General features: G+C 39.7%; 3 protein-coding genes, 2 long non-coding RNA genes and 1 pseudogene across 11 annotated transcripts; 2 read left to right on the forward strand and 4 right to left on the reverse strand.

Moving 5' to 3' along the window:
* The first annotated feature begins 8,988 nt into the window (after positions 1-8,988).
* Positions 8,989-19,145, forward strand: LOC134220121 (uncharacterized). Of its 2 annotated transcripts, XM_062699110.1 has the most exons (6): positions 9,003-9,041; positions 9,147-9,233; positions 9,288-10,193; positions 12,205-12,609; positions 17,210-17,416; positions 18,805-19,145. In XM_062699110.1, exons 2-6 carry the CDS (start codon positions 9,213-9,215, stop codon positions 19,102-19,104), a joined length of 1,839 nt encoding a protein of 612 aa, XP_062555094.1. In that variant the 5' UTR covers positions 9,003-9,041; positions 9,147-9,212; the 3' UTR covers positions 19,105-19,145. The 2 variants fall into 2 exon arrangements, with proteins under 2 accessions (XP_062555093.1, XP_062555094.1); XM_062699109.1 differs by having other exon boundaries at positions 8,989-9,233.
* Positions 19,146-22,802: 3,657 nt separating this feature from the next.
* On the reverse strand, positions 22,803-88,515 carry LOC134224705 (alpha-actinin, sarcomeric). 4 transcript variants are annotated; one of them, XM_062704234.1, is made up of 12 exons: positions 65,204-65,330; positions 64,721-64,935; positions 40,293-40,454; positions 31,033-31,287; positions 30,766-30,919; positions 30,539-30,634; positions 25,670-25,755; positions 25,340-25,432; positions 24,745-25,274; positions 23,810-24,614; positions 23,415-23,744; positions 22,803-23,353 (listed from the first exon to the last, which is right to left on the reverse strand). In XM_062704234.1, exons 2-12 carry the CDS (start codon positions 64,835-64,837, stop codon positions 23,195-23,197), a joined length of 2,787 nt encoding a protein of 928 aa, XP_062560218.1. In that variant the 5' UTR covers positions 64,838-64,935; positions 65,204-65,330; the 3' UTR covers positions 22,803-23,194. The 4 variants fall into 4 exon arrangements, with proteins under 4 accessions (XP_062560218.1, XP_062560216.1, XP_062560215.1 ...); XM_062704232.1 differs by lacking the exons at positions 30,539-30,634; positions 65,204-65,330 and adding an exon at positions 88,363-88,515; XM_062704231.1 differs by lacking the exons at positions 25,670-25,755; positions 65,204-65,330 and adding an exon at positions 88,363-88,514 and having other exon boundaries at positions 30,549-30,634.
* Positions 88,516-96,064: 7,549 nt separating this feature from the next.
* Positions 96,065-100,050, forward strand: LOC134224715 (uncharacterized). Its single transcript, XR_009983033.1, has 3 exons — positions 96,065-97,700; positions 98,521-99,083; positions 99,548-100,050. It is a non-coding gene; the product is annotated as an uncharacterized LOC134224715 (long non-coding RNA).
* A 5,809-nt stretch (positions 100,051-105,859) lies between these two features.
* LOC134224716 (uncharacterized) lies at positions 105,860-107,215 on the reverse strand. The gene is made up of 3 exons (XR_009983034.1): positions 107,118-107,215; positions 106,344-106,967; positions 105,860-106,248 (listed from the first exon to the last, which is right to left on the reverse strand). It is a non-coding gene; the product is annotated as an uncharacterized LOC134224716 (long non-coding RNA).
* A 167-nt stretch (positions 107,216-107,382) lies between these two features.
* LOC134222216 (RNA-binding protein spenito-like) lies at positions 107,383-108,776 on the reverse strand (annotated as a pseudogene).
* Positions 108,777-113,657: 4,881 nt separating this feature from the next.
* LOC134220520 (uncharacterized) lies at positions 113,658-127,703 on the reverse strand. Of its 3 annotated transcripts, none has more exons than XR_009981938.1 (2): positions 127,212-127,703; positions 113,658-113,738 (listed from the first exon to the last, which is right to left on the reverse strand). XR_009981938.1 is itself a non-coding variant. In XM_062699595.1 (2 exons), the coding sequence occupies exons 1-2, from the start codon at positions 126,118-126,120 to the stop codon at positions 123,217-123,219; spliced, it is 411 nt and encodes a 136-aa protein (XP_062555579.1). In that variant the 5' UTR covers positions 126,121-126,147; the 3' UTR covers positions 122,830-123,216. The 3 variants fall into 3 exon arrangements, 1 of the variants encoding a protein (XP_062555579.1); XR_009981937.1 differs by lacking the exon at positions 113,658-113,738 and adding an exon at positions 122,830-123,284; XM_062699595.1 differs by lacking the exons at positions 113,658-113,738; positions 127,212-127,703 and adding exons at positions 122,830-123,284; positions 125,778-126,147.
* Positions 127,704-144,179: the final 16,476 nt, after the last annotated feature.

The following is a 144,179-nucleotide window of genomic DNA, read 5'->3' on the forward strand; positions in this document are numbered from 1 at the left end:
AACTTTAGCTTCAGAACCCAGTCATACATCAGGCTCCATAGTATCGGGCCCAGGATTGACCCTTGCGGGACTCCTGCGGTAGTGGGAACGCTTTTCTGACCGGCATCGGTCTCGTATAGCAGCACACGGTTCTGGAAGTAGCTTTCCAAGACCCGGTACAGTCCCACCGGCAGGCTAAGCCGGTGTAACGAGAACGCGATGGCATCCCAGCTTGCGCTATTGAATGCGTTCTTCACGTCCAGTGTCGCCAACGCACAGTATCGAATTCCTCGCCTTTTCCGTTGGATCGCTACCTCTGCAGTCTTGAGGACTGAATTGATAGCGTCCACCGTGGACTTACCCTTCCGAAAACCAAACTGGTTACTCGACAGGCCATCCGTACCCTCTGCGTACGGGGTAAGCCTGTTGAGGATGATCCTCTCGAGCAGTTTACCCGTCGTGTCGATCAGGCAAATTGGTTTGTACGCCGATGGGGCGCCCGGAGGCTTCCCCGCCTTCGGCAGCAGTACCAACTTCTGCCTTTTCCACCTATCAGGGAAACGACACTCATCCAGGCATATCTGCATAGCTATCCTGAACATGTTCGGGTTCGCTATGATCGCTACCTTGAGTGCACTGTTTGGAACTCCATCAGCTTTGTTCATCGCAAGGGTATTAGCCATTGCGAGTAACTCTTCATTCGTCACCGGAGCCACCATTTCGGCCACACTCTCAGCGCCTTGCAGCGCAGGAGGAGGCCAGGGACTTGTGGCTCGGGACGGGAAGAGTACTTCGATAATCCTCGCCAACCGGTCCGGTGACCGTTCGGGGGGTGAAGAGCTCCCTTTGGTCTTGGCCATAACGATCCTATAGGCGTCACCCCACAGATTCGCGTTGGCACCCTCGCACAGGTTGCCGAAGCACACTCTCTTGCTGCTCTTAATGGCCTTGTTAAGGGACGTCCAACGTCTAGCCTTGAGGCAGGCTGATCGTAGGGCTGCAATTTCGGCACTCCACCAGTATGCCGGGCGTCTGCCATTTCTTGGCAGGGCTTTCCTCGGCATAGTAGCGTCGCACGCGCGTGATAGGACAGCTACCAGCGCATCCCCGCTTAGACTGTCGGTGTTGGCCTCCAGTCCCAGGGCCGTGGTGAAAACTTCGCTGTCGAAGTGATTGGACTTCCACCCACGGACCTGACAGGGATCACCCGCCCTCGGATGCTGCACACCATAGTTGATCTTGAAGCGAATTGCTAGGTGATCACTATGGGTGTAGCCCTCGTCTTCCCTCCAGTCCAGGTCAGAGACCAGACCGGGGCTGACAAACGTTACATGTATCCATGACTCGGCTCCATTCCTACGGAATGTGCTACTGGCTCCGTCATTGACAAGCACTGCGTCGAGTTTTGCAAGTGCCTCGAGTAACGCTTTTCCCTTCTGATTGGTGCAGCGGCTGCCCCATTCCACTGCCCAAGCATTAAAATCTCCCGCTATAATGAACGGGCTCCGACCTACGCTCCGTCGCACGATAGCCTGTCGATCATCTGGTTGAATTGTTCCATTGGCCACCTTGGTGGGGCGTAGCAGATACAATAGAACACACCATTGAACTTGGCTATCGCGACACCCTCCGCGGAGGAGTGTACAATCTCTTGAACCGGGTACCTTCCCGTTGTGCAGATTGCCGCCGACCTAGACCCGTCCGCCACCCAGTTGCCATTGTCGGCAGGGACGTTGTACGGGTCGGACAGGAGGGCGACATCGGTCTTCGACACCGAGATCGACTGCCACAGCAGTTGCTGGGCAGATGCACAGTGGTTCAGGTTCAGCTGTGTTACTTGCACGGCTTTTTCCGATTGGCTTCTCCGAAGGGACACGCAAGCCCGCCCATAGCATGGTTCTGGGCCTGCTTCTTACTGGCGCAGATGAGGCACCTAGGTGCCTTGTCACATTCCTGCGTCTTGTGTCCCTCCTCGCCACAGCGACGGCACATCTTGCTTCGGTCTGGGCCCTTGCAGTCATAAGACTTGTGCCCGGACTCAAGGCACCGGTAGCACCTGTCTACTGAAGGTGGCTGGAGCACGCTTACTGGGCATACTGACCAGCCGATCTTCAGCTTCCCTTTCTCAGTGACCTTTTTGGCGTCAGCCACCGGTATCGGACCGGACATCGGCGTATTTGTCCTTGTCGGTTTTCACGAGTCTGTAACACTTGAAGCGTGTTCCAACTGTATGAACTTAATGATGGTGAGAGTTTTGCCAATGAAATGTTTCATGTAAATGTAAATCTTACACAAGAACTTTATTTGAATTATATAACTTAATTAAATTTTTGCTAAAAGCATCCATAACCCTAATTCAAATTTTGAAGGAAGTACTAGATTCTCTGCCTCCAATAGAGCATTTCGAACACCATTACGAAGGCAACTGGCTCCACTGCTCGACATTACCAGCACATCTGTCCAACGAAAAGGTGGCAGCAAAATAAAATTTCCATTAAAAATTAGAAATTTTCCATAAACAATTAGGAAATTTCCAATACAGAAATCAGGGTATGAGCAATAAATAAATATAAAATTTCCACAAATAAAACAAAATTTCCATAAACAATTAAGAATTTTCCACAAAACAAAAATAAATAGGCACTTTTAAAAGCAAAAATTGCAATTATAAAAGAAGAATTTTCCATAAAGAAATGAAAATTTTCCACGAAAAAAAACAAAATTTTCCATAAATTAATCAATATTAGCAATAAACAATTACAAAATTTTCCACACACAAATTTTTTTTTTCCGTTAAAAATTAAAAATTTTCCACAAAGTCAATTGTTGCAAAATCAATTGTTTCCATCAATAAAGAGCAATAAAAAAATAAGAAAATTTCCATAAAAAAATACAAGAAAGCAAAGCTGATGAAATTTTTCATGAACTTTAAACGCTTTTAAAGAAGGGGTCATCTATGAAAAAAACACAGTTTGATTGCTTCTTTATATTTCTTTATGGAAATTTTCATATTTTTTTATTGCTTTTTATTGATCATTTTGTGGAAAATTTTTATTTTTTTATGGAAAAAATAAATTTATGGGAAAATTTTGTAATTTTTTATTGCTTGTATTGATTAATTTATGGGAATTTTGTTTTTTTTTTTCGTGGAACATTTTATTTTTTCTAATTTTTTAATTCTTCTTTTATAATTGCAATTTTTGCTTTTAAAAGTGCTTATTTATTTTTGTTTTGGAAAATTTGGAAAATTTTTAACTGCACACTTAACTCATTTCACCGTATTCGGTAAATTTTACCGAAATCTCAACAGCAGAACTGTTCGGTAATTTATTTTACAGATTTTTTGTAAATTTTCCCATTGCTCAACTGTCAAAATCACCGAAAATCAGTTAAATTATTTACCGAACAGTTCTGCTGTTGAGATTTCGGTAAAATTTTACCGAATTCGGCGATTTATTTTAAGTGTGTGTTTATGGAAATTTTGCTTTATTTGTAGAAATATTATATTTATGTATTGCTCATACCCTGATTTCTTTATTGGCAATTTTCTATTTTTTATTGGAATTTTCTGATTTTTTAGGGGGAGTATTTATTTTAGTCCGGAAAGGTGCGAAGGTATGTTTAAGGCACAGAATCACGTGCCACACCATGGGATGTAATAGGTGGAATGGGATAGGAAAATCTGTTAACCTACGATGTATCGAAAGCTGTTACCTATCGCCTATATGAGGATCAAACCCCCCAAAATCGGGTCTCTTTAGGATTAATATAACTAATCCAAATTTAAAGTAGTTGAGTTCTTTGCGAGTGAATTAATCCTGTGAAATAGGATACCATCGGTGAAATTACCACCTGTTTTATAAAATCTTTTTGGAGTTCTAACTCCCAATCTAACTCGCAAGGACGCTAAGAGTGTAATAAGTGCTTTTAGTGGCCACTTAGAAATCCAGAATCGGTTAAGCAGTGAGTGAGCCTACAGTTTTTCTGAAATAAATCGTGAAATTGATCAAAAACAAGCAATTGCTTACTGAATATATTTTAGTTTATTTGCTGCATAATCAATCAAATTTTTTTATAGCTTATTGCGTGCGCTGAAAGAAAGTTTTTCCAGGTTGAGAACAGAAAGTGAAACAGGTGAGTTTTCCCCCAGCACGTTGTGCCGACCCTGAGAGATTAAAAGAGGTGAGCTGGCTCGGGATGTGAGGACGTCCATGCCACAGACGCATGGGCGTCATTGGTAGTTACAAGTCTTTCAAATGTCTGCAAGGTATCATTAATTATGTTTTATTTCTGAGACTGCTGTTGGTACGGACTAAATACGATGAATCCCTAATTACCACAACTTATTGCCTTAACTAGAAAAATGGATTAAGCTTGGGCTCTGTTTGGTAGATCTTACACCGTAACACACTACGTCAAAGTGATCTACCGTGTTACTGGAGGGCTATGCCAACCGGCAACCGCAAACCGGTGGACGAGCACGGTAGCTGATCTTCACAGAGGCTGTCTTAGAGCTAAAAGAAGGTTGCGACGTGCTAAAACCGAAGCGGACAGGCTAGAAAGACGGCGGGTGTTTCGAACAGCGATCAGAGGTCTGAACTGCTTTGAAAAGCTGTGTAGGATAGCCAATAATACTCTATGGGGGATGCTTACAGGCTAGTAATGGCTAGGACCAACAGCAGCAGCAGGGAGCAGCAGGGACTATGTCCAAGGGCTTTACGATCCCTCCCCACAGCCTTTGCGAGTTAGGGGGCTGCCTAGGACGTGGTGAGGTTTGGCAATGGACTCTGTTAAACTTCTGCAAAAAGCTACATGTGTCTGCAAGCAGGCCCCATCAAAGCGGCCGTGTGCCGCTCAAAGCGTACAGGAGCCCAGGGAGTGCCAATTGGCATGGGGCTTTTCCCTATTTCGGGACAATTTAGGGACAATGCGTGTGCTGTTTTAGCAGAGAGCGAGTGATCTGCTTGTGTTGAGGCAGGACCCAAGTAACACGATTTATTGATTTCGCAGCCTTGTTTTTGATTGCACATTCACAAAACTAAACTTGAGGACTAATAATCTTTTCAATAACCGACTTTCAACATGGTTCGTTCAAGTTGAACACCAAAACGAAATGCATGAAATGATGAATACGATTTTAATAATAATAATGAAAATATACAAACTAAATAAATAAATCAAGTTTGTTTCGAGGTCTCGGTCGAAACATTATATGCGGCTCATGTTTCATTGGCTAACTTTTCATTTTTCTTCTCCTAAATTCATGCGCCATTGATTGAAGAAAAATATAACTATGCCAAAGCATAATTTTGAAATTGATATGTAAACAAATTCTCGAGTCTACTAAAAAATACAATATGTCGAGTTCTCGATAAACAACAGGGTCGATGAAAAACGTTCATTACATTGATCTTAAAAGATGTTAAAATTACATTCAAAATACATATTTAACTAAACGGCTATCATCAGGATGTATATTCTGACGAAACAAATGTCAAAAAATGAACCTGTTATGACCCAGAGTCTATTATATATAGAGTTACGCAAAGAGTGAAGCCAAATCTACCTATTGAACTGTCAAACCGTCTACCTATCGAGCAAAGTAAACAAATGCTTGTTGGTAAGGCGGAAGTATTGTTATCGCCTAATGATTTTTATGGCGAATTAAAACGCATGAATTGGAATGTATTAGATTTGTTCTAGAAACAGTTTCAAAAACTTCAATACACCCCCCCAATAAAGTAGCAACAAGAAACTCACGTGTTTGCACTCTGTGGGTGACTTGGTTATCGAATTAAAAAGCTTTTGCAGTGAACACTCCCGTGAAGTCACTTTAAGGGTTGAACGAAAATGAAAGTTGCAAACACAATAACAAGAAGATTATTCAGAATAAGCGTAAGAAGATCCTCTTTGTGCAACTCTATATAATAGACTCTGTTATGATCTTGTTCGTAAAATCTTCTTGTAGGCAAGTTTTTTATTGTGAGAATGTAAAACGAAACATCTCAAATGACCAAACAAATGTCAAAAATCAACATGTTATCAGCAAGTTGTAAGAATGTAGTATAAAACTTCTTCAATGATCAAATTGCTGTATGTTTTGCAAAAACTGTTTCGTAGCTTTCCTTGGACATGTTTTGTATTTCGTTTTCTCGACCTTTATTCAACATTACTATTCCCAAGTAGCACATTTATCTCATATCAGTCACTGTGACTCATATGCGACCAAATCCAGTCACATTGGAGTTACTGCAACCAAATCGATCTGAACTGTGCTACTGTACTAGGGATTAAATCTTCGTTAATAATAATGTTTTCGGTATTACTTAGGGAGTGTCATAGTGCGTCACCACTTATCACCGCTGCAAGAAACATAAGCTAAATAAGGCACCAGGTCCGGATTGTATTCCTAACCTGGTCCTTAACCACGCGATTCTTGCCGCTCCAGACATGTTCAGGAGCTGCCTTCAACGTTGCCTGGACGAAGAAAACTTCCCAGATCGTTGGAAACGGCAGAAGTTGGTGATATTCCCTAAGCATGGGATATCCCCGGGATATTTGGATTTGTATTGGATTTGGATTGGATTTGGATTGGATTTGCATTGGATTTGGATTGGATTTGGAATGGAATTGGATTGGATTTGGATTGGAATGATTGAATTTGGATTAGTTTGGATTTGGATTAGATTTGGATTCGGTTTGGATTGGATTTGGATTGGATTTGGATTGCATTTGGATTAGATTTTAATTGGATTTGGATTGGATTTGGATTGGATTTGGATTTGATTTGATTGATTTGGATTGGATTTGGATTGGATTTGGATTGGTTTGGATTGGATTTGGATTGGTTTGGATTGGTTTGGATTGGTTTGGATTGGTTTGGATTGGTTTGGATTGATTTGATTGGATTTGGATTGGTTTGGATTGGTTTGATTGGTTTGGATTGATTTGGATTGGTTTGGATTGGTTTGGTTGGATTTGGATTGGTTTGGATTGGTTTGGATTGGTTTGGATTGGTTTGGATTGGTTTGGATTGGTTTGGATTGGTTTGGATTGGTTTGGTTGGTTTGGATTGGTTTGGATTGGTTTGGATTGGTTTGGATTGGATTTGGATTGGTTTGGATTGGTTTGGATTGATTTGGATTGGTTTGGATTGGTTTGGATTGGATTTGGGTTGGATTTGGATTGGATTTGAATTGTATTTAGATTGGATTTGGATTGGATTGGATTGGATTGGATTTGATTTGGATTTGGATTGGATTGGATTTGGATTTGGATTGGATTGGATTTGGATTGGATTGGATTGGATTTGGATTGGATTGGATTTGGGTTGGATTTGGATTGCATTTGGATTGAATTTGGATTGGATTTGTATTGGATTTGGATTGGATTTGGATTGGATTGGATTAGATTGGATTGGTTTGGATTGGTTTGATTGGATTGGATTGATTGATTTGGATTGGATTTGGATTGATTTGGATTGATTTGGATTGGATTTGGATTGGTTTGGATTGGTTTGGATTGATTTGGATTGGTTTGGATTGGTTTGGATTGGTTTGGATTGGTTTGGATTGGTTTGATTGGTTTGGATTGATTGATTGATTTGGATTGGTTTGGATTGGTTTGGATTGGTTTGATTGATTTGATTGGATTTGGATTGGTTTGGATTGGTTTGGATTGGTTTGGATTGATTTGGATTGGATTTGGATTGGTTTGGATTGATTTGGATTGGTTTGGATTGGATTTGATTGATTTGGATTGGTTTGGATTGGATTTGGATTGATTTGGATTGATTTGGATTGATTTGGATTGATTTGGATTGGATTTGGATTGATTTGATTGAATTTGGATTGGATTTGGATTGGATTTGGATTGGATTTGGATTGGATTTGGATTTGGATTGGATTTGGATTGGATTTGGATTGGATTTGGATTGGATTTGGATTGGATTTGGATTGGATTTGGATTGGATTGGATTTGGATTGGATTTGAATTGTATTTGGATTGTATTTGGATTGGATTTTGATTGGATTTTGATTGGATTTGGATTGCATTTGGATTAGATTTGGATTGGATCCCGAGAGATTTTTTCCCCAAAACGTAAACAATGCGTTAGGTGGGAATGCCGCAAAAACGCACCAACGGAGAAATTTAATTGTAAATTTCATTTTAGTCAATCGCTTGCTTATTATGTTGCATGGACAGCTAGAACTCTGCCTTCTATCTGATATTATTAAATAATGGTTAAACTTTTTACTGAACAGACTGCCGAGGGCTCAGCTGTTGAGAAATGGGTAGGTAATTCGTTTACCGGGCCTGTTGAATTCATTTGCAAAAAAGGCGTAGGCTTGCCTATCCGGAGATGGTAAGTTCGATTCTCATTCCGATTTAGGTTGTTTTCGGGTGGGGAACATTCTCGACTCCTCGGGCATTGTGTATCCATCCATTGTACTCACCAAACAAAATACATACTCATGCAATGGCGGGTATATGAAAGCTTTCAATGAATAACTTAGGAGATGCTAATAGAATATTAAATAGATAAGTTTCAATTGGAATAAAGAGCCATTGAAAAAGAAGAAGAATTACTCAAGTCACTAAATTTTTGACATCTGGCATCATTTTCCAACAATGAGCACATATGAATTGAAAGTTGAGTAAAGTCAAACGGGCGTGTAGGGTTCAAACGATTCAACCAAGATTCAAACACTGCAACTCACTGTGGCCGATTAGGCACATGCAAAGAACGGCTTGAAAAGGAACGATCGTAAATAATAACAAAGATACTAGCATGATTTTTGAAAATGACGCCTGGCGAAACGAATACTCTGCCGCTAATAGCATTTACTAATTCATAATTTTTGCGCTATTAACTTCCTTGTTTTCGTTGCAGTATATAGACGATTTCTTTAAAATCCAAAAAACGTTAGCACAGCTTCATATAGTAGTCAGGAGAGTAAAGTAAATAAACTGACTTTTTTGTTGGATTCACGACCATTTCAAAACTTAGACGCAAATAAGTTTTTATTTGAATCGCGCTCGTGGTGTTCGGACCTGTTGCAGTTAGTAATTCTATACCCATTTTAATATTAAATTGCATTTTATACAAAATTGTATGCATTTTGAATACCCTCATTAATTTGTATACAAATGTATGTATATTACAGTACACATTTTGTATAGTCTGTATATTTAAATAAATTGTGCAAACCTAAATACAATAACATTTTCAAATGGATTACCTCCCATGTGAAGTACGTATTTATATTAGAAAAGGATTTCCGCTAATTAAATAGCCTTATTTTCAGATGATTGAACATATCTTTTCATTTCTGCCCTATGATGATCGCTTGCAAGCTACGGCAGTTTGCAGGCGTTGGAAAGCAATCTTTGAAGCACGTGTGATAAACGAAACCTTGCTGACGGTTGCAAATATCCATCGCGATGGAGTAGAGTTAAGCAGCTTTCATTGCGGAATTCGAAAAATGATAAACAGCACACGCATATATCGCGACTTGAAATTCGTTGACATAGACTTTTCCAACATCGAATTAAACGTAGATAGACAGCTATCGATTATGATAGCGAATTTAGGTCTAAATGTGTTAAATTTCACCATGCAAGGTTGTCGACTGTCATATGCTAAACTGTATATGGTGATTCGTCTATTGAGACGGTTGAAAACTGTTTGCATAGATGACTGCCGTATATATCACGATTTGATACCTGTGCCGGAGTTCAAACCAAGAGCTACACAATTACAAAAAGTCAGCATTTTCAACATCAATTCAGAAGACGAGTGGTCGATTACGAACCTATTGATGAACGGTAATTCGGCAAGTATTGCCATAAAAGCTGAAAAATGCCGACTAAAATCCGTTGAGGATCTAGTTGAAATCTACGCGGATCGGATAAAGCATTTAACTTTATCGTTTAGTGAAACTCGCACAACTAGAAGGATATTTGAATGCAGTACTTTAACACTCGAATCGTTATGCTTAATTCGCAATCCTAACTTGGATATGCACCACATATCTTTCCAAGAAACAATTGCAACGCAAACCATGCTGCGAGAACTGAACATCAACATGCCGATCTCGTTACGCACCCTTGCTGATATTTCGCGCAACTTCACCGTCCTGGAATACTTACAAGTTAGAATCAATGAGAAGGAAACTATCGAAGCAATGCCTTTCATTTGGCCAAAGCTCAAGGTAAGACATTAGATAGAGCAAAAGGCGTTTCTAACGAGTTATGTCAATATGGGATTTAATGGGGATAATCGGGGTAATAAACTAAAGAGAAAGATTGTCACCTTCCTCATTGGCAAACTATCTTTTTTTTCTGGCGTAGATAGTTTGAAAATGGTTAGGCTGGTTAACGCTTTTTTTTTTCTAGAAAAAAAGTCATTCTCACTTCTGCCTCTATATTGTATACACCCAGTTATACACTTACAGTCAAATTATCATCATAAATTTTAGCAAAAAAATATTTGAATAGAGTTTAACCTTTCAATTATCCATGGTACCTATTTGATATAGGCAGGAAACAATGTAAAGCAATAAGAATCCATGCAACCGGATTTTCTTCATCACTCCAGATCACTTCAACGTTCAGATTTTCGATATAACCTCCGACGGATTTATGAAATATTTTCTCATATGAGAACAACGAATAAAATTGTAAAACAATGAAATTTGTGGAAATTTTCCCCTACGATGTGAAACTATTTCTTCCGGATCAGTTAAAGAGCCCCAGAGCCCCGCAATTTTGCATGGAATGTTTACAATAAGTCGAGCTCAAACCAGTTGGTATATTAAGTCAATAGGGTTCAGTACGGAATGAAAACCAATCCATAGTGTTCATACAGTTAAACCTCCATGAGTCGATTTTCTATGACTTTTCTATAGAAGCAAATTAATTCATATCAAAAATGAGCATCTCTGTAGAATCGAAGGTCGATTTATTTTTGTATTTTTTATTTCTCTGAAGTTTTGCATAATTCATTGTGATAAAAAAAACATAATTTGCATCATTGGCTTGCCATTTTGACTCTAGTCTAACTTTATTATTATAGCTTTATTAAAGAGGTTTTCAGACAGAGACTGGTTCGCCTCTTATAGTCTAACTTTTGACAAGGTCATAAGCAAAATACCTTAAACAATTTAAAAAAATACTTGAGAAAGGCTTGTTCGATTGTTTTGGTATCTTCGGCAATGTATTAGGTAATCATTGATGCTATGTGATGAAAATATACACTGTGAAAAAATGGTTAAATCTGATAATAATATTTAAAAATCGATTTTCTCAAAAACCGAAATTTTCAATATTTCTTATTTTTTAATATGTTGTAGCAGACAATATAATGCACTTTTTTGCACTATGGATCATGATGGACAAAAAAGTTATAATTTTTTCAAATAAGTTGGTTTTTCAAAAATGACCGAAATATTTTTTTTACTCGATTTTATAAGAGTACACGTAAAAAAAAAATTATGTTATTTATTATTAATATTTCTAATACTTTTTTGCCGAAGCAGGCGCTTAATCATATGTATAAGAAAAAACTTATACATCGCATTAGTCACATACATTCCGAAACTTATACTTTTCATTAATTTATTAATGTTATTAGCTTTTTGATATGGGATCATTCATTAGGTGGCATAATGAAGAGTATAAGTATTTTCGAATGGTTTTTGCCATAACATATAAGGTTATTTTTTTACGTGTACGAAAAATTTCCAATGGAAAAGGTTTTTTAAATTTTCAGTCATTTTTTAATGTTTTTCGATTCTATTCAACCTAGAATCACATTTTACCGATCCGTTGATACTTATTGACAAATGCTAGTAATGGAGCAGTGGTTGGGCATTTCCATGGTAAAAATGGTGGAGAAAAAATTCGTTAAGTCCCAAACACAATGTCAAATTTGACAGAAAATATATGGGCTAACTGTCAAATTTGTCGTTGTGTTTGGGGCTATACTTAGGAAAAATCAAATCTTTCAACCTTATTATTTTTTTTGGTATATAATTTAGCGGAAGACTTATTATCAATATTGAAGGTGGATCATGATGGACAAGTGATAAACAAATATGGGAAATGATTTTGAAAATTACAAAATTACACTCAAAACAAATCAAACGCTAATGTTACCAAAACATATGAAGAATGGTTTATATTTATAATTAGGTATTTAATATGATATAAATTTCTTTACAGATACTAGATTTGACGTATTCTGGAGATATCGGCACAGTTCTACAGGAAATGGAATTTAAGTCTGAACTGGAGGAACTACGCTTACATACAAGGAAACTAACCAAATACACGTTGTTGCTCATTTATGAAAAATGTTGCACAATAAAAAGACTGACGCTAGCAGCATTATCCTTGATCCGGTGTGAAAAAATGCTGGGCTCAATCGGAGAACGCTTAGCTGCCTTATCGGAAATTGAACTCCAATGCGGTTCACGAACAACGTTTGTTCCTTTTTTCAAATCAGCCTCATCATTAAGGTACCTTACCTCTTTGGTTTTTGTCTATTGTGATCTTATCACTAACAAAACTCTTGCAAATATCACTTTGCCTTACCTGAACAAATTGGCTATTGTGCAGAATCTCAAGGTAGGTTTTCTCAAATATCTTAATTCCTGTTTTAATTTTCTTTTCCAGTAGTTTGTATTTAGTTCATGTTTAAGTTCTATCTCTCTACTTATTCAAACGCTCTATTATTTTCATGATTTTGAATACAGAACAAAAACTTCTTACATTGAAGTTATTGTAAATAAACCGTTTGTTTGTATGTGACATTTTTGGACAAATGAAAATGTACGCGCACTTTGAAGAGCAATTATGGAGTACTGCTGGCAGTTTTCAAACTGGAAGTGATTCAGGGTGTTGAGTTTTCTTCTGTATCAAAGAAATCGAAAGATTAGGTGCTAAATTGTCCAAAAACAGATTTGTGTTGTTTTCTCGGAATTGTGTTAAATGGATATATACAGTTTCTCAAACAAAATTACGTGTAGATTGATATGATATGATAGAGGTACGTGTAGTTTGGGATTATTATAATTATGTTTGTTTTAGTTCGGAAAAATAAAATAGAATGGGGGCAGCATGGAGAGAAGGTAATGAGTCCGGATTGGACTCTCATCCTCTTGTCTGTAGAGCCGATGTTGTTTCCATTCGATCGCCAAGCTCATCGCATCGATCGGTTTTCTTAAGCTTGTCTTCGCTTCCCTTTATATTCATTTGTAATTCGCTTCAGTTTGATTCATTGGGCTTCAACGAGCAATCCGTTCTAGGATTTTTTTTTTCTCAAGTCCCTCCTTCCAACTCGTTTTCGCATTTCGCGGGTGTATGAGTATGAAAATAGAAATAACTTGGTTAAAGATAAAGAAAATGATCCATAAGAGGTTTAAAACATTTCAGTTTCAGGTTATTGAATAGAATAGAAGATAGAGGAGGAAAGTGTTGAGCGGCTTGTTGTCCGCTTCCGGCTCTAGCGGCTACTATGGAACCTATTCATTAGAATTTAGTGGTTTGTAAAAATAGAAACGGCTGTATTTATAGACATGATAGATGCTCGTTTGGAATTGATATGATAGAGTCTATAATTGTTTGGAAACCTTTGGGATGAGTTCGTGGTACGTGAAGTTTGGGATTAGTATGGTCATGTTGGTTTCAGTTTGGAAACATAAAATAGGAAAGGAGGGAGGCAGGATGGATGGGGGATCAAATTCCTAACAATTTGACGCCTAAAAATAAAAATAATCAAACTGAATTAAAATAAATCAACCATCGGCCATCTTGGAAACCACGTCCTTTTTCTGACATCTGAAACTTCCGTAGATCGTTTGCTTACTCATGTTAAACAATCGACTTTAATTTTAGCATTGTACGCTAGATTTGAATAAATATAAATAAAATAATAATAGGAGTAGAAAACCATGTGGTGAATTTGAAATTCACCACTTGGCTTGATTGTATAATCACCTTAAATGGGTTTAAAATGTGTTCCAAGCATGCCCACCAAATGAAGTCATATTATGAGTGCTGGAGGTTAGCATTCTTATTGCTCATAAAAATATAATATTATTCTAGATATTCTCATAAGTATGAAAACTCAATCCTAACTTCCCCGAAAATGCTTTCACTATACTGTCCCTCCCACCGCCTTTACAGCCTCCAGAGGTATTTACCAAAACATTCTAGAACTAGAATGAATTATTAACATGTCTAGCCATTATATAAAATAATTTATTCAAGCTAAGACGTCATAGATTCTGGAACGACATCGCAATAAACGACACGGGACAACTATGCTCCACACTACAGTGCAACAATGCACCGTATCAGAGACTTCCTAAACTATATTATACAACGCAGAGTTTTCACCCTCATTTGTTGGGTCAGCCATCTGAGACCAGCGTTGAACAATGTGTTCCATGCGTGCCCTCCACATAAAATAATGACGTGTGCTTATCACTAATGATACTAAAATATTTGAATGGAATTAGGCATTGTTATTGCTTATCACTTTAACCCTTTATAATGCAGACGAGTCTAAACAATAAATTAACAAAAACAACAATAGGACACAATATTGACATGGTATTAAACTCAAATGTATGTTTTATACATTAAACAGTTCAGAAACATTGAAAAATTGGTGGCAATATAGTTGCCACTGCCCGTCAAGCGGGACAACATTGGTGGCAATATAGTTGCCACTGCCCGGCAAGCGGGAAAACATTGGTGGCAATATAATTGCCACTGCCCGGGAAGCGGGAAAACAGGTAACAACAAAAATAAATAAAAGATTTTTAAAAATTAGGTTTTGCGTAAAACCAGTCAAATCAAGGCACGTTACATTTTTTGATGAAGAATCCTAGTCGGAAAACTCATTATAAGTGGAAAAAAATTTTTTTGTGCATTTGTTCCAAAAACCAACTATACAGAAAGGCAAATCTTTTTTCACGCTAATCACGTAATAATCTAACATAGGAGATTTAAAATAATTGATACCAATGGGAAAAATATATCTTTATCGTTTTTTTAACGAATTATAACTGAAAATCCTTCTTCCAATCCAAACTTACGATCTGTTCGTAAAAAAACTGTTATCAGATTGACATTTCAATTTTTTTATGGCTCAAATTCATCTCCAAATTCATCAAACTCTCCCAATTTTCTATGTTGCCAATCGTACAGGATTTTCTTGTCTGCTGGCCGTGAAGCCAGAATTGCTTTTATTATCTCCGCGTGTCTCTATATAATACCAAAGTTTCTGATTATAAAGTAACGCAAAGAGGATCTTCTTACACTGATTCTGAATGATGCTCTTGTTATTATGTTGGCAACTTTTATTTTTGTTCAACCCTTCAAGTGACTTTACGGGAGTGTTCACTTTTAAAGCTTTTTAATTCGACAACCAAGTCACTCGCAGAATATAAACACGTGCGTAAATTTGGCTACACTCAATCCATCAATTCAAAACGATTCGTTTCAAATTATCATGCTGTAGGTGAGTTTTTTCTATATTCTAGAAAATTTAAGAGATGAATGATCTTGCATACCACCTTCAAGCGATCGTTGTTCCCGTAAAAAATCTGCCTCGACCAACCTGGCAGAACGCGCTCATACTCCTTCTTTTTTTGTTCATTTGTTAGGCTCATTTTATTTTAATTTAATTAATCAGAAAAATGTAAATAATTCCTTATTACTAATCATTTGTTCTCGGACCAATTTCCAATTTTTTTTTCGGGCGAGAGCCAGAAGCAGATCCTAAACTAGACCTTGTAAAGTCGCAAATTGAGGGCGCCGTTGATTGGCACGTGGGCTTGTTATTGCTCCCAAAATCCCTCTGGCAACCTCACCTAGTTTCTCTATATTTCTCATTTCGATGGGGTAACATTAATGTGATTGGCAGTTTTTAACGCGTGATGAATTTTTGTCATTTGCTGTGTGAATGTGTACATTTTACTGTGGTGAATTTCATATCCGTGGCGCAATGGGTGATGTAAGTTCTATCAACTATTATATAAACGTACTTTACGAAAAATATTTAACGAAATCAAGATTTTTCCATGCTTAGAATCTCGAACAGGTATTGTTCAGAATCGAGGACATATTCTATCCATAATCCCAAATGGATTCTATACAGAATACCATTCGAATATTTTTAGGATCGCAAAAAGATTCTGTTCAGTATTTTCAAACGGACTTGTTGGGTTGGAACCCCAAACTGGTTGAGTTCAGAATCTCAAACAGATGTTTAGAATAACAAACGATTCCGAATCTTGGAAAATTAAAAATTTCATACGATTTTCGAAAGGATTCTGCTCCAAATATCGACCGGCATACTTTTTACAATCACTAACGGATTCTCTTTAGAATAACAAACGGAGTCTTTTTAAAACTCTGAACGGATTCTGTTCAGAGTCATAATCAACGGTATATGGCAATCTGTAGGCAATAATTATGATATTTCTCGGGTACTTATTCAAAAGGACGTATGTGATTTTGTAAACAAAGATTGAATCGTCGATTTGTCCAATCTGATAGCACTCCCACGCAAACCATCACCACATACAGGTAGGGGAAGTCTTCAGCTACCTGTTGGTGGTGTTAGTTTGCGTGGGAGTGCTATCAGATTTGACGTTTCAATCTTTGGTTACAAAATCACATACGTCCTATTAATTAAGTACCCGAGATTTCTGTACAAAATATTCGGAAGAGACACTTTAGCACAACGTGTTCGGTCTTTCAGTTATGAAATTTTATTCCAACTATTTCTTTGAACAATTCTATACTGCCGTCATACGCATATTTGTCCCATGTTTGCAGGAATTCCTTATATACATGGGGCAGTTATGTGTATAACGGCAGTATATCTCAATATCGCCTCCATCTATTCTCTTTGCTTTGCTTTTGTCATCATGGGTGACAATTCGTCTAGGATGAGAATGGGTCATCGTTCTCACCGACATGTCTGCAGGTCAGTGTGTTACAAAAAGGTCGAATAACAAAATCGCTTAAAAAGATCTCTCATATTTAGTTTTCTTGCATTCTAAGTTGTTGAAACAGTGACCCATTCTCACACCCATTTTACCTAATGTTATCTCCGACGATAACGGTAGCTTATTTTCTAGTCCGAAAAGAGATTGTCCGTTACGTCTACTTTCAATAGACCTCTACAAAACCTTCATTTTTTTGTTTTTAGATTTCAAAGCAAGGATTAGAAATACTGTTCCAGAACTGCCCCAGAATTAAATCGCTAACGTTACAAGCATGTCCAGGTGTGGATGATGGGGCGGTACAGTTCATTGCTGCCTTCTTACCTTACTTGGAATTCTTGGATATCAGCAAATCCGCACATATTACTCTAAACAGTGTTCGACATATTTTCGAAGGATGCCGGTTGTTAAAGGTAAGAACTTATATAATTTTAGATAAATCAGGAACACTATCTTCCTCCCCTTATTATAGTAATGCAATATCTATTCAAATCTGTTATCTAACGGAAATTGGTGAGCTATACTGCCGTTATACGCATAACTGTCCAATGTATATGGAGAATCCCAGCAAACATGGGACAAATATACGTATGACGGCAGTAATACATCTATCTACTTTAAGGGCTTTACATTCCAACTGAAATATGGTCAGCTTTTCAACTTGGTGTTCTCTTAGCATTTCCACAGTTATTAATAAAGCTTTGCTATGCTTGTCATTATTGGGGCCTTACTTAACCGTTCCATAAGATGCGCGACTACAAAGCAAGACCAAGCTGAAGGGCTGAAGGTGACTGGGTTTAATTCCCGGTAAGATCAAGGCATTCTTCGGGCTTGGAAATTTTCTCGGCTTTTCTGGGCATAAGTGTGGACAGTATCTTCGCGTTAGCTTCATGATATACTAATGCAAAAAAATGGTAACGTGGCTTAGCAACCTTGCAATTAATAACTGTGGAAGTGCTGAATGAACACTAAGCTGCAAGGCGCCTATGTTGCAGTGGGGGATGGAATGCCACTAAGAAAAAGAAGGAGATGCTTGTTATTGTATGAATATTTATCTTGTCTGACATGCACAATGGATTAAGGTGATTATACAATGAATCCCGTGGTGAATTTTATATTCACCACCTGTTTTTCTACTTCAGTTTCTAAAAGCCTATATCTGTCTCAATATTTTTCGTTCAGTGATGAAATTAAAATCGATTGTTCGGCATAAGTAAGCAAATAATCCAGAAATTGTTTCAGCATCATGTGCGTCACGGTTCTCTCAGCTCGTGCTCTAGAAAAATTACTGAAAAAAGCACGTGGTTTCCAAGATGATATCTGGCTTTGTTGTATAATCACTATAACTGTGCCCAGGAAGTCCATAAAATAGGGGAAGTAGGTAAATATCAATGGGATAGAACGGAGTTCTTATTGTAGCTCATTAAAATTTTTAACGTTATAACGGTTTCCGCCGAACTGCCATTTTTGGTTTGACAAAAGGTGTAGAAAACGTTCCCAAAAAGCACTAAAATCTAAATAAATTATCACTCAAATTTAGTTCACACATGTTAGAGGGTGCTACGGCTACCTTCTATACAGATAAAAACGAAATGATAAGTTCAATCCCTGCTGGCATGATAAAACTTGTCCAAATACGTTGACTCATATTACCGTTTGGGGACTAATTATAGTCGTGTCGACTAACTAATTACCTAATACTAAAATAATTTTTTTTTTTAATCCAAGGGTAATTGTTGTGACTGTAGTAATTCAATATAAATGTATGTGTTTCCTAATACGCTATTATCTACACTGATAGGACTTGCGGATTGATGACTGTCAGCGTTTAATACTTCAATGGAGACTTGCACCGAATTATATACAGAGCTTCCCACGTTTAAAAAGTTATTACCATGCGTATCCCGAGTATTTCAATTCGTACCTTCCCGTCGAAACAGCTGATGAGTGCGATAGTGATTATTGTTATTATGATGATACCTCAGTCGATCTGTCAGACGTTGATGATTATCTAGAAGACTTTGAGCCAGTAGCTCCCATCGAAGAACCTAGTCGTGATGCAGAACCAGCCCATGTTGTTGTAATCAGTGATGATGAGTAATTGTCTTAGCTTCTAATAAATAAAGATCAATTTTAAAAGAATTTATTTTGATAATTACTTCGAATTTTTTGTTTTTTTTTTATTTTTTCAATTTTAATATTTATTTTTTACTAGCAGACCCGCCGAACTTCGGTTCGCCTAAAATTGATTTATTCTCTGATTTATTCATAGTTAAGGTCGAAATACGTATCTGCCAGATAACCAAACGTAGCAGAATTAAATGGAAAGTACTAAACTCGTCTTACACGGTTGAATACAATCTACTAAAAAGAGCTTAAAATATTTTTTCTTGCAAATATTGCTTTTTGTTGTTGAAACAATTCGATAAAGGCTAGAAGGTACAAAATCTGAGGGTGCTCCACAGACTGATTTGTGTTCGAAGTGTAGAGTGGGATTGATCATCGCCATCTTGAAAAGCTAACACGCTATTTGAAGAGACGCAGTGAAAATAAAAAAAATCGCTAAAAAGTAGTGAATATATTATCGGTAGAGTTAGTAAAGAAAGGTGCAAGTGCCTAGAGTGAAGTGTAGGAGAAGGAGTAAGGATGCCGGCCGACGATGACCCTCCCGGAGGTAGTGGGAATCAAAACGGACCGAAACCAAGAACTGTGTACACATACAACAACACGGACAGCGGGCCCTATCGAGTGTTGATGGAGCTCACGAACAACAATGATGGAACCCTCTACATCAACAAGTTATCGCTGGGAAAAATCCTGTGCAACAAAGCAGACTACAAGCAAAATGTAATCAATGTCAAACCACTAGGTCGCAGGAAGTTGATGGTACTGATGAAGACAGCTCAATCGGCAAACCAGCTACAGGCAGACGAATCGCTGAAGCAAAAAAATTACACGTCATACATCCCGAAGCATTTTCTGACCTGACGGTATCTGGAGTGATTTCTGGAGTACCAGTTGAGATGACACCGGAGGAAATTATGAACAACATCAGCAGCACGGTACCAATACTGGAAGTGACGCGACTACATCGCTACGACAATCAAGTGAAAATACCAGCCACTCGGATCGGGGTAACCTTCCGCAGTAACCAAATACCGAAAGAAGTACGGTACAACCATTCGTGAGCAAGGCTGTTTTCTGTGAAAAACGCCTAAGGTACAATTATCGCAAGCAGAATTGCAGATCACGACAACGATGCATAAGGTGTAGTCTGTCCCACGACGAAGAAGGCTTTCAAGAATGTCAGAATTTAGTGAAGTGCCTACATTGCAAAACAGAAGGTAAGCACCAAACAGGAGACTTCGCATGTCCGGAAAGGAAGAGACAAAACAACCTGAAAATCATCCTATCAAAAACAAATCTGACGATGCAGGAAGCCAAAGAAGTGTATCCAATCTACACAGAAAACCAGTACAACGTATTGGAGAACACTGAGGAGTACCCCGCTCTACCGGAGACGTACGCCGAAGTGAGTCTGAGCAAAACAAGAACTAAACCCCAAACAAACAGAGCAAGAACATCCCATACCACGAAACGAACATCTGAGGAAGTCAACATCGGAGAAATCATCCCTATCTACAACGAAAACAAGAAACCGCTACCGAGTAAACGAGATGGAGAAACTACAATGGAAGATAAGCCAGATGCAGCAACAAACGGAGCAAGCAGCTCAAACGTCGGAAGGAAGCGGAAACACAGAAATGGATCTGAACAACGATCGTTCGCAGGTAAGCCAGTCAGTTGTCACAAATAAACTAATACGAAAAAACTATGATAAGAGTTTGAAAATAAATAATTAGCCTATGGAAACAGTAAAACTATTTCAATGTAACATACAAAGTATATCAAAAAACAAAAATGAACTAACGCGAGTGTTAATACAGGAACAATATAAAATAGCATTAATATTGGAGTGCTAGACAAAGAAATAATTGGAAAATAACAAATATAAGATACCAAACTACAACAACTACTACAGTTCACGAGACGACGGGTACGGAGGAGCTATGGTGATTCTACACAGGGCGCTGAGAAGCAAAAACATCGAGTTAAAGAATACAAAGAATATACAAGCAGTAGGACGATTGGTGACGGGCCTGGATTTGGCAGTAATATCGGTCTACGCATCTACAGGAGCCAGCATCGCTGAATTCAAGAACGGAATGCAAGATATTATTCGAAAGGTCAGTGTCTTCAAAAACTTCATTGTTGGCGGAGATATGAATGCACATAGCAAGCTCTGGGATGAGCAGCACGCGGATAACAAAGGAGAGGCGTTGTACGAAATCATCACAAATGAGAATATCATTCTTCTCATCGATAAGAAACCTACTTTTCTCCCCGCGGAGCTAAATAAGCGACCGTCAACCATAGATTTGGTTTTGTGTTCCCCAGCGATCTACCAACAAACGACAATACTGGTTTTGGATTACGGGATCGGTAGCAGACACATGGCGATAAAAACAACGATATATACGGATGCAAGATTCATCGAGGGCAAAATCATCAATAAAAAGAAACTGCTGGAAGAAATTCGGTACAAGATGTGACAAAGGGGCCGTACACATATTACGTAAGCACTTAGGGGGGTCCGGTCAATATCTTACGCTCCATATAAATAAAAAATCATTTGTATGAAAAAAAAATCTTACATGGGAGGAGGGGGGTCGAAAAACCCAGAAAAAATGCTTACGTAATATGTGTACGACCCCAAAGAAGATCATTAGGACCTGCAAACAGAAAAACAGATATCAACCGAAATACTGGTTGAGTGCGCAAGTAGAGGAGGCATGGAAGAACAAGAACGAAGCCAGGACGAAGTTCAACCATTCAGGAGCATTACAAGATCTTGTTGATATGAAGAGAAAATAATGCATATTCAACAACAAAAAGAAAGAGCTTCTGAAGGATAAATTTTAGGAATTTGCGGCGAGCATAGATCCTAGCACTAGTTCTAAACTCTTGTGGCGAAGAATCGGATCACTCACAGGAAAAACAAGGAAATTCAGCAACACAACGGCGCCATTGGATCGTGTGTCCGCAGAAAAGTTTCTAGATAGGCACTTTCCGAGGGGAGTGAATTACCCAGAGCAGCAGCTAGTACCAATAACGAAGAACATCCTGGATACAGAAAACTGGAACCGAATACTGGATCAGAGGAAAAAAAACCATCAGCACCTGGCACGGATGGAATAACATACGAGATGCTCAGAAATGTGAAAACGCGACATGCTTATAACGAAGTTGAACGATATGTAGATAGACGATAGACGTTGAAAATTTGATTTCTTTTAATGCATGAATTAATAAACCGTTTAGGTATATTGATAAAATAACACTAGCCACGGGCGCTACTAGTCAATCATAATACACAAGAAATACATCACTACAATAAAACTGTACTTAGCAATCTATGGTTTTGTGTCAATTTGTGTCACGAAAGTATCCTAAAAAAAACTCGCTGTAGAGTAGCTGGCGATAGATTAAAATCAAAGAGATGCAACACTGCGTTGAAATTGGACGACATATAACGAACTGGATCATGCTGACCATAATGACTGTTTCGAGCACCAAGCTACATCCACATTGTACGCGATTAATGAGTTTCTCGTCGCAGTCGCATCATATGGCAATGTGCCGTTATTCTTTCGGGACCTCTCGGAACCAACATATTTGCTATCCTGATTCGAAATGTAGGTTTTGTGATATTGATAAATTCATGGAGAAAATCCCATGTTTTGTCGATTCGAAAACACATTTTTTATTAAAAAATAATTTTAGTTGATAGCTAATAAAATAAATAATTGATTTGTGGTATTACATTTTCCAAATTTTATTCGACTCGCACGCATCGTAGCATTGTCCTCTGTGTTAATCTTATAATTTTATCGAATTATGGCATTCTGATTCGCACGTCGATTGGATGGATGTTTATTCAATAAACGCGTCGCCAGACAACAAGTGCCCGGTTTATAAGAGCTGGCTTACGATATGACGTAAAGGATGTTGTTTAGTCATTCTCCTAACACAATATATGGCATGTAACATTTAACCGGAGTTGCTTCTGTTTCGCTTTACTGAATGTGCTCAATATTTTTTGACAATCTCTAAAAAGATTGCTTTGGCAATTACAAGTCACTTTCTCCATACAGTGCTGTACTGAAGGACATGTAATCAAGAGCCCCAGGAGCAGCGTTGGGCCCTTTGTACGGTGGCATCCTCTGGATACAATACTCTGCTTGATCTGGTGGCAGCTCACGGCGTAGTTCATCCGGCAAGATATAAGGCTACAAGATGGATAAAAATGAGCATGACACCGGTGATAAGTACAAGATTAGTATTCGTTACCTTATCTGAAGCCAAAATTCTGAAGGAATCAATAACTTGTTCAGCAGTATCGGTATCAGTACTTTCTCGAGTCATGAAGTCAAGGAACGCGTCAAACTGTACGTATCCAGAGTTGTTCGGATCCACCACCGCGAGAATGCGCTGGAAGTCCATATCTCCTTGTTTGTCCTTTCCAATCGAATATCCAAGAGAAACTAGGCACGATTTGAATTCCTCCGGTGCCAGGCGACCTGTGCGGTTCTTATCGAAATGATTGAAGCTCGAACGGAATTCCGTCAACTGTTCTTGTGTGATACCCTTGGAGTCACGAGTGAGAATTTGATTCTCCACCTGTAATCGTATAATGGTAAACAATTAAGATCGATATCTACATATAAGTGAGTATGGAAACATACTTCATTGATATTTCTGTTGATAGATGTTAACAGTTGCTCCCAACCAACGCGCAAAGTTTCCATGGTGTAGTGTGTGTAACGATTTTCGAAGATCATAGACTCCTGCACGGCTTGGTGAATCTTTTCCAGCTCTTCAATACTGGGTTTGTATGCGTATACTGCTTGTTCGTACTCCTTCAAACGATGCAACTGTTCCTCGAGTGATCCAGAAATACCCATTCCTATAGCAGTGACAGCATCCATTTGACGCTCGATCCATGGTCCAACAGCATTTGCCTTTTCAGCAAACTGCCGGCGAAGCATTTCATTGTTCTGCTGTTTGCGCAATTCGTTCGCCAAGGTTTGGTCACGCTGCGGTACCAAGGCACGCACTTCGGACCATTTCCTGCTAATAGCATCAGCGGTTAGCGTAGTGTATGGGTTTACAAGTCCGCCAGGAACTTGTTCCTGCTTAACGATGGCCTCGGCATCACGAACTAAGCCAACAATTACATTGAACTCCTTATCTGCCTCTCCCAAAGTTGCCTTGAACTGATCGTGAGCTTGGATCAAGCCCTGAATTTCTTCCATTGTATGTACGATGAACATGTCGACAAGATCTTCACGGGCTCCATCGAGCCAATTATTGAATGGAGCAGCACGCTTGGCGAACTCCAAGTGCAGCAAGTCAATCTTCTCCAGAATTCGTTCGGCCTCATCCAAGCCTTGGCGGCGATGCTGTGTCAATGCTCCTAGGCGATCCCACTGATCGCAAATGCGCTGGCAACGTGCATTAACCGAAACGCAATCATGATATTCCAAAGTGCTGTAAACATAAACCGAGAAAATTACACACATACAATTGTATCAAATATATATTCAATTTTATTCATTCAATAGACAAAAACTACTGAACTTATCATCGCATAATGTTTCTATACAATGATGATACTCACTTTAACTCCTGAGCAATGGCAGCAATCTGCTCAACCCGATCTTGATGGGCAGCCAAATCGGACTCAAATGCTTCATGCTTCTTCTTGAGAGCTTTCAGTTCATTAAGCTTGCAATTACGATAGTCCTGGGACTGAAGCATCTCTTCCTTGCCCTTTGTCCAATCTTCGTGGGTGTCGGCTTTGTGCTTGAATTTCTGAGCCAAGTGCTCCAGACGCTCCAGGCGCATAGTTTCAGCCAATAGCCATTCTTCGAAGGCCTTTTCCGCGTGCTCTAAACCCTTCCAGGAGTTTGTGATATCGGAAACCATTTTGCCCTCGGTTGGCATATAGGCAGGGCGATTCGATAAGCGAAGCTTAGTTTGCAAAGTGTTGAAGTTGGTTTCCAACTTGGCCTTCTGCTCTACTCGTGGTGGCTTATGTTTGCGTCTGTAGGTTCTGTATTCTTCAAGCTTTTTCTGTACGCCGGCCAGCGTACTGTCGGTTTGCCTTGAATTCAACCACGGCATTGTGCGGCGAATCCATTCCAATAGCTAGAACATGAAAATGTGAGGATGCTATCATTTTTAAACTCAGGTGACATTCAGTCGATACTCACATCACTCGCCAACCGTTCGTATTCTTCCATAAGTCGTTCGTTCTCCTGGTTCACCTTCAAAACTTTGCAGATACGATTGGCAGCGGTTTCCGCCTACAGCAAAAAGAATGTTTGATTGGTATACACTAAGAGCAATCATTGTTGTTCAAAATATATACATATGCATGTTTAACCCGCCATTTGAGATATGGCAAATCACTAATTAGTGTAATAATTTGTATTAGACACGCCAAACAAAAATAAACAAAATTAAAAAATAAAACATCATACAATAAAAAGGAATATTATATAATTGAAATTTACCAAGCTGGTCTAAAACAACCAACAGACCTTTTGTGCGCCGCTGAAGCAATGGTAATATGATGACACATAGGTCATGACCGCCCGTTCATCTGGCATTGCGGTATTCTGCAGATCTATTGGTACAATCAGCGAAAGGTAGAAGCAAAAACACACAACAATTAGGTAGTGAAGCAAAACACACGGTTTAAAACTTTTGTTAGATTATAAGCGTATTATACTATGAAAACTGCTTTGTTGAACCTTTTTACATTCTTGGATTAAGTTTTTTTAGCATACGGCAGAGTAAGAGTTGGATATATCGCCTTATAATTGGACAGATCCCAAAAATGGAGAAGTTCCTCAATCATAAAATTATTGCGATCACTAGGTTTCAGCAAAATTGATTTCTATATTTACATAAAATACAATGGTTATTCTTCAATAAAACTAATAATAATACACTTGAAGAAGAAACAAGATTCTGGTATATTCTTATTTATTATTACTTAGCAATAAAAAAATAATGCAGGGTAACGTGAGGCAAGTTGATTCATGGGATAAGATGGGCCCGTGTCGTTTCTTACCATCGTATAAATTTTGAAGCAAATGTCTCGCAAACTTCTGCAAAAATAGAAAAAAAAACGAAGTGCAGAAGCCGTTGAGAGCTACAGCGAGCGATCACGCTGTTCGGAACCGAACGTATAAGGAAGTCATGCCACTGCGGTTGCTCAGAAAAATGATTCTACGGACAACGTGTCACCAACGGTAATGGGCGAGATTCAGGGCAGGGAAAAGTATCGAAAAAACTGTAATTTATCAAACATTTTCAATTTATCCAGTTAAATTTCATGTATCAAAAAATGCTTACGTAATTAGTGTACGGCCCCTATCGAGTTTAATTACCTATGGCTTAAAACCATGAAAGTATGCTACCCAGAGGCTGGATCCAGCGGACAGAGCGTTTTTTTTTCTCGAGCGAGTAAATGGATATTTTGATATCAATCCCATAAGCAAAATTATGTTTCAGTAACTCATCTGTCAAATATATCCCGCTCTTCGATTTTATCTTTCGTATAATACTGTGTGATGAAGCACAAGTGCACAAAACAAGCAAACCGGTTCTATTTGCATCACCCAGGCCTGAGGTATTAATTCATTAGTATTAATCTTTTAATTAAGCCAGGAATAATAATTAAATTATTCTCCTCTAAAAAAATAATTATTGTTCGAAATTATTGTACGAAAACATCAACATCAAAGACGGGGGAGAGAGAGTACACCGTCGCATTGTTATTGGCTAAATTAAGGTGTTTTACATACGCCTTCACGAAGTAGATGAGCAATGCCCGAGAAAAGTCTGATATCATAAATAGATCAAATTGAAAACATGTTTTGAGTACGATATTGTACTGATCATCCGATTCATTTTTTCAACTTGTTTTCTTGAATTGTAATGATTCGAAAAGGTTACCTCTTTTTTTAGCGTTTTTGTAATGAGAGCAATTTCTGCAAACCTTAAAATTAAAAAAAAAGGTTGAAAAATTCTGAGAAACAGATTTTAACCCTCTATTTCCCACGACTTTTTTTCAAAGATATCAATAGGAAGGAATCATCTATGGAAACAATGCTAGAACAAAAGTTATGTGGCCTAGCTAAAATTAGTGGAAAACGAAAAAAAAAGTGTTCACGCAGAGAAATGTTTTTTAAACTCAATGATATTATGTATAAAAACAACAAAAAAAAATATTGTTCCCCGGCTAATAATTTTATTTGTTGAATTCAACAAAAAATCATATTTGATTAGAAGAAAAAATATTGTTGTTTCTACTATGTTCCAAAACAGCACTCAAAATAAAAAATATTGAATTTACAATATATTTTTTTGTTTGTACAAATATTTTTAAATCAAAAAAGAAAAGTTTTGCTTTCAACAATATTTTTCTTGAATCAAAAAAAAAAATATTGTAATCAAAAATTTATTTTAAATGTTATATAAAATTTCTTGTGATTATCAATTATTTTATTTTTGGCTAGGCTTCGTGTGGAAAATATAACCACAATAATTAGATTTATATATTTTTTTTAAATATTTACTTTACAAACTAGTTTATAATATACTGTAGTAATTTATACTGGATTGCAGTAGAAACAACAACAAAATTTTTTGAATTAAATATATTTTAGTTTTGATTTTAAAAATAAAATATTTGAGTTTAAAAATTATTTCAATAATTTTATTTTTTAGTTCAAAACCCAACTTAATTCACCGAGTGGTGATACTGCCTTTCTCGCATTTAGCCGAGACACCAACCTTATATGGCGCTTATTCGATTCCATTCCATTTTCTTAATAACTTTTTAACGCAATAGTCGATCATTATCAAATTCAATAGTGATCAACAAGGCTTTGTCCCCTGTCGAATGCAACTTGTTGCGAGAAAATCGGTTAAGAATTACTATATGAAAAAGTGGCTAATGTTTTTCGGTTTTCGTGTGCACACACACGGACAGACAGACATTTGTTCAGTTCGACGAGCTGAGTCGATTGGTATATAACATCATGGGTCTCCGAGACTTCTATAAAAAGTTCGATTTTGGAGTGAAATGATAGCCTTTCGGTACAACTTTGTTGTACGAGAAAGGCAAAAAGGTAGACTTTCTCTGCGTGTTTGATTGTAAATCAATAGTTACTTGATTATTTTTAATAGTTTCACTATTTTTACCCAAAATCGATTATATTTGCAGTCTAATAAAACCAGAAAGTTGTGCCAAATACTGCTTTTTGTTGTTGAAATTTTTTTTTGCTAATAATCCATACGTAAACCTAAAATACGTTTCGATTGGGTTTTGACACTTTTTGGAGCGACATCATTTTTCGGCGAATGAGCGAAGCGATGCGATTCTGCGTTAAAAACTCATGCACGATGCTCTCCATGCAGAATCGCAACCGAGTCAGCTCCACATGAGGCTTTGGTGAGTGAGATTTGATCATGATTCTACCAACACTGCCGACTTGACGATTATTGCATTTCTGATTCGTGACAGGAAAAGCATTTTTAATCATTATTTCTATAATTTTAAATCTGGGAAAACAAGAATAACTTCTCCAGTTAGGAGAAGCACTCTCAAGTCCTTATAACTTAACTATACCTATCGCTGAAGAATAAGACATGGCTGTTGAACTTTGGAAATATTATCACAAATTTCAAACATGTTATAAAACAATCTTTAGAAGAAGAAATATAAATTTTAAAAAATATTCGGTTTGTCAAAAAAGTGCATTTCGTGACATTCCCGCCGAAAAAAAAAATGTTTTTGCTCATGCGATTATTATTCTTGGATTAGAAAATTATTACCAAATAGGATAGTTTCATATTTTGTGATTTTTTTTTAGCAGTGAGCATGCATGTTAGAACCGGTGCTGTATTATTATCTCGCGATTTTGTTTCTGAGATACGGAAAATGGAACAGTGTTCCCCTATGTTCAAACTGAGGGTTGGTACAGCTTGATCACATTTCTCATACCGATAATTTGAATTGCATGTTATTCAATGCGTAGTATGGCACCTTTCGAGTTTTAAAACCGACATTTACCAATAACCCATGTGCTGTGGTGTGAACAGGCTGGAAATCAGATAAGATTCTTTCTATAAGCAGCCAGGATCGGAATAGACTATTGTGAACTTTTTTTTTGTAATGTTGTTAGAAGTTTGACACATAGGTGCTTGGAAAAAAATTCTTTAATTAGTTCAGGAATAGAGCTCATGAAAACTATTTAGGTGATACGTATTTTGGGAGTTTAAGACAAGTGGAATGCTCAAATAACTTGACCCGTTTATCCTTGTTTTGGGATAATATTGCACATTTTTAAATTTGTATATTAGTTGTTCACTCGCTTTATTTTTGCCAGATATAGATAAAATAGATAGAAGAAACACTGAAATTTATCGAAACCTATAAAATTACACAATTTCGACCGGTTTTCAAAGTTAAGAGGAAATCAGCAAATGCTAAATGACTAAAATTCTTGCCTATTGTTGAATACCCATAAAGCATACATAACGGTGCAAAAATATGCGAAGATTTAATTGTTCATAGTAAATCGAGTAGAAAACACTTGTATGTACTTGTCTACTTTCTTTTTCGTCGTAAATCAATATTGCAGATAAGGCCGGATAATATTAGTTACTTGTATGCTTTCGTATGTAAAGAGCGGGAAATTAAATAATAATAATAAAACTGCAAAACTCATCAATTTTCTAAAACAATTTTCTGCAAAGAACAATGTTTTCGAAATGCTGTAGTCAATTTGAATCATAGAATTTAACTACGAAATTTCGAAAGGGAGAATGAAGAAGAAAAGATTTCTTCCGATGTAACCGCTATCCAATTTTCCGCCGTATTTTCCAAATAAGATGTTAGTTAATTTTGCATTAGCCTTTTGGTATGATACTTTGGAAAACAATAAGAACTTCGTTGAAGTACTGTAATAGACTAAACAAAAAGATAATAAAAAACAGACTCATCCCACGTTGAGGCAATTCTAATAAGGCCGATACAAATATTTTTTATTATCCCCCATGACCTTTCAGAGACCAGTTACTGCCGTCATACGCATATTTGTCCCATGTTTACTGGGATTTCCTATGTACATGGGATAGTTATGCGTATAATGGCAGAGTAGGACATACTTTTGAATGAATATTTGTAATGGCTTAATTGGTCTTCAACTACAGGTACTGTTATTTTTCCAGTTTCATGCCAAACATTGAAAGCAAAAACGAGCTTCAATGTCGGTGGAGTTACCAACAATTCGTTCTAGCTGTTATTAGCTTAACAAAATAAAAATGAGTTAGTCAAGTCCATAAAACAGAGCTTTTTTTAATTTGAATGAAACAATGAAATTGTCACTCTTTGCTATATCCAACCTGCTGAGCTCCTTGGAAAGCATGATAATAACACGACACATAAGTCATAATGGCACGTTCATCTGGCTTTGGAGTGTTGATCAAATCTGAATAAAAATGGTGTAAAACAGGTTACCATCACCAATTTGCACAATTAGGCTAGTTATGCTGCAATGTTTAGTGTTCGCATCTACTGATACTGATGTCTATTTGTGTGTGTATGAAAGCTGGTACTTACCGTCGGGGTCCAACATTCTTGGAATATCCAGGAACTTTTCGGCAACGTCGAAAGCAGTGTTCAGATTCTCGAGTGGATTGTCTTTCGAAAGTTTGGAATAATCTATCAAATCTGGTCTGTGGCGATGAATCAGAGCACAGAATGCTAGACCGTCCTGTGGAAAAATTTAAAGGGAAATAGGATTTAATATCAAGTGGAATTAACAGTTTACTTTTACCATTTTTGCCTGATGTTTATTACATATATGTAACTATAAAGCAAACCTACCTTGAAACTGAGATGGAAGTTTTGAACATTAACGTTCTTGTAAGGGGCAGTTTTACGCTGACACCAAAGCAGCAAACCTTCCTTGGCCGTCATTTCCTCCACTGAAATGTCCTGGATAGCGAACCGCAGAATGATCGTCCAGATCATACCCAAGGTCATTTTCAGATTGCCATCGACGATTTCCTCTGCTCCAATCGATACCAGTTTCACTCCTTTGGATGCGATGAAATCCAATGCCTTGTTCACGTTGGCAATCTACAGCAAACAGAAAAAAATCATTAAATCATACAATACAATAGTTTATAATGGCAAGCCTGTGCATTAGGCACACAGAATAATTGAAATTCACCTAATGTAATAACAACTTCAACACTTTACAGAGTCAACTTAATTTTTATTCAACCAAAATTCAAAACTACAAAAAAATGGCGCTTTGGCCCTCGCGATCGCGTCGTTAACAATGCTAGGAAACGGAAAAAATCAGTGCTACCAACTTCTTAAAATTATACCCATTCGCCGATCGCACCAAAAACTAGAAGTGGGCGCTCACGTTCCCATACATAGCCCCACCTGGTGTGACACTGGTTTGTCATCACGCATATCGCCTTCCAAACAAACCTTCTTCAACTTGGTGCATGGTCGGCGATACGTCCCCGAATGAGTCCTGACCTCAGCAACTCGAACTGTGTTGTCTTGACCGGTCCAACATTTCTCCACAATTGCCAGGGGCCATTTTCCGCGTTCATTGGCCATGTCGGATATGTAGACTACGTCTCCTTCAACTATCTCTCCAACAGATTTCCACCATTTCTGGGTCGGTATCAAGGTTGGCATATACTCCTGAATCCATCGTTTCCAAAAATTATCAATCAATTTCTGAGCCTTCCTCCATTGCTTGCCCCAGTCCAGGTCGCTCGGGCTGAATTCACCTGGTGACTGGACATTACTTGATGCTCCGATCAAAAAATGATTAGGAGTGAGTGCTTCGGGATCATTCGCTTCGGCTGAAACATAAGTCAGGGGACGACTGTTGACCAACTGTTCTGCTTCAACCAATACGGTGTCAAGCACTTCCTGCCTCGGTGCTCGTCCCTTCAGTGTTTCTCTAAGAGCTGCACGGATGCTTCTTATAACCCTCTCCCATGCTCCTCCCATGTGACTAGCCGCTGGTGGGTTGAAGACCCATCGTATGCCTCTCTCCAGTACCTTCCGTTCAACGTCGCCAAAGCTTATTTGTTTGAGGGCCTCTTTTAATTCTCTGTCTGCACCTCGCAGATTCGTACCGTTGTCAGAATAGATGATATCTGGTTTTCTACGTCGAGCCATCATTCGTCGAATTGACATTATGCAGGAATCAGTTGTCATTGAATAGGCCACCTCAACATGTATCGCACGCGTGGTCATACATGTAAAAACCACCCCATACTGTTTTTCTCTGTCATCTCGAAAGGCCCAAAAAAGTCCATTCCAGTATGCGTGAAAGGCTGCTTGTATGGATCGACACGGCATTCCGGAAGCTGTCCCATCATTGCATTGGTATCACTTGTTTAGGCTTATTAATACGACAATGCTGGCATCCGTAAACAATTTTACGCAATAAGCTGCGTAGACCTATTATCCAGTAGGATTGTCTGATTTCATTCAGCACTAGTTCACGTCCTTGGTGGTTGGCTTGTTGATGATAACTTTGCACTAACAATTTTACAAACCTTCCAGTTGATCCAAGTATGATAGGATTTTTTACGGTCAAATCAACATTTGCTCTGTTCAATCTTCCTCCAACACGCATTAATCCTTCACTGTCGAAGAAGGGTGTCAACGTTCGCAGTTTACTCGTTGACTTCAGTTCACTACGATTCACCAAAGCTGCATATTCCTCAGGGAATTGTTCCTTTTGTACTACTTTCAGCCATCTGATATTCGCTTTCTGTTCATCCTGCGGTTGAATTTGTGCACTTTTCACGTTGCCTCTGCACAGATCAATGAACTTGTGTACAAACGCTGTTGATCGAACTAATCTTCTCCACTGGCTAAAACGTTCTACATTCGGCAAAATCGGATCACTTTCAAGCACAGTATTCACTGCTACTGATTCAGACAAATACTCTTCTTCATTTTCATCGGATGATTCTGCGTTGCTAATAAGCGCCGACCAGTCGTTAATTTTCTGTTTCAGCAGAATCGGACCACTGAACCACCTTCCACTAGTTGACAGGTCCACCTTTTCGGTATCTCGTGTTCCTTCATCAGCCACGTTATCACACGTAGAAACATAGTTCCAATCGTCTGGTGCAGATTGCTCTAATATTTCTCCCACCTTGTTCGCAACGAAAGTCTTCAACGCCTTCTTCGTTTTGAGCCAACACAAGACCGTACGACTGTCCGTCCAATAGAGAATCCTGCATATGTTGACGTTCAATTCAATCTTTATTGCCAAGGAAAGCCGATAACCCAACAAAGCAGCCTGCAACTCTAGTTTTGGAACTGACATGAAACGAACTGGAGCAACTCTCCCTCGGGACGCGACGAATGAAATATCGACTTGTTCACCATTTACTATTCTCAAGTAAGCAACAGCACTCATTGCCATGGTGCTGGCATCGCAAAAAACATGAAGTTCGATTTTGTCACTACTGCGAAGATTACTGCTATAACATCGAGGAACGCGAACATCAGTGATTGTTGGAAGAATATTCAACCACATTTGCCACTTTTTCCTAGTAGCTTCTTCTAGTTGGTCATCCCATCCAATACCGCTTCGCCAAATTTGCTGTAGGAGAATCCTGCCTCTAATCGTCATGGGCGTCACAAACCCAAGTGGATCAAAAACGGACATCACTACTGACAAAACCTCGCGTTTCGTTGGTACTCGTTTCCCCATCAGAACAGCTGGGTCGATCTTACAAAAATCAGTTGAAAAAGAGAAATAGTCACCTTCACTACTCCACAGAAGCCCTAGAACCCGGTTTATTCCATCACTGATATTTGTATCAATTGTTTCTGCTTGCAGGTCCTTTGGTATAGTTTTCATCACTTTCTTGGAGCTGCAGCGAAAATTTCTGATTTCAAATCCTCCCGATTTGTGCACTTGGATGACATCCTGTATTAATTCTGCTGCCTTGAACACGTCGTCCTCGCTCCCCAGAAAATCATCGACATAATGGTCATGTACAATGGCATTGCTGGCATGAAGCTGGGCATTATAAATTTTTATGTAATGAGCAATAAACGGAGAAGAGTTTACTCCAAAAAACATAGCTTTCATTCGGAATGTCTGGACGATGTCATCTGGGTTGTGACGATAAACGAAGCACTGTGACCAGCTGTCTTTTTCCGATATCCAAATCCTGTTGAACATTTCCTTAACGTCACCAACAAATCCAATTTTCCCCCGTCGAAACCGCAACAGTACTCCTTGCAAAGATTTGAGAAGATCTGGCCCTGTGATGAGAACGTCGTTTAAGCACATACCGTTTGATTTTGCAGCTGCGTCAAATACAATTCTTATTTTTCCTGGCTTCATACTGTTTTCAACTGGAAAATGGGGCAGGTACCACATATTATTCCTGGATATTTTAAGATCTTCTTCCGAAACAGGAACGGCATAACCTTTGTCAATATAGTCTTGCATTTTTTCCGCGTACTTGTCTTCAATGCCCCTCTTAGCAAGCTTCCGTTCAGTACATTTTAAACGTGATAATGCCATCTTTCTACTTTCAGGGAATGGTATTGTATTCCTATACGGTAAATCCACAACAAACTGGCCATCAACAAAACAAGTAGATTTTTCCATAACATCCAGGGCCCGTCTGTCATCCTCGGAACGCTGTCGATCTGGTTTACTGATTACGACTCCCATATTTTCAAGCATGATGTGCGATGCCACGAGATCGTGAAGATTTTCATCCGATTCGCAGCACATATTCACCGTTGCAACATAGTTTTCATCCGACTTCATCCTCATTGGTCCATGTACCACCCATCCCAAAGGACATTTAGAGATAGCTGGAGCAATAGGATCAGGTTGGCAAATTTCCGTCGTCTTGATAACGTTCAAATGCGGTTGTCCTATGAGCAATAACGGTGGTTCTCCATTCAAACAGTTCAAATCAGCTTTGTTCACATATGGAAATCGTGCCAATAATTCTGGAACGTTGACTTTTTGACCGGCGAGATTCATTTTTTGAATTGTCCGCACTCCGGTCAAGCAAAAGAATTGCTTATCCGCAAGATTCTCTCCGACTTCTATTTGGACAAGCTCAGAACTTTCATCCACTCGCTGCATTCCACCCATCAATGTGCAACAGAGTCGTTGTTTGCTGCCAGATATTCCCAGGATCTTGACAATTGAAACATCAATAATAGTCAAACTAGATCCCTCGTCGATCAAAGTAGGAACTTCAATCACTCCTTTTGGTCCACGAATCTTCACGGTCACCATTTTCAAAAGCGCCTGGGGAACCACTTGCTGATCACTTTTCATCACGTTAACTCCTGGTTTATGTTGTGTGACAGAAGGAATTGATGTCACCACTTCTCCCTTATGCAACAGGGCATGATGGTACCGGCTGCATCCTTCAACTGGGCACAGCTGCCGTCGATCACAACGTCCACTATGAGTGCGCAAACAACAAAAGCACAGTTTCGATTCGATAGCAATTTGAAATCTGCGTTTTGGTTCGGCTGACTTAAACGCATCGCATGACGTTAAATCATGTACGTCCTTGTGACAAACTACACATTTCTTGACACCACTTTTACGGAATTCGTTTCTCCCAACGGGTTCAGCCAATCGATTATGTTCGTCGAAGAATCCTCCGGCAGTCAAGGTACAATTTATAGATGCAGCGTACTTTCCTGTTTTCTCCACCCATGCTGCAAAATCTAGAACAGTTGGATCGTTGATAGCACATTCCGTAATATGCCGACCCCACATCATAATCTGGTACTGCGGCAGCTTTTGCAAAAGTAGTCCTAAAAGTTCCGGGTTGTAGACGTGTTGCTTCAAACCTTTTATTCCTGATGCTAGGTTTCGAACTACACCGTCGAACTCAATGAAGGACTCCCAGTCCGATACTAATGGAAGGTTTCTAATTTCGTTTATTAGTGCCCGCAGTAGAAGTTCCGGTCTTCCAAAGCGAAGTTCAAGCGCCTCTATTATCTTTTCGCCATCATCTGACGTCAAGAGCATGTGTTGAACTGCGTCACGTGCCTTTCCTACAAGGCATTTATTCAGCCGAACAACGTTTTCAAATCCAAAATTAAATCATGTACGTCCTTGTGACAAACTACACATTTCTTGACACCACTTTTACGGATTTCGTTTCTCACAACGGGTTCGGCCAATCGATTATGTTCGTCGAAGAATCCTCCGGCAGTCAAGGTACAATTTATAGATGCAGCGTACTTTCCGGTTTTCTCCACCCATGCTGCAAAATCTAGAACAGTTGGATCGTTGATAGCACACTCCGTAATATGCCGACCCCACATCATAATCTGGTACTGCGGCAGCTTTTGCAAAAGTAGTCCCAAAAGTTCCGGGTTGTAGACGTGTTGCTTCAAACCTTTTATTCCTGCAGCTAGGTTTCGAACTACACCGTCGAACTCAATGAAGGACTCCCAGTCCGATACTAATGGAAAGTTTCTAATTTCGTTAATTAGCGCCCGCAGTAGAAGTTCCGGTCTTCCAAAGCGAAGTTCAAGTGCCTCTATTATCTTTTCGCCATCATCTGACGTCAAGAGCATGTGTTGAACTGCGTCACGTGCCTTTCCTACAAGGCATTTATTCAGCCGAACAACGTTTTCAAATCCTGAATACTCTCCTGCTGCTGTGGTTAAACGATATTGGTTAATAAACAATTGCCACTCACGTACATTACCATCAAACGTCGGTAGATTATTACTTCCCGAACTTCTAGCCAACATGCGTTGCATAGATTTAGTAATCTGCAGCATTTCAGCGTTAGCATCTCCACGTAATTGTCCAGAGTCACGTTGTGTGGAGGAACGTGTAGCAGTTGTTCTAGCATAATCTCTGGGTAGTTCATGTTGTACGAGGTTCTCCTGTGGTAAGCTCGGCACCCGCGGTACAATTTGATTGGAGTTCGTTGGACGTAAAGTTAGTTCGGCTGATGAGGTTGAAGCTTGACTTTGCAAATTCTGTACCCACTGTTGCACACGTTCCAGAGGATCCTCATCCTGTATGTTAAAATCCGAGTTCTGCGCGTGTTGTTCTGCCAACTCCTCCTCTAATTCCGCTTCCGCAATTTTCACAGCCAGTTCAGCTTTCAGTAGCTTCTCTTGCCTCTGCTTCCGCTGTAGTGCTTCCTGCTCTTCCATCGCTGCTAATTTTATTTCCGTTTCCAGTTTTGCTTTCATCACTGTTAACTGAGCACTCCTAGATGACAAAACACTCCTGGCCGCCAGGTTCACTTTTTGGTTTGAAGATTTCTGTAACGGTCGTTCCAAAGACTGCGTTGAAAATCCGAGTTCGGTGGTTTGTGCAAGCACAGACGCCGGACGCTCTTGAACTTTTTTGTGTTTTGTAGTTACATTGCCTTCCAAAAAAAGTCGTTCCATTAACGTTTCAGCCATAACCTGCTTCGAACTAGCATCTTCTCCGAGGGGAACATCAAAAAGCTCACACGTCGTTTTCAAACATTCCGGATCCGCATTTTCGATTATCTGCAACCTAACCTCAAACTCTGGAGACTGTCGTTCGAAATCAAAGCCTTCAAATCGCATCACTTTTCTCCTTATCCAGTTCAAGGTCGTGTTTTCGCAGTACAAAATTTTATGCAGAAGCACCAAATCGGCTGGCCTCGCGGCGCCAATTCTTTCAGCCAAAACACTATCGTTTGCAAACATTTTTGTCTCAAAATACTCTCTGTAGGAACTGATCGCCAATTCGCGTTTATTCGTTGTCGAAGGACCATATGTAATAACAACTTCAACACTTTACAGAGTCAACTTAATTTTTATTCAACCAAAATTCAAACTACAAAATGGTGCTTTGTCCCTCGCGATCGCGTCGTTAACAATGCTAGGAAACGGAAAAAAATCAGTGCTACCATCTTCTTGAAATTATACCTATTCGCCGATCGCACCAAAAACTAGAAGTGGGCGCTCACGTTCCCATACACCTAATTTGTCGTTAAATTCAAATTCTTCAGGACTCTGCTGTCACATTCAGGAGGAGAGATGAATGCAAAGGAGAATGTAAAAATCTCTCACTTATCATGCCTGTATACACTCTCGAAAGATAGCATACCGTGAGAGACGTTTTTCGGAAGCTGTTACGATGAGGAACTGATTCGGGGGACCTATACTTCATGATAAATTTATTTTAAAAAGTCCCAGTGGGGGGGGGGTGTGGCATCGATTCTGATGATGCATTTTAAATTGTTTTACACAGCTGTGCGAAAAAAATATGGTCTCCAACATAAAATGAGCGAGCACAAAGCGTTTTATCAAACCTCCTCGGTGGGGACCGGCTATCCGAATCAGTTTTTTTTTTTTCAACTTGTACATTTACAAGTGCGATAGAATCATGGGTTGGGTTGCAGCAAGCGAGGATAACTATATAGGGACCTGCACAGTTAAATCTGTGAGGTCATTAAAGCATCTGGGCGTTAAGCCCATCGATTATGTATGCCAAAGGGCTCATTGGCGATAAAATCTTTATCGCGAATGGTGTATAACAGATCGGCGTAGGTGCGTAGGCTTATAGCGGGTGTAGCATTGTCTATTATTCGATACGGTGTACAAGCATGATCCAAAGCACTAGAGGCCGGGTGCAATGTTTAGAAATTAATCAAGGTATTACGGCTGATGTGTCTGCGGGTTGCAAGCGCATACCGCACCATATCTTATGAGGCGGTGTGCGTCATTTCTGGAATGATGCCGATAGACATACTTCTGGAGGAAGATCTGAAGTGCTTCAACGAAAGGGACTCGGTTCAAGTGCGACGTGTCAAGGGAGCGGCCTCGTTGCTCGAATGGCAGAGAGCATGGGACACCGCAGTCAAAGGTCGTAGGACCCACAGGTGAATACCGGATGTGTCGAATTGGGTTAGTAGGAAGCATGGTCAGTAGAGTGGCCCAGCCTTGTATGGGGAGAAAAAAAGTTGTCGAATTCTACGGGCCCACACCCCCCCCCCTTGTTCATTTAGGTAAGAAGATCAATAGATCAATCTCTGGAAATTTAAGCTCAATCGCTTGTTGCATAAGCTGGCGCATTTGATTTGAAGTTTGTATGCTGGTTTTAGACAAAATGCATAGGAAAATACACCTCCGTCACTCTTTTGTTCAGGAAATTAATTCGGTATGCCCGATTGAGCTCAGAATTGAAACAAATACAGCAGATATGTTAAAGATCAATTCCACAGAGCATTATACGATGATTAAACGACTTTTTATAAAGTTTCGGATAATTTATTAGGAGTTGGGCTGTGCCCTTTGGAATTCATTGATTGTCATGAAAAACGTGCGCATGTTATCAAAGGTGGCTTAGATATGTCAAATATGCTATCAAAAATTCGGTTTTGGATTGATCCTATAGCCTTTACGTATTGTCGGCGTAGCACCAAGTTAGAATTCGGAAGTCGGGACTTCCGAACCGAACTTTCTTCCGAAGTTTTATTTGTCAAACTAATTGATGCGTTGTTTAGCGCATCTTTAGGCGAATCCAGCGCACTATGTACTTCCGAAGTTGGGAAAGTTGCCTGTATCTGGAGAAAAATCCAACTTCGGTATAAAAAGCGGTATAAATTTATTCCGGATAGACAATGTACTTAGTATACGCGAAAGGCAAAACTAATATATTTATGACGCTTCTTTAAAAGAGTACCATGATAAAAATAAATTACAAAAAATATTTCTCGTAAGATATTTTAGTTACAAGATAAACATTTTCGCTGTCGTCACTGTCCGGAACATCTTTTGCTGGCGAGGATAGGGGATCTAAATGTCAATGAAGGAAAAATACATACGATTTGACAGTCAGGTACCACACATGTTTCGGACTGCAGAACAAAGGGACCCAAAGCGACAATTTTTATCTGGTAACTGAAATATCTTTTCATAATAGCCATATTAAGCGAGCTTTATTACGTGTTAAGGGGGAGAAAGAAAATTGAATGTATGAGCATTGGCATCAAATTATGATACAAGAAGCGTGACATGAGAATGGAAACAGCAGTATATGTACCAAATAATGTAGCTAATATTTGGAACAATTTTATATGATTATTATTACTTACCTTGTGGAAACGCATTTTACCGCGGTCTGGCTTTGGTAGAGTTTCGCCGGAAATGACTTCCAGCAGCAGCATGAGTTTGAGTCCATTGCGAAAATCGTCTTCAATGTTTTCGATTGATGTACCGGCCTTTCGAAGGTGACTGTTACACCATGCAGTGAAGGTCTGGAATTTAGACAAAATATTTATTCAGTATGAATGATGTTCCAGCCGATTTCAAATTGATTATTTATGTGTAGTACTATCGTTTAGATAAACAATTAAAAAACTCTCAACTAAATGTCGATACAAATTAAAATACATCTATAATATAGATACTTTATTCCAAACCTTTTATAAAAAGCTTAGATTAGACAAATCAATTGAGCAAGTTACTTGACTTGAACGCAAAAAAAGAACATGTTAGCATCTTTGTTCAAATCACTTGAATTGAGAAAAGTTAAGTGTCCAACCACTTTTGGTCGATTAAATTAAACTGAGATAATAAATTTATTTGCCCAATCTAATCGTAACATCACTTATAGAATAGAAGCCCGTTCCGTTTGACTCCACGCATTCCACGACGGGCGTTTCTTAAAACTAAACTACGTCAACCAAGCATTATACAGGTTGTCCTAGCATACATGAAGGACCAGGCTGCTAATGTATGCGTCGAGGAAATGACTCCAACGAGCATCCTGAAGGACTTCCGAAGGCACCAGAACATCTACATCAACAATTCAACCAAGTGCATCAGGAATACTGAATTGAATCTCAGAAAACGACGCTGGACGGATTCAATTCTTTCGACGCCGTTATTGTAGTGTGGAGACCAGACGAGCGTTACATGATTGAAAAATAGTATTTTGGCCATAACATTTGAGCCCACAGCCGATCTGGCCAATTTTCAATTGAAAACAATGAGACAGGATTCCCCGACATTGTTGCGAGTAAAGTGGTTAAGGATAAGTGCCTAAAAAGTTAGTGAGTTTGCAGTAGCCATCGAACAAGTAAGTAGTTTTAGTTGTCGCGAAAATAATAAAATATCTATTTGGTGTTCGGTGGCTCATCCGTATGTATTGCGCTTTGCTTCGGTCGAAACAAGATCTTCAATAGTTTGCAGTAGCCATCGAGCAAGTAAGGGTTTTTCCACAAATTACGTAACGCTAGACCTTGACACCTTGCCTAGACATTGAGTAGCCAAGTAGCCAAAAAATCGTTTATGGAGTAAATATAGCTTTTTTGTTAAACCTTGGTGTACGAGAAAGCCAAAAATGCACCTTATTTTCATTTAGCAGAAAAAGAACTACATTTTAACCCTTTCTTTCCCATAGTAGCTGTAGAGCTCTATCAAATTATGCACCTTCGAACTTTTATCGAATTGTTTCAACAACAACAAAAATATTTAGCACATCTTTATGGTCGCATTGATAAGCTATTTAATAATCAATATTGCGAAAAAGTAATGGAACTATTGAAAGCAATCAAGTAACTATTTATTTGCAATCAAATACATGTTTTCGTTGTCCACTAATTTTAGAAAAAAAAACTTGTACTGTTTTAATAATCCTCCCCAATTTTGAGCTTATTCAGTAATAATTTGACTGACCACGTGTATTACTATGAAAACAGTAATTTCTGTGGAAACCACGTTTCTCTAAAAGCTCTTAAAAATATATGAGCATATTGGCAACATAGGAAATTCTGCAAGATAATGGATCGTCTTTGTTGCAAAACGATTTGATGCTTGCGAGAAAAGTTATTAAAATACGCCTCCCGGAGTCCAAAACTAAATGCACTCGCGTTTTCAAGGGCACCGCATTCAAAACAAGAGCCACACACAACTGTCATCTTTTATTATTCCACGCATGCTACGACGCAGCAAAGCTCTTCCATCTTCCATCTGATCGATCCACCTTGCCCGCTGCGCCTTCTTGTGCCCGTCGGATCGTTGTCGAGAACCATTTTCACCGGGTTACTGTCCGACATTCTGGCTACGTGCCCGACCCACCGCAGTCGTCCGATTTTGCAGTGTGAACGATGGATGGTTCTCCCAGCAGCTCATGCAACTCGTGGATCATTCGCCTCTTCCACGTACCGTCCGCCAACTGCACCCCACCATAGATGGTACGCAGCACTTTCCTTTCGAAAACTCCAAAAGCGCGTTGGTCCTCCACGAGCATCGTCCAGGTCTCGTGTCCGTAGAGGACTACCGGTCTAATGAAGATTGTCAGTTTGGAACGGGGGCGAACTCTATTCGATCGGAGCGTCTTGCGGAGTCCAAAGTACGTAAGATTTCCAGCCACTATGCGTCTCCGAATTTCTCTGCTGGTATCATTTTCGGCAGTCACCAGTGAGCCCAAGTACACAAATTCTTCTACCACCTCCATTTCGTCACCACCGATGCAAACTCGCGGTGGGTGGCTCACTTGGCTTCTCCTGAACCTCTTCCTAACATGTACTTCGTCTTCGACGTGTTGATGACTAGTCCGATCCGCTTAGCTTCCCTCTTCAGTCTGATGTAGGCTTCCTCCATCTTCTCAAAGATACGTGCCATAATATCTATGTTGTCGGGGAAGCCAAATAGCTGGACGGACTTATTGAAAATTGTACCACTCGTGTTAATCCCTGCTCTTCGTATTACCCCTTCCAAAGCGATGTTGAATAGCAGACACGAAAGACCATCACTTTGCCGTAAACCTCTGTGGGTTTCGAAGGGACTCGAGCATGCCCCTGAAACTCGAACTACACACAGCACCCGATCCATCGTCGCTTTGATCATCCGTATCAGTTTATCCGGAAATCCGTGTTCGTGCATTAGCTGCCATAGCTGGTCCCGATCGATTGTATCATATGCGGCTTTGAAAACGATGAATAGATGATGTGTGACACGTTGTATTCGCGGCATTTATGCAGTACTTGGCGAATGGCGAACACCTGGTTCGTGGTGGAGCGTTCGCACATAAAACCCGCCTGGTACTGCCCCACGAACTCCCTTGCAATTTGTGCTAGTCGACGGCATAAAATTTGGGAGAGTACCTTGTAGGCGGCGTTCAGCAATGTGATTGCGCGGTAGTTGCTACCCCAGCTTATCGCCCTTTTTGTAGATGGGGCACACGACACCTTCCATCCACTCCTGCGGCAAAACTTCCTCCTCACAAATCTTGGTAATGACCCAGTGCAGTGCCACAGCTTTGGTAGAAGGTAGCCGCTCGATGCCCGCTTTTTCACAGTTTCTGTCCTGTCCAGCAAATCTCCTGCAGCGCCACGACGTCGAAGTTGCGGGGATGTAATCCATCGTAGATCATCCTGTCGCAACGTGCGAATTGCAGTTCCATGTTTCAAGCTTCCAATCGTGATCCTTTATTCTTCGCCTAGGTCTTTGCCGATTATATCGAGTCGCATTATCTCTTATTTTCATTTATTTAGTCTACATCTAAACAGATAACACTGAATCAACAATTTGACGCCACAATACACGGTTCTCGGCCGCATCTCTCCATCCTCCAATACGCCCCACGCTCCCCAAGTCGTTTTGCACCTGGTCTGCCCATCTCGCTCGCTGCGCTCCACGTCGTCTCGTACCTGCCGGATCGGAAGCGAACACCATCTTTGCAGGGTTGCTGTCCGGCATTCTTGCAACATACCCTGCCCATCGTACCCTTCCGGCTTTAGCTACCTTCTGGATACTGGGCTCGCCGTAGAGCTGGGCGACCTCCAGGTTCATTCTTTGCCACCACACACCGTCTTCTTGCACACCGCCAAGGATGGTCCTAAGCACCCGTCTCTCGAATACTCCGAGTGCTTGCAAGTCCTCCTCGAGAATTGTCCATGTTCCATGTCCGTAGAGGACAACCGATCTTATTAGCGTCTTGTACATGACAAATTTTGTTTCATGACAAATTTTGTTACTAATTGATTTCGCCGCCTCCAAGAATATGGCCATTCGCAGCACCTACTTCCAACACAGCCTCCCGTATCGGTACACCTGGAGATCACCACTGCAGACAGAATCACAAATCGACCACGTTCTGATTGATGGACGGCACTTCTCCGACATTATCGACGTCAGGACATATCGTGGCGCTAACATCGACTCTGACCACTATCTGGTGATGGTTAAACTGCGCCCAAAACTATCCGTCATCAACAATGTTCGGTACCGACGACCGCCGCGGTACGACCTAGAGCGACTGAAGCAACCTGATGTCGCCACTGCATACGCGCAGCATCTCGAGGCAGCGTTGCCGGAAGAAGGTGAGCTCGGTGGGGCCCCTCTTGAGGACTGCTGGAATACAGTTAAAGCAGCCATTAACGACGCAGCGGAGAACAACGTCGGGTATATGGGTCGAAGTCGACGGAACGATTGGTTCGACGAAGAGTGCAGACAGATTCTGGAGGAGAAGGACGCAGCGCGGGCGGTCGCGCTGCAGCAAGGTACCCGGCAGAACGTGGAACGTTATAGACGGAAGCGGAGACAGCAGACCCGCCTTTTCAGGAGAAGAAACGCCGCCTGGAAGAAGCGGAGTGCGAGGAGATGGAACAGCTGTGCCGTTCTCAAGATACACGCAAGTTCTATCAGAAGCTCAACGCATCCCGCAAAGGCTTCGTGCCGCGAGCCGAAATGTGCCGGGATAAGGATGGGAGCATCTTGACGGACGAACGTGTGGTGATCGAAAGGTGGAAGCAGCACTACGAGGAACATCTGAATGGCGCTGAGAGTACAGGCAGTGAAAGTCAAGGCAGCGGAGGAGATGACTACGTCAGTTCAGCGGACGATGGAAGCCAACCAGCCCCCACCTTGAGGAAAGTTAAGGATGCCATTCAACAGCTAAAGACCAATAAAGCAGCTGGTAAGGATGGTATCGGAGCTGAGCTCAACAAGATGGGCCCGGAAAAGCTGGCCACTTGCCTGCACAAACTGATAGTCAGAATCTGGGAAACCGAACAGCTACCGGAGGAGTGGAAGGAAGGGGTTATATGCCCCATCTACAAGAAAGGCGACAAACTGGAGTGTGAGAACTTTCGAGCGATCACCATCCTTAATGCCGCCTACAAAGTGATATCCCAGATCATCTTCCGTCGTCTGTCACCATTAGTGAACGAGTTCGTGGGAAGTTATCAAGCCGGCTTCGTTGACGGCCGCTCGACAACGGACCAGATCTTTACTGTACGGCAAATCCTTCAAAATGCCGTGAATACCAGGTCCCAACGCACCATCTGTTCGTTGATTTCAAGGCGGCATACGACAGTATAGACCGCGTAGAGCTATGGAAAATTATGGACGAGAACAGCTTCCCTGGGAAGCTTACCAGACTGATCAAAGCAACGGTGGATGGTGTGCAAAACTGTGTGAAGATCTCGGGCGAACACTCCAGTTCGTTCGAATCGCGCCGGGGACTAAGACAAGGTGATGGACTTTCGTGCCTGTTGTTCAACATTGCGCTAGAAGGTGTCATGCGGAGAGCCGGGTGTAACAGCCGGGGTACGATTTTCAACAGATCCAGTCAATTTATTTGCTTCGCGGATGACATGGACATTGTCGGCCGAACATTTGCAAAGGTGGCAGAACTGTACACCCGCCTGAAACGTGAAGCAACAAAAGTTGGACTGGTGGTGAATGCATCGAAGACAAAGTACATGCTTGTGGGTGGAACCGAGCGCGACAGGGTCCGCCTGGGAAGCAGTGTTACGATAGACGGGGATACCTTCGAGGTGGTCGAGGAATTCGTCTACCTCGGATCCTTGCTAACGGCTGACAACAACGTTAGTCGTGAAATACGAAGGCGCATCATCTGTGGAAGTCGGGCCTACTACGGGCTCCAGAAGAAACTGCGGTCGAAAAAGATTCGCCACCGCACAAAATGTGTCATGTACAAGACGTTAATAAGACCGGTAGTCCTCTACGGACATGAAACATGGACAATGCTCGAGGAGGACTTGCAAGCACTCGGAGTATTCGAGAGGCGGGTGCTTAGGACCATCTTTGGCGGTGTGCAAGAAGACGATGTGTGGCGGCGAAGAATGAACCATGAGCTCGCCCAGCTCTACGGCGAACCCAGTATCCAGAAGGTAGCTAAAGCCGGAAGGGTACGATGGGTAGGGCATGTTGCAAGAATGCCGGACAGCAACCCTGCAAAGATGGTGTTCGCTTCCGATCCGGCAGGTACGAGACGACGTGGAGCGCAGCGAGCGAGATGGGCAGACCAGGTGCAGAACGACTTGGCGAGCGTGGGGCGTATCCGAGGATGGAGAGATGCGGCCTCGAACCGTGTATTGTGGCGTCAAATTGTTGATTCAGTGTTATCTGTTTAGATGTAGACTAAATAAATGAAATGAAACATGACAAATTTGGTGCGGTGGCAAATCTTTGTTGGCTGCAGTTTCTTCTGGAGCCCGTAGTAGGCCCGACTTCCACAGATTATCTCTTATATTGTTCGTAATTATTAGTTTTCCAGGCGGCTTATTGGGCCTGCGCAAACCTCCTGTCTCGTCGGAGGGCCGTCGTGTCAGGGCTGTTTAGCATCACACCTAACACCAGGACTTGGGCTTGTATTGTTTCATATGAAATCTTATAAAAAAAACTCCTACATTTCTTCAAGGAAACTATGAAATCGTAGCTTATTCGTAACGAACCTGATTTTGAAATGAATGCAGGCCAGTAACGTAACTATCCGTTAATAATTAGGAGAAGGGCTCTTCGCGTTGGTGATGCATTTGATGCAAAATTATGTTTTAATTATTATACAGGGAATGCCGTCTATTAGTTGGGGAAAAATTGAAAGATACCAACGGATGTCAGCTATGTTGAGACGTTATGTCAATGAGGATCGTTGGAACTAAAGTTTCTTTTTGGTGAATTGATAATATTTGCGCTTTCAAATGAGTGAAAAGTATTTCATCCTTGGAACCTAGAATAAACAATTTATACTAACGCTACTGGTAAACTCTAGTTCCAGACCTCCATGCAGCTTCATCTTCATTCACGCATCACTTCTCTCTTGCAAATAGCATCCGATTCCTGTTTCCAAGGGGATGAATGCAGGTTCAGGAAATAATCCTCGACTGGATGCATCTGAAATATCGCTTTACCTATGCAAAGCCTGACTATGTTTAGGTTATGTGTCATTCACTCTTACGTGAGTATCAAGTCACACCCACGTGTAAAGTATATGGTAGATGAGAACCATATTTGTTTTAGGTAAATCTAACCAGAAGATTGTTTACAATGCAGGTTTCCCGCAATTGCCGAAGCTACAACCACACTAACTTTCACTTACATTGTTTACGTGCATATACAATTATAATCATCAACATCTTTTGTAAAGTTTATGTGAATTTTAGGTGAACATTACTATCGCCACGTAACAATCGTTATTTGTCAGATCAGTTACGTGATTTTTCGCGTGAATATGACGTGATGATTTTTTTAGAGTGAGGTTAGGATTGGGATTGTATTCAAATAGTTTGCTCCATAAATATTTTTACACTCTTGGTCAGCCATAATAGGGTAAAAGTTCCGATAGTCGTGGTGGGCAGAAACCCACCTTATTGGTCAATAAGTTTGGTGAGTATCTTTAAGATATCTTAATTTTTATCTCCCTTATGTCAATAGTTGCGGTACTGTTCCTATAATTGCGAATCCCGTATGAAACCAAAGGGATTCGCAACTATAGGAACACGAATAACCAAATACCGCAACTATTGGAACACTGCACCAATAAGTGGAGGAATGATTTCAGGTAACAATATTAGATTTGATGCAATTATGGCGCGCTTAGAATAAAATAGGGATAATTAGCTTCCAAATGAGAGTGCATCTAATTCAGGAAAATTAAGTAGAGATAAGGTGTAATCGAGGAAGTAGGGTGCACAGATAAAAATATGTTGTGATTTTAAATGTATTTTCATGCACATTTTTAGAGCATGCAAATAAACGTATTATTCAATTTATCTTACTGTTCTATTGAATCAAAACACATTTACACCGTGCGAGTTTTTTGGTAAATTCAGTCAAATTTAATTGAATTTCGAGTGTTTATTCGTTTTTTGGGATAAGCCGCAATTTTACACGTCGTTGAATTTTTAAAATTATTTGCTATGTGGGAACGTGCTTAGTTCCTCTACCATTGAGTTTTTTACCCTTGCCCTTCAGTCTTTGAATTTATTTGGTACAGTGAACTCTCCATTACTGAATACTCATCAGGTAATCATCAAGTAACGGAGGATATCGAATTTGATAGAAACAAAATTGCTATTAGTATGCAGAATCTGATGAGAGTAGCCAGGATTTACATCGAGTAAACACAGCTGCTCATTCATCAATAAAACCTTTACATGATTAAAAGTTGCAATTAGGGCACATATTAGAATCTTGCGTGTTTCCAGAATATTTTCAGGTTGAACATAAACATATAACATATGTACATGCCCCGACGCAACGCTTTGTTAACATGTATGAAAATGAAGTAATAACAAAAACATCGGGTGCCATGTTGCATCAGATGAAATGTTCATGATGTCAGCCTCCTGCTTTAAAATCAAATAATTCGTTTGGAATGCGGCCGAGTAATAAACGTTGGGGGCCGGAATACTAGTGCTTCAAAAGTTGATATTTTATCCCTATCTAACGTTCTACCACAACCATGCGGATAGTAGGGGCAGTAGGGGCAATATGAACATACGGGGCAATATGAGCCACCCTTATTTTGAGCTTATTGACAAGTTTTATCATGTAAAAGTTATATGATCTTTAAGAGGATGCTCCACATATGCATCAACGTGAAAACCGCATTAAAATTCAATTCAAATATGAAAATATACTTGAAAATGTAAATTTTCACTGCATAGGCAAAATTATTATAAGATTTCAAGTTTATAAATAAGGTTTTGACACAAAAATGATTAAAATACAGGTCAAAAATACACCACAATCAAAAGATATACATATTAAAATTGAATATTGTGCACACATGTTTATATTGATACAAATCTGAATTTTTCATAAAACTTTTTTTCCCAAAACCAGTCTCTATGGGGCAATATGGGCATAGAACAAGATACCTGGCCTTAAAATGCGAATAAGTTCAAATTTCAGTATTCAAATACAAGAATATTATCATACATGTAAGATTCATTACGGAAAAATTACAACAGCGTATTATTGTGACAGAAACAGAAAAAATGATTATTGACCAATTGAAATGTGGCTGGTCAAACGGTGAAGAGTGGCAAATCAGTTCAGTCCGCTGTTGTGCATTTTTTTCATTTTATTTGGTATGGAATACTCACAACTGTTGTAGGAATATCATATTCTTCTATATTACGATACTTTTTTCGCCTAAATAAAGGTTTTGGAAGGGTGGCCCATACTGCCCCAAATTGTGGCTCATATTGCCCCGCATAGTCGGGAACACACATTGAAATCAATACATTTTCAAAAGTGCATTGCAACAACTTCCAAACGCATTTTCGTCATTCATCGACGTTAAATGAAAGGTAACATTCTCTAGTATAAGTCAACTACATTTGAACGATGCTTTTTTGAGCTTTTCAGCGCTTTTCGGAACGATTTCCTTAGGTGGCCCATATTGCCCCGATCACTCCTATACGATTTCATTAGTGCAAGTATCTTCATATATTTGTTAAATTCATTCCCTATTTTCAATTGCTCAAAACGAAACATTATTATCTAATACTTCAAGTTCACCTGTTGCAAATACCTACATGTATTTTTCGAAGAGTAAAAATAAAATTTTACCATCAAGCCCACTCATAGCTCTGCAGCGAAGCGCCAATATCATTGAAACGTTGAACGGATATTAATAGCGTTCACGTCTACCATCTGGAAGTTTACTTTCGTTCGTTTTGGTTGGCATGACGTGGAAACACCGCCGCTCAAAAAACGCCAACCGTAGACATCTGCTTGTTCTATATTTAGATACGCACATATCTACACAAGTTAACTGAAACATAAACAAATTTCCTGGCTTCAAATATCTTACCACTCGCATTCGTTCATGAGGTGCTTCGAATGCTAGCGAATATAAACAACCGGCTGATTAGTCATACGCGTTAATAATAATCAAGCAGCACTCAGGTGTCCGTGTTGAGGACTGCATCGTAAATCTGTAACAGGCAAGAAATCACTCAGGGGTAAGAGCAGTTACAGATCAACCACCTGTGCGACATTTCTCTGCTTTACCATGGTGTGCTTAAGTCCTTTAAATTTCCCAAGCTTTTTTTCTTTCCAAGCTTTTAGTATTGTTAAGGGGATACGGGAAGCACAAACAATCATCAAATCGTTATCATTTTGATCATTGAATGCTTAATTGTTTTTCTACAACAAATATGACTTTGAAAAAGTATCAGCGGCGCGTGCTTACTCTCCGTCTACATGCTGATACATTTACAGTTACATCAAACAACTAAAAACCGAAATACGCCGCTGCAAAGTTACGAGGTGATAATGCTAGAAAGAGACAAAAGATAGGAAAAATAACACGGTGTGTAGTGCTCCCCTGAGTCACCTTAAATTAGACCACATATGGGGCACACGGCGTTTACGTGAATCGTCGGAGGTGAATCATGTAAATCAGAATAGAATAGAATCAGAATAGCAACATTCGTCAATTATCACTGATGTCAAGTTGCCACAACTCAGGTTATTAAAATCAGAGGCGCGTGCGAGCACTTTCTGAGACGTAGGGGAAATGCCGAATTGGGCAACAATTCTACAACATATTGAGAAACCGGCGATGGAGAAGAGCCCAATATGCACCGCACCCCTTAACCCTCTCTTTCCCATGACTTTTTTCAAAGATTTCCATAGGAAGGAGTCATCTATGGAAAAAATGTTAGAACAAAAGATATTTGGCATAAGGTACAGTGTGGTAAGTGGGTAAATGGGGTAAGTGAAAATAATGCAACTATTTTACTGATGAAGCACAGAATTCATCAATTTCACTTCACAATCATACAAGGTCATTCAAATCAATGCGTTGAATAAGTGAAACATGAAATAATGAATCATTTCAATAGTTCAATCATTTCTATAGTTTTGAATTCCATCCACAAAAATTAGGATATGAGCATCAAGAATTTTGAAAAAAATATTTTATTGCTTTGCCTGTTTTTTACCACGGGTGGGGCAAGTGAAAATTTTCCGGCACTGAATGCATTTCTCTATTTTTTTAAACAAAAATAATTTCTATTAAGCGTATATGAACAAATAATACCAATTCAAACTCATTCGAAGGCTATGAGAGTTATACATGGTAATACAAAATCAATAAACGGAAATGCAAAGCGTGTCAGTGTTTTGATAAATAAATGTTTGATAAATAAATAATTCGTAAAAAATTGTATTTATAGAGCTTAAATACAGGCATCAATATATTTTCAAATATATCAACAGCTATGATTTATTTTGTCGAAATTTAGAAGATTTAGCCATTTGTTAATATGGACTCTTCTAATGAAAACCTAAGTGGATTGTTATGTCGTTTTCGGTTATTGCTGGGTCGAACCTAGTTCTGCCCCGGATCCGCTCTAACTGCTGTCAAAACGTTCGGTTATTCGTTCAGGTTGGATCGCGATCCGCACCAGATCCGACCCAAAATGAATGATATTCGCTCTGCCGATTTATCGAGATCCAACCTAGGTTCACCAATACATTCAAACACAAACTGTCAAACTGGTGTTTATGTTTACGCTAAAGGAAAATAAAAACGTAAAAGATACGGATGGGTATTTGATTTTATTTGTTTCATTTGTTAAATTTATCAATTTTGTTGCTGTCTCCCACGCAAAAATGGATTATTTTAACTGTGTGAATCGGATTCAGATATCGACAAATTTTTCGCTGATTACCTCAGATGGTAGCTCCATTATAAACAAAATGAGAGTTGAAAATTTTGAAAATGTGATTTATAAAATGCAGTGAAGAGAAGATAGCTGCTATTTATTCACTATTACGTTGTGTATTCGAAGATATGCTTTAGGTATAATTGATCTTTCAATGGGAAAATAGCGTACAGGAGCATCTGCGCCATGAAGTTATTTATACCAAAACGTTCATACCATTATTTTATTCATTATTGCAGTTCTGTGACTAATTTGTTAGGTTACGGATTTGAAGAATATTAACATAATGTATGAACCCTGGCATTTACCCTTTATAAGGCAGTGGCAACTATATTGCTAATAACAAATTTATTGTATTTATTTATAAAGATGCGATAAGATGCGCGGCTACAAAGCAAGACCATGCTGAGGGTGGCTGGGTTCGATTCCCGGTGCCGGTCTAGGCAATTTTCGGATTGGAAATTGTCTCGACTTTCCTGGGCATAAAAGTATCATCGTGCTAGCCTCATGATATACGAATGCAAAAATGGTAACCTGGCTTAGAAACCTCGCAGTTAATAACTGTGGAAGTGCTTAATGAACACTAAGCTGCGAGGCGGCTCTGTCCCAGTGTGGGGATGTAATGCCAATAAGAAGAAGAAGAAGAAGTGAAAAATTATTTGCCTCTCTTGTATATTTGGTTTTTGCAGTTCTGACGAAATCACGGGAAAATAGCAAAAAAAAAATGCAAATAACAAAAAAGAATGCTAGTCAACTCTTGTGCGATTTTATTCTTTGTTTTAAAATAAAAGGCTCCAAATCTCAATAAATTTTGTATTGGATTTTTTACAAAATGCTTCCGTATTTTCTTGTTCTGTTCCATTTGAATGACATAATTGATAATTCAAATCTACTGTAACATAATCACTGTTACTCAAAAAGCCATAAAGAATAAGCATAATAGTTTATCGGGAAACACGGATTGGCATAATTACCGGCAATATTCCGGAGCGCCAAAATTCTTTCACGGCATTCCACATTGCCGTCGTGATTAATCACAAGCTCCTAATCATATAAATTTATTGATGGATTAATGATCATTTTTTAAATTAAACAATTGATAACAGAAGAAACATCTGATTTCCCCCATAATTCATAAAACAAGAAAAAAACTAATATTAAAATTCAATAGATAAAATATGTCTGTTTCTGCCAGCTGATAAAAGTACGAGCTTAAAACAAAACAGATGATAGGGCTTGAGTTCTCACTAACACCATCATACTGACTCGACCCCGATTCGTTTTTCGTTCGGTTATTCAGAGTCGAGGTCGGACCTGACCCAGGTTCAAAACCGAAAACGACATTAATGAATCACCACACTGATGATTCCTGGTTTGATGAATAAAAGATAATTTTTCTGTATACACAAAAAAAACTATCGCCAAGGTTTATTATCTTACTATAAACCTGAAATAGAAAGTAATTTTAGACACAAATGTTAGATTTCAAAAAGTTCAAGTAAAGAAAACTAAAAAAATCATTTGATGGAGTCACTGCAGTGCACTCCAGTGATTTTCATGAAGTATCAAAAAGCATCACAACAGATCACAGTTATACTCTATTCAGTAAAATTATCATTTGCATGAAAAATATGAGCAGAAAATGTGATCTTATCTTATATTGAAAAATCGTCTTTTCAAATGATTTTTTTCACTTACCCCACAAGAGAGGCAAGTGATAAATTCAAACAGACTGTTTGGTTTTCCAAATATGTTGTATCCTAAAAGTATTTTTCAAACATCTTGTTCGCAGGCCTATAAAGATTGGATAGATGATTCGTTATGTCATAAATATGATCAATTTCAATATTATGTTCAGCTTTTATGACTTGATGAACATGAACTATACGATTTCCTTTACCCACTTACCCCACTGTACCTTAGCTAAAATCAATAGTTACTTGATTGTTTTCAATAGTTTCACTATTTTTACTCAAAATTGATTATATTTGCAGTCTAATGAAACCATAAAGTTGTGCCAAATACTGCTTTTTGTTGTTGAAATAATTCGATGAATGTAGGAAGCTACATTAGCTACATTTCACAATGATCTCCTACTCAAAATAACAAGATTTTTGCGACTTTTAAAAATGAACCAGGAGCAAATGCTCGAAAGGTGGTACAAAATTACTCAATTGCATGAGGAATAAATAGTAAATGCAAGCTTATTTGTTTATTTTAGCGGATTGAACGATAAGGGGTTCATGAATTGATAAATTCCATAATCCATAATCATAAATTTCATTGAAAATAAAGTTTTTTTAGTCTTTTGGTTGCAGCACGGTAATGAATAACCAATATTGAATTGTAATACATAGTACCTAAAATTTATGCAGAAATGTACACGTAAAAAAAAATGTTGTTTATTATGAAGATTTTAATACTTTCTTGCCAAAGTAGAGCCCTAATTATATGCATAAGAAAAAAAATATACATAGCACATACATTCCAAAACTTATACTTTTCATTAACTTCATTGGCTTTTTAGTATGAGGCCATTCATTAGGTGGCTTAATGAATTGTATAAGTATTTTCGAATTGTTTTTTTTAATAACTTAAAAGGTTATTTCTTTAAGTGTAATAGGGTTGAACGCCCTATCGTTGTGGTATGTCCTAATGTTGCGGTAGTGTTTAAATAGTCCATCCTGGATAGCATCAGAAACAATTGTGGTTCCGCTAAAACTATTTGAATCAACCAGTAAAACATCTTTTGTTTTATAAAACTCCGTTCAAAATGATGGAAAATCAACAAAAAATTGCGTGCTTTGAGCCTATTATTGCGGTAGTGCTAAGGTCCTATTGTTGTAGTATCGCTCTCCATAAGAAATACAAGCCCGCAACAATAGGACTGACATTCAAAAAATATCGTATAACGATAGGCAACTGCGTCCTACTATTGCGGTAGTTTGTTTTTATTGTGATAAAAAAGCAACATAAATTTAGCAAAATCGACGTAATATTCACGAAACTAGAGTTAACGAGCATTCGACTACTACAATGTGTAAAAAGATAAACAGTTAATTTTGAAAGAATTTTCGAAATCAACTTCGATTTAACGGGACGGTTAACCCCTCCATAATAGGTCGTTTAACCCTATTAACCATTTTACAACTGATTTTATATATTGAGCCGTTTTGCCCCATAAATTGCTTATAAAAAACGTGTAAAGCAGCACTGTTAGGTGGATAGGCCTATTATTCACAGTTAGTTAAACTTATAGTTAGTAGAATAATATAGTTGAGCGAAGATAAATCCTTTGTCTCCAAAAGAACTGTTAAACGTGTCTCCATTTACGCTTCCATATTACGGACGACAGAATCGCTGTCGCCAAGCGATAGAATCGCGTCGCGACTGTCGCATCGCGTGTGTTTGGGGGAACCTTTATCTATATCTTCTTCTATATAATAAAAATGAAATCTCGCTTAACTTTTTAAAGGTCCTAAGTAACATTTTTTTCGTGAATTAATTTGAGTACTGCAATCAAAAGCTTTCATGTTTTTCTGTTGATTGCGCTATTCAAATTAAATCATGAAAAAAATGTTACTTAGGTCCTTTTGAAAAGTTAAGCGAGAAATGGTCTGTGTTCGTATCCGCATAACTCGAAAACGGCTGGATGGATTTTCTTTATTCCTTCAGCGGAAACGTTCATTATCATTTCCGACGGGTTTATATGATATTTTCTCATGCGAAAATTAGAAGTAGGGTTGAGCAATCCGTGAAAAACTAGAATTAGATTCGTATGGAAATGGGCAGTTCGGAACGAGCATTTTCGCCTACTATACAGGACAACGTCTGCCGGGTCGACTAGTATATATATACAAATGACAAGGTCTGTGTTCGTATCCGCATAACTCGAGAACGGCTGGATGGATTTTTTCATTTCTTTTGCAGATATTCTCATTAGAGTTTCCGACGGGTTTATATGATATTTCCTCATGCAAAAATCATAAGTAAGGTTGAGTAAATCGTGAAAAACGAAAACTAAGATTTGTATGGGAATTTCGCATGGGCTGCTCACAACGCGCATTATCGCCTACTATGCAGGACGACGTCTGCCGGGTCGACTAGTAAGAAATATAATTACAAACCATCATCAGTTCAATTTTATGTTTGTCTTAAATTATCTTTTCTATATACCTTATTTAACAAACATAAAGGTTGAATTTCACAATACAAGTTACTATATCAAACCTATATCAAACTATAGGAAATAGCGTTCGTTTTTTAAATATAATTATATTTATAATGAAAATGTCGTGCTGTATGTGTTGTGAAGTGAATTTAAAAAGGATACATTTGTTTTAGCTTGAAATTGAGTGAAGAACAACGTCGTGAAAACAGGTGTATCTGCTAGTAACAATCGAGCAGTGCATGATAATACCAACAGCTCAGAGGTAGGAAAATGAAAATAAATGTGTTTTATAATTTTGTTATTAATAATTTGAGTTTTCTGAACTTACCTAAAATATTACTTAAACGGAATTTTAAATAATATTTCAAACACTGAAGAATGTGTTCCATTTATTATTGTGTACGGTCGATGTGAGATATTGTAATTAAATCGATTTTAAATTTAATTTATTGAAAATTGTGATTAATATACGGGCTGTTAATAATATGGGAACATTTAGCCTATATAGCCTTTACTAGGATTTCAAGATATCTTTGCGGATAGAATCCTAACATAATTTAAGAAATTTTCTTCGATATTCCAATTCTAGGATTTATTAAGGGTACATCCTGCAAGTTTCATGATTTTCAAATATAACATCCAGTAGAGATTGTGGATTCTGAAATGTTGAATGCTAGGGCAAACTATCCAATACTCGTGGGTGTAACTTTAGTTGCGGTAGTACAGTGTGCGTCAAATCTACAAATAAAACGCAGCAACGCACTGCGCCCAATAATAAATCGATGAGTCAGTATACGAACCAAGTGAAAACAACATTGATTACCTTCAAGTACTGGTAAACATCGTTAAAATACCTTACCATCTTTTCGCCTGTGCTTCAATAGTTGCGGTAGACCTCAAAACAATGGGATTCGCAACTCGGGACCAATTTGCGATTTGGGCGTAACTTATTTTGTAAACAAACATTGGAAGGGGAATTTCTGGTAAAACAAGCATTTTATGAGGAAACCACGGTATGGATCCGACAGATTAAGCTTTCCTCTACCGGATAAGGGAATTAATTTGGAATAAAAACGCTTGCATTCTCCGGAATCCATGAAACAATGAGAGCGTAAATATCGCTACTAATTTTTAAATTTACGAAATTTAACCAAACTTTAGAAACTAAAAACACACATACAGACATCTTGGTTCGTCGAGCTGTGTCGGTTAATATACAGTATTGACCCGATTTTGCCATGTCTTTATTTTGTTGACCTCCGATTGTATCACGTTTTCGACACGACCAGACTTTATCGCGTCCCGATTGTATCACGTTTTTGACCCGATTTTGTCACTTTGTAAAATTCTGAAAATTTTAGTCATTTTTTTTTATTTTTGAAATGGAGCCTACAAACGCCCAAACAAGTCGGTCCAAAAATTGACTCCGCCCTCAAGAAAAAAAAAATGCTTCGGTTGCTGCTTTGTTTAACCGTATGTGAAGATGTTTGAACTAGAAATACTACAATAAGAGATCGGCGAAGACGCCATCTTGTTTCCAATCGAACCGTCAAAGGCGGTTACAATTAGACTTGTTTACTTTTTGCATCCATAAGAAGCAAGCAAAAAGTTCAAGTGTTGCCAGTATTATTTTCACGATTTCATGCATTTTCATACGTTGCCATTTCAACAGTTTTTCACTCCGCCGGTCTCTGGTTATAGGGTGGCTAGTTTGAACAACCATTTGACAGTTGGTGGCTCGGTAGGAAAATCAAAGCGGTTTGATTTTGGATTGACCTGTTGGAGGCGGAGTCAAAGCTCGCCGAATATGTTTGAGCGTTTTTGTAGTGAAGTCGCATAAACCTTCATATATTATTTCAAGACAGAATTTTCAAAACGACTTATCTGCTATCAGAGAGAGCTATCAGATTCTTCTTCTTCTTCTTTCTGGTTAGGGTGGTGCTTTTCTTTTGCACATACACACACCTAACTGGACTGGCATCGCAGGCCATATGTCCAACCTATTTCTATTTATACTCCGTGGAGTTTACAAATCGTGATCTGCTTCAGTGTTGTGCTTAATCATTATCAGACGATCATGATTGCAATTTTCATGTGAAAACTTCTCACGTGAAAACAGTAGGCGAGTTGTCACCGGCGACAACTTCTCAAATGTTGTACTCAAACGATAATAAACACAGAATTTTCATTCAATCATTAATCTTTACTAATAACAGCTAATTGTTAACAGTCCCGTTATATCTTCTATTTGGCGTTATAGCTTCATGCTAGTGAGGAAAAAGAGTTCAAAATGTAACGGTAAATGCTTCAAATCAAGATACGATTTTCAAACGATTCTTAATCGCTGGCGAGTTTTAATCACTTGATAATTTAAAAGTAAAATCGCGGGTGAGTATGATCATTCTCGATTTTTCGAAAATTTGATTTTTCCCAACCCTGATCTGCTTTATCAACCTTTTACATTCTTATTTGGAATTTTGTCGTATAAGACTTGTTGTTATTTTTCTTTTTATGTCCGTAGACTTTACTTTCTTTTATAGTCTGAGACTTTTTCACTGTATAAGGGCTGTTGAGGTGGTGGGAATCGAACCCATGATCATCTGATTCAGAGTCAGACGTGTAGACAACTACTCTACGGACCCCCCAGCAGATAAATCGTTTTGAAAATTTTGTCTTGATTTGATGGTTGGTGTTCAAGTTGGCGCGTCTGTTGTTGGTGAGTGAAATTGTTGGTAGAATTAATTGAGTGTTCGTGCCGTTGTTGGTGGAGCATGGTGGATACTTGACTAAACAATGGGTGGAGTTAATGTTGGTCAAACTGCATGACCATGTGTGTACGCTGCATTACACATAGCAGCAAACATTCACATCCTCGGCAATATTACTCCATTCTATTCTTGAAGCGGAAAACTAACATAATGAACGGTGTAGACCGAAGCTCAACCAGCAGGAAAAAAATTGAAATGCAGGTTATTGTTATAAATTATCAACTGTAGTGAAATACTCTCCATCCCATCATTTTACAACTGATTTGATGTCACTGTTGTCACCGGTGTTATCAATTGGAAAACAATGATTCTAGTTCAAAACAGAAACAAAAAATTTAAACTATTTACAATTAGGCGCTGACCCATTCTCACCCCTCAGACCCATTGTCACCCCCGATGGCGGTAATCCTATAGCCTTTCCGTAAATTTTGTGTCCGATAAAAGCAAAAACAAGCGCGGATCATAAAAAAAAACAATTTTCTTAATTTTCTACTCCAAATTTCACACCGGGGCAAATTTCACTCTTGCAAAATCTAAACCAACTTTATGACGTGCCAATGAAACAGGTCTCAACATTATGTTTGGAAGAATTTTTTCATCAATTTTTTACGGTAGGTAATCATTCAATGTTGAATAAGTATAATGATTATGAAAAAATCGATGGAACACTCGTTTTAATTTTTGTATTTTGGTTTTGTAAATTGGTTCGCATTTTCAACCCATCGGGGCAATTATAGAAATGCGTGGTGCAGGGCCAGTTGAAACCTCGGTGCTGCGGATGGAGTTGATTTTTTGTTCTCAAGCGAGAAAAGGGATATTTTGAAATCAATCCCAAAACCAAAATTATTTTGCTGTTTCATAGCTATCGCTCTTCGAATTTCTCTTTTCATGCTAGCCCAAAGGCGCGAGACTCTACATTCACTATGATTTACTTAAATTTCCACTGCAATATGGATATCGCAAAATTTATCAACAAGTGCTTTTTAATTGCTTCCCAACCAATTTGCCTCTCGGATTAAAATGGAAAAATATTTGTAACCAATAATACAAAACTCAAACGAAATTTATTTTAATTTTAATTATAATAAAGCATGTAATTTATCAATTTCACTTCACAATCCTACACGCCCATTCAATTGATGCGTTGAATGAGTGAAACGTGAAATAATGATCTATTTCAACAAACGAGAGAAGAGTTTCTCACCTGCCAACTTTTGTACAAGGTGTTTTGCGTATCAATAAATATTTGATTTCATCAACTTTAATTTTCAATAAACGTTCAGTTAGTACATTGATGAGTTTTTTTTCTATATAGTTTTGAATTCCAGCAACAAAAAATATTTATATGAAAACCAACAAATTTGAAAAAAAAAATTATGGCTTTGTCTGATTTTTACTACGGATGGAGCAAGTGAAAATTTTCTGACACTTAATGAATTTCTCAATTTTTTCGAAGAGAAACAACTTTTATTGGGCATATAGATAAACAAAAAGTGCAAATTTAAACTCATTCGAAGGCATTTTGTTGTTTGAGTAATAACAAATTGAGAATCGAATGTGCGCATCAAAATATTGGGTAATTCGCAAGAAAAACAGTTATTTATGGAGATTACCCACTTGCCCCACTGTACCTCACTGATTAAGTCCCACAGAAAAAAGCTTCACATTAAAATATTTTCAGATTTAAAAAGGTAAAATTATCAGGGTTCACGGAGCTGATCTTCCTGCGTATGATGACCGCGGGTCCTTCATACACGTCGTTCAAGTAACGTAGAAAAATTATACAGTTGATACGATAGGACATTGTACTGGAAATAGCTGGATAACTGTCCAATAATTGAATTATTTGGGGACTTCAGCTGAAATACGGCTTTAAATATTGCATCAATATTCACTACGAAAGTCGAGCATTTGAGTGTATAGCAACAGACGAAAATTCAAATTTCTAGTGATGTTCGCTGAATATCTCAATTATTAAGCCTGACGTAATAATCTTGAACGAACAGTTCGCACACTGAGCAGCTCGTTTGGCAGATTTTAATGTCCATAGCGCAGTCGTTTGCCCAGCACACTCGGATTTCCGATCACACACGTTTTTCTTAAAACGTGTCGATCGATAATTTACGTCAGAACAAAATTTCGTGGCTGCAGTTTTAACATCTTTTTTAATCCAATAAGGTCAATAGCTCTACGATACTTTGATTGTGAACTTTGGAGAAATAAAAACTGAAACGGACAACTGAAACATTAAAATCGTGTGTCAATACTTTGTCGATCGTTACGATCAAAGAAAGGTGATAAACTAATGGTTTTATCTGAATAGGTAATCAAGCAAATAAATGCCCGACTATGGGGTTAGCGAAGCGTTGATAATGAGCAAAACAAAGATCTAAAATGCGGTAGTTGACATTCATTTGGTGGAACTGCAGATGGCAAGAAATTACTCCAGTATGGAAAGAGAAACGTGTCTAGTATCCAACGGCCGAGGAGATCAACAACGAATTGCAATCATGATAGATTCATCAGCTGATCTGCCTATTTTTATTGAAAAAAAAAATGGATCGACAATGAGCTTAAATGTACCTAGAGTCCCACGATCGATTAGCAGGACAAATCCGATTGTTGTCTGCTCTAGACTCGCGTAAGAAGTATTAACAACAATTCGTATTTTCAAGCCGATTTTTGCAGCTACTTATACGACACCTCATGTTGATTTCCAACTGTTGCTACGACTACAACAGCTACGATCACAATAAAATACTTCATATTCAGAGTCGCACACCTAGCTGGAAATCGTGTTCTCATTAGTTCAATAGTAGAATTATAACTTCACCATCATTTAAGTAATAGGGGCAGTAGGGGCAATATGAACATACGGGGCAATATGAGCCACCCTCATTTTGAGCTTATTGACAAGTTCTATCATGTAAAAGTTATACGATATTTAAGAGGATGCTCCACATATGCATCAACGTGAAAACAGCATTAAAATTCAATTCAAACATGAAAATACACTTGAAAGTGTAAATTTTCGCTGCATAGGCAAAATTATTATAAGATTTGAAGTTTATAAATAAGGTTTTGACACAAAACTGATTAAAATACAGGCCAAAAATACACCACAATCCAAAGATATATTAAAATTGAATATTGTGCACACATGTTTGTATTGATACAAATCTGAATTTATCATAAAACTGTTTTTTCCCAAAACCAGTCTCTATGGGGCAATATGGGCATACCTGCAGAGCCAGATATCAGGCCTTAAAATGCGAACAAGTTCAAATTTCAGTAGTTAAATACAAGAATATTATCATATATGTAAGATTCATTACGAAAAAATTACAACAGCGCATTATTGCGATTGAAACAGAAAAAATGATCATTGACCAATTGAAATGTGGCTGTTCAAACGGTGAAGAGTGGCAAATCGGTTCAGTCCGTTGTTGTGCGGTTTTTTAATTTTATTTGGTATGGAATACTCACAACTGTTGTAAGAATATCATATTCTTCCATATTACGATACTTTTTTCGCCTAAATAAACGTTTTGGATGGGTGGCCCATACTGCCCCAAATGGTGGCTCATATTGCCCCGTATAGTCGGGAACACACATTGCAATCAATACATTTTCAAAAGTGTATTCCAACAATTTCCAAACGCATTTTTCGTCATTCATCGACATTATATGAAAGGTAACATTCTCTAGTATAAGTCAACTACATTTGAACGATGTTTTTTTGAGCTTTTCAGCGCTTTTCGGAACGATTTCCTTAGGTGGCTCATATTGCCCCGATCACCCCTACAGCAGAACGTTGTTTTGCAATTACCAAACCTGTAAATTGATAAACTTCCTGTCACTGTAGGTTTACATGTTATTTTAGAAAAACTTCCGAGATCATACCACTCACATACCTTACAACATACCTCACATACCTTACAACAACTAAACTGGATTCTCTTCAGAAAAGCTTTAATGAAATCTCATGAGTAAATGAAAAATAAGATAAAAGTGTAATAATCCGCAAGTTAAAATATTTGATAAATAGTCGAGTATTCTGGTAGGATAGTGTGAGAGTACAAACATATTAATAAAAACGATTTATCTTCTTGGCTAAATTTAAAGTATCTCACAACAGAATGGTAATGGAAATAAAAAAGCTCCAAAGTAGGTAGAGCGATACGAGTAAATAATTTTGAAAAAAAAAGCGATTTCAAAATCATTTGAAATTAGAAAAAAATATCAACAAGTATTGTAATGTATTTTTCCGTAGTACTAAACTACAAGAAGTTAACAAAGGCATACACAATGAAGGATTATAACAACTACGTGCAAAGAATGTTACTTGTTGTTTGTTTATCAATTTAACATTCAAAACAATAAACAGATTATGAACAAGAAACAAAACTCTAAATCTACAAACGTCTTCGACGTTAATTTTTTCATTCGATATTTTTTGCAATCCTAATAGTCTTATTCATATTTTAGGAAAAAAAATCAAGGTTTATTTCAATTAACTAAATTAACATCAATAACAACCACCAACCATCGAAATGTATGTATGAGCAATGAAAAGCATGCTATTTTTTCAGTTATTCATCGACAGACTTGAATTCTTTTACAGTGAAGCTTGGCTTTGGGAGATGGTATAAATAGGGGAAGGCGAAATTTATTTATAGTTATTCTTGATACGCCAGCTGAATCGTGCACAGCGCCCCTCCTACACACGACTACAAGGCAAACATACAAACGCTAATATTTCGCTGTACGTTCTCCACATATTCCGTTTCTAAAATTAGATTTTTCTTTTTCGAAATTTGTCCGGAAATCAGGCACGAAGTTTAATTTTCATTACCAGCAAATAACATGCTGCATTTCCAGAGTATTGGAAGACACTACTGATACGTATACGCAGGATCAATCGAATACAATCAAAACTGAATGCAAATCGAATTGCGATAGGCAGCAAGTATGTTGCATGACTTTCACTGGCTCGAATTGTTTGCAGTGAAAATAATACATTTAAGAATTCCACAGTATGCGCTCACTGAAATGGTGTGAACATAGGACCCTGAAAGCACGTCAACTAACTACTACAGACGCCAACGTAAAAGTATTTCGGATTTTGTCTCGAGCTAACAGCCATGATCCACTTATATATTTATAAACCAAAAATCTTAAAATATTTATCATTTTGGCATACTGGATCTCATATATATGTTTTTATAAATAAAACACATTAATTCACTCTCAGAATGTGCCATATCTAAATTCACTTCATATCATCTTCACTTCATCAAATTGCACTCAATTGCACTAATCATACACGTTGGACTTGTGATATGATGTGTAATTTGATGTCTGTATCAAATTGATTCATCGTGAAGAAATTTTCCCTTCAGATTTGTACATTGCTAAGATTTAGTATCTAAAGTTTATTTGCCAAAAAAAATAATACTGTCCTTGAATTGACGATCTGGCGGTAGATATACTACAGGATAGATTTTTGTTTCTAAAAATGCAATGTTCGTCGATTTTTTGAAGATGCCGAGAGCACTGTACACATTTTTCTCTGGCAACGTGTTATGTCCAATGACATTGAATATACACTTGTAGTAGCCACATAGGAAAAATAAAAAGATGCTCACCTTTTTCTGTTGTTTTTCCCAGGCAGGATCTAGCAGACCTTCGCGTTCCCACTCTTCTTCTTGTTCCATGTAGCTTTCTTCGCCGTACTGCACGGCATAGTCACCGTTTTCCATCATTATCCTTGCTTATTTCTTCAATGATTGGACCGAAAACCGTTAGCCGCCGTTTTATGAATAATGATTCGATACAAACAATCGTAAAATGCCAGCAACACCTTTCAACGCACAATAGAGAAAGAAAAAAGTTTCAATTAAAATTTTCCACCACCTGATTTTTGACTACGTTATGTAAGAAAGAACAAGCGAACGAATTTAAAAAATGTAGAATCGCACTTGACGACCGATTTGCACAAACAAGTTTCTGTTTTCGAGGCAATGTAAATATTAATTATTCATTTTATTAGCATGACTCAATGGCAGCTTTCTAGTGGAGCAATTGATTTTTTATCCAAATATGATTTCAACGTAAATGATTTGTATTACGTGCTACTTGTATATCGCTCGAACCGCTCGCGTTGGTAGCAAACTCAAAACTAACGTAAAATAGTCTGCTCGCGCATTGGCTATTTTTTCCACTCTTGCTTGTGAAAAGCTGACTGCGCACCCGTCCTATGCGAAAAACCCCACATTGGTACGAGTAAGACGACTAGCATCACATAAACCTGAGTCAACTTCATATTTTTGAATGATAAAATAAATATACCTACATATCAATATTTTTAAATACATATTAAAAAAACAGCACCTTTCCTTTTCAATGTTACGAGAATAAGCATCTACACCCCCTTTTGTGAATGGGTTGGTTCCAAACAGAAAAACTTTTCTTCCTCGAATGCAACAGATTAAGAATGGAAATCAAATGAAGTGATTTGCCTATTGTAGCAGGCACGGCACGACAGTTGTGCTAAGAAGGGAGTAATGCAATAAACTTCAATCAATCATTAACTATTTTTTGCTGGACATCTGTTCTTTTTTCTCAGCTCAGAATAAAAAACCTATGAATGATTGTTTAATTTTAACTGCAATTATCACCACTGACAAGAACAATGTTGTTTGTTCTGCATGTCCAAGGAGACACAATGCCCGTAATTAAATTTGTTTGAAAATTATTCAATTAAAATTTCATAAAAAAACGAAAAAAAGTCCTTCGCATGGCAATCTACAGTGGTGCGCTGCAGAACAAAGGTTGTCAAAATGATCCTAAACATAGTTTTATGTTAGTATTATGGCATTTTGGCGCTTTTTGTCACGCACAATCTTGCGCGGTGGGGGGGTGGCATTAATTCCGCATTCAGTTCTTCCGCATCTTTGCGAACTATCATTTTTCTGCTAAATTCAGTTTTTGAAGACAGATCATTTTTTCACAAAACGACGATATAACTTGTTAAAAGACGAGTTAGCTCTATCGCATTTAATTCTACCACTTGAATGTAACTTCACATATACGTATTTCAACCTCAACAATGAAGCTGTCTTCAATGTCTCGTACTTGACTCAAATGGTAGAATTGAACGGGATAGTTAGTACTAAATCATCTTATGATAAGTAATAAGACAAAAAGTTAAAAAAAAAACTAATCAATCGATCTATTTTCTTGCTAAATTTCTTTTGTCTTGTAAGGTCAAATAGTTGTTTCGACATGAAAAATCAAGTATCTTTCTTTATTGGTTTATACATCAACAAGCATTCTAGTGCCCCAATAATGTTTGGTCTTATTCTAATCTTAGTTCTATTTGGTCGGGGTTCTGCCAAAACGCACCAAGCGGCTTTTTGACTGACTTGTGATATTTTGATCATAAACGGAAAACGGGAATCAATTCATACGTACATTTGTTGAAGGATATCCTCAGTTATTGGGTAGAGGGATATCTAAAACGATGTGTGATCAATTAAATCTGCTAAACGCTTGGGCTGAAAAATAGGTAATTTTTTGTAGGCGTTTATAGCGCTTTGCAGAACCCTGGCCATTTGTCAAGTCAAATCAATACACAATTAAAAATCGTCAATTTTCCAGTCCCCAAAATACACTGGACGAAGCGTTTGACGAGAAACATTGAAATCTGCAGACCTATGACAGCTATAGTAGGCTATAGTTTGTGCGTCGAAATGGTAGGCGGAGCAGTATGTTGTTACGTAACGCTCGAGGGTGACATTGATGTTAATCTGATTCAGGACTCTTGGGGAGCCTACATAACCTTTTTTTTCTAGAGTTGGTATCAGGCATCAGAACGTATCACCTCAATTTGGGAGATTTGTGCCATCGCCTTCACACACACCTGACGTAGAAGGAAGTGATGGGATGGGAGAAAAATGGGAAGTTTGGGAAATGGACATTTGAAGAGGGCATATAACGTATAAACGTACAAAAGCTCATCGCTCCTTCCCAACAAACAACGACAAGCTACAAATAAGCATCTAAGTCGAATTATTGTTTATTTGTAATCTTCATAGCTGAATAAAATGGATGCTGAATAATTCGCTAGACAGATTTGATCTCAGCATTTGATCCAACTAATATTCGACTTGGCCTATTTATTTGTTTACGAACTAACGTTTTAGTTTTATCACATTTCAGCGCATTTCCCAACAAACATTCACTAGTTTAACTAACATCAGTGTGATGATTCAGTTCAGCAATGTGCTGAATTATGTCTGTACTATTTCTTATCGCAACTTCTGTTCAGGCTTTGTTCACACAATTTTGGAGAAATTATACAGCTACAACATCTCATTTCGAAAAACAACTTTGTCACCTGATTCGTTAAGTCTTTAATAAGCATTTTACTTAGCCTTAATTCAGCTACATGTAAATTCTTCGAAAATAATAACGCATTGAGAGTAACATGATCAAGATCTCCATTAAACGTATTGCAATTGCTATTTTCATATAATCATTTTAAAATTTTCCTAAATCGGGTCTCGAACTGCTGACATTTGATCATCCGCCGGTAACGTTGCCATCCGCGCCATCCTTGATTTGTAAGTTATGGATTACTCAATGCAAAACATAAATAATCGTATGGCTCTATATGAATCATAATTGGACTCTTAATCAACAAGTCAATCTGTCAAACTACAGTTTGTTAATAACTGTACAAGATTTTTATTTCAACCATTGTTCAGCCTGTCATAACCATTCAACACTGGGAAAAAATATAAGAAAATAATGTCAAAACGATAAAATAAAATTCGTCTCCAATGATGGGGTTTATGAAAATTTAATGAATTTATGTTCGACCTTTCTCGGATACTCTGAATAACCGGGTTGCGATATTATTCTGCCATCAATACCACACATGCAGCGAGTAAATAACTACACATATCGACATTTATTTACATACAGTCGCCTCTCCCCATCTCGATATTGAAGGGACCATCGAGATAGGGAGAGATCGAGGAATGGAAGGAAATTTGAAATGGGTACTAGATTCAAAAAAGCTCGTTGCTATGAAAAACGACAACAAAACAAATGTCGTTTCCTGTTGTTGATGTGTTTGTTATTGTCCAAAGATGGTCTAGTAGCCTAAAAATCTGACCATATCGACATAAGGAGAGTGAATCCCGAACAAAATTTGATCAGAACCCATCGACATAGAGAGATATCGAGATAGGGAGGTTATCGAGATGTAGGAAGTCCAAATGTATGTAGGTTGAAGGGACTGAGGAAACCATCGACATAGGGAGAGATATCGAGATATAGAACATCGAGATGTGGAGAGTCGACTGTATAAAAGAACAACTAGTATATAGGAAATCTGTAACAGACATGTAATATGGTCGATTTATTTATATGAATTTGTTTGTGTTCGTTTCCTTTTCAACTTTACAACAACTGCATGAATTCTCTTCATTGCACCAGTTATTTTGTTCATTATAATCTTCAACAGCTTTATTCTAGATCAGGAATTAATTATGTATCACGAAACAATTATGCATTGCCCCACGAATATAAAAAGCCTGAGTGTTCTTGACAATGAATCCAACAATGTCTTGAAAATGAATTATTATTTTCCTATCCAAATATCATCAATTCAAGCCATCACGATTCTCTTTCAAACGGAAAAGCAAACTATTATCATGTTTTCTCTCACTGTGCGATAGATCCGGTAAAGGTGATATCCAATGGTTAAGAAGGACAACGGTTAAGAAGGATGTCTAATGCTTGCTTATTAAAATACTATTCAAACTCAATCCGACAATCCTTTTAGAGCATCACATCATAGTCGAACAGAGAGTTTTGAAAATCATTAGTTCAGCACATTGATGAAAGTTCGAGACCCGATTTAGGAAAATTTTAAAATGATTATATGAAAATAGCAATTGCAATACGTTTAATGGAGATCTTGATCATGTTACTCTCAATGCGTTATTATTTTCGAAGAATTTACATGTAGCTGAATTAAGGCTAAGTAAAATGCTTATTAAAGACTTAACGAATCAGGTGATAAAGTTGTTTTTCGAAATGTAGCTGAATTAAGGCTAAGTAAAATGCTTATTAAAGACTTAACGAATCAGGTGACAAAGTTGTTTTTCGAAATGAGATGTTGTAGCTGTATAATTTCTCCAAAATTGTGTGAACAAAGCCTGAACAGAAGTTGCGATAAGAAATAGTACAGACATAATTCAGCACATTGCTGAACTGAATCATCACACTGATGTTAGTTAAACTAGTGAATGTTTGTTGGGTTATCTCAACGGATTACGGATTATGAACCACAGAATACTCTGAAGGTTCAGGTTTCTGAAGTCAATTTCACTAAGTAAGTGTTTGCCAAAACTTTAGAAACACAATTGCGCATAGACTGGGCAGTTACATATCAGATGATAAGAAGTTCCATAATCGGATTCACAACTATCATAAATAGATGATTCAATGCATTGAATATTTGCCATGTGATAGTTTAGTCGGCAGTGACCTGTCAAGGTCTTGACTAAGACATTGCAGTTCTGTTTAGACAGATTAGCTAAATAGCTTGCTACTACCGAAGATGGCTCCCGGATGTACAATTTTGTTTGATGACATGAATCCAGACTACTCCAATGCCATTTGTGCTGAGTGGCAGCCCAAGAGTTAATCAAAAGCTTCACCCAACACTTGGATATTGGTATAGCTGGCTCCAATAAAGTCATGTGATGCTTCATTACGTGCTAACTCACCAGCCACCAGCCACTCACGTTTCCAGCTATGGAAGAATGACCAGGTGCCCATAAAAGGTGTAAAGTATTAACGGAATTCAGTTCATCAATTTGAGTTCGACATGCGATTATTAACGATCTTGAGTTGGCCGAAGCGAGAGCTTTAATAACTGCTTGGCTATCTGAACAGAAGTATATTACTTTGCCCATAATGCGTTGCTGCAGTGCGGATTGCACTCCACACATAAGGGCAAATTGAAAGACAGTGCAGTGTATACCCAGTGAGTGGGACAGTTCCAATCTCAGCTCACGCGAATAGACGCCTGCACCTGCTCTACTTTTGAGGAGATAACCGTCAGTGTAACAAACAATGCTGTCCGACATACTTCTCTCCAAATAGCCAGATGTCCACTCATCCCGCGAGGGGAATTGATGTTCTATAAGGAAAATTACTAACGTGTGTGAGATCACTTGGAGCAAGAAGAATTTTGTCCCAATTAGCTATAAGCGGTAACAAAGAAGTGTGTTTAGATCTGCGGTTTACAGGATTCTCTTCCATAAAACCGAGTACCCAGAATCGGTAAGTACAAGAAAATGCTTCTTTTTTTAAGATGTATGTGTAGTGGAGCCACGTCGAAGAGAGCTTCGAGAGCAGCCGTGGGAGTTGGAGAGCATCATTAAGCACATCCTTTGAAGATGTAGACAGAATTGTCCTCACTTCACCCTTTTGCCACCACACAAGACATCTATCAGCCAAAATTGGCCGTAAAACTGTTGTGTAAATTCATTTGATATATTTGGGTTTAAGACCCCAAGTTTTACCAAAGGTTCGTCGGCATTGGCCGAAAGCCATACACGTCTTTTTGATTCTGAACTCACTGTAGGAGTCCAGGAAAGCTTTGAATCAAGAATTAGACCCATATACTTTACCTGATCAGTTACATTGATTTCAGAACCAAAAAGATGTAATGGACGAATACCATTACGGTTATCTTTTTTCCGTGAAAAGAACAATAGATGTTTTATTCGGATTAACCGAAAGGCCATATTGGCGACACCAACTTTATACTACCTGAAGATTACCTTTTGAAATCCAAAGAATTTCTCGATGAATTTTTGTACGGAAAAGGATCGTTCTTTGCAGAAAGCCATTTGGTCAAAGACTATAAGGCTGATAGTTCATTTCATTTATTTAGTCTACATCTAAACAGAAAACACTGAAACAACAATTTGACGCCACAACGGTTCGAGACCGCATCTCTCCATCCTCGAATACGCCCCACGCTCGTCGTTTTGCACCTGGTCTGCCCATCTCGCTCGCTGCGCTCCACGCCGTCTCGTACCTGCCGGATCGGAAGCGAACACCATCTTTGCAGGGTTGCTGTTAGGCATTCTTGCAACATGTCCTGCCCATCCTGCCGTAATCTGGAAAAGTGACGTAACAGCCATTTTACAACATGCACACACAAAGTACTCGTTAACACCATTTTTGGAAAATGGCGTATACGTCACTTTTTCAGATTACGGCAGCATCGTACCCTTCCGGCTTTAGATACCTTCTGGATACTGGGTTCGCCGTAGAGTTGGGCGAGCTCGTGGTTCATTCTTCGCCGCCACACACCGTCTTCTTGCACACCGCCAGAGATGGTCCTAAGCACCCGCCTCTCGAATACTCCGAGTGTCCTCCAAGTCCTCCTTGAGCATTGTCCATGTTTCATGTCCGTAGAGGACAACCGGTCTTGTTAGCGTCTTGTACATGACACATTTGGTGCGGGGCGAATCTTTTTTGACCGCAGTTTCTTCTGAAGCCAGTAGTAGGCCCGACTTCCACATATGGTGCACCTTCGTATTTCACGACTAACATTGTTATCAGCCGTTAGCAAGGATCCGAGGTAGACGAATTCCTCGACCACCTCAAAGGTATCCCCGTCTATCGTAACACTGCTTCCCAGGCAGGCCCTGTCGCGCTCGGCTCCGCCCACAAGCATGTTCTTTGTCTTTGACGCATTCACCATCAGTCCAACCACCTTTGCAAATCTTCGGTCGACAATGTCCATGTCATCCGTGAAACAAATAAATTGACTGGATAGGTTGAAAATCGTACCCCGACTGTTACACCCGGCTCTCCGCATGACACCTTCTATCGCAATGTTGAACAACAGTCACGAAAGTCCATAACCTTGTCTTAGTCCCGGCGCGATTTGAACGAACTGGAGTGTTCGCCCGAAATCTTCACACAGTTTTTCATCCACCGTTGCTTTGATCAGTCTGGTAAGCTTCCCAGGGAGCTGTTCTAGTCCATAATTTTCCATAGCTCTACCCGATCAGCAATGCTTAACAAAATTATATCAAGGGGAGTTATTTATTTCAGAAAAATATTGTAACAAAATGTGTTATAAATTTGGCTGGTTAGTTGTTAAAATAACAAAAATTATATTTAAAAAAAACCCTCTAGCTGTAACACAATTAAATCAGAGGTTGATACCTTCATATCAACATTATAACAAACGTTGATATAATTATCCTGTGAAAAATATACTTTAAAGATAATTGCCTACATCGCGTATAAAAATCTGGTACGGTACAACGACGGATTTCCATCCATAATGTAGGCAATAAAATTTGTACTAGCTATTAATATCGAATATAGATTCAAGTTATACTGGAGGTGATAACCTCCGATTTTTTCCAATATCTACAAAAAATATAGGCAATTATTTTGTGTAAATATACATAACTAATGTTATTATATGAAATAAAACTGATATGAAATTAATCTGGCCGAAGACATATTTTTATCGAATTTTTTAATTATAACACACGTTGTTTTAAATAACAACCATTGATATAATTGAATTAGAATTTTGTTATGCATTGCTGATCGGGTACACGGTCTATACTGTCGTATGCCGCCGCCGTTGGGACCTGGTATTCACGGCATTTTTGAAGGATTTGCCATACAGTAAAGATCTGGTCCGTTGTCTAGCGGCCGTCAACGAAGCTTCCCCTTGATAACTTCCCACGAACTCATTCACTAATGGTGACAGACGACGGAAGATGATCTGGAATATCACTTTGTAGGCGACATTAAGGATGGTGATCGCTCGAAAGTTCTCACACTTCTCACACTCCAGCTTGTCACCGTTCTTGTAGATGGGGCATATAAACCCCTTCCTTCCACTCTCCGGTAGCTGTTCAGTTTCCCAGATTCTGACTATCAATTTGTGTAGGCAAGTGGCTAGCTTTTCCGGGCCCATCTTTATGAGCTCAGCTCCGATACCATCCTTACCAGCTGCTTTATTGGTCTTTAGCAGGGTTTCGACTTTTCGTTTCAATGAGACCAAAGCAAGCGTTTTTCGGGCCAAGGGAAAATCTTGTTTCGTTGTTTATGTGGAGGATCATCTTTCACCCATCAATCTTTTCTCTAGAATTAGCATTGGAAGATGAACGAAAATCTTGCCTATTAGATGAAAATCCTTTTTCGTTTCATTACTTTTACCTCTCACTCACTTTTCGCGAGAATTATCGCAGAACAATTACAAAATTGTATGGCCGCGCCGGGATTCGAACCCAGAATAGTAACAAGAATAGCTGTGGGGATGCGCTTACTTTAGCCACACCACCACGCTATCTGTATGAAAGCGTTAAGTTATTTGTTCCACATAAGCTAATACCATTTGCATTGATGATGCCACGAAAAGACTCGAATATGAAAGAAAAAGAGCAAACCAACGTTTAGCGGCAATCGAAGTGAGCGAAAAATTGTTATCACTCTCCAGGCTGTTTTTCATTCCCGAAAAGCGATTTCTCCCCGAAAACTTTCGTGAGGGAAGATCATGTGCTCCTGAGATTGAGTGAGCACTACGAACCCTGGTCTTTAGCTGTTGGATGTCATCCTCAACTTCCCTCAAGGTGGGGGATGGATGGCTTTCATCGTCCGCTGAACTGACGTAGTCATCTCCTCCGCTGCCTTGACTTTCACTGCCTGTACTCTCAGCGCCGTTCAAATGTTCTTCGTAGTGCTGTTTCCACCTTTCGATCACCACACGTTCGTCCGTCAAGATGCTCCCATCCTTATCCCGGCACATTTCGGCTCGCAGTACGAAGCCTTTGCGGGATGCGTTGAGTTTCTGATAGAACCTGCGTGTTTCTTGAGAACGGCACAGCTGTTCCATCTCCTGATAGTTGTTGTGTCGCTTGAAAATTGTCGATCTTTCATTTATTTTGAAGGCTCAATTGCCGTGAAGCGTTATGGAACGTACACACGGTCAAGCAGTTTGACCAACATTGACTCCACCTCTCGTTTATTCAAACATCCATCAAGTTTTACCAACAGCGACACGAACAATCAATTTATTCGACCAACAATATCACACACGAACGACCGGAGCGCCAACGTGAGCACCAACCATCAAAAAATATATGGGGGTTTGAGCAACTTCACTACAAATGCTCAAACATGTTCGGCAAACCTTGACTCCACCCCCGACAACTCAAACCAAAATCAAACCGTTTTAATTTTTTCCAACCGAGCCGCCAACTGTCAAATGGTTGGTCGAACAACTTCACACACGTTCAAACAAAGCAGCGAAGCGTTTTCTTGGGGGTGGAGTCAATGTTCGTCGAACTGCTTGACTGGTGTGTACGTTGCATTACGGAGCCGAAATCAAGTTTGACCATTCATTTCTTAATTTTTGTGTTAGTTTTGGGGAACCGAAAGATCCGCAGTTTGGTCGAGGAAAGGGAATACAATAATATAGTAGGGAAGGAAGGGAATTTAGGGTGCTTAAGTAATTACGATGAAATGTTCACATAGTTGTTTCACATCTGTAAAGGGACAAACAAACATTTTCTTGGAAGACAACAATGAGAGGAAGACATACGAAAGGAGTTAACATTGAAATGGACAACAACCAGAAGACATTCGTTGTGGGGCACGACATACAAGGGGATGGGCAGACTAAGATTACAGTCTTACATCAGAAACTTTTACAAATTGGTGGAAGAGATGTTCAGTTAATGAAGATCTGGGGTCGCAATTCTCCTCGCACGCCCACACGACATGATCTGTAACCTGCGGCTACAAATGTTGATTGCAGCTCCTCCGCAAGCATTAGTTTCCCGTCCATCAAGCCCACCATGTAATGTATCTATCTCGTATTAGGGAGACAAAACATCTCACCAATAGGAGATGGTGAATACCGAAATGAGTACCACACACGTCACTCACAAATTTATGCACAGCGGTTTGAGCGTGAGCATAAAAAGTAGAATGCTCACCCATTTCGTTCACTTGCTCTCCGTTGTCGCATGAGAGAAGGGATGCCAGAATGGTAGAATAACGCCGACTTCGGCATATTTCGTTGTTCTCTCGTACTTTCCTTGATATTAAAAGCTCAGCTTTATCCCGAATCAGGCTAGTCTGTCCCCAACCTCATACGGGAATAGTAATGCGCGTCGGAAAAGTAAAAAGTAAATTGAAAAATTGACACAGTTTAGTAAAGAAGATTTCTCTAGTAGTGCTGTTCAGAAAGTTAGTGGTCGAAAGTTAAAAGTGCTAGTTCGACAAAATAGCAATAGTACGGGAAAGATTAAAGCTATTGTAGTACGGTTAGTTACAAAAGCAGTGTTTCTATGTGGCAGCCATTGCTAAGCATTATATTGTTCTTTCTATAGAGTACGTTTGACCACAATTGTGATAAGAGATTCATTTGTTATAAAAAAACATCAAACTCAAAAAGGAAAAGGTAATTTTGTTTGTCTAGCTATACTCGATGTACAAGTGATACAAATGTGACGTCACGGGGGTATTAATTATGGCAGCAGGTCCGTATAGGGGCCTTTTCTTTTTCTTTGTGCTTGGCAGAGTAATACGGAGTTCGGTGGCCTTCTGTAGCAGTGCACGTGTTTCCCGTTCGTCGAATCGAGGTCTGTGACAGACGTTGGGTCTTCCTTCGCCCTGCAAGCGGCCATTTTGTCAACCCGGTGGCCCAAGGCCGGCCGACTAATCCGCCATCGCTGTGAGCCAAACGTGCGTCGATCTCGTGGCCATTCATCTACTTCGGTGTCACACCGCAAGCACCTTCGTCTTCTGCCGAGCCAAGGAACGGTTCGATTACCTCGTCCCGGAAGCTGTCCGAAGCCACCTTCCGACCTCTACAGACTATCATCGCGTCGCCACCAACGGCAAGCAACCGACGGAGGCTAAGGAACGAACCGCACATCCCTTCTACGGTGAGAGCAGCCCACGAAGATACCGGAGGCGAACCAGTAAGCATTCCGTGGCCCTCGCTGTACCACGGCGTGCCGAAGCCTCAACACTACAACGAACAAGACCGAAAAGCAGCCCGGCCATCGAAAAGTCGGACCCCTGAATGCCAGCAGCTACCTACCACCAACCGCCCAGTAATCGCATGCAATCGTCAACCGAAACTCGATGCCCGAGGAGACCAGAAAGTGATGAGTACCCCTATGTTGTAGTGACGTCACAGTAGATAAGGCCGATGTAGGCCAATAAATAGCATGTAAAACCGAAATCTTTGTGTAGGTAGCATTACTTCAGAGCAAGCATTCCCTGAGGTTTCTTCTCCACTGTTCTTTAATTGCATTCGTTTCTCCGGACTCATAAAGGAGTCGTCAAGCCTCGTCCGAAGAGGTCAGGTATAGAGTTTTCTGATTCGGTAAGCTTTTGAGCATTTCTTGTTCTGTACGATACTTTTTGGCAACCTTTCCGCCTTGCCACACCAGAGGGCACGTGTCGCGCAACACACGTGTGTATGTTCCTGTTGCGGGTGAATTTAAGTGGTGTGGTGTGAGATTATTAAGGTAAACGACCCTGTAATTGTCTCCCTTCCCTAGCTTCGGAGATAGCTGGCGGGTAACAGATCAATGTTCTGATAATCCACGCCGCAAACACAGATATTGCTTTCCGAGAGCCCCACTCTGAAGAGATGTGCGTTTAAAGAGTCTCGTCCCATATTCAAATTTTTGAACTATGGACGCTTCGACACCTGCGGGCGAATTGAATACAGCCATCTACCCAACCCCCCATTTATCCATTTCTGCTGCCAACTGATCAAAGTTTCCTGACGAACTAATGAGAAAAATTCATCGGATGTGATTTGCCGATCGTAAATATCACCTTCTACAGCGCCCACGCCCACGCCTACAGCACCCCAGCGCCGAAGAGTCCGCTTTCTAATTTCCCGGGATCGAGCAATGAGAAGGGACCCAGGCCATGGTGATTGTGAATGACCGGTTTGATAAAGCACTCAAAGCTTTCCGTATCCCGGTTAGAAGATACGCTGAGTGCTTTACAGATTTCATTGACCGAACAGCCTCCAGGGTACTTTTGTCGACGAAGATAAAGAAGGAAGCAATATGCTCAAGTGAATAATAGTGTACAGTTGCTAGTTCAGCGGTATACACGGAGCTAGGCTCTTTCAGCTTAATATAGGCGCTATGAAGAACGTTAAAAACACCGAAACCAGTGGAGTCATCCATTTTAGACCAGTCTGTAAAATAGCTTCTCCCCTCGCTGGCATGCCTATATTTGCTTGTAAATAATGGAGTATGACCTCCACACGAAGGAAGACTGGTATTCCATGAACCTCCTGCTTCATGGACAGATAAAAAGTAACAGAGGAACTGTAAGAGTCTAAGAAATTAGTCCTGTGTCTCATCGCGGATTGTGTTCGGTAGTGAAAAGTTTATTGTGTGGTGAAGTAGCTGCTTCTGGCGAGTGGCGAGTGAAGTAGCTGCTTCTGGTGACGCCAGTGAAGCAGGCTATTGTTACTGCTGCTACCTACAGCGAGATTTGACGCGTCGTTTTCCGAAGCTTGATTTTAATCAGATCAACAGTAACAAACAAACCATCACCGCACCTACATACCAGGTAGCGAACGAAATTGCTAAATACATGGCGTACAATGTTGAATATTTGGTTTATGTCCACTCGCGGGAGGTCGAAATAAACGGGCTTGGTAATCATATGGCTACCGCTTCTGCCTCATATGCAGGAGGTCGTGGGTTCAATCTCAGGCCCGTTCCATTTCTCCTACTTTGTATCTTTTCATATATTTCTCATGTTCTAGCAATCACTATAACTGGAAATGGACTTTCATACCGTTTCCGTCTTCTATCCTTATACCTACAAACTTGATTAGTTCTACCAGCTAACTGTTAGAATTCAAAATGAGCCAAAAAGTTCGTTTCGGCATCCAATTAGAATATACACCACCCTTCCATTACTACACACTAGCTTTATGTACCCGGCCTTGCTCGGAATTGCCAGTTTGGTTTTTAGGTTTTTTCACAATCAGAAAAAGATAAAACCAATTGGTCAACAGGGTAATTGTGTTAACTTATTGATACTTCAAGATTTCATTAAAATAAGGCTTTTGGAAACATTGACTGATCTTGAAGAAGGGATCGTTGTTTTGAATAGCCTTATTCCGGGAAAACGTCAATTTCTAAAGAAGGAAAAACATCCACCGATGCTTTATTTATTCATTATTTATATTTTTAAAGAAGGGATCACACCCACCATTGCCTACTTTTAAAGAAGCAATCACATCCGTCATCCAGAAGGAAAAACATTAATCATTGCTTTTCAATGGGCAAACCATGATTCCGATGAAGGGTAACAATAATCTTTGTTTTATACCCAGCAAATGCATGCTTTCTATGAAAGATTTTTCTGATGCTGTTCATAATTCATGTCGAATGACCTTAGGCCAAATAGTGTTATGTTAATGGACTGCTTCATTCAGGGATATGTCATTTTCAGGGAAATGTCATATTCTGGGATATGTGTATCGGTAAGAATCACTTTTGGAAAATATCATTTTCGTCATTTTTGGGGGAATGTTATTACCGGGAAAATGTTATTGTCACGGATTTGCTTTTTTTGAGGAATTCGGGAAATTTGTTTTCGGAGCTCGAATGAACTAAATAAAAGGGATTTTAATTTAAATCGTTTTCTAAGCAAAGCCCAAAGTCCCTCCCAGCCTCTCTATAATAGTTTCCTTTGGGTAGAAAATACGTGTTTACAAATTTGGTTTAAATTGACCCATCAATAAAAAGATATACTAAACTGTTAGTTTAATAAATATCCTCTCTCTCATTCAGCTATGACACTCCTACCCAGTCTGATATAGTCTTCCTTAAACAGAGAAACGGGTTCCAAATTTGGTGGTCATCGGTAAATGGGTTCAAAAGTTATGCTGAATTGATCGATAACTAAACAATACCCCTCTCTCACACCCTCCCCCTTTTCAAATGACCTACCCACATTCACTAAAATTGTTTCCTTAGGACAGACAATATTTGATACGGTTCAAATCAATCATTGGGTTCAAGACTTACATTGAGTTGATCGATTGCTGAACAATACTCCTCCCCCCATACCCTCCCTTTTTCAAAGAGCATCCCTAACCTAACTATCGTCGTCTCCTTAATATCAAGAATGTGTGTTCCAAACTTGGTTGAAAACGGCCAAGGGGTTCAAAAGCTACACTGAATTGATCAATAACTATGCAATACCCCTCTCCCTTGTCCAAAGAGTATGCTTAACTACTCTATAGTCGTCTCCTAAAGATAAAGAATGTGTGTTCCAAATTTGGTTGAAATCGGCCAAGGGGTTCAGGAGGTATACTAAGTTGATCGATAACTAAGCAACACCCCCCCCCCCCCCTCCCACTTTTTCCAAAAAGCATCCCTAATCCCCCTATCATCGTCTCCTTAAGATAAAGAATGTGTGTTCCAAATTTGGTTGAAATTGGCCAAGAGGTTCGAAAGGTACACTGACTTGATCAATAACTAAGCAATACCCCTCCCCCCCCTACCCCCCCCCCTTCCAAAAAAGCATTCCTAATCCCCCCATCGTCATCTCCTAAAGATTAAGAATGTGCGTTCCAAATTTGGTTGAAATCGGCCAAGGGGTTTAGAAGGTACACTGAGTTGATCGATAACTAAGCAATACCCCTGCCCCCACACCCTCCCCATTTTTCCAAAAAGCATCCCTAACCTAACCCCCCTATCATCGTCTCCTTGAGATGAAGAATGTGTGTTCCAAATTAGGTTGAAATCGGCCAAGGGGTTCCAAAGGTACACTGAGTTGATCGATAACCAAGCAATACTCCTCCCCCCATACCCTCCCCCTTGTCCAAAGAGCATCCTCAACCCCCCTATCGTTGTCTCCTTAAGATAAAAAATGTGTGTTCCAAATTTGGTTGAAATCGGTCAATGGGTTCAGAAGTTATGCTGGAACATACTGGAACATAGATTGGCAACCCGTTAACCAAGACGAACCTCTGCCATATAACCTGACCCCCATATTCCAATAAAATTCCGCAGGAACTCGTGGCGAGTGCAGAGGTGTTCTCAGCTTGCAGTGGGCGAGTGACTGCATCATCAATTCCTTCCTATCCCCGATGACCATGAGGACGTGGCCAGCGCCGTTATCGACCATCCAAAAAAACTAGAGCTCTCGGACTGTGCAATTTGAGGTTGGAGAGCAAATCCCATGCTTCCATCCATTGGTTCCCTGTGCAATTGCGATTGTTCTGGTCCATCACGGAGTAGCAATTACGAAATGCACGGTCATCATACGAAATGCACGGTCAACATCGAAATGCACGGCTCATGCTCTTGCTCATGCATGCCTTGCGGGTGGTCGAAATTGAATGTGTTATCAACGCAGCGAGCCTGACTTGCAAGAATGTACATGCCTAAAGAATGCAATGGAGTCTACCGTGGACATTCTGGACTGCAAGGAATTGCATTCAGCAGCCACGGTAGATGGAAAGAAGGTATATTCCAAGTCAGGTTCGTTTCGGGTGACGTTCGCCGGTTTGATGCTAGCAAAATATGTAGATATCGAAAATATGCTATTTGCGGTGCGTCTTTTTGTGCCAAGGGTATTTAATTGTACCAACTGCAAACAACATGGCAACAAAATGTGCTTATTGTGGTTTGAATCCTCCCATGGTTTGCAAGAATGCCCGGTGTACAAAAAGCGCACCCAAAAAGTGAAGCGCTCGTTGATACAGCGCTCCAAGCAATCGTATGCGGAAAGGGTTAGGTCGCAAGACACATCCGCCACAGCCACTGCTAGTTCAGACACTGTTCGTGTAAGGTAAGTGATTATTATGATTCCATATCCATTGATGAATTTTACTCTGACGTAGCCGATATGGATGATTCTGCGGAGGTACACGTGCCCGAAAAGAGGAAGCAATCGTCTTCTCCGGGATCGCGCCGTAAGAGAACAAAAATCATCCATAAAAGCTTGCCAAAATCTGAAGGTAATGTTTTTTTTTCCCGAAGCAACCTGCCCCTACTGCTTATTTTGATCCTAGTTGCAGTAAGACATACCCGCCATTGCCTAAATCCGATGTTCCAAAGAAACATCCGGCTAGGAGAATCAACGAAATGTAATTCGAATAGGACCAAATGGTCAACAAAGCCGTATTGATCAGTCTTTCTGTTCAAATTTACTAGGGGAAGAGTTTCGGTTGTGGGCACCCTTTTGTCTTTGATCCATAACTTTGGCCATAGTCGATCTTATGCCGACATTTGTATACCAATGACAAACTAGACTAATAACCTTACTACTAGCGAAAAAATAGTTTGATTTCATCGACTTGAAAAAAAATATATAAAGGATTTCTTTGCATTTTATCACCTCAGAATGCAAGTTCGCATTGTTTTCTATCGTTCTGAGGTGATAACCCTCAAAGCAATCAGCTGCTTGTCACTTTTATTTAAAAGAGGGGAAGTCGACGAAGAGAATCCTCTCTTGTGACATTCGCCCTTATTCCAGATAGAGCTTGAATTTTGCAGATTTGACATTTTTGGACATTTCAATTTTGTGGTTCGGTTGTGGGCACCAGGGACGGGAATGGTTGACATTTCTTTTTACCATTCCTTCTTCTATGCAAAAAATAAAAACAAAACCACGGCAGCCACAGCAGCAGCCACGCCAAGCAGACGACAGTCAGCACATGCTTTTACCATTTTCTCTCCCCACAATTAATGTTTTCGTACAATAATTTCACAGCGTATAACCACAGACAAACAGACGTAACAGCTAGAACAATTTGTTTTAAAATTCATCGCCCAGTTATTTTACAACCACCTAACGTGCATGTTGTACGAAACAAAGTTTAGTACGACAATGTCAACAGAAGGCGCTAGTGTAAGATGTGAAATACAAAGGTATACGATGCGCGCGCCTCTGGATATGAAACTCGCAAGCAGTTGAATTTAAAACTACCGTTGAGCTCATGATCGATGGGAATTTTCTCAGTGTTACGTCTGTTTGTCTGTGGTATAACCGTTTTTGGTGGGAAATATTCATTTCATTACTACTTTCTTGATTTAGAGACAAGAACGAATAAATCAGTACCTACGGATAGCACTCCTTCTAGGCTTTGCGCCATAGGTAATTGAACTCGATTCTGTGCTGTTTGCGCTGCGCACGAGCCGAAACAAAAAATCTCACGCAAATGTTGACCGCGCGCCGGCACGACTCTAACGTAGCAGCAAGCAAACAGTTTGCTTCATCGGAAAAATAAATGTCACGATGTCGCGTACATTTTTTTTGGCAAACTGTTTCGGCTTGTTTGGCGCAAGAAATTTGACTGAAAAAAAGATAAACATTCGCATAATCAAAGTGTTTTAATGTACATTTCCCAACACTGGTGGGCACCCTTAAAAATTAAGCTAAAAATAAAGTAGCATGAATAGAAACCACCCAGATTGGAATAATTTATAAAGGAGGCAGGCACTAAAAAAAGCAGCAGGAGGCACTAAAAAAATCAGATTAATCCACTTAGCAGTGATGATACCTCCATCGGTGCATTAGGGAAGATATTGAAAAAAATCACATAAGAAAATTCTAAAATAGCACTTTAGTTAAAAGGGTTTCAATTTTTCATTGATTGTCATTTTATTGATATAGGGTATCTGTTCCTATATCAATAACAATAAGGCAATACGCATATGAAATGCATTGATTTCTCACCCAATAATCATGAAACATGAGAATAACTATGCTCAGCTCACGTACTTTTTAATTGAGAACAATTTTGCAACTTCAAAAATGAAATTATTATCACATTCTAGAAGTATTTAGCTAAAAAACATCATCGTCGCCATGTACCTTTCTCAATAACATTCGAAAACAGTTAATCCTATGCTTGTACCTATATCAATAATACTGTTTCCAATATAAAATACGCACACTATTACTTGTGTGTATACGTAACGATATGATTGCAGTGATGCCGAATTCGTCAATGTTTTGTATTTGAGTTGAAATATAATTACAAAATTGCTTTTGTTGTAGTTTTTCAACTTATCAATTTTATGTATGTAATAGATAATTTTTTCGATATACCTTATTTTACAAACATAAGTCTTGAATTTCACAGTGAAAGTTCATTCAAGCATTTTTGAAATACAAATCTAGGTCGGCAACCCTTGAGCGTACTGCAAGCCATGTAAACAGTTTGGAATACGGACAAGGATAAAAAAAACTATATCAAACTCAATATAATTAAGGAAAGTTTGACATAATAAAGAATGTTTCATTCTGTTCTCAACACCCAAACGAACAAGTTGATTCTTAAGAGCCGCGCACATAGGATACGTTTGCGTTGCGTTTGACAGTTTTCCCGTGGGAAATGTGTCAAACGCAACGCAAACGTATCCTATGTGCGGGGCTCTTTATGATTGATCGACCTACGGCTAATTACAATAGGTTATGGGCCATTTTTAATAGAAGATTCAAGATTCATTTTGTCTTTTTCAAAACTTTCTAAATGGATGGAAGCAAATTTTGCGTTGAGAAGCTACGAAGTGGAAGTTGGAAATTCAAGGTCGAGATGCTACTAATCCGTGAGAATCTGTGGAAGTATGCCAATGAGGCCGCCCCCGAACCTCTGACGGATCCATGGAAGGAAGGAGATGCAAGAACTCGTGCCACGATTGCGCTACTTGTCGACGATAGCCAACACCCTCTCATCAGAAATTGCAAGACATCAAGCGAAACGTGGAAAGCACTTGAAGCCCACCACCAGAAGACCACAATGTGCACCAGAGTCTCTGTACTGAAGAAACTATGCAAGGCGGAGTATAGGGATGATGGCGATATGGAAGGTCACCTATTTAGAATGGATGAGTTGTTCGCCCTCCTTAGCCGTGGGCCCTCCTTAGCCGTGCGGTAAGACGCGCGGCTACAAAGCAAGACCATGCTGAGGGAGGCTGGGTTCGATTCCCGGTGCCGGTCTAGGCAATTTTCGGATTGGAAATTGTCTCGACTTCCCTGGGCATAAAAGTATCATCGTGCTAGCCTCATGATATACGAATGCAAAAATGGTAACCTGGCTTAGAAACCTCGCGGTTAATAACTGTGGAAGTGCTTAATGAACACTAAGCTGCGAGGCGGCTCTGTCCCATTGTGGGGATGTAATGTCAAGAAGAAGAAGAGTTGTTCGCAAGTCTGTCAAACGCTGGACAAGAGTTGGAACCAAGTCTCAAAGTTGCGATGGTGCTGAAGAGCATGCCAGACTCTTTCGATACTCTCACTACAGCACTCGAAAGCCGATCCGATCAAGAACTAACTATGGATTTGGTTAAAAGAAAGCTGCTTGATGAAGCTCAGAAGCGAGCTGAAAAATCTCATCATGGAGAAACCATTTTACGAGCAGGTGGGGATAGAGGAAAAGGAAGCATTATTTGTCATAACTGCAACAAACCAGGGCATATGAAGCGCGAATGTCCCTTACTGAAGTCCGGAAATTATCCCAATCATCCGCAAAATGGAAAGAAGTCAAAAACTACATCCAAGGCAAAAGTGCAAGAATCGGCAAAGATACGTCGTTCGCTCTTATGGCCGGCGGAGATAAAAACTTTTCTAAGGCATGGATCGTTGATTCAGGAGCGACATCGCATATGTGTGCCGACCGTACATTTTTTGATAAACTGGAGAACAGTTCGGGAGTATCCATCACTTTGCAGACGGTAACGAGACGTACGTGAAGGGTATCGGTTCCGGTAAACTTTTATGCTGTAATGATCAAGGCAAAGAAAATGAAATTGAATTGTCCGATGTATACTACGTTCCTGAGTTGGAGTCAAACCTGATATCAGTAAGCAGATTAATTGACAAAGGAGCAGAAGTCTATTTTATGAAGTTCAGTGGGTGTCTTATCAAGAGCAGGGGAAGCGTTGCAGCCGTCGCACGTAAAGCCGGTGGACTGTTCTACCTGGAATTAGCAAAGCAACAAGGAATGCAAGCAGTTGAACATCCACATGATTGTATCCATATGTGGCACCGGAAGCTAGGGCATCGTGACCCCGAAGCAATTAGGCAAGTAGTAAGTGAAGATTTAGCTACGGGCATGGCCATTCGCAAATGTGACGTTCAGCAACCTTGCGAATGTTGTATTCAAGGTAAACTACCATGACTACCGTTTCCGAAAAAAGCAACAAGAAAATCATCAAAGATACTGGATCTCGTTCATACAGATATCTGTGGACCAATGAATACAACGTCACCTGGAGGTTCAAGACATTTTCTTACAATGATCGATGATTTCAGTCGATACACCTTTGTATATTTTCTCAAGCTTAAAACAGAAGCCGTTGACAAAATCGAAGAGTATGTGAGCATGGTACACAATCGTTTTGGAAGACACCCAGTTATCATTCGTTCAGACCAAGGCGGAGAATATAAAGCGAAACGTTTGGGCCAGTTCTGCAAAGTAAATGGAATCGTTCCACAATACACAGCAAGTTACACTCCACAGCAAAATGGAGTTGCCGAACGAAAGAACCGTACTGTCGTCGAAATGGCACGCTGTATGATCCTTGATGCGAAGATGGATTTTCTATTTTGGGCCGAAGCAGTAAATACAGCGGTACATTTGCAAAACATCTTGCCATCACGTTCAGTAAACAAGACTCCATACGAGCTATGGTTCAACAAGAAACCAGACTATGGAAATCTACAAAGGTTCGGATGTCCGGCGTTTGTCCACGTGCCCAAAGTGAAGCGGACTAAGCTTGAACCAAAGGCTATCAAGCTAACATTTGTCGGATATTCTGATTATCACAAGGCTTTCCGTTTTATCGACCAAGCTACGAATGACATAGTGATTAGTAGAGATGCGCGGTTCGTTGAAAATGCAGAAGCAGATAATCATAAAAGTAAACCATTCCCAACAGTCATAGAGCATCAGTCGAATATTTATCATGACACGCCAGAAGAAAATGAGCCGAATCCAGATAATGAGGATGTCGATCATACTTTTGAGGAGAAGGAATTTTCAACGTCTTCCGATTCAAGTTTGTATGATTCAACCTGTGAAATAGAAGATGATGTAAACAAAATTGAAGTAGTAACGCCACGAAGATCAAGCCGCAGCGCAAGAGGAACATTGCCTCAGCGTTTTCATGAGACAACGGGCATGATGCGGAAAATTGATCCAGAGCCAAGAACGTACAAGGAAGCCATTGAAAGCCCAGAAGCAGAACTGTGGGTGGCAGCAATGAACGATGAAATGAAATCTCTGACTGAAAACCAAACTTGGACCCTGACGAACTTACCCGAAAATCGTAGAGTCATAGGCTGTAAATGGATTTTCATGCGCAAACTCGACGAGGATGGGAACATCGTACGGTACAAGGCCCGTTTAGTGGCTCAAGGCTTTTCTCAAATGTACGGGACAGATTTCGACGAAGTGTTCGCTCCAGTAGTTCGCACAGTAACTTTCAGAACTTTGCTGACAGTTGCAGGCCAGAGGAACATGTTGGTGAAACACGCTGATGTAAACTGCGTATCTACATGAAGAAATGGAAGAAGCAGTTTACATGACACAACCGCCTGGATATACATCAGCACATTCTAATGCCGTATGTTTGCTCCATAAAGGTCTGTATGGACTTAGACAAGCCGGATGTATTTGGAACAAAAAGATTGATAGTGTTCTCATGAAGATGAACTTCGTACAGTCCACTAATGATCCATGTCTTTATATGCGAAGCAGCAGTAAAGGAAACATATATCTCGTGATTTATGTGGATGACATCGTTATTGCGTGTTACAACGAAGAGGAGTACGAGAACATCATGAAAGACTTGAATATGCATTTCACCGTTACTTCTTTGGGCAACATCAAGCATTTTCTCGGCATTCAAGTACAGTACGATGGTAAGTCGTTTTCGCTTAATCAAAAGTCGTATATTCAGAAGCTGTCTGGTTAGCATACTAAGAAGCTGAAGAGAAGAAATTTGAAATTCAAGCTCAGTAGGCTGACTTGGAATTCTAGATTGTTCGAATAATAACATAGAAAATAAATGAAAATTATTCAGTGCTCGTTTCTTGAGGCGGAAGGAGGCTGATGAGAATACCTTAGAAAACCTACATAGCTAAAAGAAATACTCTTCCACTCAACGAAAACCAAATCTTAATTAATCGTTCCAATGATTAGTAATCAAATTTAATTTATATCGTAGTTTGGTATCTTCACCTTGATGCTGCTCCTGGTGCGAAATATAGCACAGACAAATGCAGGCTACTATGTTGCACTGCACACACTATCTTTTTCTATTTCTAATGAACAATAAAAAACAATAATGTTCACATACTGCCCATGGGCCATGATTCCATAGTTGACGTAACAAGCAATGCACTTTCGCATGTATTTCGTATAACTTAGGGACTAACATATCAAATTAAAAACATTTTAACCCGTAAGTACTTAAATGAGGCTTGGAATAAAGCAACGTATCGATGTTGCAGCGGTTGAATTATTCTAGCAAGGGGCCGTACACTAATTACGTAAACATTTTTTAGGTTTTTCAACCTACCCCCCCCCTCCTCCACTATGTAAGATTTTTCCTATCCAAATCATTTTTTATTTATATGGAGCGTAATAAATAATGTAGTGGATAAGATTGGAATGAGGAGTTATTACACGTAAGAAAATGGCAGACCACCTCCTTCCCCCATAAGCGCTTACGTAATTTTTGTACGACCCCTAAACACGTAACGTCACGCGTCAACTATGAGATCATAGACAACATACTAATCTGCATTCAAACTTATCCAAATCACAATATATGACAGTTGAGCGTTGTAGCGTAAAATCGAGTTTTAGAACCACTCTAAAACCAGTATAGGTCGTATCATTACTAATAAACTACAAATTATATTATTCTCTGACTAAAAATCGTACGTAATATTTGAACGAGCCCAAAATTGCATACATACATTGTAAGGGCCCTAGGGCGTAATTCAAGACGCGATTGCAATAATCACCGTTTGAAGAATTTATTGTGGGCTTCAATTTGTAGTCAGCTACAAAATAAAACCGACTCCAATATAAACAGATATGAGATTTCAACTTTAAATTTCAATCTTTCAATAATTAAATTCAATACATTGGATGAATCCTTCATAAAGTTAATTTTGTAAATATAATTGTAGGAGTACTTACAAAAGTAAATTCTTAGGCTGACAATAAAACGATTTACTTGACACCAACAAGATTGTACAAAATTGACACAACTGTTATTAATACTAAAATATAAGTAGTATTTCAGACAAACTTTATGCAAAACAACCACTTCACCACTTTCTTCTATTTACAGCTCACCGACAAACCGACAGCGTAAACGTCAAAACAGTATACACACTAATTTACGACTACGCAGAAATACGTGTGTAATTTTGATAATTTTACATTTGAGGGGTAGGAAGCACATTTTCAAGCATAATGTTCCAATTCCACGAATTGCTAAGCAAAACAACAGTAAAAATAATATTTTTGTGTTTAAGACATTTTAAGGCAAATTTTGGACTGTGCAACATTTCAGAAGGAACCAACCATCAGCCCAAAATGTCAGGCCCATATATTAACTGTCAAAGGTAGAGTCAAGTGCCCTGCGGTGTGTTACTAGTGCGTTTGAATCATATTATTCCGTATCCAGTTTTCCGCGAGCGGTAATGGCCTCCAGCTTGTCTGCGGGTTAGTCTCTGATTTGACGTTTCTGGAGGTCAACTGCACCCACCTTTCGAGCATTTTGATCAATGTGGTATATAAGAAGGCTTGAATTCACTGAATCAGCACCTTCTTATATGCAACATTGGTCAGAATGCTCGGAGCGGTGGGTGCAGTTGACCTCCACAAACGTCAAATCAGAGACTGACCCGCAGGCAAGCGGGCGGCCATTACCGCTCGCGGAAAACTGGATACGTCAAACGAGACCAAAAATGTCGAGGAAGGATTTTTCATTTATTTTTAAATTTCAAATTAAACAATGTTCCTTTCGATTTCTGAGTCAAAAGAAAAACTGACGCGTTCAGGATGATTAGCTTCATCGTTCCATGGAAGAAAATCGAATATCGATTCTTCATTTTAGGACCCAATTAAAATCAAATTAAACTTAAAAGTGACAGTTCGGAAATTATGAAATCCCCCACTCATAAGAATGGCTAAGCAAGACCAAAAAAGCATCTATCAAAAATGATTCAACATCTGTCAAAAGTAATCTTGCTCTGCGAGCAGGGTTATTTGAAAATTATTGAAGTGTCATTTCAAGACAAAATTTTCAAAACGACTTATCTGCTTTTGTAAACAAAGATTCAAACGACGATTTGACGAATCTGATAGCTCTCCCACGCAAACCAACACCACCAACAGGTAGCGGAAACCTTCACCTACCTATAGACGAATCCAAGTAAAAATAAGAAGAAGACACACGACGGTGTTAACTTTGACAGATCCTACAGCGCAGCATAGGAAGATCATTTTAAAATGCTTATAATAAATTCTAGACAAATTGTAATTAAAATCTGATTGATGTATGATACGGAAAAAGTTCCGAAGTTTATGATAGATACAATTTTGGAAAATATACTAAAAAATGAGATAAGCTTCCAAATAACTACCTGAGAACTTTTTCCGTATCGTACACGGATAAAATTGAAAAAGCTTGTTAGTTTATTATTCATACCTTTTTGAGCTTTTTTGACTTTTAATCATTTGAGCGCTTATAAGTTAAGCTATATTTTATGCATTGCTTTGCTTAACTGAAATTTATTTCTCAATTTGATTTTTCGGCTACCAATATTAATCATCGAACTTGGAAACCATATTTATTAGTTTCAAAGATTAAGCACCGCACGATTGTAGAGGTTTTTTAAATTTATTATCATTAGTTTTTAACATAATCCGTTTCGATGTATCAACAACAGATAAAAAGTTCTGCTTCTTTCTGTTTGACGGTTACCAAAAGCGGCTACTTTTTCGAAGCCTCGCTACCTCCGAAGCTCCGGACCGGACTCCCAGTCATAAATACCATCACAAATGGCGTCCCTATGTGGAAGACTAGTGCAGAACGCTGCCTTGCGGAATATTACTTGCACTCCGGTGCGATTCGGGAAAATTATGAACGGTCCGATCGAGCAAACGAACGGACAAACTTCTGGCCAGACAGGCCGGCGATAATGACCCGTTCGATTTGCGCGTGTTCAAGCGTGGTCCGGGAACCAAGGAGAGCTCCAACATGATTCCTTCGGCTTTAGAGTCCCGTCTATCCCGACAGTATGGAAATGTCTGTGAGAAGGATCAGACCTACATTGTGGACACTGGTTTAAGCTGGTTGAAAAGGCTCTCTAAGCGTTTTATCGAGATGTAATTGTAAAAAATAATTATATGTTACAACAAGCGAAATAAAACCAAGAAGGCCACTATCTAAAGAAGGACACGAACGCTGGGGACATGCTTCTATTACGCTACGCAAATGGGAACAAAGGTAATATTTTTCTTCTAAAAATTCTTCCCTAAAAACTAATAATCTCTTCAATTAACTTTCGTTCGTTTACCATGCGTAGGTCGGGTTTTGGACAATGCACCAGCGAAAACCGCTTCGCCAGGAAGGGGATCTTCACTTCGATCCGGATCAATCAGAGAGGAAGTGGTAGTCATCTCCAAAGCGAAAGGTTTGCCTTGGTCCTGTCTAATAGTTGCCGCAGTGAAAGCAGTAGCCCTGATGGTATGACGGTCGAATGCGGGAACAGAATCTAGAGGAGGTTCTGAAACCGATTCATCGCCGCCCCGTGCTCTTTTTACGGTATAAATATCTTGTGGAATTATTCCACACCGCGAAATAATCGATACAGTGGAAATTTATAAATAAAGATGAAAGTTCTGAAAAAATCAATATTAATCCTGAGATTATTCTTTTAAAGACTCAAATGTCAAACTTTTTCCGATTTGTTTTGAAAAACTAACATTTAGGCTGAATATATCGCATTTAATCTTCGTTAGATTAAACCTAAAATAATCATTCCAAATGATTAAATTTAAAAAATTCATTCACAACTTATCGTCGAAATAAGCATTGCAATGAGTGGATAGACCGAATATGCTTTTAGATTAGAATGTACACGGATAAAAATAAAAAAGCTAATCAGCTAATCAGTCTATAGACTTTACTAAGAGCATCATTATCGGTCGCGAGCATTTTGATCACCCGCGCAGCGCTTTCATTTTAGTTTCGTCACTCGTTTCCGTATCGGTAACTATTTTCGGCTCTCAATTTGGTTGCTGTATTCCGTACCGGTGACGTTTGACAGTCTTATCGCGCTACCAAATTTGGTCACGTGTCAGTCGCGCTACTGTTATAGCAGCGCGTTTAGTAGCGACCGGTAAAGTGTCAAGTAATGATACTGCGCTGCCAAACGGCTTAAACTCACCACCGGTAATCTTGCTCTAAGGTGGCGCAGATCAGCGTTGCGTGCCACTAGTTGTCTCTTTTGTTCTCCCGCTGATCTTATGCAACGCAATTAGTGACGTCAGTAAAAGAGACAACAGTAGTTACTAGTGGCACGCAACGCCAATCTGCGCCACCTTAGTAAAGTATAGCTCCTTGCGTGTACTCTGCATCGAAGCTTAGAATCAGTGTTAGGGCGCAATCGTTAATGCGAACATTTTCATATTGGGTTAGTTACTGCAAATAAATTCTTTTTCGATTCCCTTCAGTCAAGCAGGTCAAGCGATCGTATTGAAGTAAACAAATAAGCACACTCGCAAAAATCGAAATGTGATATACATTTGGTTCGAGCCCAAACTAGTTTTGAAACTTGACTAGGGTGGTTTGTGTCTTATTGAGGTAGATTCCTGTTCGCTTTTAGACATTTTTCAATGCGGGTTCTCAAGCATACCACATCGTTATATTGCTGCATGATTGAGGCACAGACAAACAGACGTAACAGCTTGAACATTTTTCTGAAAAATCCATCGCCCAACTCCTCAACCATCATCTTGCGAGCATGTTACACAAAACAATACTTCGTATGACATTGTCACCAGAAGGCGCTGGAGTGAAATGTCAAATTCGAAAGATTACGACGCTAGCGCCTCTAGTTGTGAAAAGCGCAATCAATCAAATTGAAATTGATCGTTGAAGCGCAGACAGACGTTTAAGCTCATACATTTGAATTCGATTTTCTTGTGTAAATTTTCAAATCTAAATACGTTGGAATTGCATAGCACGCTAGCGCCGCCTATGCAACTTATTGCTACATGAAAACTGACGTTTTGCCATATCCCATACCTCACCCGCGTTTGCCACCCACCGAAGCATGGAAGCAAAACAGAAACACTCAACAAAGATCTCCCCGCACGGCCGCACAAATCATTTTTATCTGAACGACTTTACAATCGACTTTTACAATGTAGCTAAGCGAATAACTTTACTTGCAGTTCATGCCACGATATAGTAAAGGAATTGTGAAGCTGCGTGTATGCTGTTACCATCTTTTCGGAACTTTCGCGTTAGCGCTGTAAGATCCTTTCACATGCGTGTTTTTTTGCCGTTGTGATTCGAAAACATGTGCCTGGACCGAAAATCGTAGATTTTTTCCTTGCTAAACCAACGAATTGGTAGTCCAGTCAAGTAGAACGTGGAAAATAATTTAAAAATTAAAAATTAAATAACCCCTTCTGAGTAACAAATACCATCTCTGGCGTACTGGGCATTTTCGATTTATTATTCAACAGCGCGTGTGTGCGTGATTCATGCATTTGTATTAAGAATCCCATCGAGCAGATCCGATCAAGAAACTAAAAGATTTTGACGAAATTTAAAATCAAAACAAAACAGCAAATAACGTTTGCTGTTTTGACATGTGGCGCCATCTCTTCGCTTATTGCTACTTGGCAATCCGACGGCCATGTTTTTTACACAAGTTAGTGAGTCGAACTTGAACGTCTGTCTGCGGTTGAAGTCATGGTCGATGGTAATTTATCTAGTGTTACGTCTGTTTGTCTGTCATTGAGGGTTTGTCTCATTTGGAGAATTAAACTGAAATTAAACTTAAAAGTGACATTTCAATAATTATCGAATAACCCTGCTCGCATCAGTTACATCGCTGTCTTATTGGAATTGCTGGCTGGTGCTACCCAGCAATTCCAATAAGACATCGATGCAAAATGATTCGATATCTGTCAAAAGTAATCTTGCTCTGCGAGCAGGGTTATTTGATAATTATTGAAATGTCACTTTTAAGTTTAATTTCAGTTTAATTCTCCAAATGAGACAGACCCTGAGTGTTTAATTTTGATAAAAATATCGAAAACGAAAGTGTGCATAAAAATTGCCTCGCCATAACAAAAAGGTGGTAGAGTTTACATTTTAGAACCAGCACATGTCGGGGTTGCTGATGTTGCCTTGCTGATGTTGCCTTGCTGTCTGACCCATACCGCATCCCTGCTGGAAACGGCAGCTGGATTGCGGACAAGTCCGGTATGGTGGGAATCTGGACTTGTGGGCGCTACCCCATCCAGAAGATAATATCTTCGCCTAACGATGAGGGTTTCGTCATAGCAAAGGTAAACGGTGTTTACTTTTGTAGCTGCTACTGTCCTCCTAGATGGAGTATAGAGCAGTACACTAGGGTAGTTGATATTCTTGCGGCGAAGCTAACTGGCCTTAAACCAGTAGTTGTAGCAGGTGACTTCAATGCGTGGGCAGTGGACTGGGGTTCCCGGTTTACTAACGCTAGAGGTCATATCCTGTTAGAGTCACTAGCGGTATTGAACGTAGTTCTGCTGAACGAAGGTCAAGTGCCAACGTTCAGAGGACCGAGCGGTGATCCATGTATCGATGTCACCTTCTGCAGCGCAGGATGGACTGAAGAACCGAGATGGATGGTCCACGAGGGTCATACTTCTAGCGACCATCAGGAAGTACGTTTTATGGTCGAGTATACCCGGAGAACTACGACGAGAAGAGGTGGTGCAACGGATCCCGGATGGCGCACGTCACAGTTCAATCAAGAGCTGTTGGTGGAGGCGCTGCGCTGGGAGAGTAGGACTACAGGACTAAGCGGTAACGACCTGACGGAAGTACTTACACGTGCTTGCGACGTGGCGATGCCAAGGAAGACCCAGCCCCCAGGAAATCGACAACCAGTGTACTGGTGGTCTGACACGATTGCAGATCTTCGTAGAACCTGTCTTAAAGCTAAAAGAAGGTTGCGACGTGCTAGAACAGACGCTGAGCGACTCGATAGACGAGGGGTATTTCGGACAGCGAGCAGAGCCCTGAACTACGAGATTAAATGTAGCAAGCGAGCCTGCTTCGAACAGCTGTGCAGGATGGCGAATGACACCCCGTGGGGCGATGCATACAGGATAATGATGTCTAGGACCAATAGCACACCTCCTGAAAGATCCCCAGAGCTGTTAGCCAGTATAGTAGAGGGACTGTTTCCGACACATGAACCATCGGACTGGCCCGCTACACCGTACGAGTCAGTCGACGTGGTACCGCTAGTGACTAACGAAGAGCTTATCGTAGCCGCAAGAAAACTTAAGCTCAATAAGGCGCCAGGCCCGGATGGTATTCCAAACCTGGCCCTTAAACACGCCATTCTTGCCAATCCAGATATGTTCAGGAGCTGCCTCCAGAGATGCATGGACGAAGGAAACTTCCCAGATCGATGGAAACGGCAGAAATTGGTGCTATTACCGAAGCCTGGCAAACAGCCGGGGATCCTTCGGCATACAGACCAATTTGCCTACTCGACACAGCTGGAAAGCTGCTAGAGAGGGTCATTCTGAATAGATTGTCGGCTTATACAGAGTGTGCTGGTGGCTTATCTAGCAACCAGTATGCCAAGCTTCCGTAAGGGCCGTTCTACCATCGAAGCAATTCGAGCGGTAACGGATACGGCCAAGATAGCGAGAGGTTTAAACAGAAGAGGTATTAGGTACTGCGCGTTGATTACACTTGATGTTAAAAACGCGTTTAACAATGCTAGCTGGGCAGCAATTGCTGACTCCCTGCACCGATTGAGAGTTCCGGATTACCTGTGCAGGATACTGAAAAGCTATTTTCAGAATAGGGTGCTGTTATACGACACTGATGCCGGTCGAAAGTCGATCGTTGTGTCAGCGGGTGTTCCACAGGGATCGATCCTCGGACCGGTTCTGTGGAATATTATGTACGATGGAGTATTACGCCTAAGTCTCCCGGCCGGAGTGAAGATAGAAGACTTCGCGGATGACGTAATGCTAGAAGTAGCAGGTGACACTCTCGACGAAGTTAGATTGAAGGCTTCATACGCGATTGGCAGAGTGGAGGAATGGCTCAACTCGAGACGGTTATCCCTTGCACACCACAAGACGGAAGTCGTGGTAGTGCATAACCGTCATGGGTTGCAACGGGCTAGAATAAGAGTAGGAACCTGCACAGTTAACTCCGTGAGGTCTCTCAAGCATCTGGGCGTGATGATCGATGATAAGCTCAATTTTACGAGCCACGTCGATTATGCATGTCAGCGGGCTTCATTGGCGATAAAATCTTTATCACGAATGATGTCCAACAGATCGGCGGTGCATAGTCAAGTGCGTAGGCTGATAGCTGGCGTAGCATTGTCTATCATCCGTTATGGCGTGCCGGCATGGGCCGTAGCACTAAAAGCCGAGTACAATGTAAAGAAATTGATCAGAGTACACCGGCTGATGTGCTTACGTGTCGCGAGCGCATATCGCACCATATCATATGAGGCGGTGTGCGTTATAGCTGGTGTAATAAACGGTGATAGGCGTTTCGGTGAGATCAACTCAAAAGACGTGTTGTTATGTTCGGTGTTACAATACTTCTGACTATCTCTTTATTCAGATACTTTCTGTATATAGGGTGTATAACTTATTCTCGTCTAGCGCATATTCGTACAAGAGTGGTCACAACAACTCCTTCCCCCTTGAGTTAGATCGTATTATTCAGAACGGTTTATTTATCTATTCGTCTTATAAACCTAAACCAACCCTATAATAAATCGAAAGATATTTTCAAAATCGATCTCTGAATTACCTGTAAAATATCAAGAAACTATTTTTCTTTTTGTTTTGATAACGAGTATTTTTGTCAATACAATTCTATTTTACGTATTAAAATTGCTAAACACACTCTTCCTCAAAAATAAGCACTGTGAAACTTTTTTTATTTAAACAAGATTAATCAAGACAATAAAATAAAATATTGTGTAAAAAAACGTATCATTCACTTGAAAATCTATACACCAAAACAGTGAATTAACTATATAGGTGCATTTAAATATTCCAAATTGCCACTCTACCCTAATGAGTAAAAATACAGTCAACAACGTGGACACAATCACAAAAAAAAAAAACACAAAGTTAACCATGAATACACAAATAAAATAAACTTCCATAGCATCACTGTTCTCTATCATTAAACACACGATATGTCTTCTAATAACAAGGAATCTGGCCAAGACGATCGATGCAATCCATGTTCGACCGGTGCCAGAGATCCAAAGACATAGAAGTATTCATAGCTTCCCTGAACCATACGCTGATTAGCTCGCTGCTCACTGCGGTGATGATAGTACTGCCATTGACGAATACATAGACGGAGTGGTGGCCATTTTTTCGGGCACCACTATATACCCCTGGGGAGTGACGGATTACAATTATTACAATCACTCGACCATTGAGAAGCCCCTCAATTCAAATCACGTCAGTTTGACAACAGTTGTCATTTCCATTTTTGTTTACCTCCTGTTTCTGATTCAAAAATCAATGAATCGAGACGAGTTTGTTTATGTTTGTTTGGAAGCAATTGGATTAACGGAGGAGGAGGATGCCTGCGATTGTGTCGTTAGACGTTGATGGGACCTACACGGACGACGCGCCGGAGGGGTAAGAGCAGCAGCTGCTGAAGGATGAGCAAGAGTACTATAATGTTGAACCGCTGGAGTCAGATGTTTGTTTAATCTGCTTGAGTTGTCGGACCTCAAGGACCACATTGTGGACGCACGACGGATTGAAGAGCAGATCAAAGATATGGCATGTGAATATTGTAACAGAATATTTTCGGATATTAAGACCCTGGGCCTGGACCGACACATCGGTAAAATACACTTCACAGGATCACCTCAATGGACACACTGGGGATCGTGTTTACCAATGCGGTGAATGCAAAGATCAGCGTATGCCTTCCGGATGGGAAGGCATGTGAAGCTGAACGGCGTATACGTGTGCCCCGGGCTGTCGAGCGGCACAAGTACCGGCACAGCCGAGTACTGCACCAGTAGCAGCAACAGCACCAGCTAGATCTAATAATGGGACACAGCGGAAGAAGAAATTCCGTCAACGCCGGTAAGACATCTTATTTTTTCAAGGAAAATGAGCGAAACAAATTTCTCAATGTTTTTGAAAGCTTCTCCAAAAACCGAAACGTGGATCAGTCGCTTTCGTCTGTACCACGAAACAGGAAGAAATTTTAATATTAATTTACGGTAAGCCATTGACATTTCTTTTACAATTATAGTTTTTTCAAAAGCTCCAGAAACAAGTGAATGTTGCTTCGATTGATTATGTCATATTGATTTTACTTTTGAACACATAGGCTTTGGTCCGATTCGCGAATTAAAATCAAATTAAACTTAAAAATGACAGTTCAATAATTTTCAAATAACCCTACTCGCAGAGCAAGATTACTTTGACGGATGTTGAATCGTTTTGATAGATTTCCGAACTGTCACTTTTAAGTTTAATTTGATTTTAATTCGCGATTCGGACCAAAGCCTTAAAAACAATACAAAGTACGAAAAAGTCCTCTTGAAAGAAATTTATATAAAAATGAGAATTATATTTCGGTAATTCCTATTTCAAAAAATGGGATTTGGTTCGTTATTTAGAGGGCAGGCCATAGTAATTTATGTATTCAATATGAATGTAATGTTTTTAAACATATCAGGCATAATTTTTCATAAGGACGTATGTAACAAAAGTAAACAAAACGAGATTTTGAATACAACATGACAATCACACGCGACTTTATATAATACTCATCGATTTTACTGATTTTAGATCTTAAAATTATTTAATACAATCTTTTTACGAATCGACGTATGTACAATTTTCTATTTTTGAAGTCTCACTGTTACATACGTCGCTTTAACATATGGGAACTAAGAGCGACCATGTGAATATCATGTTGTATTAAAAACCTCGTTTTGTTTACTTTTATTACATACGTCCTTATGAAAAATTATGCTTGAATTTGAATTTAATTAATTATTTATTTATTCATTATTAATGAAAACTATTTTCCAGGTCAACAGGTCAACAGCTTCGTCTTGATGGACGATCGCATAGTTGATGTAATTTCCTTGGAAAAACTTATTCATCTCGGACAGTCAAATGCCTAAGCAAGCTGATTTGTTTATGCTGGATCTCTGACACTGAGCTGGCGGGTGGATTGGACGACGGTCATCTGATGATGTTCAACGTGGACGACGGTGACGAAGAGACTATGAATCACGAGTTAAAGCAAAATTTGCACAATAAACATCCGGTGCCTGCCGACTTGCATGTTGATTACGGAGGCGGATGAATTGGGTTTGCACAAGTACCCTCAGCAGTCAGAGCACAATTGTTATTAATAAAGGTGGAGTTTGGAAGCATTTGATCGGTATGGTCACAGTGGAAACGGAAGACCCCATTCGAGAAGCAAGCAAACAACCGCGCCCTGAAAAATAGAAGAAAAACAAGCGATACGTTCTGGTGAACAAAACCAATAACAATATGAGCACTCCCTTGCCAAATAAACAGAAGGATGATTCACAATTAAAGCCAGAGGGAATCAAAACGCCATTAACTCAGAAAATAAGAAAATGGTAAATAATTTGAAATTAATGATTTATTGGTTTATTATTAATAAAAACCCAACTTAATTCACTGAGTAGTGATACTGCCTTTCTCGCATTTAGCCAAGACACCAACCTTATATGGCGAATATGGTTCGATGTACCATTTTCTATATAACTTTTAAACGCAACGGTCGATCATTTTAAAATTCAATAGTGATCAACTAGCCTTTGCCCCCTGTCGAATGAAACTTTTTGCGAGGAAATCGGTCAAGGATTACTATATGAAAAGTTGTCTAATGTTTTTCTTTTCTTTTGTGCACACACACACACATACACACGGACAGACAGACATTTGTTCAGCTCGTCGAGCTGAGTCGAATGGTATATAACACTATGGGTCTCCGAAGCTTCTATAAAAAGTTCGTTTTCAGAGTGAAATGATAGTTTTTCGGTACAACTTTGTTGTACGAGAAAGGCAAAACTGTTTTCAGGTCAAGGAAGGAATTGTGGCCGTACGTGAAAACAGCTGGACAGGCGGTCTCCAGGCGCGCACGTTCCTTATCCACATGAGTTGCGCGTGGCCCATTTCCTCCGGAACTTGAACTTTCTTGTGCCTCAACACGGAACCAAAACCAAAGTCACTACCGAAAAGTTGTTGCACTCAGGATGTTGCACTCACTCATAACCTGCCAATCCAGCTAGTTGACGTAGATGTGGATCAGTAATCCCAGTTGAGTAACCGCGAATCGAATCCGAAATCTGCTGCGTGATCTGGTCAAGCTTCTCAAGATCATCGGGTCCGATCCAAGATACTACCAACAAGGACGACTATCACCGTAATTCAAGCCCAATCAGGATTCGCAGCACTCGAGAACACGGTTGGAGATCAAGAGATGCGATTAATGCTATGGAGCAGCTACATTAACGTCCGCTGGCAATGCTGTCTTTAGGGCAAACGCCAGCGTTGAGGCCTCGTCATCACCAGCAATTATTGACCTGGAATATAGGATATCGTCAGTAGAAGATTATTACCCAGAATAATATTTAATTCTCGATTTAATTAATAATAAACATGACAGTTTAGTATAGCGTACTTCACTTGGTTCGAATATGTAATGCATTTTACACACATTTAAATATGAAAGATAACCATCATTTTGAGAAATTCAGTACACATTTAGTTTTGAGAGTAAAATGTTATTTTGAAAGGGTAAATACACATTTAGTTTTTAGAGGAAATCGTTATTTTGAAAAGTCGGCTCTTGTCAAAGTTCATTTTGAAGTGACATATTTAGAATTGTAAATTCAACAATCTTATACTTTCTACTGAAAATCACTAACTGATTTTCTTAATTTTACCAACGTTTCTTTCAATTTCACCAACGATTTTTTATTTGTGTGAAGTTAAAGTAATTTTTCATTTGACTTTGATATTATCCCAAATGAATTAAAATAACAAAAACCTCATTTTTATTTTAAATGCGTCGAATTGTACAACTAAATACTGAATTGTTATTAAGATAACTAGAAAGCATAGTAATTTTTACTGCCAAGTTTGTCTTTGAAGCCATAGTAAAATTAACGCATTTTGTGTTCGTTATAAACACGGTTCGTAGTCTGCACAAATTTAGTGGCGTGTTTTCAATTTAACCCTACAATATAGTAATTTTAACTGTAAAGCTACTCTCAGTGTTGAATGAAATCCTGTCGGACAAGCCGATGGATGAGCGGATAGAGAACATTCACACACAGTTGGAAAAAGTTAAAAACGAGACAAAATTGTATTGAAAGTGTGACCATCTCCAACACCGGCTTGCACAATGAACAATATATTTTATAGGGTTACAGCGGTGCGGATTTAGGGATGAATATAAAATAAATGACCAGTTAATTCCGTCTAAATATATAATAAATCGTTATAGTTGTTCACTAGTCTGCAAGATAGATATAAAGATAAATGCGATACTGACTGATATGATGTAATAAATAGGGGAACTGCACCTCTCATGGCTCCGATGTTCATCTCATCAAAAACAAACAAATTAATGGTTGAATGGTTGGTTGCTTGAGTGGTTGACGGGTTGGTTTACTGGTTGATTGATTGGTTGTGGTTATTTAGTTGATTAGTTGGTCGGCTGGTTAGGTAGTTGATAAGTTGTTTTGCTGATTGCTTGGTTAATTAGTTGGTTGGTTGCTTGATTGGTTGATTAGTTGGTTGGTTGCTTGATTGCTTGGTAGATTGGTAGCTTGTTTGACTGGTTGGTTACTTGATTGGTTGGTTGATTATTTGGTTGGCTGCTGCTTGATTTGTTAGTTGGTAGTATGGTATGATTGATTGGTTGGCTGCTTGACAGGTTAATTGATTGGTTAGTCGGCTGGTTAGTTGATTATTTGTTTTGTTGGTTGCTTGGTTGATTAGTTAATAAGTTGATTGGTAGCTTGCTTGAATGGTTGGTTGCTTGATTCGTTGGTTATTTGGTTGGTTGGTTGCAGCTTGATTTGTTAGTTGGAAGAATGGTTGATTGGTTGGTTGCCAATCCAACAAACCAATCAGGTTATATGATTGATTGGTTGCTTGACTGGTTGATTGCTTGGTTGGTCGGCTGGTTAGTTGATACTGTTTTGTTCAACCGTCTAAGACGAGGTTAGGACTCTCCATTTAATTCCACCAATTATTTTGATATCTTTTCAGATACGTATTTCGACCACAACTGTGTGGTCGTATTCAGTGTCTCGTACTCGACTGTTTTGTTGCTTGCTTGATTAGTTCGTTGGTTGAATAATTGATTGGTTGATTGGTAGATTGCTTGATTGGTTGGTTGATTGATTGGTTGGTTGTTTGGTTGATCGGTTGATTGGTTGCTGCTTGATTTGTTAGGTGGTAGAATGGTTGGTTGGTTGGTTGCTTGATTGTTGATTGGTTCTCAATCTTACCAACTAATAAGGTTATTTGGTTCATTGGTTGCTTGACTGGTTGATTGATTAGTTGCTTGATTGGTTGGTCGGCTGGTTATGTTGTTATGTTGGTTGCTTCAATGGTTATGCTTGGTTGATTATTAGTTGGTTGGTTGCTTGATTGTTTGGTTGATTGGTAGCTTGCCTGAATGGCTGATTGCTGGATTAGTTGATTGTTTGCTTTACTGGTTGATTAAATGGTTGGTCGGCTGGCTAGTTGATTAGTTGTTTTGTTGGTTGCTTGAATGGTTGATTGGTTGGTTGCTTATTTGATTGATTATCTTGTTGGTTGTTTGGTTGATTAGTTAGTTGTTTGATTGGTAGCTTGCTTGATTGGTTGGTTGCTGGATTAGTTGATTGATTGATGGTTGGTTACTTATTTGGTTGATTGGTTGCTTTACTTGATTGCTTGGTTGTGGTTATTTAGTTGATTGGTTGCTTGATTGGTTGGTCGTCTCGTTAATTGACAAGTTGATTAGTTGATTGGTTGCTTGATTGGTTGGTTGGTTGCTTGATTGGTTGGTTGGTTGCTTGTTTAGTTGGCTGGTTGCTTGATTGCTTGGTTGATTATTTGGTTGATTGCTGCTTGATTTGTTAGTTGGTAGTATGGTTGATTGGTTGGTTGCTTGACAGGTTGATTGATTGGTTAGTAGGCTGGTTAGTTGATTAGTTGTTTTGTTGGCTGCTTGGTTGATTGGTTAATAAGTTGATTGCTGGATTGGTTGGTTATTTAGTTGATTGGTTGTTTGATTGGTTATTGGTTGGTTGCTTGATTGGATGATTAGCTGGTTGGTTGTTTGATTGCTTGCTTGAATTGTTGGTTGCTTGAATGTTGGTTGGTTGCTTGACTGGTTGATTGGTTGGTTGCTTGATTGGTTAGTCGGCTGGTTAGTTGTTTAGTTGTTTTGTTGGTTGCTTGGTTAATTGGTTAATAAGTTGATTGGTAGCTTGCTTGAATGGTTGGTTGTTTGATTGGTTAGTTGATTGATTCGTTGGTTATTTGGTTAGTTGGTTGCTGCATGATTTGTTAGTTGGAAGAATGGTTGATTGGTTGGTTGCTTTTTTTATTGATTCCTTGATTGGTTGGTAATTTGTTTGATTGGTTGCTTGACTGGTTGATTGATTGGTTGGTCGGCTCGTTAGTTCATATGTTGTTTTGTTGGTTGCTTGACTGGTTGATTAGTTGGTTGGTTGAATGATTGCTTGGTTGATTGGTAGCTTGCATTAAAGGTTGGTTATTTGATTGATTGATGCTTGATTTGTTAGTTGGTAGAATGGTTGATTGGTTGGTTGATTGCTTGATTGGTTGGTAATTTGGTTGATTGGTTGCTTTACTGGTTGATTGGCTGGTCGGCTGGTTAGTTGATATGTTGTTTTGTTGGTTGCTTCAATGGTTGCTTGGTTGGTTAATTAGTTGATTTGTTGCCTGATTGATTGGTAGCTTGCTTGAATGGCTGATAGCTGGATTAGTTGGTTGGTAGCTTAATTGGTTGGTTATTTGGTTGATGGGTTGCTTTCAGAGCATAAAATATTCACTTTCATGAAGCACATTCACTCCGACTTTTGACATTCGTGTTTTGATTATTCAAAACATAGAATGACTCACTCAGTTTACTTCTTCAAAAATTCATTCAATTGATTACCACTGAGTATGGTAATTGCGCGCGAAAAAAAACAAAATTAGCCTTAATTATATTGACATTTGACGCTAAAAATGCCCCTCAATTGAACGTCGGGATTAGATCTATGCGTGTAGTTAAATATTTAAATCATCAAAAATGTGTTCAGTTTTACGATTATTTAATAATTTGTGATATTCAAATAAATACTCACTGACCCATATTCATCATGAAAATTGACGGTGCAGAGCCGAATATGAATATGTTTAGAAGTGAAGTGACAAAAAAGGCCGATGGGCTTCATAAAAAATAATCGAATATTTACAGCTCTGGTTGCTTTACCGTTTGATTGAATTGTTGGTCGGCTGATTGGTTGATTAGTTGTTTTTTTTGGTTTCTTGATTGGTTGATTAGTTAGTTGATTGGTTGGTTGCTGCTTGATTTGTTAGTTGGAATAATGGTTGATTGGTTGGTTTCTTTTTTGTTTATTGATTACTTGATTGGTTCATAATTTGGTTGATTGGTTGCTTGAATGGTTGATTAGTTGGTTGGTTGAATGATTGCTTGGTTGATTGGTAGCTTGCTTGAATGGTGGGTTGCTTGATTGATTGGTAGTTTGCTTGAATGGTTGGTTATTTGATTGATTGCTGCTTGATTTGTTGGATAGTAGAATAATTGATTGGTTGGTTGATTGCTTGCTTGATTGGTTGGTCGGCTGGTTAGTTGACATGTTGTTTTGTTGGTTGCTTGGTTGGTTGATTAGTTGATTCGTTGCTTGATTGATTGGTGGCTTACTTGAATGGCTGATTGCTGGATTAGTTGGTTGGTTATTTGGTTGATGGGTTGCTTTACCGTTTGATTGAATGGTTGGTCGGCTGGTTGGTTGATTAGTTGTTTTGTTGGTTTCTTGATTGGTTGATTAGTTGATTGATTGGTTTGTTATGCTTGATTAGTTAGTTGGTAGAACTGTTGATTAGTTGATTCCTTGATAGTTGGCTGGTTGCTTAATTGGTTGGTTGGTTGCTTCATTGTTTTATTGGTTTGCTTGGTTGGTTATTTAATTGATTGGTTGCTTGATTGGCTAATCCAGCAATCAGCCATTCAAGCAAGCTACCAATCAATCAAGCATCGAATCAACTAATCAACCAACCAAGCAACCATTGAAGCAACGAACAAATCAACTAATCAACTAACCAGCCGACCAGCCAAGCAAGCAACCAAACAATCAACCAGTCAAGCAACCAATCAACCAAATTACCAACCAATAAATCAATCAACGAACAATGAAGCAACCATCCAATCAACCATTCTACCAACTAACAAATCAAGCAGCAATCAACCAACCCATCAACCAAACAACTAACCAATCAAGAAACCTAGCAAACAACATATTAACCAATCAACCAAGAAACCAACAAAACAACTAATCAACTAAACAGCCGACCAACAATCAATCAACCAGTTAATCAACCAACCAACAATGAAGCAACCAACCAACTATAAACCATTCAACAGTTCTACCAACTAACAAATCAAGCAGCAACCAACCAATCAATCATTCTACCAACTAACAAATCAAGCAACCAACCAATAATCAGGCAACCAACCAACTAATCTACCAATCAAGTAATCAACAAAACAACTAATCAACCCATCAAGCAACCGACCAACAATCAACCAACCAACTAATCAACCAATCAACCAATCAGGCAACCAATCAACTGAATAATTAACTAGTCAACGATTCCAGCAACCAACCAATCAAGCAATCAACTAATCAGCCATTCAAGCAACCAACAAAACAACTAATCAACTAACCAGCCGACCAACCAATCAATCAACCAGTCAAACAACCAATCAACCAAATAACCTCTCCCTCTCCCCCACGGACAACTTAGGCATTGCCTTGCGCCATTCGTGCACATGAGGAAACTTGCCTCTGTCTATCGAACACTCTTCGAGCACATTCAACACATCCACGTCCTGCTTGCTTGGTTCCTGCCCTCAATAAATAATTTGTAACGTTTCTTTGTGCCATCACTTCTATCGCTCCCACTTCCACTACTTCTAAAATCATCCCCACGTTATTCCACATCAAGGAACTGGTCTTCGTCCGCACTCAGCATCGCTTTGTCCTCACCTGAACGTAACAATGTGGTTAAATTGAATTCGTTTGATTTGTTCGAGAAAAACAAAGGACTCGATGGAGGTGTCTAATAAGCCACGTTTGAGTCATCCAAATTGGAATCGCTCTCTAGTTCGGAATCACTGCAACTAAAATACACGTCTTCTTCCTCGCCGGACAGCTCCCCGAACGCCGTGACGGTTGGATTCCGATACATATCGAAATTCCCCAACTGCGTCCCTATAGCAGCTCGACCCAGACAGGAAACCGTTTACTCAGAGCCGTGGCTGAACTGCTGCTGTTACTGATACCCCTCGATGCTGTACCGCCAACTTCCGTTGCTCGCGCCGTTTGGTTGAGCACTTGGCGTGAACCCCGTTGAACCGGTAGTTGCAACAGTGCACCAGCGGATCTTCACGCCACGGCCGACTGCTACATGCTTCTGTTTCTGTGAGAAACGGGAGACGATTCCTGTCTGGATCGGATGTGCCCGCTGTAGGGATCGTAAAGAATTATAAAATGAATAAGAAGTATAAATATATATATAGAAGAAAAATATAAAAATATTATAGAAGTATAAATAATAACCTGGCTGTTGGCGGCCATAAGTTCGTCCTTCTTGTGGATGTAGAAATCAAGGAAGTTTTGCAAACAAATCAGACTGTCGTGCAGACCAGCCGAATTCAACTCTCGACTTTTGTCCAGCAGAACTTTTAGACGATGGATCACACTCCGCGATGTCTCGCTGTTCCTCGATGTTGATCACCGCTACCTGGGCATAGCGCAAGTGCACCTTGCTGGAATCTATCGACCCGAACGCGGCATCCTTTCGGTAGTTGTCGGCCATGGTACCTTCCGAACGCATTCCACTACCGCCTGCTGGAAAAACCCACTTAAATCCAGCATAATGGTGCTGTTGCTGCTTTCGTCCAGGTTCTTGACGTTTTGGCAAACACCTGCAGCGAATTATGCGTAATTAACAGGTACGGATTGCTGATTTTTTAGCGGATGAGTTCCGGTGTTGACGACGTCTGATTGCCTAAACGTTTCCGTTTCCTAAACGTTTTATCTGAAACAAACTTAACCAACCGACCGGACTCCACTGCTGGTCGATCGTTGATGTCCTTTCCGTTGGGAGCTGAGGAATTTCACCGTTTCGGTGGCACCGGTGGCACAGTCTGATTTCTTTTTGACAGATGATGCACGAGTACACTGAAACAAATTAGAGCGGGATTGAACAGGCGAGATTTGAAATGATTCAAAAGATTCAGAAAAATTTACAAAAAATACAAAATGATAAAAAATTAATCAAAAGATTCAAGTGTCTAACCCCCTGCTAGAGTTCGTTATTCATCATCTTACCTTATGTGTTATCTGCGCCCTCATCCGCAACTCAGGCGATTCCTCCTCGGACCACCACGATTATCAGATGGTCTACCTTCCCAAGCAACCAGAAGTTCGGATAAGAAGGGCTGTTTTGGCTTAATCAGCTCTCATTTTAAGTAATTTTTTGTATGTAACGGAACTTTAAGTGAACTTTAAAGTTCCGTTAAGGATGCATGGAACTTGATGTGAACCATAGTGAACCAATTAGTTCGGTTAAGAGTAAATTTAAGTAAAATCTGAACTTCTGGTTGCTTGGGTTCAGTCCCTCCTCGGTGAGGTTTTGACATGTTCGTTTCAACAATTCTGTCGAAAAATCGCTTGGCGGGAATGAGTAGAGCACACCGGTTGCTTCCGTTTCCTTATTGAGTAAGGATATAACGCCGGCCGCTTCTTTCTGCTTCAAGTAGGACACGAGATTACGCAGTGGACGCGTCTGAACGCTGGCATCATCCGACGATGCTACCGATGACGTCGATCCCGGCAGGCCGAGGAAGATTGCGTGCGACGATGACGTCGATATGCGCTACTGCACATCTTCCAACTTGGGTTGATCGAGGCGTAGTCGCTGAGTAATACGAAGGTGGTGTTTACCTTCCTCGTCCTTCATCAGGCTGTCCACTATTTCGTTGTTTCCGTCCGTTAGGTGCAACTTGGTGGGGAATAGTGAACTCTTCAAAATCAGCGCCCCTTGCCAGAATGTGGTAGATTTCCGTGCGACTTCTGGTAACGTTCTTGCATTCGATAACATGCCATTCCTATGAGAAGACGAATCAGAATCCGAATCAGCCGGACTGCGTCGCCTCGGTGAACGGGAGCGAGATCTATCGATTCCTGGTTCACGTGATCCAGAACGACGGCGTGAATCATATTCGCCATCGGCTCCTGATCGACGCCATTCATCATTGTCCCCGTGGTGCGGTGGGCCATCACTATGAAAACTGCCACGGAAACCACCACGCCCGCGGAATCCTCCTCTGCCGCGGAACGGTCTTCCACCATAGCCGTACAATTAATTTTCCTCGTATGATGCACCACCTTCCGGATATTCGTAGTCGGGGCGCGACGATACTCACCGCCTTCCTCAAAACATCCACTGCGCTTTGAGAACGATGGTGTTGTTCCGTTGTCAGCAAAATCGATACGAATGCGACGATCCGGTGCCCCTAACGGGAATCCACGCATTTCCTTCACAGCAGCCGTAGCAGCATCAATAGAATCGTACAGAATGTAGGCCTGGGTGTCCCTTTGTTATATTCGATCTTTTGATGGCACCAAAACGGTCGAACTCACGCTTCAACTGAGTAACGAAACGAACAAACAACAAACGAACCGAAACGACGTCACAACCCGCTCGGAAAGATCTTCTAGAAATCTACCGCGATATCTCTGAGACAAAAAAATGAGTCTCCTAGATATTTTCCTTCGATGTCTAGAACCTGTCACACCTCAAATCCGCCTCAAATGCAACAACCGTTTCTACCAGGATGAATGAATGAACAAACCGCTGGATGAATTAACAAACCGGTTAGAACCGATTGAATTTGACAGATGTGATCTAGTAGATATTACTTCGTTGTCTCCTAGACTCAAGTACCACGAGTCTTCTAGATATCTCCTAGATGTTAGTACCCCCATTGCTTCTTCTTTTTTCTTCTGTTATTGCGTTCTTCTTTCATTTTGTTTACATTTTCAATAACAAATTTTTGAATTTGAATAAGAGTAAAACAAAATTGCTTCTTTATTAAATTCTTAACAAAAAAATATCGACAATTAATGAATCCATGCGCGCAAGAGAAAAAAGCATATAGCTAAACTTATATGGAATCAATATCTTCTGGAAATATTTCTTAAAAAACATCACAGTGACTCTATCTTGGTGCCCGAAGAATACATGGGGGACACTGAATTTTTGAAAATCTTACGCTAATTCCAGGAAGAATCTTTAACGCATTTGCATAGGAATACTACTGGATTCTCGAAAAATCTGGATTATCTGGTCAATTACAAAAGCTCAGAAGGAATCCTTGCTGGATTGAAATTTCTGTTTCATTTGAGATTTCCAATACTATGTAGGTAGATACTCTAGAAAATCTCATTTACAAAGGAGTTACTAATGTACGCACTGGATTTCCGAGAGATTCTCGAAGAAATCAGCGCTTTTTTCCAGAGAAAATCCCTTTTGTAGATGTGAAGGAATTCCCCAAAAGAATATGCCCTTGAATTCGTAATAGAGCTAAATTATCGAAGGAGTGGCTTCTTGATTCGCGAAAAAAATTGCACTGGATTTCCCTAATAATTCAAAACCGATCCCCGTACATAACAATTCCTACTGGATTCCCGAAAAAAAAGGGAAATCTCTATTGGATTACCAAAAGGTATCCCTAGAGCAGTGGTCCCCAGCATGCTTACTATCAAGGGCCGCATAGCAATTTTGAACTGATGAAGCGGGCCGCACTACATTTGCAACATTTGTTTTGAATGCTTAATCAAAATGATTTTTAATAGGTATCTATTTCACATTTGAATAAAATTTGTTGCGATGATAATTTTTCAAATAACATACGCCGTAGTTAATTTTTATTTGATACTAACAGATGCTTTTGTGGTAGCGGACTTAACTCGAGGAAAATCTTTTCGCAACAACACGTTATCAGTACAGTCTGCAGAATATATATAAGGCTATTTTTCCAAATTATCATATGTCGTCCGATTCTAAGAATTTGTGTTGAACAATCATTGTTCACTACAAAACAGTAACGATTCATTAACCTCATTTTATCGGTTCAAGGACTTCAAATATACAAAACTCTAATAATTTTATTTCCTATTTGGGCAATCGAAATATTGAAATCTCCCAATTCTGTGTCATTGAACAGATAAAAAGTGAGATTTCGAGACTCTACTTATCATAACTCGTTGTGTCAAGTATCGACCATTGTCTTTTCGATGGTGAACCAGGTGAACTTGTCAGCAGTTTTGAATATAAATCAAATTAATCTAAATTCCACACTATTTACCATGTTTCCAGATTTTCGATCAATTGAATTTTACTGAAAACTTTTATTCATCAATTAATCGGAGCATGGACAAAATCTTGACTTTGTTAAATATTTTAGGTAGCTTAATGTATGTTGATATTCAGATTTTTTTCAAGAGTTAAAAATAAAGCAATTTAAATTTTGCCAAATCCTAACTTGTATTGAAATTTTCCCCATTTTAAAGCAGTGTATAACAACATTATTTTGACCACATGGTGCTTTAACATCGTAATAATGTGAACTTGACAGATTCCCTGAGTATAACAAAAAACTGGGCATGATGAAAAGCATTTCTTGTCATCTAATGCTTATCAAAGGGCCACATGTAATGTATATTCTGAAATGCTTCGCGGGCCGCAGCAAAAGGCTTCGAGGGCCGCATGCGGCCCGCGGGCCGCACTTTGGGGATCACTGCCCTAGAGTATTCCACAAGAAATATTAACGTGTTTCCCGAAAAATCGTTCCTTTATCGTAACCTTGATTCCTCAACAAATCGCTTGGTACCCGATAGAATTCAAATATCCAAATGATTCCAAAATATATACAAGCAACATTCTCGAAGGAATCCAAAAGGATTCCATATGGAATCAACACTTTGATACCTGAATGATTCCGCACTAGATTTCTGATGAAACTCTGAATTTCCGGGATCAATTCAACCAGAATGCTATTAAGAATGGTCACAATATTATCGATGAAATCATCATCAGATTCTGGAAGTAATCTACATTGAAATCTAAGGAAACAAAAAAAGATTTTTTGTCTTTTTCTTCTTCTTCTTATTGGCATTACATCCCCACACTGGGACAGAGCTGCCTCGCAGCTTAGTGTTCATTAAGCACTTCCACAGTTATTAACTGCGAGGTTTTTAAGCCAGGTTACCATTTTTGCTTTCGTATATCATGAGGCTAGAGCGATGATACTTTTATACCCAGGGAAGTCGAGACAATTTCCAATCCTAAAATTGCTAAAACCGGCACCGGGAATCGAACCCAGCCACCCTCAGCATGGTTCTGCTTTGTAGCCGCGCGTCTTACCATGCCGTACTTAATTGCAAAATGAACCCTGAAAGAATCCGAAAGCATTTCCAGAATAATCCTAAAAGGATTCCAAATGGAATTCAGAAAACATTCTAGGAGAACTCCCAAAAATTATACCATAAGCAATTTTGAAATTATTCTAGGAAGAATCTTGAAAGAATGCCAGATGAAATCCCGAAGGGATTCTAAACGTAACCTCGAAAAAATTTACGAGCGACATCTTGAAAGCATTCTAAAAGAAATTCAGAGAACACAAGGGAGAATGACCTGGAAGAAAGGATTTCAGAAGGAATCCTAATAAAGTTCCAGAAGAAATTCCAAAAAGATATCAAGAAAAAATCTTTCTAAAATGCCAGAAAAATATCGAAATTGATCCAGATGCAATTATCAAAAAAAATAAACCTTGAAAGTATTCTAGATGGTATTTCGATTGGATACCGAAAGGACTTTTAAACCGATGCCATACGAAATTAACAGCAGGATGCCAGACATAATTAATCAATGAGCACACGGCGTAGATGTATCAGATGTCCTATCCCACCAATAAGGAGGATGACAGCGATTCGGGGCGACCAGTAAAAAATGCCGAATCATAACGGCCATTTTTTGGTTGATGTAATGGAACTCCAGTCATCGATTTTTGCGGTTCTGGCAATGGCATCCGTGGTACACACAGAAACTACTGTGGTTTCAAATTATAGAGAAGTATTGCCAGCACGCCATGTATTGACAGTTGATCGTCGGATGGCCGTGTGAGCCTTCAACACCACCAGGAATTTGAAGCAGATTCGCATCCGCTCGGGCGGTAACACATGGTCCGGACCACGATGGGTAATTTGAACCACCAGATCGATTCATTTTTGCTGGATTTTTTATTGGTTATTGAACCTGGAATTAAAAGGGAGAAGAAGATTATTAGGTATTAGGCGGCTCATTTGAATCTACCAACCATGGTGATCTCCGATACAGCAATTGCTACCGTCGTGTTCACTAACTGCTTATATGTAAATGCGTCTATCCAGCATCATCCCGTCGTTCCAGAAGTGTTCGAAGAAGTACGGCTGATTCTACTCCTAATGTATTACGCCCTCACACCATCCATCTGTTTACGACTTTAAACACAATCATGTTCAATGTCTTAATGTGCGACTGATGCGTGTTCGATAATTTCCATAGCAATCTTCTGAATGATTTTGATACCGGTGTGTCCGGCTAGCATACACTAGAGATTCTTACTTTTCATCACTGTTTAAGGAAAGGTAACAACGAAGTTCTAGAAGCTATGATTACCAATATTCCGGGAGCACGTAATTATCAGTAATTTTGATATGGAGATACATCGTGATGGCCAATCCTGTGGTGTTGATGAAGATGATCTGTAATAAGTAATTTTCGTCGATCAATAGTAGTTCGGCTTGAATAGCGGTTCCTGTTATTGGAGTAGGAATGGTGACCCGAATGCGGGCAGGACTTTAACGTGTGGGGAACATGATATGTATCATAATATGAAGTTTCCCATCGCTGAAGTATTTCATTCGGCGTTACTTTTCACCGAAAAGTTGAAGGTTTAGAGTTGTCCGGGTGTCATAAAGGCCAGATATCCAGATGTCCTGAAAGTGGTGGTGTCATGACCATAACTTTGAGTCATTTTTGATTTGAGGTAGAGGGTGGTACACGCGTCGGAGTGGTATGCGGAGTCGGCGTCACCGTGATCAAAGGCGTCATTGCCGATGGATTAACATTGGAGGGTGTATTGTCCCAACAAGATCGACGTTCTAAAGTCGGTGTTGTGTAGCTTAAGCCACCATCGGAACGGGGTGTTTCCGTAAGTTTTCCATTAAGTTTTGGGAGTTTCTTACCATCAGTTGCAATGCGTCGATTTTTCCGCCACGGTTTCACGATACCGAAATGTTCTGGCGTAATGCCCCATATACGGTGTTGCGATCAAGGATTTGTAATCCTTGTCCTCGAGGGTTTTTGAAATGTGCCTTAGCACACGTAGTTATTTATGCTGCCAGATGACTCCCACACACATCCCAAAGATAATCAGCTGGGGTTTTCTGTGAATTAGATAAAGATAATTGAGGTACAACGTTACGAATTTTTACATCAACTATATTTTTTACTCTTACGTTATCCGCAGTAAGTATCCGAACAACACCTCAGCGTTGCCTCAAGTAGGTGTAGCCAGCTTCGTGGACCAACGTCTTATTCACGGTTTAAATCCAGCGACCTTTCTTCATCCGTTTGGCTTTCATCGCTTTGCTTCCCTCTTCACCGGCACTAAAACTGCTGCTACTCGTAGACTACTCGCTTAATTTCTGAGTTAGTTGCTTTTGCAGAGTACTCAGGGAAATGATGGACAAAGTCACTTCGGGTTTTCTGCAGGTATTCTGTATTGTATACGAGGGGCCTTCCTTAGCCGTGCGATCGATTACCGGTCTAGTCTAGGATTCCCTGAACATTGCGTTTATCTTAACCAGCATGGTAACTTGGCTGACAAGCCTCGCAGATAACAACTGTAATATAATATAATAACTGTGAAATGGATGAAATAACTATTAAGCTGAAAAGTGATAATGTCCCATTGGGGTATGTAATGCCAATGAAATGAAAAAGATTCTCTAAGGATTCTACCCAGAATTCCCAAAAGTTATTTTGCTGGTATCAAATTAATAAATGAATTCTCATTGGGAACATTGGGAGAAATCTTTCGCGAATCCTATCGCAAATCTTTAAAGTTTCCTTTCGAAAATTCTGGAAGAATCCTTGCGCGAAACTTGGGAGGATCCTTTCACGAATCCTGACAGTATCCTTTCAAGAATCTTTTCATGAATCCTGGGAAGATCCTTTTACGAACCCTAGGAGAATCCTTTCGCAAATCCTGAGAAAACACTTCCACGAATCCTAGGAGTATTCTTTCGCGAATCTTGGAAAGATACTTTTGCGAATCATGGAAGGATCCTTTCATGAATCCTGGGAGGATTCTTTGGCAAATCCTGGGGGAATCCTTTTGCGATTCCTGGAAGGATACTTTTGAAAATACTGAAAAGATCCTTTCGCGATTCCTGGGAGGATCCTCTTGCGATTCCTGGAAGTATACTTTCAAGAATCGTTGGAGAACCCTTTCGCGAATCTTGGGCGAAGCTTTCTGCGAATTCTCAGAGAATCCTTTCGCGAATCCTGAGAAAATCCTTTCTTTAGCGAATCTTTGGAGTAAAATTTTGCGAATCCTGGGAGGATCTTCTCGCAAATCTTGGTAAAATCCCTTTCACGAATCTTGGTACAATTATTTCGCGAATCTTGGAAGGATTCGTTCGAGAATCCTTCACCGAATCCTGGGAGAATTATTTTGTTAATTCTGAGAAAATCTATTTGATGGAAGAAGGCTTTTGCGAATCCTTTTACGAATCCAGTGAGGATCCTTTCGCGAATCCTGGGAGTATATTTTCTTTAGTGAATCCTTAAAGTAAAATTTTGCGAATCCTGGGAGGATCCTCTCACAAATCCTGGCGATTCCGTAGAGAATCTTTTCGCGAATCCTAGAAGGATTAATTCGCGAATGTTGGAAGTATTCTTCCACGAATCCTGGGAGGATCCTTTCGCGAATCCAGAGCTATCCTTCCGCAAATCTTGGAAGGATCCTTTCGCGAATCCTGGGAATATATTTTCTTTAGCGAATCCTTGGAGTAAAATTTTGCGAATCCTGGGAGGATCCTCTCACAAATCCTGGCGATTCCTTGGAGAATCTTTTCGCGAATCCTAGAAGGATTAATTCGCGAATGTTGGAAGTATTCTTCCACGAATCCTTTCGCGAATCCAGAGCTATCCTTCCGCAAATCTTGGAAGGATCCTTTTGCGAAGCCTGGAAGGATTAATTCGTGAATTCTGGGAGTATCCTTTTGCACATCCTGGGAGAAACCTTCCCTGAATCTTGATAAGATCCTTCACGAATCCAGAGAGAATCGTTTTGCGAACCCTATGATAATTATTTCGCGAACCCTGAGAGTATTCTCTCGTGAATCCTGGGAAACCTCTTTCGCGAATCTTGGAAGGATAGTTTCGCGAATCATGCAAGGATCCTTCCGCGTATCCTGGGAAAATTCTTTGGCAAATCCTAGGGGAATCTTTTACCGATTCCTGTGAGGATCCTCTTGCGAATACTGGAAGGATTCTGTCGCAATTCCTAGGAGGCTCCTTTTGCGAATCCTAGGACGATCCTTTCGCAAATCTGGAAAGGATTCTTTTACAAATCTTGGGAAAATTCTTTCGGGAATCATGGGAGAAGCGTTTTACGAATCTTGGGAGGACCCTTCCGCAAATACTAAGAGAATCTTTTTGCGATTCCAGGGAAAATCCTTTCGCGAATCCTGGGAGGATCCTTTTGAGAATCCTTTAGCGAATATTGAAGAATCGTTTTGCGATTCCTTTTGCGAAATCTTGGGAGCATTTTATCGCAAATCCTAGGAGATTTCCTTGGCCATACCTGGGAGAATCCTTTCGCACATCCTGGGAGGATCGGCTCGCAAATCCTGAAAGGATCGGCTCATGAATCCTGGGTGAATTATTTTGTTAATTCTGAGAAAATCTATTTGATGGAAGAAGGCTTTTGCGAATCCTTTTACGAATCCAGTGAGGATCCTTTTGCGAATCCTGGGAGTATATTTTCTTTAGTGAATCCTTAAAGTAAAATTTTGCGAATCCTGGGAGGATCCTCTAACAAATCCTGGCGATTCCGTAGAGAATCTTTTCGCGAATCCTAGAAGGATTAATTCGCGAATGTTGGAAGTATTCTTCCACGAATCCTGGGAGGATCCTTTCGCGAATCCAGAGCTATCCTTCCGCAAATCTTGGAAGGATCCTTTCGCGAATCCTGGGAATATATTTTCTCTAGTGAATCCTTAAAGTAAAATTTTGCGAATCCTGGGAGGATCCTCTCACAAATCCTGGCGATTCCTTGGAGAATCTTTTCACGAATCCTAGAAGGATTAATTCGCGAATGTTGGAAGTATTCTTCCCCGAATCCTGGGAGGATCCTTTCGCGAATCCAGAGCTATCCTTCCGCAAATCTTGGAAGGATCCTTTTGCGAAGCCTGGAAGGATTAATTCGTGAATCCTGGGAGTATCCTTTTGCACATCCTGGGAGAAACCTTCCCTGAATCTTGATAAGATCCTTCACGAATCCAGAGAGAATCGTTTTGCGAACCCTAGGATAATTATTTCGCGAACCCTGAGAGTATTCTCTCGCGAATCCTGGGAAACCTCTTTCGCGAATCTTGGAAGGATACTTTCGCGAATCATGCAAGGGTCCTTCCGCGTATCCTGGGAAAATTCTTTGGCAAATCCTAGGGGAATCTTTTACCGATTCCTGTGAGGATCCTCTTGCGAATACTGGAAGGATTCTGTCGCAATTCCTAGGAGGCTCCTTTTGCGAATCCTAGGACGATCCTTTCGCAAATCTGGAAAGGATTCTTTTACGAATCTTGGGAAAATTCTTTCGGGAATCATGGGAGAAGCGTTTTACGAATCTTGGGAGGACCCTTCCGCAAATACTAAGAGAATCTTTTTGCGATTCCAGGGAAAATCCTTTCGCGAATCCTGGGAGGATCCTTTGAGAATCCTTTAGCGAATATTGAAGAATCGTTTTGCGATTCCTTTTGCGAAATCTTGGGAGCATTTTATCGCAAATCCTAGGAGATTTCCTTGGCAATACCTGGGAGAATCCTTTCGCACATCCTGGGAGGATCGGCTCGCAAATCCTGAAAGGATCGGCTCATGAATCCTGGGTGAATCCCTACGCAAATCCTGCAAGGCTTCTTTCACGAATCATGGGAAGATCCTTTCGCGAAGTTTTGAAGAATCCTTCCAAAAATCCAGAGAGAATCCTATCGCAAACTCTGGGAGAATCCTTTCACAATTCCTGGGAGGATCCTTTCGCGAATCCTTTCGCAAATCTCTAGTCTTTCTACAATCCTGAGAGGATCTTCTTGTGAATCCAGAGAGTATCCTTTCGAGAAATCTTGGGAGAATTTTTTCGCGCATCCTGGAGGATCACTTTGCGATTCCTGGAAGCATCCTTTCGAGAATATTGGGAAGATCCTTTCGAAATTCATGGGAGGATCGCGAATCTTAGAAGGATCGTTTCGCGAAACCTGAGAGGATCCTCTCGCGAATCCTGGGAAACTCCTTTCACGAATCCTGGGTTCGCGAATCTTGGAAGGATACTTTTGCGAATCATGGGAGGATCTTTCCGCGTATCTGGGGAGAATCCGTTGACAAATCCTGGGAGAATATTTGGAAGGACGGAGGAATTTTCTTGCGAATCCTGAGAGTATCCTATTCCTAATTTAACCTTCTGTCTGTGCTCCAAAAAACTAACGTTGTCTGTGCTCTGGGGTCATATTGACCCGAAATTAAAATTGGTATAACTATATGGACAATTCCGGTTTTTTGGAATGTTACGAAAGATAAATTAATCATCTTTTAGGACGTTACCTAAGATTGACCATAGGTGGGCGGGCACCTTGTGGTGTGGTGTGGTAGCTGAACATGTATATCAGGAAAATCATTCAATTACGACATCAAACATTAAAATTTTAAGAAATGTCTCTTCTCCGTGGAAACTTGATGGACAGCTGATGGAGCTTGGAAATCTACCGACAGGTACAAACGCGGTTGTTGAATAAAGATCAAGGAAATGGTAGCTCCTGGCTCTTCAAGTTTATACCTAAGCATGGAGTGCAACAAGCGAGTAGAAGTAAGCAACGTAGTAAATGTGCCTAGATAAGTACCTAGATAAATTATTATACCTACGCATGCCGTCCAACTGCAAGGCGGCCTATAAAAAAAATGAAAAAGTGTTTTTTGAGCCACCCTATTGAACATGTTCAACTTTTGGCACGTCAATTGAATTCAACTGAGTTGTTCAATTCACTTGCCCTGTCAAAACGTAGCATTAGTGTTACTATGGTTAGAATGTGTTCCCAGGTTATTTTATTGGCTATCAAATAATTCTCTGGGGTTAAGGCTTTTGGGTCTACAGGTGTAACCAAAGTTCAGCCAATCTATTTTAAATATGCGCCATGCTCTTACTCTTAGTGATAAAAAATATGCGTACACAGTATATGTTCTAGATAATCCGACAAATCTCTGGAGGCCTTTGAATCTATAAGTGTCACCAAATATGGTAGATACTCTTAGTTATACCTAGATTTAAATGCGTTCACAGTATATGTTCTCGGCTATCCAAGAAATCCCTGGAATTAGGGCCTTTGGGTCTACACAGGCAATCGAAGATCAATCAGCCTGTTTCAAATATGGTACATACTCTTAGTATTACTATGTTCAGAATGTGTACACTGTTCATGTTCTTGGTCATTCAAGAATTCCCTGAAGTTAAGTCCTTTAAGTCTACACACGTAAACGAAGATAAGCCAATCTGTTTCATGTTACACTACATGTTCTTGATGATATAAAGAAAAAAATATGATCAGTTCACCGTATATATTCATGGCCATGGAGAAGGCCTGGAGTTAAGAATTTTCTAGATGCTATTTATATTAGAGTGCGTTCACAAAATATTTTCTTGGTCATTCAAGGAATCCCTCGAGTCAAGGGCTTTGAGTCTACACGCGAACAAAAGACCTGTCAGCATAGTTCAGATATGACACATACTCCTAGTAATACAAAGCCGGTACATACTTCTAGTAATTCATTGGAAATAATGTGTTCATAACATACATATACCCTAGGTTGACGATGAGATTCTTGGAATACAAGAATTTGGGTTAAAGAGATAGTAATGAGTATCATATATATAATAGCCTTGTCATATATATAATAGCCCTGTTTGTCTGTCCGGTGACTAGCCAACCAGACGCAGCACGCGGGGATATTCTCACAAAAAATAAAATATTTGACACTTCAATTCTTTTTTACTATCAGATGCAGAAAACAAAACCTGTGACAACCTTAGACAACCAGACGCAGCATTTGATACAAAAAATCACAGACAACAGACGTTGAAAATTTTGATTTTTTTTAAATGCAGAAAAGAATCTACCACTCTTGAAAATTGAAAAAAAAAAAAACACTTGCCACGGGCGCTATTGCGTCCACAAATAAACTAGTTTACATAATAATAGGACGAGACCAGTGGCATTCTAGCTAAAAATCCGCTGGAGGCCCTTTCAAATCTTTCCAACAACACTAGTACACCTGCTGGTATAAATTGCGATATTGACACTATCACGCGAGAGGTGGCGATGCTGCGTATTTATATCAATGTGATTTTGCATATACAGCAGTGACAACTGTCGTTGAATGGCGTAAGTTATGAATGTTACTTTTGTACACTCTAGGTGGAGAGCAGTCATAAAGAAATTTGTAGTAAATCGCTCGAGTTTAGTATGGAGCTGTAATCAGATCTCATTTATTGTTTAAAGTTGCAAAATGCAATGAGGGTATAAAAAATCAGAAAATTATTTGTAGCTTTTCTACCTAGGTCACATATCGCTGTGATGCGTAGTTAGTGAGAACGGGCGATTTGTCCATACAAGAAAATTAATTTTACTACAAATGTTGTGGCGCCATCTCTTTCAACCAGCACCTTTGGCCATGTCCTATTGGCATTCATTCAGCTTGTAAAAAATAGAAAGCTGTAATGTTATGATATTATTACAAATTGGATGCGTTGAAGTTTTGGCATTATAGTTTTCTATTTAATTTTTTTTAAGCTGGGCGAATGTAAATTATAAGGTAAATACTCATTCGTAAGGTTTATTCATGCGTGTAGACCCAAAGGCCTTAATTCCAGGAAGTTCTTAAACTACCAAGAACATACAGATCCCATTCGATTTTGGTAACATAAATGTTCGGAACGCGTTGCCAAAATCGAATGGGATCTGTATAATGTAAACGCATTCTAATCAACTTATCAATAAGAGCAAGTACCATATTTAAAACAAACTACCTGATCTTCGGTTACGCCTGTAGACCCAAAGACCTTAACTCCAGGGAATTCTTGGTTGGCTAAGAACATATACTGTGAACGCATTTTATTTATTTTATCATCAAGAGCATGTAGCATATTTGAAACCGACTGGCTGACCTTTTGTTTTTCGTGTAGACCCAAAGGCCTTAACTCCAGGGAATTCTTGGAATGCCAAAAACATATACTGTGAACGCATTTTATTCTTTTTATCGCTAAGAGTAAGTACTATATTTGAAAGAGACTGGCTTACTTTTGGTTACGCGCGTAGATCAAAATGCCTTAGCTCCAGGGTTTACTTAGTAACCTAAACATATTCTGTAAACGCATCATTTGCATCACCAGCGCAAGTTGAATGAGAAGAAAACCTTTGGACCTACCGCAACATTCATGTTTGCCAAAAATACTACGCCTCAAAATACATGAGATCTTAGGTCCGATGCTCACGTAGCGTTTTTTCAACGCTGCGTGCACGTGGCGTTAAAAAAACGCAGGTGTGCATCGGTGCGGCGACGCTGCATTACCGCTTTTTCCCGATGCACACATGCGTCCTTTTAACGCCGTGTGCACGCAGCGTTGAAAAAACGCTACGTGGGCATCGGCCCTTACATGGAACAAAATACTCAAACATAACTGCTGACTAGTGCCGCCTCTTGGAAGAAATACTCATTATACCAGAGGGGGACAACGGATTTTTTTCATATGGAGTTTGGCAAGTATGACAGTACCCTCTTTTTTGGCGCATAAATTTATACTCCAATGTCAAAATGCTCATATACTATTATAAATTGTGGTGGTATTTGTAAAAATTTGTATTGTTTACCGTTTTTACAAGAGAGAGTGGTGTCAAAAGCACATAATAAATTAAAGATCGCAACGAACAAAAATACACCAAATCCGTAAATATGTAGTGTTTTCACTTTATTCCTTACGCGAAATATGCAGATAAATAATTATGTTGGTAGAAGAAACTCTGTGCTGAGCAGAAACAGTTGTTTCTTGTATTATCCAAACTTTGTGCGTTTCAGAAAATTCTCACTCACTGCAGTGTTTATTTTTCATAGACTACGGCTTGGTGTTAGTGCCGTCGGCATTCGCTCGATTGGTGGCAACAAAAATTTGACAACTTAGCACCGCTTTGTAGTTCCTTCCCATTTCCTTCAGACAATCTTTGCATCATATTTGCTAATTCCAAATTAGTTCGATAAGAAAATTTACAATGTACAATATTCCATATACATTGGCGTAACTACCTCTGATGCCTAGGGGGGGCTATAGCCCCTTTATATTTTTTCTTGAAATTTACCCTCTTTTTGAAAATTCTCGAACATTTTAACATCTCATCAAGTTATCAGCGGTAATGTGACAAATGCAGTCCAACCACCTAAGGCAATTGCGGATCCATCACACTCATTCATATTATTCTCTTTTCTCAAGCACGTGCACGTGTGCACGTGTGAGCAACAACTCACAGTCTGTGTTTAATTGCGCTCGACTAGCGTCAGGCAGTGGATATATTTGCATACTTCATAAATATTCTATCTATCTCAAATGAAAAAAAAAAAAAAATAGTGCGACTTTCCGAGATTCTCCCAAGATCCGAAAATTCTGATGAGAATCCTTTAGTGATCCTGACTGGAATGTTCCAGGAACCCCGACGGGAATATATATATATTTGGACATGAATCCTTCAAGAATACCGATGGGAGCCTCCAGGCATCTTGAAGAGAGATTTCGAAGGGAATGCTTCAGGAATTCCAACGGAAAAATTTCAAGGACTCCGACGAGAATGTACCAGGGATCCTTCACCCTCCAGGAATTTCGACGGGAATATTTCAGGAATTTGAAGGGGAATATTCCAGGGATTTCGTCGAAAACCCTCCAGGAATTCCAATATGATGGTTCCAGGTATTTCATGAGCAATGTTCCAGGGATGAAGACGCATATCGTCGAAGGATTCCGAAGCAATCCGTCGAAGGACTTCGAAGCAAACTCTGAACAAAATCTATGAAAAATTCTGAAGCTAACCGTCGATGTATTCCGAAACGAAACGTCGAATGATGCTGAAGCAATTCTTCGCGGGATTCCGAAGCTAATCGTCGACCGGATTCCTTATCGTCTAGAGATCCCAACGCAGATCATTTGCAAAACGTCGAGAGACTCCGAATTAAATCTTCAAAGAATTACGTAGCAAATCGCCGAAGGATTCTGATTTGTCAAGGAATTCCTAAACCAATCTTAAAACGAATATGGAGATATTCCGTGTTTTAGATCACGGTTATACTGACGGTATTCTTTCAGGGTATACTGACAAGATCAAGTCTTGTTGAATGTCTAAAACTTACTGCTGTATTTCAGTGAAAGCATGACCATATATATATATCCCCCGCTCTTTAATCATTTGCTCAATTCTCAGAAGAGAAATACTTCTCATAAAACTGATGTCAAACAGGGTTCTTAACTAGCTATTACAACTTCTCATCCCTTTAGAAGCTTGAAATTATCACAAATTCTTTGAAAGCGAACGTAATTCATCACATTTTCTAAGTATAACAATTCGAAATTTCACTTGCTAAATTATCTTAAGCTAAACTAGTAATATAAAAATCATTTTTCTTCGCTTCTTAGGTTTACGTTTACTTCTTCTGAAAGGTTCTTCTGCATCTGAAAATCCATTTGTAGAGGATTCTTCGAAAGCAGGAACCGGTTCGAAAATGAGGGAATCAGCCGCAAAGCCATAAAAATCGGAGTCGGAGTCGTCCCCCTCTTCTTCTTCTTCTTCTCTTCGTCTCTTACTGGGTGGCTTGTCTCTCCGAATGTTGCCTTGCGGAACTGAACTTTCCCCGAACAAAAACGAGTCGGCTGCATAGCCGAAATAATCCGATTTTGCTGCCATTACTCCTTCATCACGACAAACTGGACCACTAAAACTGCTGTTGCCGTTATTCGAAAATTGCGCTGAATCACCGGACTTGTTCTCGTGAAAAACCAAACGGTTATGCAAATTTCTACGAGAATCCGGTGGAACTTTGATTTGGCGCCTGTGCGCCGAAAGGACTCGTCCGCCCAGCGAGATCTGTAATATATTGGGAGAAATATGCATTAAAAACTCCGCTGGTAGCCATTGACGAATATCTGTTTTGTTTGTGTTTTTGTAGTAAATCCGATCACCTTTCCGTAATTTAGCAAACAGATTAGCTGTAAAGTCTGTATCTGTTAGCAGTACGTCCCGTTTCTCATCATGCAATTGAGTTAGATGTTGCTTATAACTATTTTTAGGGTTAATTAAATCAAGTGTTGTCTTTGGCTTATATGATAGCAAACGTTCTGAGGGAAAACTTCCATCCTTTCCCAAACATATGTTTCTGTAATTCATAAGAAAGTAAAATATCCGTTCATCCTCGTCCAATTTCCTGATTTCTGGATCTAGCAGGAACTTCCTCAAAACATCTTTCACTAAACGCACCATCCTTTCTGCCTGTCCGTTGCTTGGAGGGTGATATGGTGGGCTCTTCATCACAAATACTCCTTGTCTTTTGAAAAACATTATAAACTGATCTGAGTTAAAAGGCGGTCCTCCGTCCGTTACCAGGACATCTGGCAATCCATATCTTGCGAAAATGCCAATAAAAACTTTAATCACCTTTCTACAGTCTGTCCCCCATCTCATAAGCTCGACTTCTATCCATTTCGTATTGCTGTCTACTATTACCAGGTAAACTTTTTTTTCAAAATAAAAAAAGTCGGCATGAATCCTGCTAAAAGGTTTATTTGTTGGAATCCATGTTGAGTATGGAGGCCGTTTAGGGATAAAAGTTGTTTCATGGCAAATTTTGCAAGATCTAACAAAGCTTTCTATGTCTCCATTCATCCCGAACCAGTATACGGTTCTCCTGGCAAGCTGCTTGATTTTGTACATTCCTGAGTGGTTTCGATGAAGTAGTTTCAATACAATACTTTTCATAGATTCTGGTATAATTACTCTGTCCTGAAACATAATACAGCCTTCCACTTCTTCCAGATCCTGATAATGTGAATAGACATCAACGAACCGTTTCTCTAGACGCTCTGGCCAGCCATTTCGTAGGAAATATATAATCTTTACGAGGAAATCATCATGTTTAGTTTCTAGCGCAATTTTCTTATAGTCAATAGGGAAATCGTCAGTGAAGTTTAAAGATTTTACGTAAACTCGATCCAGTTCTCTGGGTACTTCCTGATCCAGCGGAAAACGGGAACAAAATCGGCGTTACCCATTCTTGAAGATGGCCTGTATATTATATCGTATTCATAAATGGAGAGCTCAAATACGTATCTCTGCAACCTAGTAACTGACATTGAATTTCTCCCATCTTTACCAAAAATGCGAATGAGTGGGTTATGGTCCGTGAAAATGGTAAATTTTTTCCATACAGATATTTATGGAACTTTTTTACCGTGCTGACTACCGCAAGCGCCTCCAAATGGAGAATTGGATATTTTTTTTGCGCTTCATTCAGAGAAAAAGATGTGAAGCAAATAGGCCGTTCTTCCCCATCAATAACATGCGCTATTACGCCACCTAAACCATAATTACAAGCATCGGACACTACTACTACTGGCTTATCAGGGTCGAAATACTCCAAAACATGGGGTTTCAAAAGGAACTGTTTACATTGGCTAAAAACTTTATCGCAATCTGGACTCCATTCATATTTAATACCTTTTTTCAAAAGTTCGTGCAGCACTCTTAATCTAGCTGATAAATTTGGTATAAATTTCGAATAATATGTAATGAGCCCCAAAAATGCTTTCAATTCAGTAACATTTCGTGGAGCTTTTGCTTCACTAATAGTACTTATTTTGTCAAAGCAAGGAAGAAGGCCATCTTTAGTTAAAATGTGACCCAAATATGGCAGCTCATTAACAAAAAATTTGCATTTTTTTATGTTTACTTTTATATTAGCCCTCGATAATCTATCAAGTACTAAATAAAGCTTTTTCTTACAGTCTTCCAGATTTTTCCCGGATATAAGAACGTCATCCAGATAGCACGAAACATTTTCCAAACCCTGTAAGATCTGGTCCATGACTCTTTGAAAGATGGCAGCACTAGATGATGCTCCTTGTGGAAGCCTATTATACACATACAAACCCTTTATGGTGTTGATCACCATAAACTTCCGGGAGCGCTTGGATAATAAAAGTTGCGAATAAGCTCCAGCCAAATCTAAAGTACAAAACACCCTTGAGCCTGATAAAGTAGCAAACAAATCTTGTGGTACTGGTAAAGGATAGGTATTAGGGATTATTAGTTTGTTTATAGATACTTTGCAATCTATAACCAGTCTTATGCTTTGATCTTTCTTTAACACCACTACGACCGGTGAAGCCCATTCACTCGCTCCAACCGGTGTGATTATACCATCCTTCTCCAATGAGTTTAAATGTTCGATTACTTTTGGCCGTAATCTCAAAGGCACTTCATAAGCTTTCCTGAACACCGGTGTATCGTCTTTAAGAATCAAGTTTCCCTCAAAACCAACTATCGGCTTGGATAAATCTCTATCGAAACAAACTGGGAACTTACTCTTTATCTCCTCTACTGTTGCATCCCCTGTCAATGAGTTCACTCGATGGCTCGGTGCGGCTGAATGAGTAAATACGCTCCTCCAGCCTTTGTAGAAAAGATCCAACCATGTTCGTCCCATCAGCGGGACAAAATCTTTCTCACATCGTAATACAATCAAAAACAGCTTCAATTCCGTACCGTTTATCCGTGCTACCACAACGATTTTTCCTAAGATATCCAATTTATTACCGTCGATCACAAACAATCTTTTCTTACATAACTCAATTGGGCAGCTCCTGAAATTTTGTTGGTAAAATGCTTCTGATATCACGCTTTCAGCGGAACCGCAATCCACTTCCATTGAAATTCTACAGTTTTCAACTACCACTTCAGCATAACAAGGTTCATTGGTTCTTTGTCTAGAGGAGATCATCATGCATGGCGAGTCTTCTTCTTCCGAATCTAAACTCATCTCTGCTTTTAGCCTTTTGAAAAGCCCTGAAGTATGTGATGCAACCGGAGGATTAGGAGAGTCAATGAACTTTACTTCGGAACGATTTTTCCTAGGGCTCTTCCTTTTAAGACGGTAACAAAACTTTTTTGTGTGCCCTCTCTTATTGCAAAAAGAGCAAACATATGTTCTACCAGAGTTCCTATCTCGACTTCTGTCCCTAGGAGAAAAAGAATGGTTGTCGTTCCTATTTGTACTCCAACTTCTATTCCTAAATGCTTTTTTTTTCTGGTGAGCGCACAGCTCGACGGCCCAACCTTGCGATCACACTTCCCCTCCTTTCATCATCTCTGTCAATGAATCGGGTTCTATCGGAGGATAACTCCTGGTTTACAATGAGCTTTTCAGCCCTTTCGGCTGTTAAATTTTCCTCATCGAAAAGCTTTTTTTGTAATTGACGATCATACACTCCTATTACCAAAGCATCGCGAATGGCTCGCTCTTTAAAAGCGCCAAAATCACAGCGCTCTGCAAGCTGTTTGATAGAAAGGACAAAATCCTCAGATTTTTCATTTTGAGTTTGCCTCCGCGTCCAAAATCTATATGTATGTATTACATCCGAATCCTTTTTATCAAACCTCGATTTCAATGCATCAGTTAATTGTTTATAAGACAATTCTTTAAAATTGTTCCCCGGGAACAAAAGCTTGAGCTGCGTGAATACTTCAGTTCCACATACAGCAAGAAAAGATGTTTTATAACGATCCTCATTGTAATTATTATGCAAAAACTGCCATTCCAATTGTTCAAGGTATTGTGAGAAGGGAACTGTGCCAGGAATATACGGTTCTGCGGTTGTGGACATCGCCATTCTTATTTGTCAAACAATGAACAAAAGAAAAAAAAATACAAAGAAAAGCACTATGAAAATGGCAAATTTATAACAAAAAATAAAGCTAAATTCCAATATTGAAAGGGAAAAAGAATAAAAAAACACGTACCTGGCTAAACGCTGCGACGAAACAAAAGCTCTATCTGAGCCGTAGTCCAAACAAAAAATCCACACAGCGCAAAAATCTGGCAACCAGCAACAACAACAGCATGCAGTCTGGTCCACTTGGTCCACTGAACCTGGCGGCTACTACGATGGCCACAAATTCAACAGCAACAGCAATCCAACTCGCTTTCTTCTCCCGGTTGATAAAACACAGCAACACTTCGGCAACAACAGCTAACTTCCTCTTTTATTTTTTATTTTGCACCGTACAGCCAAATACGAGAAAAACAAAATGAATGAACTAGCCAATCATTTGCGGACACTCGCTTACCGAAAGGTACTTCACACAAATAACGGTATTTCTACCTTACTACTCACTAGTTAGCTGATGTTATAACTGCAATCCTTCACCAAACACCAACGAAAATCCAAAAAACGACATATAACTTCACTGCCTTTTACCACAGTTGACTGTGGTATCGTCAATTGGCTTACAGAAACGCATTCGTGTTGGTTTAAAAAAAGGAATGTATTATTTTTCCAAATGGCGGCCAACAAATAGAAGAAAATAATTGTTCTCTATACTACTCACAATTCCTTAGAATGTGAAAAAAGCACTATCACGCCAAAGTACAATTAATACTGCGGTTGTGACAATTAATCCTGGTGCACAAAAGCGAGAGACAACAAAAAATCACTTATTATCCTCGTCGCCACTGTTTTAGATCACGGTTATACTGACGGTATTCTTTCAGGGTATACTGACAAGATCAAGTCTTGTTGAATGTCTAAAACTTACTGCTGTATTTCAGTGAAAGCATGACCATATATATATATCCCCCGCTCTTTAATCATTTGCTCAATTCTCAGAAGAGAAATACTTCTCATAAAACTGATGTCAAACAGGGGTTCTTAACTTGTAATATATTTCTCTAGATAGGCCGTGGCTTACTTACTTTGTCAGGGTCGTCTGCTATGGCTCCTTTGGGAAATTGGTCGGATAAGCTTCCCTTAAAAAAACCAAGGTGAACAGTTCGAAAGAGTAGAGAGAAAAAGGAATGCGTTGAATAAATTTTAAACAAATCAGATAATTTAACTTAACATTATTTAATTATATTCTTAATTATCATACTTTTGGTACATTCTTAGGAATGGATGCGGAAAGGGATAAATGGGAGGGTATTACATATTACCAGTCCATCTGAAGATGAATGGAACCTTTAGGCGGTCCTTGGCACGATGACTTCCGAGTTAAGCGATGGCGGTGTCCTGAACACATGAACCTAGTGTCCGCTGTCATAGCTGGGAGGCTCGTCTTTGTTCTTTTGCTTTACACACAAAAGCCGCTTGTCGAAAACGTAATACACCAGCTGGCTTTTATTTGGCGGAGGGGCAACTAACCGGACGAAGCGCAGCACACACGGTTCCGCCGAAAACGTGGCACACTAGTCGGCTCTGTTCTTGCGAGGGGGCGGTGAAGCAACCGGACGAATCAAAAACGGTTCCTTGGTCACTATCACTGATCTGCCGAGCTTAATCACAACCGGCGGCTTCTTCTAGCGTTTCTTCACTCTCCCCGGCGGTTTCTTCTTCAGGGCACAACGGATGGGGCACTCTTGGTGATATGCTCACCCGCGAACAGCGATTTTCTGGCCCTTAACGAAAGGCGCACTTTTCCACTCAGTTGTCCTGGCACGGGTCAAATTTGTTCCCTAATGGAGGAGGAGAAACACCACTTATCAAATTTAAAACTTGTAATTGTCGCACTGTCGTTTACCTTCTGATCGTGGTTCCAGCGATGACAACCGGTTTTATGGGGTGCGCTCTCAGTGTGTGGGAGCGTGCACGGCAGTTAGGATTTACTGTGGCTTGATAATGACGGGTGCAGTGTTGATCGGGGAATTGGGGTGTTCAGGTGGATAAGGGTATCGATATTTATATATGTTTTATTTCAAGTTCAATTATTATTTTAGGTTCAGTTCAATTTATGCTTAGTTCTAATTTTAATTTCTTTTAAGTTAATTTACCATCATAGAGTTAAATAATTAATTATGTACAAAAATCATAAAGAGGACAAATGAAACCGAAATGAGAGGTTACATTCATCCCTCTCTCCATAATAAAAACCATTGGTTTTTTTCTCGGGGAAGAATGGGAAAGGTTGCATGGATCTCTGCGGCCTCCTCTTGTTGAATGTTGATTGATTTATTGGGATATTTTCTTGAGGAAAAGCACTGCCCACAAAATCACATAACATTCAATAATAGAGACTGTCCACAGAGAGGACTTATACGTGGCCCTCCTCTTGTTGAGCGTTCATTAAATTTTGCGAATTGATTTTTCCCTGAAGAGGAGCTCTGTTCCGCAAAATTGTTAAACATTCAATAATAGAGACTGTCCACTAAAAGGATGTCGATATAGGACTTAAGCGTGGCCCTCCTCTTGTTGAACGTTCTTCAATTTTGCGAAACGATTTTTCCATGAAGAGGAGCTCTGTTTCGAAAAATTGCTAAACATTTAACAATAGAGACTGTCCACTAAAAGGATTTCAATATAGGACTTAAGCGTGGCCCTCCTCTTGTTGAACGTTCTTCAATTTGGCGAAACGATTTTTCCATGAAGAGGAGCTCTGTTTCGCGAAATTGCTAAACATTTAACAATAGAGACTGTCCACTCAGGTCAGGTCAGGAGTTCTGGTTGTCGAACCTACAATCATATTTCCACCCAGGATAAACAAATCGCAGTAATTCTTTTTAGTTGTAAGAGTTTCGAATCTGGAAAAGTGATTTTTCTCTTGGAGAGAGCTCTTCTTTTCGAGATTTATATTCTCCGTCCAAGTTCGAAGAAATTACTGGGAGAGGTTAGTCTTCACAATTTTGGATCGATTTGAAGAAGTGAAACTGCGAACAAGGAATTGTCCCGTTTGCTGCTTCTTAAAATCGTAACAAAATAGTGGATGCTAGTTCTCATACAGTGGCTCTCTACCCCTGCTATTTCAGTTATAATTTGGAGCAATGATTGATCGCAAAGAATGGAGGCTCTTTTCCTTCAAATTACGTGAAATAACACCGCGAGCCTAACCATTGTACTTTCTGCATATCATGGGTGGACATAACGTGAAAAATACTGTGTTGTATCAGAATAGCGAATCAGAAAGTGATGTCCTTTGGTAATTTAGTGGTCGTCAGAATAAATACGTTGTGAAAATTCCCTTCACTTCTCAACCTTCAGAAATAATTATCCTTCATTTTTAACAACTTGATGACTTACTTCTAAATCTTAGTTTACTAATAGAAGAGAAAGAAACATGTGGTAATCTCATCATTCGCGTTTAATTATCGCCGAAAATCAATTCGGGAATAGAAGCTACTCATTCATTCACTCATTCATACCCCCACCATTCATTCCAATACTTTCATACATTCGCAACTCATTCAATAGTTGCTTGGCTCAAAAAAAGCTGGCACACCAAAACAACTGTTTCATTCATACCTACACACCTTTTTATTAAATAACGATTCTAGGGTACCCTTATAATAAATATGTTGGGGAAGTTAGCGATCTCGCATTAGATTTCCGTTCACGAATTTAAATTTATCGAAAGAAATTCGCCACCTGGGGAGGCGTTACTAAATTTGTAAACATTCCCTTAGTCCGACCCTGGGATCTCTCTCAAAATGGTAAAAGGGAATAAGAAAAGAAGAACGTGAGGATGAGGAGGAAGAAATACAACCAACTAGCATGGCTCTGACGACGACTCCGGCAATGCATGAATGACGGCATGTTTACAGGTAAGTGTGCGGTAGAAATTAAAAACAACATTCGCTCTGACGAGGGCACCGACAAGGCATCAATGAAGGCATAATTACAGGTAAGTATACGGTCTTTGCAGTGGTTATTTGATCGGGAAATGTAAGGAGCAGCTTCAGTGGAAGACAGATGATCTTATAATCCCGTTGTTTTAGTGTCACCCGGGTTTTAAGTGAACGCCTGGCCATACTCCTAAATTTTTCCACTTAGGTCTTCCAATTCATAGGAAGACGAGCCAATTTGCCTTCACTTTACAGGGTAAATACTGCCGCCCAAGTTTGGCGTTGTAATTTTCGATTGCAGATGACTGCTTCATATTCTTTCGGTAGACGAGTTGTCCTACCGAAAAGGATTTCGCGAAAGTGCGGTTTCGCAAATTATAGCGATTCCGAGACACGTCATGAGATTTTTCCAGGTTCTTAAGAACGATTTCATGAATCTTGGAAAACAATTGCTTACGTCGTTCCTCTCTTTCTTCCACAGATAGCTCTTCGCCGTGACGAGAAAGACGATGATCAGACCCCTGTTCCGCTAGCTCGTGTCCGTGGGTGATAAAGTACGGAGTAAATCCAGTGGTCGAATGGACACTGGTATTTAACATCAGCTCTATCTCCGGGATCTTCGTATCCCATACGCGTTGGTCTTGCTGGACGTACGTGCGTATTGCCGCATTTATTGTCCTGTTAACACGTTCGACTGGATTTGATTGGGAATGATATCGGGAGTTCAGCCAGTGTGTGATTTTGAAGTTCTCTAGAAGTCCTTTGAACTCCTTCGATACGAATGGGCTGCCATTGTCTGTGATGATGATTTCAGGGACAGAATTCTTATAGAACCACTGGTTCTTTAAAATCACACACATGGCTGAACTCTCGAGCTTCTTCACAGGATGAATAATCACCCACTTGGAGAAATAGTCGCATATGACTAGAATGTGTTGGTTTCCCATTCGGCTACGTGGCAGAGGACCCACAAAATCCATTGAAATGATCTGCCACGGCCGGGATGCACATCGCATCTTACCCATTTCTGGAGTAGTCTGGACATATGAGGGCTTGACCTCCTTGCAGGTGCGGCAAGCCTGTATGTAGGCTCGAATGTCCTTTGCCATTTTAGGCCAGTAATAGCGCTGGTTGATTCGAGCTAGGGTTTTATCGAATCCTGGATGAAACTGGTCATCATGAGCTTTTTCAACGCATCGGGAACTTCGTCGGTAGAAAGAACTTCCTTCCACTCAAACCGAGAGTCGTACGGTACATTTTTGGCAGTTATAAATTTGTACAATCTGCCGTTCTCGACCTTGAAATCGACAAAATCGTCTGGGCGACTGTTGACCTTTTCCATAAGAGAAGTGTACCACGCTGAGGCTGCCGAAGCTTGGACTACAGCAATACTTCGTGACAGTGCATCCGGTACGACATTTTCTTTGCCCTTTCGATGAACCACTGTCATGTCGAATTGCTGAAAGTCCAAGCTCCACCGGCTACAACGGGAACCAACTTTCCATTTAGTCTTAAGGATGTGAGTCAGCGCCGACGAGTCTGTCACCAGGGTGAAGTGATAGCCCTCAATGTATCCTCGAAACGCTTCAATTGAGAGAAGAGCTGCAAGGGCTTCTTTCTCTGCAGCGTGGTAGTTTTTTTGTGGGGTGGTGAGCTTCCGGGAAAAATAAGATATGACCCGTTCACCATCCTCTTGCTGCTGAGTTAGTACCCCAGCCACAGCTACATCGCTCGCATCTGTCTGAATGACAAACTCACGAGAAAAATCGGGGCTTCCCAGAATCGGTGCCGAGATGAGCTTCGCCTTTATGCCACAGAATGCTCCCTCTGCGGCCTCGTTCCAGCCGATGACCTTGGTGTTAGTTTTCAGGAGATCCGACAGAGGCCCGCAGGTCTCACTGAAGTTTGGGATGAACCGCCGATAATAATTCACCATCCCTAGGAATCTCCTTAGTTTGGTAATCGTGTTCGGCCTTTCATATTCGACAATCGGCCGGATTTTGTCCGGATTTCCACGAAGACCTTCTGAACTGAGGAGATATCCTAAGAAGGGAATTTCCGGTACCCCAAACTGAGACTTTTCGAGGTTAATCATGAGGTTGGCTTTGTTCAGTCTGCGCGCAATTTCGCGAAGTAACTGGACGTGATGCTCGAATGTCTCCGTTACCAAGACTATGTCGTCAAGGTAAACGAAGACATACGGTTCCAATACACCGTGGCCAAGAACCTGGTCCATCAGTCGAGCCAGGGTGGCAGGGCTGTTAACCAGGCCAAAAGGCATTCTGGTGTATTGGAACAACCCCTTACCTTGCACGCTAAAGGCAGTGTACCTTCGCGAGGACTTCTCCAATGGTACTTGAAGGAAAGCCTCTGACAAATCGATTGTCGATAGGTACTTCGCCTTTGGTAGCTGGCCTAATATTCGACACGGGTGCGGTAGGGGGTAAGCATCACGAACAGTTCGTTCATTAATTTTGCGCGCATCTAAACAAAGCCGAACCTTATGTGGTTTTACAACTGGTACGCAGTTTAGTGACCAGTCAGAGTTGCTAGGCTCGATAATGCCTGCGTTAAGCAGCCTTTGCAACTCCTCTGCCACCAAACCTTGCGTTTTAGGAGACATTACGTACGGAAACTGTCTAACTGGAGGCTTTTCCGCCATTCTTCGGAAATTTCTATTTTATGCTCCGCCAGTGGTGTGGTAGAAAGTCTCCCTGGGCAAGCTGGTATGAACAACTGTTTGATCGCTTCTATCGTCCGCTGCTCAGACGCTGTCAGCACAGATGCTGAAGGTAATGGCTTAGGACTTTCGTTCTCTCTATCATCCTCAACTATAGCGCAATCGGTAATGGTCGGCTGGATGTGGAAAGTTTTCCAGAAGTCCATGCCGCAAATACAGTTGATCGCTAGATTGGGGATGACCAGAGTCGGAACTACCTTTGTAATGCCGTTCCATGTAAACGGCAAGAAAACTTGTCCACGCACACTGAGCGTTTCACCACTGGCCGTGCGCAAGTTTAGAGGATTTCGAAGCTGAAATATTCGCTTCGGTTTGAGGGCGTGGTAAATCGAATCATTGATTAGTGTAAGGTTACTTCCACTGTCAAGGAGGGCACGGAACTTTACTCCATACACCTTTACGGACGTATATGGACGATTATCATTAGGGAGCGGATATGAAATACTATACGAAACCGGAGCTCTCGGATAAAGAGTTTCCGCAGCTGGTTCGAAGTATGGAGAAAGGTTTACGCCTGAGAGTTTGGATTCAGCGAGCGGCGGTTTTGGCTCGCTGCTAAGGCGTTTTTTATGCAGAATGGGCAATTATTCGACGGATAACCCCGGAAACCACAATTCTCACAAAGAACTCCTTTAGGAAGTATGCATCGATCCATCTGATGTCCAAACTTGCCACAATTGAAACAATGACGCCGGGACAGCGGTTGATGAAACTCGATCATTTCTTCCAACGTGGTGAGTGTACGCGCGGAGCCACGAGAAGGAGTAGCTCCGAACTGGGAACTTCTTTGATTCAGCTGGGATTGAGCAGGCTTTGGCTTGACATTGTTCCTGGGTGACGGCTGTTGCAACGAAGATGGTTGACTTTGACTATCCTTAGATAAGTCTTTTTTTGGCTTAGTGTTGGGTTCAGACCTCTCAACAACGTTCACTGACTTCTCTGATCCAAAAACCTTTTGGTAAACCGAGAAGTTTACCGCATCTATCTTCTGACCTGCGGATACTAAAGTCGGAAGATCAGCTATGGGAAGGAAATTCAGTTGCTTCTTGTAATCTATCCGCATGTTCTGCAACAGAATTTGCACTTTTCTAAATCTGGCAGCGGAGTGCTCATGGTTCCGAAGAGCTCCTCCATGCTGTGGTAATACTGTAGAAAAGTTTCGTTTCGAGACTGACGGCGCTGATATACTTTCATTTTTATCAGCGTGTCTAGATCAGGATGCATGAAAGTTTTCCTAAGCTCTAGAACCAAATGCTGCCAACTCCCCAAACGACCCGAAGTGCGCATGGTCATGTACCATTGTAAAGCAGGCCCTTTGAAAAGGTGGATAGCCGATTCAAATAGCTCAACATCCGAAACGTGCTCAGCAACAGCCATAGCATGAACCATTCCTAAGAATTGGTTTAATTTCAAACCTTGATCCTCTCCATCGTACTTGGAGATTGTCCACTTGGATACAGGTAGGCTATGGCGCACCTGATTACCTGGCAGGATTGGATTAAAAGTGGCAAACGAAGGATTCGCGTATGAGTTTGAACTCGGACCTGAGGTTCCTGTGCACGGATTGGACGACTGTCCATAATTGATTACAGGATTTGCAACCCAGGGATTGGAAATCGTTGCGTTGCTAAACGCTGAGGCACTTTGCCAAGGGGTTGTGACTGGCACACTTCCGATTGTTGGGATTCCTTGCCACGGATTGACAGTACTTGTAGTATTCAAAGGCGGGGCTCCAGTGTTCTGAAGGTGATGCTGCCACGAAGAAGACCACTGGGGCTGCGGGGTGGGATAACATTGAGGAAGCGAGAAAGTGACATTAGTGGCTGGCCTTAAAGCCCCAATAGAAGAACTATGACTGCTTGGGATCTGCGAGTGTACTAAAGAAACTGAGTGCGGAAGCTGATTAGAAAAACCAGGAAACTCGTGTCGTGCATTAGCCATCGACTGTTGGATTCCACTCGGAACCACAGATTCATTCTGTTGCGACTGTTTTTCGCGCGGCTGATCTCTGCTAGCCAGCTCCGCTTCAAGCTCTTGGACACGAGCTAGTAAAGAACGCACGAAATCACTACTTTCAAACTGCGAGCTCGAAGGAACATTCTCCAGATGTCTGGCTTCTACTTCTGACACTCCTGTACCTGTCGCTATGTTTTGCGAAGGTTGGACTGAGCAATCTCCATCAGAGCGGAACAGATTTACCAGAGTATGATCTTCCAAATTATTACGATTAACCGTTTCGGATACCACAGGGCCAGCATAGTAGTACTTCGTTAACAGCTTAACAACGTCAATAAGCATCGCTTTCAAAAGCTTTCTGCTTCCCTGAATTCCCAACATTATTTACCAAAAGGATAATTCGATGCCCAAAATGCAAAAGTTTTGTTTGACCTCTTACTTTCAAATTCTTATCATTTTGCTGGAGACCCGCAGAAATCTCGTCGTAATATCGTCGGCATGACTGAATGGTTTCTTCCCAATTTACCTCAAGCTGCGCTTCTACTAACTTATTGCTCTCCGTTCACTCTTCAAAAGATCCCGAAGGCATCTTCGCCTCCTCGAGTATGTGGGGTCATCTCGAATTACTATCGAGCGAATGTCTAATTCAAATTCCAATTCATCGGAAGCTAAATGATCTACCCTCAAGCTGTGGTACCCTTCAAGAATCTTTTCGGATGCTTGTGTGTATTCTCCAAGTGCTTCCGCCATTTCTCTTCTGTGGGTGTCCAAATTTATGGAAAAACAAGAAAATGTAAAAAAATACCAAATGAAAGTAAATTTAAACTTAAATCAAATTAACGAACAACTTTTACAATTCCATAGAAATAAAATATACAAAAACGCCGAAGCTTAAGAAAATATACAGCAAAAGTGGCTATTATCCATCCACGTGTGCATAATTCTGGGAAGACTGCACGCTTGAGCGCCAATTAAATCCGAACTAATCTAAATAATGATAACGGTACATATCGAGAAAAAAAGAAACATAATTAACAGGAAAATGCGAAAAATATTATAATCTATCAAAATTCAATGTTTTAAAACTAAAAAAGAAATAATTTATGAAAAAATTGACTTTTGAACCACAGTGTAAATTTCAAATGAAAGTTTATTACTAAATGTTCATTAATCTCTACTAATTAAACTAATTATATAAAAGCATTATCAAGAACAAAAGGTTAAATTTCTGACGATGATTAGAAAGAAAAATCAATTGAATTTAGCATTTATCATCATCCGAACAATTCCAAGAGTATTCACTTTCACTGATGCCAATACTATTCTGATCACAACCCATTCACGATTGAAAAGAACAATTGGGAGAAAGGATACCAATTCCTCCTGAGCACAATTGAAAAGGATTCCACTTTTGAGTCAAAATGGAAGCCTTTTCTTTAGTTTTGCGTTGAGCGCCATTTGTAATATATTTCTCTAGATAGGCCGTGGCTTACTTACTTTGTCAGGGTCGTCTGCTATGGCTCCTTTGGGAAATTGGTCGGATAAGCTTCCTTAAAAAACCAAGGTGAACAGTTCGAAAGAGTAGAGAGAAAAGGAATGCGTTGAATAAATTTTAAACAAATCAGATAATTTAACTTAACATTATTTAATTATATTCTTAATTATCATACTTTTGGTACATTCTTAGGAATGGATGCGGAAAGGGATAAATGGGAGGGTATTACATATTACCAGTCCATCTGAAGATGAATGGAACCTTTAGGCGGTCCTTGGCACGATGACTTCCGAGTTAAGCGATGGCGGTGTCCTGAACACATGAACCTAGTGTCCGCTGTCATAGCTGGGAGGCTCGTCTTTGTTCTTTTGCTTTACACAAAAGCCGCTTGTCGAAAACGTAATACACCAGCTGGCTTTTATTTGGCGGAGGGGCAACTAACCGGACGAAGCGCAGCACACACGGTTCCGCCGAAAACGTGGCACACTAGTCGGCTCTGTTCTTGCGAGGGGGCGGTGAAGCAACCGGACGAATCAAAAACGGTTCCTTGGTCACTATCACTGATCTGCCGAGCTTAATCACAACCGGCGGCTTCTTCTAGCGTTTCTTCACTCTCCCCGGCGGTTTCTTCTTCAGGGCACAACGGATGGGGCACTCTTGGTGATATGCTCACCCGCGAACAGCGATTTTCTGGCCCTTAACGAAAGGCGCACTTTTCCACTCAGTTGTCCTGGCACGGGTCAAATTTGTTCCCTAATGGAGGAGGAGAAACACCACTTATCAAATTTAAAACTTGTAATTGTCGCACTGTCGTTTACCTTCTGATCGTGGTTCCAGCGATGACAACCGGTTTTATGGGGTGCGCTCTCAGTGTGTGGGAGCGTGCACGGCAGTTAGGATTTACTGTGGCTTGATAATGACGGGTGCAGTGTTGATCGGGGAATTGGGGTGTTCAGGTGGATAAGGGTATCGATATTTATATATGTTTTATTTCAAGTTCAATTATTATTTTAGGTTCAGTTCAATTTATGCTTAGTTCTAATTTTAATTTCTTTTAAGTTAATTTACCATCATAGAGTTAAATAATTAATTATGTACAAAATCATAAAGAGGACAAATGAAACCGAAATGAGAGGTTACAAACTAGCTATTACATTCCGGAGCAAATCAACGAGAGATTCTAAAGCAAATCCTCCATGGATTTTAAAGGGTATTTTTACAGATTCCCAAGGGTATTGCTTAACAATACTGGAAAGAATCCAGTAGGAATTCTTCTGGATTACGATTGGAATACTTCGATGAATCCGAAAAGAATTCTTTAGAGATTGAAGTGAGAATTCTTCTCGGATTCTGATGAGAATCCTTCTCGGATGCTGATGGGAATCTTCTTCAGAATTCAGAAACAAGCTAATTTTTCTTCCACTCATTTAATTAAGTATGAAAGAGTGAACATGAGAGATAACTCTTTAGTCTTCAAACATTTTCGGTAATTCATTATGCTATATGTTGAAAACTGATATCACTGCTAACTAACTTATCAAATCCTAGGGAGGGCTAATTTTTTTCCCCTAGCCCGCCCTTATTTACGCCAATGTCCATATATCGGAATATCTTGGGTAGTCTAAAATAATATTATCATAGATACATACCACCACCTAGCGGCCAAATTCTAAACTAATCAATGTCTCATATCAAACCACATGCCTTCCTGCATTACCTTTTTGAAAAGGTGCAATTTTTGGATTTTTAGATATAACTAAAATAAGCACAAAAAATCACTGTTTTTGTACTCTTTTTTACGAAAACCCCTCCCCGCAAGGTACCCGCCCACCTATGATCAATCTTAGGTAACGTCCTGAAAGATGATTAATTTATCTTTCGATCCATTCGAAAAAATCCGGAACAGACCAAACAATCAAAAAGTTATAACAATTTCAATTTGAGGTCAATATGACCCCAGAGCACAGACAACGTAATTTTTTTGATAAAATTAAACTACATATAGCCATAGCGGTTGTTTTCGAGATTTTTTAAGCGAATTTGCACCTAGCGGGTCAGATCTAGGCGATTTTTACAAACTATTATAAGAATCAGTTGAAAAAAAAAAGATTTTCAAAGTAGCCTGAGGTCAGATCGACCCAATAGTACAGACAAAATGTTAAAATGTGTTGATGTGGTTTTAGCAGAAACCAAATATAATCTATAACGAACCCTGGAATGACAACAGAGTAGTAGGATTATTAAATTAAAAAATATGTATTGTATTCAGAAAATATTCTAAAATAATTTTTGAAGGTATCCTTAAAATATTTCAAAATGAAAGTGTTGCGTCTGCTTGTCTGTGCTCAAAAACATCGGGAGGAAATTTATCCAAACGTTTACTCAAGGAATCCCAAATCGATTCCTGAAAGAATCGCGAAGCGATTGCGGAAAAATGCATAAACGATTTCGGAAGGAATCTACAAACAATTCCAGAAAGAATGCCAAAGCGAATCATTAAATAATGCGCAAACGATTCCGGAAGGGATCTCAAAAAGATTCCGAAAGAAATTCTCGAATGATCCCGGAAGGAATCCCTAAACGATACCGGGAGCAATTTTTAAACGATTCCCAAAAAAAGTCCCCGAAAGACTCCGGAAGGAATCCCACGATTCTTTAAACAATCTCAAAATAATTCCGGAATAAATCCCCAAAAATCTCAGATGTATTGTGAAATGAATTCATATAAGATATTCTAAAACAATTCTTGGAGGAATCCGTAAAGAGTTCTAAAGGGAATTCATAGAGTCATCCAGAAGATTTTAGAAGGAATCTAATAAAAAGGTAAAAGTGGAATTCTACAAAGATTCCCGATGATATCTTGTTTTTTTTCGATAATCCTGAAAAAGTTGCACTAAGAATAAAAACAAATATTCAAATAACCCTGAGAAGACTTCGAAAAGAATGAAGCTGGAATTCCAGAAGTTATTGTAAAAGGAGAAGAACCATTTGGGCAGCATCCCATATTCCAGTCCGCTTCTTTTAAAACTCAATCGCGTTCCAACCACATGATTTAATTTTTTGTATATCACTAGAAATCTGAAGATGATTGCCATGTACCAAAAATCAAGTAATTTTGTTGTAATGCGTCTGAGTAGTAGACATTGAAGACGGGAATAAGAGTGCTGGTCAAATGATTCGATACCCTATTAATAAATTGTCTTAACGGAATGAAAATTGAAAACATTAATACTAAGCTTTTTTTCTTTGAAGTTAATGTCAGGTAATCTCTACGGACTAGGAACATTGTTATCTGCCTTCCTCCTGATTTTGGTCGTGGTGGATCCTTGATAATCGCTGGAGATACGATAGTTTGTCACATCGATCACAACCGAGATTGTGAACGCTTGTGCTGATTGTACCCATGTTGATATCCGATCACCTGCGAAGAGTTTTTCTATTAGAGAACCGGATCCAATATTTCCTCACTGTATCTATAAAATTGTAACCATTAGTTATGACATAGGGTGGGTGTATCAATAGTCGCCATACATAAGAACAACTATTAAAAAAAATAAGTGAAGGGCATGTGGGTGGACTTTATATTTCATGTGAAAGGTTTCCTTCCTGCTTTGCTTGTTTTGGGGGAGATCAAAGGTGTTTTCTTATCATATGAATATGCTTTACCGATCTTAACTTGTTTTGTGGTGATTTGATTTTTCAACTGGTGCTTTACCTACAACTGGTACATCTTGCCTATTACGTTTTCAAAATAAATAACATCAACATGACACAATGGAATGTAACAGGAATACACTTTAAGAACATTACCGTTTTTTTTAAATCTTATTATCCTTAACTTATTATTATTAACCTGGTGTTATTCTAATCTAATAGGTTAAAACTGAGAATACACCCATACATAAAAACATCTAAAGCTAATGAAAAGTATTCGACTCACCTCTATGGCATTCCCCTCTTCATCATCCTATAATCTATCTTCCCGGTTTTGTATTAAAGGTCAAACCTGCATGTTGGGGATCTGTCAGCCACCTCCTTGTGATAATGCTTGATGAGAATTCATGCTCTTTTCAGACGTTTTTGAATCAATATTCTCCTCCGGACACTGAAGCAATTGTCGATGAACTTAATCTGAGCCGATAATTTCCGCGTTCAGTAGAACTGGTCTGTCCACATCTACATATTATGTACACTTGTCAAAAGTCTTAATTCTGTGAGCGCTTCCATTGCTGGTCAAAATGGTATGCGCATCAAAACAAAAAAAGTTTTGACTATGATCTAAATTTTGACCATCCGTATGTTAACCTTAGGTTCGTCCACTTATCCAAAGTAATTTGTTTGTGACATGTGATTTATCTTGCCAATGAGCCACAAATATGCTGGTATCTAAACACCTCCAACTTCCACGGTTAAATCCAGCACCTTTCCACGTTTCTGGAATATCCGGATGAACAGTGACATTCGTCGCCGTTCCTCAGACCCGAAATTTCTGCCACGATGCAGGTACAATTTTCATAACGGTGGCTATAAATTTAAAACAGAAATTGGTTAGGCAAAAAAGTATTTCATCAGTTTAATATTCATAACATAATGAAAACTATTGCGAATCTTTGCGAATGGTTTAGAACAATTCGACATTGTTGTTTCAAAAGGGCGAAAGTCGCAAACGTAAACATTGACTTCTTCTGCAGATTTTAGGAAGATTAGAGACTTCTGGCGGCATTTTCAACTTCCGTTCGATAGAAGGAGCGGAGCGCCACCAGTTCCAAGTGATTGTTAGCTGGGAGCCGTCCTAGTTGTTGAGGAATTTGCAGGAAAAGGCATTGTTTACGTTGGCTCTTATGAAACAACCGTGTCGAATTGCCAATCAAAAAATTGTTGAAAGTAAGATGAAGACATGCATTTTAAATGTTTCTTACCTTCATCCTGGTTAATCAAAGTACGCAGATTGTCATCCGAAACTGGAGTTATTTTAGTTCTTTTGCCTTGTTGATAAAATACTACGTGTCGCCGGTGTCGTACTAAATATTTCGTCTACATTCTCTCCAATCGAATTATTCAGATCTCACCGTTTGAGGTTTTCGGTTGCTGGAGGTGTCTCATGCGAACACTGAAAACTAATCCACTAGTATATTGAGAAGAGATTTATTTTTTTGTTGAAATGAACCAGTTTCTCCCACGCTTCGGCGTTTACCTCCAAATGCGGAACAGGGTGCAACCGGGCAAAATACTCCACTTGCAACAGCCGGTAATTGTTATGTTTCGGTAATGCTGGATCTATCATAATGCCGCTGGCGTTTGGCAACGCTAATGCCGGATCACTTCGACGCGATTATTTTGATGAAAACTGGGTATCTTCGGGGTGGCTTTAAAATTAGCAATGGCATATTGAATATTTAGCACTACTGAGATCAAAGCACCTTTCAACACAATATACCTAATCCTCTATTACTCTATTTGATCTCAAACGTTTCTTTAATCCTTTCAAAATACTATTCACCTTTTAAATCAATCGAGAAAATGTACTTTGACCACGGACGCCGGAAGTAAAAAAATTTCCGTCACAAAATTATGGCGATGAGAAAAAATGGCAGTTGATGAAACCGTTGAACCGGTTGAACCAAGATGAATACATCATCACTTGCTTGGCATGTGTGTGTGTATCAGATGTATTACGATGAACACCGTGAATACATACGCATTTCGCTTTTAGTCGAAGGCACTTGGTTTGCGCCCAAGGTGAATATGAAGCTTCGCTAGAGTGGTTTGTGTCATATTTAGGTAGATTCCTGTTCGCTTTTAGACATCCTTCCATGCGGGAAGGTGAGGGAGAAAAACAAACAAACTGTCAAAACGTCAAGAGGGGTAAGTCAGCGCTCGTAAAATATTTATGTAATTCGTCACCCACGAGGGGTATTTTCTTCAAAATGAAGAAGAAGACATGGTGCCCGATTTTCTGATGGCTTCCCGAATAAAAAATACAGTAGAATAACAATACAATTTATTGTAACACTACTATTAATAACATTAAATTGGCAATAGATTATATTGTAAATAAAACCATAGAAATACATTAAAATGCATTGTTATGAACCATTTATTCGAATGTAAATGAAGTTTTCGCAATAGAATGTACGGGTTGTTAAGTATCGTAACTATACAAAATCTGAGATTTTTCCATACATTTTTTTCGTCACACAATAGAGTGTATGGTTAATATATTGTTGAAATATCCGAACGAAACTGTTCAAAATACAATGGATTGTATTGTATTTGTATAGTAAAACAATACGATTTTTGATTTCTCAGTTGTGACAGCTTTACTGTTCAACAATGCAATTTGAAGGGAAAAAAATGCATATTTGGCGCTATGAGGCAAATATTGTTATATAGTTTATATGCAATGTAAAGAAAAGTTTCAAAAGTTATCAATGTATGAATCTTATGAAAGAAAATTTTTCAAAAATAATTTCAAGTATTGCTACATTAAAGAAATATGTTGATGTATTGTATCCTCAGTGTTGATACAATCTGTGCAACCATCAAGAAACAATGTATCCTATTGTATACCGTACATTGTATGGTAATTTAATTGTTTACACTATTGAACCAATAGTACATTTTTATCCGGGTTTGTACCGGACATTTAGGTCTATGTATTCGTCAATGGTACTGCGAAGTCTACTCATTCTCATTTTATCACCCCGTTGAGTGCCGTGAATGACTTCTAGTGCTGAGATTCACTATGCAACTCACTGTCATCGACGTCAATGGCGTTCTCTATCTGGATCAGGTGCTCATAAGAACAAAAAAAAGGTTAGAACAAAACAGTCAAATGGGTCACAACCGGGATTGTAAAAAAGCAGGAAAAAGCCGTGGAGCACAAAAGAGATATAAAATGGCATTCTGTGCTACTATGCATTTTCCTCTAAACAGTTCTTAAAAGCATCCTCGGAAATATGCTCCAAA

This window comes from Armigeres subalbatus, chromosome 3 (genome assembly GCF_024139115.2).
Source record: "Armigeres subalbatus isolate Guangzhou_Male chromosome 3, GZ_Asu_2, whole genome shotgun sequence".
Lineage (NCBI taxonomy): Eukaryota > Metazoa > Arthropoda > Insecta > Diptera > Culicidae > Armigeres > Armigeres subalbatus.

Bases quoted from the DNA above. Each gene is read 5' to 3' on its own strand.
- LOC134220121 (XM_062699109.1), top strand. From the start codon at position 9,213: ATGGATTACCTCCCATGTGAA. The intron at 10,194-12,204 runs GTAAGACATTAG...ATTTCTTTACAG, and splicing joins TCATTTGGCCAAAGCTCAAG to ATACTAGATTTGACGTATTC. The intron at 12,610-17,209 runs GTAGGTTTTCTC...TTTTGTTTTTAG, and splicing joins CTATTGTGCAGAATCTCAAG to ATTTCAAAGCAAGGATTAGA.
- LOC134224705 (XM_062704234.1), bottom strand. From the start codon at position 64,837: ATGATGGAAAACGGTGACTATGCCGTGCAGTACGGCGAAGAAAGCTAC. The intron at 30,920-31,032 runs GTAGGTTTGCTT...ATTTTTCCACAG, and splicing joins ACTTCCATCTCAGTTTCAAG to GACGGTCTAGCATTCTGTGC. The intron at 25,275-25,339 runs GTGAGTATCGAC...TTCATGTTCTAG, and splicing joins ACGAACGGTTGGCGAGTGAT to CTATTGGAATGGATTCGCCG.
- LOC134220520 (XM_062699595.1), bottom strand. From the start codon at position 126,120: ATGGAAGTGGATTGCGGTTCCGCTGAAAGCGTGATATCAGAAGCATTT. The intron at 123,285-125,777 runs GTAAGTTCCCAG...AATATATTACAG, and splicing joins AACAGTAGAGGAGATAAAGA to ATCTCGCTGGGCGGACGAGT.